Source organism: Mus musculus, chromosome 18 (assembly GCF_000001635.26).
Source record: "Mus musculus strain C57BL/6J chromosome 18, GRCm38.p6 C57BL/6J".
Lineage (NCBI taxonomy): Eukaryota > Metazoa > Chordata > Mammalia > Rodentia > Muridae > Mus > Mus musculus.
The window spans coordinates 20286005-20422500 of record NC_000084.6 but is presented as its reverse complement, the minus strand read 5'-3'; the positions used below and the strand labels follow the sequence as shown (position 1 = coordinate 20422500).

The following is a 136496-nucleotide window of genomic DNA, read 5'->3' as shown; positions in this document are numbered from 1 at the left end:
CCATGGGAAATTCTTACGCAAATGGATGGATCTGTAGGATATCATCCTGAGTGAGGTAACCCAATCACAAAAGAACACACATGATATGCACTTACTGATAAGTAGATATTAGCCCAGAGACTTAGAATACCCAAGATACAATTTGCAAAACACATGAAACTCAAGAAGGAAAACCAAAAGTGTGGATACTTCATTCCTTTTTAGAATGGGGAACAAAATACCCATGGAAGAAGTTACAGAGACAAAGTTCGGAGCAGAGCCTGAAGGAATGACCATTCAGAGACTGCCCCACTTGGGGATCAATCCAACCTGTTTGGTTGTGTTTTCCTGTAATTCTTTAAGGGATTTTTGTGTTTCCTCTTTAAGATCTTCTACCTGTTTAGTAGTATTTTCCTGTAATTCTTTAAGGGATTTTTGTGCTTCCTCTTTAAGGACTTTTATCTGTTTAGCAGTAGTCTCCTGTATGTCTTTAAGTGAGTTATTAATGCTCCTCTTAAAATCCTCTACCAGTATCATGAGATATGATTTTAAATCCGATTATTGCTTTTTCGGGTGTGTTGGGGTATCCAGGACTTGCTATGGTGGGAGTACTAGGTTCTGATGATGCCGAGTGGTCTTGGTTTCTGTTAGTAAGAATCTTACATTTGCCTTTTGCCATCTGGCTATCTCTGGTGTTAGATGTTCTAGCTGTCTCTGGCTGGAGCTTGTTCCTGCTGTGATTCTGTTAGCCTCTGTCATCACTCCTGAGAGTCCAACTCTCTCCTGAATTCCAGTGGTCAGAGCACTCTCTGCAGGCAAGATCTCCTATTGCAGGGAAGTTGTACAGAGGTCTGAAGCTCAGCTCAGCCTCCTGGCTGAAGATGAAGGCCCGAAGTGCCCTGTCCAAGAATCTTTGCTGCCCTGTGGCCCATGGCTCTCCTGCATGGACTGGTCTCTGAGAGACCTGGGATACAAGATGGCACTCTCACCTGAGTCCTGGGGTCAGACCCTCCCTGGAGGCAGACTGTCCTCTGGTGGGGAAGGTGCCCAGAGGTCTGGGTCTCAGCTCTGCCTCCTGGCTGAGGATGAAGGCCCAAAAGGAGCCTGTCCAAGAAGCTTTGTTGCTTCTGCAGCCTGCACACTCTTCTATGCAGACTGGTATCTCCAAAAGCCATTTTTTCAGAGTGCAATGTGCATGTTCAACAATTCCTTGTCCCATGGATTATAGGGGATTCCAGTTTTATGTTCAATTCCGAATTCCTTACAAAATTGTATAACGTTGTTTCTAGTATAAATAGGGCCATTATCTGTATTGATGATTTTAGCCAATCTCATAGCAGTAAAAGCCTGTAAGCTATATCAATTACATTTCTGTAAGCTTCTCCTGTATGTAGAGAAGCAAAAATGAGTCCTGAACAAGTGTCAATACATACATGTATACTTTTCAATTTTCCAAATTCTGAATAATGAGTTACCTCTATTTGCCAAATATGATTGGGCATAAGGCCTCATGGATTAACCCCCAAATGAGAAACTTGAGACAATGTAAGACAGTCAGAACACTGCTTTACAATCATTCTAGCTTGCTCCTTAGAGATCTTATGTCGCAAAACCTTAAGGTATGACTAGAAAGATGAAATTTATTATGATCACATTTAGTCAAAACAATAAGATCTGAAACTAAAGCTTCTCTTATTAAAGCTCTGTCAACACAATCATTGCCTGCAGCTAAAGGTCTAGGAAGATCAGAATGAGCTCTTATATAACCAATATAAAAAGGATTTTTTCCAAGCAAGAATGGTGTTTTGTGCCACACCACCTCCAGTAGGATCTGTGTGACAAGTTCCACAGACTGAGGTAATTGACCTCAGAAGATCCTGTAGGTGTATGAGTCGTATTAAAAATCAACAAATGTAAAGGCAAAGAATAATCTATATAAGTAACAAATTGTTTTTCAGTAAAGTAGCTCTTTCTACTTGTTGTAAGGCCAACAACCCTTCTGAAGTTAAAACTCAGAATCAAATAAGGGTCTTAATTCTCCTGTAGTAAGCTTTAAGTAAGGACAAAGCCAAGTAATATCAGCTAACAGCTTTTGAAAATCATTTAAAGTTTTAAAACTGTCCTTACAAATAATTATTTCTGGGGAAAAGCAGCTTGATCTGTAAGCCTAAAACCTAAATAATTATAAAGATCTTGCATTTGCACTTTTTCTGGAGCTATTTGTAATCCTTTATCAGATAACGCATGTTATAAATCTCTATAACATAGAAGCAAGTCTTGAGGATCTTTTCCTCCTAATAAGATATCATCCATGTAATGTATAATGTATATTATTGGTCATTGCTGTCTTATAGGCTGAATGGCTTATGCCACAAATTTTTGACATAATGTAGGACTGTTAGCCATTTCTTGAGAAGGAACTATCCATTGATACCTTTTCATTGGCTCTTTAAGATTAATAGAAGGAACACTGAAAGCAAATCTTTCACAATCCTGAGGATGCAAAGGAATAGTAAAGAAACAATCTTTCAAATCTACTACTGTTTTATAATATCCTTTATGAATGTCTTCACTTGTTTGATTTTTCAGCATTTCAAAACACTGGCTATAGAACATAATTCAATTATCTGTGCTGAAGCAGGAGGAAACTCAAAAGAATAAACATGTGATACAATCACATATACTTCTCTCCCATAGAAGGGCTATTTATAAATACGGTAGATGTATTCTTTATGGGATGTATGCATAAATTTACAGGAAATACAAAAGCACGCGTAGAAGCATTTTCAACGACTTATCTCTTGGATAATGATTATCAATTTTACCTAAAAAGTTTACTATGCAATAGGCCAAATATCAATATTCTGCAATGATCATTTTATTTATTTTTTATTTTTTCCATATTTTTATTGGGTATTTATTTCAATTACATTTCCAATGCTATCCCAAAAGTCCCCAATATGCTCCCCACCCACTCCCCTACCCACCCACTCCCACTTCTTGGCCCTGGCATTCCCCTGTACTGAGGCATATAAGGTTTGCACAACCAATGGGTCTCTTTTTCCACTGATGGCCGACTAGGTCATCTTCTGATACATATGCAGCTAGAGACACGAGCTCCGGGGGGAGGGGGTATTGGTTAGTTCATATTGTTGTTCCACCTATAGGATTGCAGATCCCTTCAGCTCCTTGAGTACTTTCCCTAGTACCTCCATTGGGGGACCTGTGATCCATCCAATAGCTGTCTGTGAGCATCTACTTCTGTGTTTGCCAGGCCCCGGCATAGTCTCACAAGAGAGAGCCATATCTGGGTCCGTTTAGAAAAATTTTCTAGTGTATGCAATGGTGTCAGTGTTTGCAAGCTGATTATGGGATGGATCCCTGGATATGGCAGTTTCTAGATGGTCCATCTTTTCGTCTCAGTTCCAAACTTTGTCTTTGTAACTCCTTCCATGGGTGTTTTGTTCCCAATTCTAAGAAGGGGCAAATTGTCCACACTTTGATCTTCGTTCTTCTTGAGTTTCATGAGTTTAGCAAATTGTATCTTATATCTTGGGTATTCTAAATTTCTGGGCTAATATCCACTTATCAGTGAGTACATATTGTGTGAGTTCTTTTGTGATTGGGTTACCTCACTCAGGATAATGCCCTCCAGGTCCATCCATTTGGCTAGGAATTTCATAAATTCATTCCTTTTAATAGCTGAGTAGTACTCCATTGTGTAAATGTACCACATTTTCTGTATCCATTCCTCTGTTGAGGGGCATCTGGGTTCTTTCCAGCTTCTGGCTATTATAAATAAGGCTGCTATGAACATAGTGGAGCATGTGTCCTTCTTGCCAGTTGGAACATCTTCTGGATATATGCCCAGGAGAGGTATTGCGGGATCCTCCACTAGTACTATGTCCAGTTTTCTGAGGAACTGCCAGACTGGTTTCCAGAGTGGTTGTACTAGCTTGCAATCCCACCAACAATGGAGGAGTGTTCCTCTTTCTCCACATCCTCGCCAGCATCTTCTGTCACCTGAATTTTTGATCTTAGCCATTCTGACTGGTGTGAGATGGAATCTCAGGGTTGTTTTGATTTGCATTTCCCTGATGATTAAGGATGTTGAACATTTTTTTTCAGGTGCTTTTCAGCCATTCGGTATTCCTCAGGTGAGAATTCTTTGTTTAGCTCTGAGTCCCAATTTTTAATGGGGTTATTTGATTTTCTGGAGTCCACCTTATTGAGTTCTTTATATATATTGGATATTAGTCCCCTATCTGATTTAGAACAGGTAAAGATCCTTTCCCAATTTTTGTCTTATTGACGGTGTCTTTTGCCTTGCAGAAGCTTTGCAATTTTATTAGGTGCCATTTGTTGATTCTCGGTCTTACAGTACAAGCCATTGATGTTCTATTCAGGATTTTTTTCCCCTGTACCCATATCTTCGAGAGTTTTCCCTACTTTCTCCTCAATAAGTTTCAGTGTCTCTGGTTTTATGTGGAATTTCTTAATCCAGTTAGATTTGACCTTAGTACAAGGAGATAGGAATGGATCAATTCCCATTCTTCTACATGATAACCAGCAGTTGTGCCAGCACCATTTGTTGAAGATGCTGTCTTTTTTCCACTGGGTGGTTTTTGCTCCCTTGTCAAAGATCAAGTGACCATAGGTGTGTGGGTTTGTTTCTGGGTCTTCAATTCTATTCCATTGGTTTACTTGTCTGTCGCTATACCAGTACCATGCAGTTTTTATCACATTTGCTCTGTAGTACAGCTTTAGGTCAGGAATGGTGATTCTACCAGAGGTTCTTTTATCCTTGAGAAGAGTTTTTGCTATCCTAGGTTTTTTGTTATTCCAGATGAAGTTGCAGATTGCTCTTTCTAATTCATTGAAGAATTGAGTTGGAATTTTGATGGGGATTGCATTGAATCTGTAGATTGCTTTTGGCAAGATAGCCATTTTTACAATGTTGATCCTGCCAATCCATGAGCATGGGAGATCTTTCCATCTTCTGAGATCTTCTTTAATTTCTTTCTTCAGAGACTTGAAGTTCTTATCATACAGATCTTTCACGTCCTTAGGTAGAGTCACGCCAAGGTATTTTATATTGTTTGTGACTATTGAGAAGGGTGTTGTTTCCCTCAATTCTTTCTCACCCTGTTTATTCTTTGTGTAGAGAAAGGTCATTGACTTGTTTGAGTTAATTTTATATCCAGCTACTTAACTTAAACTGTTTATCAGGTTCAGGAGTTCTCTGGTGGAATTTTTAGGGTCACTTATATATACTATCATATCATCTGCAAAAAGTTATATTTTGACTTCCTCTTTTCCAATTTGTATCCCCTTGATCTCCTTTTGTTGTCGAATTTCTGTGGCTAGGACTTCAAGTACAATGTTGAATAGGTAGGGAGAAAGTGGGCAGCCTTGTCTAGTCCCTGATTTTAATGGAATTGCTTTCAGCTTTTCACCATTTACTTTGATGTTGGCTACTGGTTTGCTGTAGATTGCTTTTTACCATGTTTAGGTATGGGCCTTGAATTCCTGATCTTTCCAAGACTTTTATCATGAATGGCTGTTGGATTTTGTCAAAGGCTTTCTCCGCATCTAACAAGATGATCATGTGGTTTTTGTCTATGATTTTGTTTATATAATGGATTACGTTGATGGATTTTCGTATATTAAACCATCCCTGCATCCCTGGAATAAAACCTACTTGGTCAGGATGGATGATTGTTTTGATGTGTTCTTGGATTCGGTTAGTGAGAATTTTATTGAGTATTTTTGCCTTGATACTCATAAGGGAAATTGGTTTGAAGTTCTCTATCTTTGTTGGATCTTTCTGTGGTTTAGGTATCAGCGTAATTGTGGCTTCATAGAATGAGTTGGGTAGAGTACCTTCTACTTCTATTTTGTGGAATAGTTTGTGAAGAACTGGAATTAGATCTTCTTTGAAGGTCTGATAGAACTCTGCACTAAACTTATCTGGTCCTGGGCTCTTTATGGTTGGAGGCCATTAATGACTGATTCTATTTCTTTAGGGGATATGGGACTCTTTAGATCGTTAACTTGATCCTGGTTTAACTTTGTACCTGGTATCTGTCTAGAAATTTGTCCATTTCATCCAGGTTTTCCAGTTTTATTGAGTATAGCCTTTTGTAGAAGGATCTGATGGTGTTTTGGATTTCTTCAGGGTTTGTTGTTATGTCTCCCTTTTCATTTCTGATTTTGTTAATTAGGATGCTGTCCTTGTGCCCTCTAGTGAGTCAGGCTAAGGGTTTATCTATCTTGTTGATTTTCTCAAAGAACCAGCTCATTTGGTTGATTCTTTGAATAGTTCTTCTTGTTTCCACTTGGTTGATTTCGCCCCTGAGTTTGATTATTTCCTGCCATCTACTCCCCTTGAGTGAATTTTATTCCTTTTGTTCTAGAGCTTTTAGGTGTGTTGTCAAGCTGCTAGTGTGTGCTCTTTCTAGTTTCTTTTTGGAGGCACTCAGAGCTATGAGTTTCCCTCTTAGAAACGCTTTCATAGTGTCCCATAATTTTGGGTATGTTGTGGCTTCATTTTCATTAAACTCTAAAAAGTCTTTAATTTCTTTCTTTATTCCTTCCTTGACCAAGGTATCATTGAGAAGAGTGTTGTTCAGTTTCCACGTGAATGTTGGCTTTCCATTATTTATGTTGTTATTGAAGATCAGCCTTAATCCATGGTGGTCTGATAGGATGCATAGGACAATTTCAATATTTTTGTATCTGTTGAGGCCTGTTTTGTGACCAATTATATGGTCAATTTTGGAAAAGGTACCATGAGGTTTTGAGAAGGAGGTATATCCTTTTGTTTTAGGATAAAATGTTCTGTAGATATCTGTTAAGTCCATTTGTTTCATCACTTCTGTTAGTTTCACTGTGTCCCTGTTTAGTTTCTGTTTCCATGATCTGTCCATTGGTGAAAGTGGTGTGTTGAAGTCTCCCACTATTATTGTGTGAGGTTCAATATGTGCTTTGAGCTTTACTAAAGTTTCTTTAATGAGTGTAGCTGTCCTTGCATTTGGAGCATAGATATTCAGAATTGAGAGTTCCTCTTGGAGGATTTTACCTTTGATGAGTATTAAGTGTCCCTCCTTGTCTTTTTTGATAACTTTGGGTTGGAAGTCGATTTTATTTGATATTAGAATGGCTACTCCAGCTTGTTTCTTCAGACCATTTGCTTGGAAAATTGCTTTCCAGCCTTTCACTCTGAGGTAGTGTCTGTCTTTTTCCCTGAGATGGGTTTCCTGTAAGCAGCAGAATGCTGGGTCCTGTTTATGTAGCCAGTCTATTAGTCTATGTCTTTTTATTGGGGAATTGAGTCCATTGATATTGAGAGATATTAAGGAAAAGTAATTGTTGCTTCCTATTATTTTTGTTTTTAGAGTTGGTATTCTGTTTTTGTGGCTGTCTTCTTTTCAGTTTGTTGAGGGATTACTTTCTTGCTTTTTCTAGGGCGTGGTTTCGGTCCTTGTATTGCTTCTTTTCTGTTATTATCCTTTGAAGGGCTGGATTCATGGAAAGATAATGTGTGAATTTGGTTTTGTCGTGGAAAACTTTGGTTTCTCCATCTATGGTCATTGACAGTTTGGCTGGGTATATTAGCCTGGGCTAGCATTTGTGTCCTCTTAGGGTCTTTGTAATGTCGGTCCAGGATCTTCTGGCTTTCATAGTCTCTGGTGAAAAGTCTGGTGTAATTCTGATAGGCCTGCCTTTATATGTTACTTGACCTTTCTCCCTTACTGCTTTTAATATTCTCTCTTTATTTAGTGCATTTGTTGTTCTGATTATTATGTGTCAGGAGGAATTTCTTTTCTGGTCCAGTCTATTTGGAGTTCTGTAGGCTTCTTGTATGTCATGGGCATGTCTTTCTTTAGGTTTGGGAAGTTTTCTTCTATAATTTTGTTGAAGATATTTGCTGGCTCTTTGAGTTGGAAATCTTCATTCTCATCTACTCCTATTATCTGTAGGTTTGGTCTTCTCATTGTGTTCTGGATTTCCTGGATGTTTTGAGTTAGGATCTTTTTGCATTTTCCATTTTCTTTGATTGTTGTGCCGATGTTCTCTATGGAATCTTCTGCACCTGAGATTCTCTCTTCCATCTCTTGTATTCTGTTGCTGATGCTTGCATCTATGTTTCCAGATTTCTTTCCTAGGGTTTCTATCTCCAGTGTTGCCTCACTTTGGGTTTTCTTTATAGTGTCTACTTCCCTTTTTAGGTCTTGGATGGTTTTATTCAATTCCATCACCTGTTTTGTCGTGTTTTCATGCAATACTGTAAGGGATTTTTGTGCTTCCTCTTTAAGGTCTTCTACCTGTTTAGCAGTGCTCTCCTGTATTTCTTTAAGTGAGTTATTAAAGTCCTTCTTGATGTCCTCTACCATCATCATGAGATATTCTTTTAAATCCGGGTATTTTTGGGTGTGTTGGGGTGCCCAGGACTGGGTGGGGTGGGAGTGCTGCGTTCTGATGATGGTGAGTGGTCTTGGTTTCTGTTAGTAAGATTCTTATGTTTGCCTTTCGCCATCTGGTAATCTCTGGAGTTAGTTGTTGTAGTTGTCTCTGGTTAGATCTTGTTCCTCAGGTGTTTATGTTAGCCTCTATCAGCAGACCTGGGAGACTAGCTCCCTCCTGAGTTTCAGTGCTCAGAGTACTCTCTGCAGATAGGCTCTCCTCTTGGAGGGAAGGTGCCCAAATATCTGGCGTTCGAACCTGCCTCTTGGCAGAAGTTGTGATCTACTCACAGAGGTCTTAAGATCCCATGTAGGGTCCTGTGTATACCTTAAGGGTGTCCGCAGACTCCACGCCCAAGGTACCTCTGTGCTGGCGTGGACCGGAAGCGACTTGTGCCCTGATCAGGCCGGGTTTTCTGTTTCCCTAATTAATGCAGTCTCAGGTCCCATGTGATTGGATTGGAGCAGAGGCTGTGTTCCACACACCAGAGGTCTTAAGATCCTGTGCCGGGTCTTGTGGGTAGCTGGCAGGTGTCAGCCGATTCCGTGCCCTAGTTACCCCAGTGCTGGCCGGACCGGAAAGGGTGCTTTATTTTCAAAACACATATGAATAACATTATGGTACTACTTACCTTTTCCTTTGGTTAAAGGTGTGTTGATTTAAGATTAGCCTGGTTTATGAATCACAAATTTAGCTATTTATTTGTGACAGGATTATATCTCCTTCCTATATCTGTGGAATAACACTAGTAGTTCAGATTACAGCATGTAAAGAGAGGAGTAAAATCCTGCCCAAATGTGGGACCATGAAAGGCAGCCTGTTTTCTGGTCTAGCTATGTTTAAACCCCAGAGATCCAGCAGATTAATTTTCAAGGGACAGAATGCCTGTTTGCCATGCTCTCCAGACACTAGACTCCTGACAAAGGGCCCCAGCTCCATAGTTCTGTGGCCATCAGTCACATAGGCTGTCTGGACTCCACCCTCACAGTTTCCAGGCAACAGCAAGGTATCCTAGCCCACTATAAAAGGAGCTGTTTGCCCCTTCCTCGTTCTCTTGCTTTTTTTACCTTCTTGCTCTTACTCTTGCCCTCCCTTCCTCCTTCATTCTCTCTTTTTTCCTTGTGGCCATGACTTCCCTCTACTTCTCTACACCTCTCCCTTTCTCTGTCTTTCTTCAATAAATGCCTTAAAACCATGAACCATCTTTTCTCATTAGGATGTTCTGTGCTGGAGCAATGGGGCAGGTTTCCCTCTAAGGAGCCTAATGAGCCTCTCATCTAACCTACCAGCGGGAAGCCTCCCTGAACCAATCCAGGCTGCCCTCAACCCCCACCCCAGTAAGCTATCCAGAGTCTTTCCTCCCCGCAGTAACCTGCTAGAGTTCTTCTTTCTCCCCTTTTTCCTTCACCCCCCCTGGGTCAGAGTTCACCTGAGGGTCCCCACTTTTATCTCAGCTCTTCTGAGACATACAGCTTGTCTGAGATGTCCTCCGTGGGACTCAGGGACTCCAGAACCAGCTCTTGCGCAGTGCCCAGTGGTATGTGGTGCCTGAGGGTTGGAGCCTGACTCAGGCAGGTCCATGGAACCCCAGACTGTGCCCTTTCCTCACCCCCAGAGCAAGATCCTGTGACTTCTCACAGTCCAATGCCCACAGTTCCAATGGTGGAAGTCCATATTTTACCCCATACCCAATGGTTATTCATGGACAATTGCCTTTCAGTGATGCGATATGAGCAATGGCCTTTCAGTGATAAAATGATGTGTTTTTTAAAAACAGCATTGTAAAATGCAGGACTAAACAGGGCCCATTGTACAGTCCTAAAAGAAATAGTTTGATCTGAAGTTAACTGTCCCAGGAGGAAGGAAGACACATTCTTCATTTAAAGTTTTATTTTCCCAGGCCTTATATAACTGATGAATGTTGATCACATTTATTAAAGATTGCCATATTGCCACTTGTTAGGCAATGAAAAAAATATTTAGGATTCATCAGGCATCGAAGCAAAGATATAGCCAGAGTATAGCACATTAGGGCAACAAGTACACTTGCCTTTGGATGAATGAATGAACAAAGGAAGGAAGGAAAACTATTAATTATTTCTATCTGTTCAAAACTTTCAAACCTAGGCATCTTCAAGTATATTTCAACAAATACCTTTTGAGTTTATTTCTAAAAATAAAAAAGCTCAGAAAAACAAAAACCAATACCCAAACCATATCCTCAATGTGTTACCCTACATTTTAGAACACAATAAAAGAAAGACTCCCTTATGTGACTTTATTTCTGCCTCTGCATTTTGGCTTCCTACATGTTAACAAAATTGTACATGTTCTGTACAGTTAAAATTGGTCATATTGTGGCCTTTAAAATATTTGCCATATCCACTGCTATATAGAACAAATTAGCTTTTGCTGGAATAATCAATCATTCCTGGTCTTTGATAAATGTTGTGATTTTGTGACACCCTAAGAAATGAATAGGCAGTGTATGAACACATCTTTAAAAGCTGTGCATAATTCACAACTCAGGACCAGTATTTTCCATGTTCCTATTTTGCCATATATATATATATGTATATATATATATATATATGTGATTCTACTATAGTGAGCTTATTTTAACATTGATTTAAAAGTAAGAAAAGATTCTTCTACCCTGCAATAGTAAATGTACCTGTCACCTCGAAAGTTTGATTCTTCTGAGAGGTTTTAAACCGGGGAACACCAGTTGACAAAAATACAGAAACAACACATCATAAATAGCACATTACTAAATTACAAGGCTAGAAAAATATATCATATTATAACTTGTAAACTGTCTTTAAGTTAGAATGCTTAGAAGCCAAGACATTATTAACAAATCAAAGAGAAACCTCAAAGTTGTGTGCATAACACATTTTAGATAAGGAATAGCTTTGTCTAGTAACTACTTCATCCTTTCTAAAGTAATATCAATTCTAGTAAAGGGTTGTTTAATCACTTCCAAATGGCAGCAGAGGGTCATTCAAATGATGACACTAATCTCAACTATATCTCATTATATGGTTTTCCTTTACTGAACAATTATTTTCTAACATTTCCCACTTAAGACAGTTTTCATGTTCTAAAAACAGTTCCCCTTCCTCAGATCTCCCTGAAAAATTACCCCAATGCTTAGCCATACTGTGAGCTTCTTCCCACCATCTCAGCTTAGGTACATTATCTTAACTATGAATTTATGCCTTAAAGAGCTGCACAGAAATGAGTATGCCTTACTGCTTAGACTTAAGAGATAATACTGTCCTGTCTGTACTTGGGAGGAGATTTAACACTTGGGAGGGCAGCCATGTCATGTGTCATTTGCAACTCTCCCTTCAACTACAGTGGTAAAGGCAAAAATGAGCATGGTGCCCTTCATCCACCCAGTAAGCAATATTCTTCAAAGTCACACCCATGAAACACAGTGGGAGCCAGGAAAGTTCCCAACTCCACAGGGGACTTAACAAAACCACATCTTGAGATTCAGTGTCAGTTTGTGCCAAACGAATCTCACAATAATGTTACTGTCTATAGACTTTTCTACCAGGACATATTTCTTAATTTGAAAATTATTCCATCCAATGTAGTTTAAATGTGGTCACAGTAATAATAACTGGTATCTTACGTACATAACTTTGTAGTTAGAATTTTATTAACCTTAGCCTGAATCTGTGGAATGATTTTTAATTTGTATTCCCTGTGAAACAGACAAGGCATATGGGAAGGAAATGTCAGATTTTCCTCACCTATGTGTGCTCAAGCTTATTCAAACCTTTTTTGTTAATTTCTGAACAGCAATAAGAATTCTTCTCATTGCCATTTAAAGCCAGTGCTTGTATGTAGCCATGTTTTATTTATTCAACATGCTGCTGATACCCTAGAAGGCAACATTAAAAACATAAAACCAAAAACAAACCTGTGGACCACACAGCCACAGATAAGATTGTACCTCAAGTTCACCTTCATTATTTCATTAGTGTTAATATAAGAAAAAGTTTACCAGCTGGGTGTGGTGGCGCATGCCTTTAATCTCAGGACTCGGGAAACAGAGGCAGGTGGATTTCTGAGTTTGAGGTCTACAAAGTGAGTTCCAGGATAGCCAGGGCTATACAGAGAAACCCTGTCTTGAAAAACCAGGAAAAAAAGAAAGAAAGAAAGAAAGAAAGAAAGAAAGAAAGAAAGAAAGAAAGAAAGAAGAAAAAAACGGAAAAAAGAAAAAAGAAAAAAGTTTACCAATGCTAGGGAGCACTCTTCCCCATGGTGATGTTTCCATGGGTTACTATCACTGTGGCTCTTCCTTACTCCACAGGTCTCCCATAGCCTGCTCTGCATCATAAATTGCACTGTTAGATTGAGGGTGGGGAGGAGTTGGATGTAAGTCACTGAGATGGTAGTGAACAATACTCTGGGACCATGACTACTTGCTATACTGTACCGTACTGTACTTTGTGATTCGACTTCGAGCCATGTTGGGGGAGGCAGATCCAATTGTCTGACTAAAGTGATGGTCAGAGGAACTCCTCATGTGGCCAATAGTGGCTGTTCCTCCCATATTCAGCCCAGTGCCAGCAGCACCCATGGTGGTGCTAACAAGGCCACTGCTGCCTATGCCTCCAACCCCACCTAACCCGGCAGTGCCAGCAATTCCACTCATACCAGCACCAGAAACCACTCTCTCTGTCACAATCACGTTTTGGGCACTTGATAACTCAGGGGTCATGCTCAGATTGCCTATCATGCCAGAGGTTGGTTGGATCACTCTTTCTGTCACAACTACATTTGAGGTCTCTCGAGGGTTAGGAATGGTCAGAGAAGTGGGTAGACTTGAGCCTGGTGCTATTACCCTTTCTGTCACTATAACATTTGTTCCATCTCTTAAGTCAGGTATCTCTAACATGCCATGCAAATCAGCACCAGGGACGGGGCCCACCACCCTCTCTGTCACCACCACATTTGAAGCCTGCTGGTTATCATGAAAGTGGACAGAGGGCTTCAGAGTGCCAGAGGTGGCATAGGACTCCCTTACAGTGACATTGCCATAGCCCAGAGGATCAGGAATTGGCAAAGGATGCTGTACTCCAGGGCCAGAAGGGTAGGCATTCTCAGAAATTACTGTGGTCGTACCAAAATGTGGGGATATAGGTGGATATCCACTACCCAGGGGCTCTGTACTCTGGGGACACATCGGTTCAGTGCTCTGAGGAGGCCAAGAAGAATCAGGATCTGGGTATGAGTCTATTTCTTTTCCCAGGCTGATATCTGCCAACTTCTTAAACTTGGGCCCCAAGGTATCCAGGAAGCTCTCATCTAGATCTTCTCCAATGAAACTGCAACAGCCCACGGAGCCTGCAGGGGAACCCACACCTTCGATGTCATAGATGAGCAAACAGTCATTGGATGGACGTCCTTCATCTTCATCCGCATAAGCATAGGCTTTCTAATTAGTACAGAATAAAGAATATTCAACAAAGTAAAACAATATCTTTTTTATGATTAGATGAATGTATCTAAATTCTGATATTTACTAGAATTGCTTTAAAATTGATTTCATATATCCTTGAAAGAGTTCAATTTGAAGTTATCTTAGCTATAATTCCAATGAATTTGATCTTTAAAATTTTCTTTAGGTAAACTTGCTTAAAATAGTGCACTTTGAACACAAAATCATAGACAATAATCCACACATGAGCTTTCTTATCAGTGATTTTGGAGAGAAATAAAAGTAATGTGCAAAATAGATCTGGTGGAAGGACTGTTTTTGCTCCAAAAGGGATATTTAGAGTTGATAGATGGATGGGTTTTGATGTTTTTTGGTAAGACAGAACAATTTGATTCTGGATTCAGGTTTTACTTGTCAATATCTTATAAAGAATTTATGGGTTAGAAATAAAAATTTTAGACATAAAAATAACAAATTCCTCATAATTTTAAATTTTATAAGTTGTGTTTTAAAAACATCCCAACAAAGAATGGAATAAACTTCTATCCTGAATGAGAGAACTAACTTCTAAAGCTTCAGAGATGTGGGGTATTTGAATTGACTCTTGAAGCATGGCTAGAAATGTGCATGAGAGAGGAAGGATGGGGAACAACCAAACTGCCCAACAAAACACTGTCCAGTGGACCAGAATAGCTAGAGGCACGAGGTAAGTAGTCTTTTGTGGATAAAGCAAGTAGGTTGGTGCTGAGGGGGAGATGGAGCTGTTAAGGTGGCACCTGAATCATGAATTTGTACTTCAAATTACAAATCAAATAGTGCCTCAGGCAGTGTTTAACTGGGAGAGAAAAATACTTGAATTAGAGCTTCAGAAACATTGACCAACAAACAGGGACAGTTGATCATGAAGAATAGCTTGGCAGGGCCGTGGCGGAAACTGGTGAGATCTCGGAATGACGTGGATGGAGAGGAAAGCATGTGGCTAAAAGCCTTACCTGGCAGAAGTAACTTTCCATGAAATTCATGTTGAGACCCCCATCTCTACATTCTCTCATTGAATTTCTTCTTAATGTTCCTGAATATTCTTGGCATATCTCAGGTGCAGCTGATGTTTTAACTCCATCCATTAGTTCAAATCCTGTGGTTCTTTCTCCTCCTCCCAGATCTTGCATTTCTCTGCCACAATATTCATTTGTGTAAACTCCTACAAACATTGAACCCATTAAAATTAATTTCTCTAGTGTGGTATAAGCTAAAAAGTGTCATGTTTAGTTTCTTCATTCAAGCATGGTGAGTAGAAAAGAGATGGCTATGATGCACAAAGGATGGGTAGTTATAATAATTCAATTAAAAACAATATTAAGAAAGACAAAATAATATTAACCAGCTTGCTAATTTTAATCATCTGCTGAAAGACCTTTCTATGTGGTGTGCCAAAAAAAGGGAGGAGAGATACTAAAAAACTGTGGGTGGAATAGTTGGATCTCCAACTGATTTAAGTTAAGTAGCTCCAATTCTAAAAGTTAAACAATAGTATTAGCATACTTCTGATGTATTTCTGGATGTGCATGGACTCCTGTAGCGCTTTTAGCCACTGAATTTCAGACAAAGGTAATAGCTACAATGAGAAAAACATTTTCCTGGATTCATCTTGGGGAAAAACTTGGTCATGAGAGGGGAAGAAGCATCCTAAATGCTGAGGAAGTGAAATAAAAGTAAATGAAATTAATGGTGTTGAGGAGAAGCAGGGTGCACAGCAGGGCAGATGCCCAGGGCACAGCATTCTTTTTTGAGTCTGGGGAAACACATTTCATATTTTGAGTTTCCTGATGTCTTTCATGCTACTTTAGGATTTGTGTGAAACTTCATAGACTTAAGGAGAGAATCAATTCATAGATAAAATATTGGTGGTTTTGATGAGCTGACATTTCTCAGGAATCAACTGCAGACTAACGGGGGCTGGTATGTGACTCAGTGGCTTTCTGTTTTCTGCATGGGGAAATATTAGCACCACTAAGAAAAATGGGCACATCAGGAAGAGAAATGGGAACAGTGATTTGTCATACAGAAGAAATACAGACTATTGAATGCAATTCTACAAAATAGAAACTTATCTATGTCTGGTGTGATTTAGTGTTCTAAGTAGAAAGGTAATTCTATAGGGGCTGGAGAGATGGCTCAGTGGTTAAAAGCAGCACTTGCTGCTGCTGCAGAGAACAAGAGTTTGGTACGCAGAACCCACATAGCAGCTCACAACTATCTGTTAAGTCCAGCTCCAGAGCATCTGATGCTCTCTTCTGGCCTCTAAGAGCAGCACACACACACACACACACTGTGCACAGATATACAAAGAGACAAAGTCTCGTACACACAAAATAAAAACATAACTAATTTAAAAAATAATTGCTAAAAAGACTAAGGGAAAACCGAGAAAACAAGGAACATTTCTTTTTTCTTTTTTTAAAAGTAAAACAGTAAGACTATTTCTACGGATAGAACTTTCTTTTCTTTTCTTTTTTCTTTTTTTTTTATTACAGCAGTAGCTTCCTGTCTTCTGCTTGGGAGTTAATCTAGATATTTGGTTTCAGATAACCTTTTATACCCGGTGTTAAGACTAAGCAAAGAGAAACTCCCCAGTGTATGTACAACCTTGGTTGAACACTTTGGGAGCTTTTGAAAGTGTTTTATCTATTCGCTTTCAATTTAAGAATGTAAACAAATGTTTTATATGTCAATGGTTACACTTACGCTAAGAAAGGACATAGTTTTCTCTGTAAAAAGAGTCACTAATATTAAAAAAACTGAATAAAATGTAGGATAAGTTTTTATATACACATACTCACACACACTCACATATACACACACATGCGCACACACACAAATACGCATATGCACATATATACACACACAAATGTAGTATTTCTTCTGTTAGACAATTCATGATTGTGTTTTGGTACTTCTATTCATAGAGAGTCTGATTGCAGCTTCTTTCTGTTGATCAAGGAAGATTTTAAAATATACATATGTAGGCTGGAGAATTCACTCAGCTGTTAAAGGATACGTAGGCTCACAAACAAAAATAAAATATACAGCCTATCAGATCAGTTTCAGTAGGCTGTCCTTTATCATTCATCTCATTTACATATATGTTATTGAAGAAGGAATTATAAAAACACATTTAAAAACAACCCCCTCCCATCCCACTACCCACCCCTTCCCAAACAAAAATGCTAAACAATAAGATACCCAACCAGAGAGGACAGAGCCCATTTTAGTCTTTGGTTGCTGGAAAGTTGTCTTTTTCTTACCTGAGTTGTCAATATATTCTATAACATTGGCATTACCAGGTGGCATTTGTGGCACACAGATGGTGGTTATCCCCTAAAAGACAAAAGACAACATTTTCCCATTTGTAATGAGCCTTTTCTTCCTCTACTTGTATATTTTTATTCTAAAATTACCACAGAGTTCATAAAAGAAGACTATTTAGGATCATTTTAAATTCAACTTAAAAGCTGAATCTCATTTTTGTCTTGGCTGGTGACCTCTACTGAATTTTGAGGTACAAACTCTTCCTTTCCTTCCTAGCTACCCAAGAACTACAGATAGTGTAATTTTTATCATTGTAGGGCACATCTGGAGACAGAATTTTGGTGAGTCCCCAAATCTCATTCTTGGACTTAGCACTTACATCGTGGGGTTCAGGCTGTGGCCCTTCTATGGCCCACGTGTGAATTGCTCCATCAGAACATTCTGGAACAGGTTCAAATCCAGCTCCACCACCAGGGGCCCCTCCACAATCACAGCAGATCAGCAGGAATGGAACCACTGAAGGAGAGAGGGGTGAGGGGTTAGCAGTGCACAATGTTGAAAGAAAACACTCCGATTTTTACTGGCTAAATGAGAACTCCTGAGCTGTCTGAGTTTAAAATTGCTATTTAATATATCAGGACAACCAATTAATATTGGTTGGATGCCCATAAATCACGAACTTAGAAACACTAGACTGCCATGAATTTTAATTTGCTTATTAGTGTTGAAATTATAAAAAAATCATAAATTAAGATAGGTGATTCTTCATCACAATGATCATCCATCACGATCAAGTAGGCTTCATTCCTGGGATGCAGGGATGGTTTAATATTTGGAAATCCATCAACGTAATCCACCTTATAAACAAACTCAAAGACAAAAACCACATGATCATCTCCTTAGAAGCTGAGAAAGCATTTGACAAAATCCAACACCCATTCATGATAAAAGTCTTGGAAAGATCAGGAATTCAAGCCCCATACCTAAACTTAATAAAAGCAATATACAACAAACTAGTAGCCAACATCAATCTAAATGGAGAGAAACTTGAAGCAATCCCACTAAAATCAGGGACTAGATAAGGACGCTCACTTTCTCCCTACGTATTCAATATAGCACTTGAAGTCCTAGCCAGAGCAATTAGACAACAAAAGAAGATCAAGGGGATGCAAATTGGAAAGGAAGAAGTCAAAATATCACTATTTGCAGATGATAAGACAGTATATATAAGTGACCCCAAAAATTCCACCAGAGAACCCCTAAAGCTGATAATCAGCGTCAGCACAGTAGCTGGATATAAAATTAACTCAAACAAATCAGTGGCCTTTCTCTACACAAAGGATAAACAGGCTGAGAAAGAAATTAGGGAAACAACACATTTCATAATAGTCACAAATAATATAAAATATCTGGGTGTGACTCTAACTAAGGAAGTGAAAGATCTATATAATAAGGACTTCAAGTCTCTGAAGAAAGAAATCAAAGAAGATCTCAGAAGATGGAAAGATGTCCCATGCTCATGGATTGGCAGGATTAATATAGTAAAAATAGCTATCTTGCCGAAAGCAATCTACAGATTCAATGCAATCCCTATCAAAATTCCAACTCAATTTTTCACTGAGTTAGAAAGGGCAATTTGCAAATTCATCTGGAATAACAAAAAACCTAGAATAGCAAAAACTCTTCTCAGCAATAAAAGAACCATGCCTAACCTCAAGCTGTACTACAGAGCAATTGTGATAAAAACTGCATGGTACTGGTACAACGACAGACAGGGAGATCAATGGAATAGAATTGAAAACCCAGAAATAAACCCACACACCTATGGTCACTTGATCTTTGACAAGGGATCTAAAATGATCTGGTGGAAAAAAGAGAGCAATTAAAAAAAATTGTGCTGGCTTAACGGGTGGTTATCATGTAGAAGAATGTGATTTGATCCATTCTTATCTCCTTGTACAAAGCTCAAGTCTAAGTGGATCAAGGAACTCCACATAAAACCAGAGACACTGAAACTTATAGAAGAGAAAGTGGGGAGGAGAAAGCCTCAAAGATATGGGCACAGGGGAAAAATTCCTGAAAAGAACAGCAATGGCTTGTGCTGTAAGATCAAGAATCGACAAAAGGGACTCAGAAAATTGTAAAGCTTCTGTAAGGCAAAAAATACTGTCAATAAGACAAAAAGGCCACCAACAGTTTGGGAAAGGGTCTTTACCAATCCTAAATCTGATAGGGGACTAATATCCTATATATATATATATATATATATATATATATATATCTTAAGAACTCAAGAAGCTGGACTCCAGAAAATCAAATAACCCTATTAAGAAATGGGGTATAGGGGCTGGAGAAATGGCTCAGTGGGTAAGAGCACTGACTGCTCTTCCAAAGGTCATGAGTTCAAATCCCAGCAACCACATGGTGGCTTGCAACCACCTGTAATGAGATCGGATGCCCTCTTCTGGCACATCTGAAGACAGCTACAGTGTACTTACATATAATAATAAATAAATCTTAAAAAACAAAACAGAGAGAAATGAGGTATAGAACTAAACAAAGCAGTCTCAACTGAGGAATACAAATGGCGGAGAAGCAACTGAAAAAAATGTTCAACATCCTTAATCATCAGGGAAATGCAAATCAAAACAACCCTGAGATTTCACCTCACACCAGTCAGAATGGCTAAGATCAGAGAATCAGTTGACAGCAGATGCGGATGAGGATGTGGAGAAAGAGGAACACTTCTCCATTGTTGGTGGCATTGCAAGCTGGTACAACCACTCTGGAAATCAGTCTGGCGGTTCCTCAGAAAACTGGACATAGTACTACTGGAAGATCCAGCACTACCTCTCCTGGGCATATACTCAGAAAATGTTCCAACTTGTAATAAGGACACATGCTCCACTATGTTCATAGCAGCCTTATTTATAATAGCCAGAAGCTGGAAAGAACTCAGATTTCCTTTAACAGAGGAATGGATACAGAAAATGTGGTACATTTACATAATGGAGTACTACTCAGCTATGAAAAACAATGAATTTATGAAATTCTTAGGCAAATGGATGGAACTGGAGGCTATCATCCTGAGTGATGTAACCCAATCACAAAAGAACACACATGGTATGTACTCACTGATAAGTGGATATTAGTCCAGAAACTTAGAATACCCAAGATACAATTTGCAAAACACATGAAACTCAAGAAGAAGGAAGCCCAAAGTGTGGAATCCTTCTTAGAATGTGGAACAAAGTACCCATTGAAGGAATTATACAGACAAAGTGTATAGGAGACACTGAAGGAATGACCATCCAGAGACTGCCCCACCTGGGGATCCATCCCATATACAATTGCCAAACTCAGGCATTGTTGTGGATGCCAACAAGTGCTTGCTGACAGGAGCATGATATATCTCTCTCCTTAGAGGCTCTGCCAGTGCCTGTCAAATACACGGATGCTCATAGTCATCCATTGGATGGAGCACACGGTCCCCAATGAAGGAGCCAGAGAAAATACCCAGGGAGTTGAAGAAGTCTGAAGTCCCATAGAAGGAACATCAATATAAACTAACCAGTACCTCCAGAGCTCCTTGGAACTAAACCATCAATCAAAGAAAACACATGGTGGAACTTGTGTCTCTAGCTATATATGTAGCAGAGGGTGGCCTAGTTGGTCCTCAATGGGAGGAAAGGCCCTTGGTCCTGTGAAGGCTCTATGCCCCAGTATAGGAGGATGCCAGCATCAGGAATGGGAGGGGGTGGGCTGGGGAGTGGGTTGGGTGGGGATAGGGGTTATCTAGGAAAGGGGATAATATTTGAAATGTAAATAAAGAATAAAAAAAACCCCAACAAAGATAGGTGTTTCTTTTCCCTATCATCACTCAGGAAACAGCAGAGACTAAAGAAAGCTGAAGGCAGGCATCAGTTCTGATCCCTCCTGCCTGCATTTACTTTTGTTTGCATAAATTTCTCTTCCTGCATTTTAAGGGAAAATCTCATTCAATTATCAGTTATTCTTAGGAACGTTATTTTCTGCTACAGAGACATCTGTCTTTAGACAATCCTTATATAAAGATTATCACACTTTAGCAATGTCTTTTCTTTCTAATCTGTTTGAGATTTTAATAGAATCTGGCCAGATAATTCTGAAAGAAAAGAGGAAATAAGAATGTGTAAATAATTGAAGGAAAAATTCATGCAGAGTAGAGGGGAGACAGAGATAAAAGAAGGAAAACAACAACAACAACAACAACAAAACCCAAAAATCCCCAACTAGCTTTGCTTTTGGGGGGAAATCTGTAAGATAGAGCAAAGAAATTAAATGTAAAGTTATTGACCCAAAGACTTGTATACAACATTGAAAGCCTTCTTTAGCCACAGTGTATGATAATAGACATTGATATTAGGGAAAGTGAAAATGAAATCTAGCTGTTCTTTCTAGCAATTGTCATCACTCTTTGACGTTTAGTTTGCTTTAATAAAGCAAAGACCTGGCTACCAAGTGTAGAGGAATATCTCTGCTCCCACGTAGCTCACACTGGGTTCCTCAAGTTTGCTAGCACTCTTGCATCGTCCTTGATTGGGTTTATTTTGATGAGAAAAATCCATTTCAAACTCATGATTTTTCTCATAGGACATTTCCTGGTTCTTATTTCTATTTGTTATGAGCCAATATGGGGGAGTTCCTGTTATTTAACACAGAACATTCATTTTTTGAAGTGTATTTCCCATTCTAGTCTAAAGTGCTCCACTTTAGACTATGTTCTCAGTGTGTTCATATTTCTTTGTGGTTTTTATGGATGTATGCTGAGGAAATGTTCCAAAAGGTGGGTTACTTAAAGTCAGAGAAAACCTAGTGAAGTAGTATCTAGTCACTTGTTAAGAGACCAACGAGGAGGGGCTGGTGGAGTGGCAAAGCGCTGTCACAGGGTTAAGATTCTGTTCCCAGCATCTGCACTGTGACTCACAACAATCCACAGCTTCAGTTGCAAGGAGTTTGTGGACCAGGCCCACATGCACATGCTTATGTTCACATTCATGTAGGCAAAACCACTTAGAAACATAAAAATAAAAATAAATATATTTAAACAGAGAGAAATGAAGGTAGAAAAATATTTTAAAATTTTGTGAGTTCTTTCAATGTACATTTTGTGGTTAATTAATTAAGTATTTGAAGCTTGTTTTACTACCAATATTTTATGAGTCTACATTTGAAAAAGGAAACCTCCCAACTGCTTAGATGGTAGGTTTGTGCCACCATGCTTAGCTGCAATTGTCATTATTCATATTAACTTAGTAACAGTGTATAGGCACCAAGGTACTCCCCGATTTCCACTTGAGTTTCTGTCATAATTTAGGGCAACATTAAATTCCACCAGGAACATCTCTTGGACTCTATGTTTGTCTTTCTGTCCACGACTAAGGCTACTTCAGTGGCCCCAGATGTGCCATAGCCTTCACTTGTGGGACCTCTCCTCACCTAGCGGTGCTGTGAGGTAAATAAGAACGAACAATAGCAAAACTTGGAACAACTGGTTAGGCAATGCTTGCAGACACGTACTGTTAAGCTGAACACATAGACTGTTTGATTTCTTTTGCCATATTGTTTGAGAGACACATATCAAAAGTAGGATTAAAACACTTACATCCTAAGACTAGGAACCCCATGATGAGCAGCCCGATGCCTGCAGGACCGAAGTGAACGTTGTCTTCTGTGATGTCAAAGGGCTCGGGTTCCGGTTCGTCTAAGGGATTTTGCCTACCGGGAGTGTTGTTAACTCCACTGCCTCCACCACTTGAAGTGACTCCCCCTGATCCTGTGACGCGTTGCGGGCCCACAGTAGAAGTGCCTTGATATCCATTAGTCACTGGGTCACGATTACCACCACTGCCACTGGAACTGCCACCACCATCTGAACCTGGTACCCAGCCAGTGCCACTAAGTTCAATGACGATTGTCCCCGTGCAGGTCCTCTGAAGGGAATCTGTAACAAGGTTGACAGGGGAAGCACACACACAGTCTAGCAATTAACAGATTACAAATGTCCCCCATGCCCAGCCGCTTGTGGGGGTTCTGGAAACTCTCATCCTTGGAAAGCAATTGTTTCACCAACTTATCTATCTTCTTAGACCTTCTACTCAGTATTAAAGCTAATCAGTGATTGTATTATTATAACTAACCTTAAAATTATTACTGGCAGATCTGTTTACTGGATAGTTAATAGTGTTGCCAGTTAGATATTTTATCTAGGCTCAAAAATTCAAAATACAGAAAGATGTGAAACAAAACCAGAAGTTATCCCATAGTAACAATACCTAAGGGATAACCTTCTAGATTCCTTCAATATCAGTTGTCCTTAGTGATAAGGCCCATGTTGCCTGTTTTTATGATACATTGGTATGATCTTATGGTTCATCCTACTTCAAATGGATTTTGAGATTTTATGTTAAATTGTATGCACTTTTTCATGCCTCTGCACACCTTTAATTCACGTAGTTTATGGTGGGTACATGATTTTACATCACATGGACTATAGTTTCCTTCCTTAGTTACCTGCTGATACTGCTTTCAATAGTAACTGGTAATAACACAGGTGTTAGCATCTCTGTTCAGCCTTTTATATTTAGTGCTTTCCCAAAGATTATCATTAGTGGGATTATCAGATAGAAATAAGGAAATGAACCGAGTTTGCTTCATGCTTTTCTATAGATAAGAGTCTTTCACTGACAGAGCCCTAGAGTCTGGCACAATGGCTAGCATTTATCTAGTTAAGACTCAGTTCCTACTTGGTGAATAGAGGAAATGAAACCTCTGGAGATGTGCAGCAGACATAGTTCAAAGTCTGGTTATCTGTCCTTACAGGGCATTCAATGACCTTCATGCTGCTTTACATGTCATACTATTTTCTTTTCTTTGTTTTTAAACCATTATCAGCATATGTTGTTATTTTCCCATTTTGCAGAAGACTGGGTTGTAGATGGGCGCGGTGGCTCCTCTAGGATCCAGTAGCAGTAAATGATGGGACAGGACAGTTTGAGTATACAGTGCTTAGTTCAGCAGGACAACTTCTATTGAAAAGGAGCTTTTCAAATTTACATGTATTCCAATCACAGCCCCCACCTCCTCTATTCTCTGCCTCCTCTATACCCTTCCTAATCCTTTCCCATATTGCCCCTTCTCCTTCTATCCACAGGGAGCCTGAAAAGAGGATTTTTTTAAAAATAATCACAGTTTAAATTATTTTAGAATATTTATCCTTGGCTTCCTCTAGAAGTGAAATTGATTTCTTACCATCTATTGATAGCACTGTTCCTTTATATTCCCCATTAAGCCTTTGGTATTGTTCCATAGTAACTCTGTTTCTTAACGTTATTATGCCTGTTCTTGAGTCAACAACCAGCAGGTTCTCTGGGTTATTTCCCATTTCATATCTGCATTTAAAAGAAATAATAGAAATTAAAGCTGTCTTTCAAATCAAGAAGTTCTAAAATTATGTTTGTAAGGTTAGTATACAAAATTATGGGTTTCTATTGTTTTTTCATAAGTGTCTGAAAACACACTTTGCCAAATCCACTTTGTGCTCATTCATTCTCCTTCCCTCCCACCCACCTCATGCTTCCTGTCCTCCTGACTGGCTCCCTTCCTTCCCCCTAACAGTTCTTGCTTTCATTCTTTCCCTCTCCCTTCTCATCATCCCCTAAGGTTAACATTTTAGTTGGAAAATGCCATTCTTACCTAACATTTGTGGAAGCTCGACCTGTGTCCAGGTCTGTAGCTACAAACTCTCCCACTCTGTGATTTGCTTCCATTCTACTGTCTACTACAAATGTCTTTGAACCTGGACGGAACACAGAGCCCTCGATGACATTTAACACAGTCACAGTGACCATAGTTGCTGTGAGTCTGTATTGAGAAATAATTGACTGGTGGAATTCAGCTACATTTCGAACACCAATACTAAGCTGTAGATTCTTCATGGCTTCATAATCTAGGGGCTAGAACACATAGAGATAATTAGTCATACTCTAAGAAAACAGTTCAGAGGACAGAGAAATCTTTTGAGAATACTCAAAATCATTTAGTATGTTCTTGTTTCAGTTATGTGGCTGAACACAAATCCACTTGCTTACCCAGTCCAGTCTTACTTGCTGGGTACTAAGTTCAAGCTCACATGTAAGCAGAGTAAGGGGGAAAATCTAATTGTACTGGATCTTTTGTTGAAAGGGTTTGAAGCTTTTTGGGACATGAGCTCTAATTGCTCACCAAATCAGTTAATTGCTTAAATTCCACATATGATTTCATTAATATTTCCAGTGCAAAGACAATTTATGTTAGCTGACAACATTTCATGTTTCTGACAATACTAGCTCTTTTTATAACAGACTGTGTATCAGATACATTAAAGATTTAGCTAGCTTTATTAAAATGCAATTAAATGCAGTTAAAATGGTGATGTATTCTTTACATTAATATAAACAAAACCTTAACTTTAAAGGTTAATCATACTTTGTTGTTTGAAACCCTTTTGTATAGAAATGCTTTCCCCAAACCTGATGTTTGGAAAGAATTGCATTGATAATAAGAGTTTCTAATTTGAATGCTTATTATCCTGAGATTATATAAACATGTGCATTCATATTAAAGATTTTACTTTTTATAATTTTAAAGAACAGTGAATTTTGTTATTCCATAGACTCATTTATAAAATGCTAATGTCATGTTAACTTGATGTTGTGAAATAGAAAAGACCAGCAAAACAAATGATTTAGGCTAATTATACCATACCTTGACAACCTTCAGAGTTCCTACATTTGTTCTTTCATTCATTTCTATTTCAAACCAATTTCCCTCATTTCCAGAGATAAAGAAAATGATTGCCTTCCAGTTGTCTGAGAATTCTTCATCCAAATCAATGACTCTGATCTGCACTAGCTGTGAGTGAAGTGCATTTTCTTCAATTTCGATGTCATACTGGAACAAGAGGCAAAGTATCAGCAAAGCAAATGAGAGATCCTGTACCAGGCTGTCTGTGTCATGTTCATAGTTAACTATTCAGAAACAACATCCCTGCTTATAATTGCATACTTTGCTCAAATCCACTTTTCCCACTGTGAAAGCAATTCAAGAGAAAGTGTGTGTCTACTCTGGTGTTGTAGATAGCAAATGCAGCAGGTGCACCTGAACACTGAATGAGTTCCTATAAGAACTGGTATGTAAGGAATGTAGAGTCATGGAATCTAATCCTTAAGAAGGACTGCTTACAGATGACTGCTCCAAGTATGGGATGTTGTCATTGACATCCAGGATGGTGATGCTGCACTCGCTCTCTGCAGACATGCCGTCTGCTCCACCGTCCCGGTCTGAGCCTCTCACCACAAGGGAATACTGGCTATATTGCTGAAAAAGACACATTATGGGCAATCATACACTAGATGTAGACACTGGCTCAACAGCTACATTAATCCACCATAGAAGACAAGGTAACAGAAGGTGAAAATCCACAGATCTCACATCACTCAGTATGGGTTTTGTGGCATCCATTTCCAATGATGCTTACCCAGCATGCTCTCAAAGATGGGACAGTTTTGTTCAAAACTTCATTTCTTATTCATTGTGTGCCCAGAGAGAGGAGAAGGGTATAAAGGGTGAGACAGGCCACAACATTTAAGAGGAGAAAGATATGGTTCATTAAAGATACAGGCTAAGCCACTGAGTTTTTACGACAATTCAGAGGTATCTAGTGGAAGGTGGAGAGTGGGGTGGAGTCACTGATGATGTTTCTACTTTGATTCTATTCAGTGGTGACTCCAATTTTAGAAGTTGGTAAAAGCAATGGAAGCATCCTTAGACTTGTGCATAAACATAATAATTCCTATTTATGAACATAACTTCCATACTTCTCTTCATGGTACCCAGAATCCTCAGTGATTGTGAAGGGCCTTCATTTTTAACTCCCTTTCTTAGAGAACTTTACTGCTAAAATTATTTTGATGGTAATATAGTTTTTGGACTATGTAAAATAATCTTAGAGAAAAGGAAAAGGCTAAATAACCTTTTTCTCTAAAGGTGTTTTCTAAACAATTCAATGAAGAAATTTTAGTAACCTAAAAACATCCACAGACCTGTGTAGGTTCAAATGAGACAAATCCCAGCCCTGTGGACGAGTGAACTCAAAGTCCCACTCCTAATCATGATTTGCAAATGATTCCTGCTGGAAGAGAGAAAACTGCTTTCTCCAGTGGGATGCCATGTATCAGTCACAGTTCAATGCAGGGCCCATGTCCAGAAGTAATTACACTAACCTGACTCATATTTGTGTGTGTGTCTGTGAATTTTATTTTAATAGTTTTTATCTTACTAGTTTTTGTGAGTTTGCTTTGGTGTTCGATTAATTTTGGATGAAAATGGGGAGGCAGGGAGAGAGAATGAAGTTGGGTGGAAAGGAAGATGAGGAAGATCTGGGAGGAATTGGAAGAGGGGAAAGAATATGATCAAAATATATTGTTTCTAAAAATGTTTTAAATTATTTTTTTAGTATAAATAAGGCAGGCGAGATGGCTTAGCAGTTAAACACACTTACCATAATCCTGACAGCTTGAGAGACATCCCCTTGATACAAGGAGACATACAACTCTTAGAACTTGTCCTCTGACTTTCACAAGAATGCCCTAGCATGCAAAGGACCACACATACAGTGTTTGAACACATTCTTTTAGTTTCTCTTTCTCTTAAGTACCATTACTTTAGAGCCAGTTCCTTTGAATAAAAATCCATGAGAAGATGAAGGATTACCTCTCTGTCTAGAAAGTTATTCATTGTTCTGATTTCTCCAGTTTTCCTGTTGATGATGAACATTGGTGAGTCAGAAGGCTCCTGTCTTATGATCTTGAAGGCTATCATTGAGTTCAAGTTATTTGGCTCATCGGCATCGGTAGCATTGAGTTTCATTACCAGTGTGTCTAGAAATCAAGGGCAGTGGGCAGAATTGGACAATGAACATTATTGCAGTCTTATATGAGCTCTGTGTCCACACAGTGTGCATTTAACTTTCTTCTCTTTGTACAACACCAATATACCAATGTAGTAGCTCCTTTCTCTACTATTGGTCTAATAGAAAGACCATAGTTAAAGAGGTGCCTAGACATTCCAGAAGGGTAAAAGGAAGTCTGCTGTTCTGAATATTTATTTTCCTAACATAACTTGTTTTAAACAAGATGCTTATGGTTAAGTTAAATAGCATTTAAATGTGAATAATGTTTTTCTCAACTGTTCCATTCAACCTTATTTTTAGCCATAAGATCTTGTCCTTACTTTCCACAGTTATAAATGAGAATAGGAATAACACCATATTTATAATGTTCACTTGAGAGTTTAATAGCAAATGAGAATGTTTACTGATGTTTATACTTAGTAATGTACTTTACATAAATATTATTGTTCATCTTGAGTATTTAATAAGTACCATTGTTATTTGGATTGGAATTGACTCTTAGTAGGTGTTGTGTAACTAGGGGCATGTAGGCAATGTTTATTTGACCACACACACTGCCCTGTCCTTATCTTCTTTTGTAATCTAGTATATAGTTTTTATGAATGACATTCGTGGTCATGCAAAGCTGTTGACTTTAATTTATCATCTGGAATTGTGTTCTACTCTGTAAATTGTTTCTGACATAATTTTCTAGTCATACAGGACATCCCATCCCTTCTATTTTTGCTTCTTTCCCCTGTGTTTTCTTTTTTCTCTCTTCTCTTCTCTCACCTCTTCTTCTTAGCTTCACATCTTTTAAACAATCTTTAATGGTACGCACTGTCTAACTTAGGTTAGTGAATATTTGGTAATTAAAATTTTACATACAGGAAGCCACTGGGCTTCAACTCTACTCTGAGATTATTAGAGTCCTTAAAAAAAAAGCTACAGTGGAATATACTTTTAGTGCCACCAGTTAGAACCATTTGAGAGATATGCTTCCAGTATTTCTTGTGAGCCATATGGAATTACATTTTTAACAGTTTTCCAGTGTAAAAAGCAGTAACTTGAGCAAAGAGAACCATTGCAATTGGCCCTCTGGGGCTATAGATTTCATGCCCACCATTCAGCCCATAAAAAAATGGGGAAATATTCAAAGAACATTACATCTGATTGAGTATTTAAAGACTTTTTCATGTCATGGGCTATGGGATAATAAATATTTATAGGACATTTTTTTTATATTGGGCATTATTACCTTCTAGAAATAATTAAAAATCTGTGAAGAGATGTATGTGAGTTTATGCAAACAAGACATCATTTGTAAAAAAATATGAACTTCATAGATCACTTTATCGTTAGAGGTCCTAGAACAAAACCAGATAAACAGGGATGACTACAATTTTTTATAGTTTGAATGAAGGTGAAGCGAAGATTCCTTGGCATTCATTTGTGGCTAAGAGAAGCTCTAAGCCCTTGGGCCTAAGTTGGTTTGATGCCCCATTGTAGGGGAACTTCCCAGGATGGGAAGACGTTGAGTGGCTGCGCGGTAGGGGAGCACCGTCATAGAGTCATTGGGAGGGGGGAGGGGATTGGGGGTTTTCTGGAGGTGATATCTGGAAAGGGGAAATCACTTGAAATGTAAATAAAGAAAATGTCCAATAAAAAAGATAAAAGCTCTAAGCATCAAAACAGATTACTTGGATTGGATATCTTTGAGTGACTTAAAATAGTCAACTTTGTTCTCTTTCTATTACTTATCTTCTCCCCAGTTTCTACTGTGTACTGTTCACCCCATCCCTCTGCAAGTGTGCCTTGGAAAGGAGTGAGAACAGATGATATTTGTTTTTCTTTGTCTGGCTTGGTTTGTGTAGTGTTGATCAAAGTTACAATTCATGAGTTCTTTCAGTTCTTCTTCAGCAGAACAAAGTATCAGTCTATGATATATTTTGAAATGATGTAGAAGGACAATATAGAATCTTCAGGAATTACTGGTTAATGACAGGGGAATGCTCTTGATCCTTGTTCGGTTACTATGTGTTGTATTGGATAATGTACTCCCATAAAGAGGTAAATTTCTTATGTCTGTATAAAAAATAAATTTAAAGTTATAATTTTGATAACACATATGAGTGGGGTTGCTGACACTGCAACTCTTCCCTGAGTTGTTGGTTCTGGATGCTTTCTACAGTTTCTCCCAGCTGCTGTTTACCTTGCTATAGCTCAGCCCTGTTGGCTAGCAACAGCTATTTAGTCATCAACACATTGGTTCTTTAATAGTGCACATGACTTACTTGCATTAGAATTTTCTTCTATTTGTCCTAGAAATGTAGTCATTGAAAACACAGGAGGGTTGTCGTTTATATCCATCACTCTGACTCTAAGCTCCAGTGGATTCTCCAAGTCTTGACCTTGTGCATTCAGTGCTCGGCAGTAGATCTAGACAGGAAAGAAAAGATCTGTGGCAAGGCATGTGTTTGTAACTTTTTATAGAATGGAGGCATTCCCTTGGTACCTCAGGCTTAAGGAAAAACATAGTATCATTATTATTTCCCACTAAAATATTGACACAAGCAACATACACTATCAAGAAGAAAAGTCAAACAAGAGCATAAAATGCAAGTTTCAAAACAGGTTGGTATGTTAGATAACAGGAATGTGGCATAGTCTATGATTGAAATCAAGGAAAAAAGTGTCAGGGAGAGTCAGAGGATCAATATGAAAAAATAAGTGGCATTCTTAAGTGATGGTGTATCTATGTGGCTATTTATTTTATCATTACAGCTTCCATTGTGAAGACACATAATGTGTATTATTTCACAGAAGTCTGTGTGACAACACCAAGTTCTGTTCCAAATTTGACTAGTTTGCTGACTTGTGAATTTGTTGGAAGACACTGCAAAGGGAAGAATTCAAGAATACAGATTTGGATTTGGAGCCTAAGTAGTTAAAGTAACTCTAGGAAGACAGATGTACAGTGTGAATGAAGGCAGCAAAAAGTAAGGAATATCTGAAGGTAGCTTTTAATATGATCCTTTTTCAGGGCTGGGAATAAAACACGTGTCTTTTCACGCAGTCAACTAATGCTTAATCCCCGAGTTTCATCCTTGGATCTTTGATTTTAATAGAAGAGACTACAAGATCAGTGCAAAGTTTATTTTAATTTTATTTTATACTTTTAATGGAAAAGGTCAACCATGTGATCAATGGAAATGGAGGCAGACAATCGATAAGGAGAACAAAATGAAATAGATAAGGCAGAGAATAAGGCTCATCCATTGATAAGTAACAGCTGGGTGGCCAACATGTCAAGGGATAGCTCTAGGAAAGCAGAAAGTTGATCCTGCTTTTAGACCAGTGATGAACGTTTCTTAGCCAGAAGACAGTGTATGCATGGGAGTCATCAGGATAGATGGCTTGGTTTGGGGTTAGTTTCTTAAAGAGAGCTGAGGTGGCATGTTAGAAGAGAGGCTGCTGAAGTTGTGTGACAGTTTCTAGAAGGGATATCAGGGAGAGACAAGCCAGGTAAGGATGAGTGAGTTTCTGAAGTCCATTTAGATGCCAAAAGAGCCTGAATATAATGAATTATGTTCTCATGGAACAATTGGACTGCAGGAGCTCCAGGTTCATCCCTTGGCAGTGGACTTAAAAGGAGACCCGTAGGGGAACATGGGGGAAGTGGGGACTGTGAGGAAAACTCTGATTCGGATGCAAAGTAAATAAGTTAATTAATGGAAAAAGGAAGTATTGATCTCCACTGATTTTTCTCTTTTGAAGATCAAGTAAAAGCTAAAGATTTATCCTTCCACACAAATATTCAAATTTGTTATGGAGCTGATATAAACTAGGATTTTTGTTGACACATAAGTGAATTTCTCTATTAATATTTCCTCATCTATTGGGGTAATGAATTAAGAAAGATCTCAAAAGGCCCAGTATTGAGACTCTTGAAATCAAATCTGGTATGGTCTATGATTTTTCCAAGAATAATTTCTATCTACATATAGACATTGACACAAAGTCCACTTACAATGAAAAAGGGGGTGACTTCACGATCAACAATGGATGTTATATTGATTTCACCAGTTTTTTGGTTAATAATGAAGATTCCATAAGGTGGCTGGTCAATTCCCACTCCCGAGATGCGGTATGTTACTGGTTGGTTTGCAGCACAATCTGAATGAATCTGTATAAAGACACAGGCAAAGATGTTACAAGGGTCATTATGTGAACTTCTACATGCCAGATGACAACTGTCTTCCTCAAGAACTGTTGAATGTGCTGTCTATGATATCACCTAGGAGTTTTTAAAAACAGGGAAACATATTTGAAACAGTAGATACATGGTCAGTGTTGAATTTTTAATAATAAATAGCAATGTAATAAAATAATTCCATTTCTATGTCTTCCAAATAATAAAGAAACAGATGTTACCCTAAGAAGTCTTTATATACATTGTTCATAGATATCATAATCATTAAACATTGATAGTTTTATTTTACTATTAATTTTGGACTCTATACTAGCTCTTTGTCTAGAGCTATCCTTCTTAAACAATTTCATAATGCAGTTCTTACATAATATTGGTCTTTAAATTAAAAATAACTTTAAAACTATATAATTTTAGAAAAATATTGAAATAGATTTTATAGTGGCAGCCTATTTTAAACTTGTAACTTAGAAAGTGGGAAAAAGAAAGAAAGTACCCACTAGATAAAGGGTTACATAAAGAGTTAAAGTCTGTCTTTTTCTTCAAAGTAAATGCTTTAAGAATATAAGCAAATTTTACAAGAAAGTTGCCAAGTGTATCTCTACAAATGGTTGTTTTTGTGTCTGTGTCTATATGTCTGTGGCTGTGAATCTGTGTGATTGTAGAGAGTAGGGTCCTGAGTTTGTGCTTTTGTGTATGAAAAAAGAAGACAGAGAAAATGAGAGGAAATTGAGGTTACAAATGAGGCAAGCTCTGGATATTTATAAATACGGGCAAATAGAAATCAATTTCTTGTGGGTTATGCAGCTGAAAGAGCACATACTCTGGGCATGCTGAATCCTGTAAATCATGTTTCTGTTTTGGAGTCTAGTCTAACAAGTGTTCATGTGCATTACTTTTGCTTATGAGATGAATCAACGTGAAGAGCTCTATCCAAGTACCCAACTTTCTTAGTTTATCCCTTTAGGAATTTTGGTTTTTATAATTCGAATGAAGAGGTGCCTTTAGGCCATAACTTTTCAGTATTCTGTGTTCTCAAAGCACAGAAAAACTGGACTCTTCCAGAACTGTGTTCTCTCCATTGTGCTGTTCAGACTCATGCTCTGGGTTCTCACTTACTTTGGCAATTGGGTTTCTCTTTGAGTTGTCTTCACCTTCGCGACAGGCTGCAGCAAACTTGATCCATTCTCTTTTCTGCCTTCTGATGGAGTGCCACTTGATGGTACCATTTTTGGCGTTATGATCTCTTACCTTAAATAGGTAAAATATTATGTCTGTTAACTATTACTTAGTATTGTCATTTCACTGGAGATTTTGGAGGAGGAGTAATTATGTCAGGAGGAGAAGATAGATAGTTAAGTGGAAAATTAGGAAATCTGATCATTTTAGTATTTGCAACTGTCACATTGCAGTGATTTTGTATTTAGAAGAATTGGGGTTTTCTTGAGGACATGTTCTAGTGGCCAAGCCAACACTCCTTTGGTCTGTTTCTCTCCCTCTCCCTCTCTCCCTCTCCCCCTCCCCCTCTCCCCCTCTCCTTCTCCCCCTCCCCCTCTCCCCCTCTCCTTCTCCCCCTCCCCCTCTCTCCCTCTCCCCCTCCCCCTCTCCCCCTCTCCTTCTCCCCCTCCCCCTCTCCCCCTCTCCTTCTCCCCCTCCCCCTCTCCCCCTCTCCTTCTCCCCCTCCCCCCTCCTTTCTCCCCCTCCCTCTTCCTCTCCCCACCACCTCCCCCTCCCCCTTCCCCATTTTCCCCTCATTTTTTATTTTATTTTCTTGGTTTATTATGTGATTTGAGACAGGGTTTCTTTATGTAGCCCAGGCTGTCCTCTGATCCACAATCCTCATGCTTTAGCTTTGGGAGTGCTAGGATTACAAGCATGCACTACTGTGCCTGGACCTTTTGTTTATCAGTCTGGAAAAAAATACGTTTCAAATCTTACCTGGATTTGAAATTCACTGTTAACTTCAAGCACCACCTGTAAAAAGCAGTCACAGTAGGTAACTTTAAGTGTTTTAAAGTCTATATTACTCAATAAATAAAAACACATAATAAAAATAAAACCAAACAATACAGGTGTGGGGTACATTAATGGCACTAAATGTTCCTTAGCTATTTCTCTCTACATTAAAGCATGTGCTATTGAGCAGAGTTCTGTGTAAGTTGAGTTCCAGATTTGAGTTTTGCATATAACTTGTGGTGAAGTACCAGGATATATTAAGTTGTTTTTAATCTAAAAACTACAGTTATTTTTTTTTAAACACTGATATCCACATGTCAAAGTAATGTGTCTGTATAGTTGTTTAAGACATGGTAAAAATATATTTAAAAATTAAATGTTTTTTTTGCATTCCTTATTTTATATTGCAGTGAAGGTCAGTTAGGTTTTGCAAATATATTTTAAAATAAGAGGTGTATCAGTTGTGTTGACTTCCCATAGACCCTGTGAGCACTCATTGCTCCATATGCCAATTGAGTTCATGTAAATGTAATTATATTCTGTGGTTATATTCTCTATGGAAATGGTTCCTCAGTGTAGCTATCTGTAGAGTCTGCCACTTCATCTCCCATACAATGAATGCACATTTACAACTCACAATATTGTTAAAAAAATACCCAGAAAAGGATTATATATTTGTAAATATCATATCTCTTTTAAAAAATAAAATTTCAGCAGTAGAATATTATTAATCAAAGAGAAATTAAATGATAACACATGATCTCAGAGGAAGCATGTAATGGGTGTTCATATATGGAAGAGAAAACAGGGTATTCTCCATGTATATCATATAATATCACTGCTATTTAAAAGATGACCACTAAGAATGACAGATGTCTTAGTTGCAGAAAAGGTAATGATTTTAGAGAAAATTCATAAATCATTACATTTAATAATCATGTTCCAACTGGTAATAAGGACACATGCTCCACTATGTTCATAGCAGCCTTATTTATAATAGCCAGAAGCTGGAAAGAACCCAGTTGTCCCTCAACAGAGAAATGGATACAGAAAATGTGGTACATTTACACAATGGAGTACTACTTAGCTATTAAAAACAATGGCTTTATGAAATTCTTGGACAAATGAATGTATCTGGAGAATATCATCCTTAGTGAGGTAACCCAATCACAAAAGAAGTCATTAGATATGCACTCACTGATAAATGGGTATTAGCCCAGAAACATAGAACACCCAAGATATAATTTGCAAAACACAAGAAAATCAAGAAGAGGGAAGACCAATGAGTGGATACTTCATTCCTCCTTAGAATAGGGAACAAAAATACGCATGAAAGGAGTTACAGAGACAAAGTTTGGAGCTAAGATGCAAGGATGGACTTTCCAGAGACTACCCCACCCGGGGATCCATCCCATAATCAGCCACCAAACCCAGACACTATTGCATATGCCAGAAAGATTTTGCTGAAGGGATCCTGTTATAGCTGTCTCATATGAGGCTATGCCAGTGCCTGGCAAATACAGAAGTGGATACTCACAGTCATCTATAAGATGGAACACAGAGCCCCCAATGGAGAAGCTAGAGAAAGCACCCAAGTAGCTGAAGGGGTCTGCAACCCTATAGGTGGAACAATAATATGAACTAACCAGTACCCCCAGAGCTCATGTCTCTAGCTGCATATGTAGCAGAAGTTGGCCTAGTCGGCCATCACTGGGAAGAGAGGCCCCTTGGTATTGCAAACTATATATGCCCCAGTACAGGGGAATGCCAAGGCCAAGAAGCAGGAGTGGGTGGGTAGGGGAGCAGGGCAGAGGGAGGGTATAGGGAACTTTCGGGATAGCATTTGAAATGCATATAAAGAAAATATCTAATAAAAATATATTAAAAATATAATATACTGTAAAGAAGTAAATAAAATAAAAAAAATAAAATAAGAGGTGTTCAACTTTCTAATTGAATTTTTCATAAGAGCAAATCCTGAAATCAGTGCTAATAGCAAAACCTATAGTGTACAATTAAAATATGAATATTAACTATTTTTAAGCATAATTATTTATACTTTGTTTTAGTTTCACCCTTAAGGAAAATATCTATTTCAGTTTCCCAGAAATTATTTTGAAAAACTGTCAAAATGGAGAAGTTAAACAACCAAACACATATTTATTGTCTACATGAGTATTACAAAGAGAATTATTACCCACAATATTATGTTAGTCATTGTTATTATTACTATTATCATTAATTGGATAGTAATTAAGTACAAGACATTGTGGCCAATGAAATATGCACATTTATCATCATTGCAAACACAGATAACCCTTATACTATTATCTCCTTTATACAGGTGAAGAAACTGAGGCAGGGCTACCAACTTATTGCAAAATGCGATCTCATACAGTTTACTCTAAATATGTGTTTATTTTATAGTCAAGTATAAGACAGCCTATTTTCTCAAATGAATTATTAAGTAAAATATTACCAAGAATTTATTTTAAATCTTTGAGAACTAAAAGTGATTTAATCTCATATTATCCATTCTCTCTCTCTCTCTCTCTCTCTCTCTCTCTCTCTCTCTCTCTCTCTCTCTCTCTCTCTCCTCTCTCTCTCACACACACACTCTCTGTGTGTATTTCATGTATGAATGCATGTGTGTTAAGCTGAATGCCTGTGCATATGTGTACGGAATAGAAATTGGCAATGAATGTCTTACTGTAAAACTCTCAGCTGTGTTCCCTTAAGACAGGGTCTCACAATGAACCTGGAGTTAGGATGGTGGCCAATCTGCTCCAGCAATCCTCCTGTCCCTTTCTCCATGGCAGTAGGATCACTGCTCTTGTGGCCATGATCAGCTTTTTATGTGGATGTTGTGGATTCAATCTCAGATCTTCATGAATGAGTACCAGAGTTATTCCTTCCCACCTGCCTGTCTCTTCAGCCCCAATGGGAATGTGTATGTAGATAGAACAGCAGCATTAACAGTGATACAAGGTCACAATGGAAGCTACGTGGCTTGTTAGTTATGGTCTACAACTGTAATGTTGTTTATAGAGTTGAGCTCGACTGCAGAACTCATTTATTCCAGTGAGTTCTTGCTGCCGGTGTTATTTTCGACACTCTTGCTTGTGCTTCTGGTTGTGATGGGGTTGCAGAGCTGCTTTATCTGTTTGGAAGTCATTTCTTCATAGCTACAGCCCTGTTTACTCATTGGCTACCTGCTATTGCACTTCTCTTCCTGGAGTGAAGTGCCTGTGCCTGCAGCTTTGGGTAAGTGGCCAGATGACTAAGAACTCTGCCCAGCTTTATGACGCTAGGTCATCCTCTTTCCCACGAGAGGCAATCTCAGCAGAAGACCAAGGTTTCACCATACTGTCAGACTCACAATTGGATAGGTAATTAAAAAAACTGCCTAGTCTGCTTTTTAAAACATGATGTGAGATTCTTGTTCTTGTTCTTCTTGTTCTTGTTTTTCTCCTTCTCTTTCTTTTTCTCCTTCTCCTTCTACTCCTCTTCCCCCCTCTTCCTCCTCCTCTTTGATTTTATCAGAATGTAGAATAAGCTCATACAAAAAGTACTAGGGTTTTACAGACAAAACAATGACATGAAAAGATCATTAAGTAGTCTAGAAGATACACACACAGACACACAGACACACACACACAGACACAGACACACACACACACAGACACACAGACACACACACACAGACACAGACACAGACACACACACACACACACACACACGTACACTAACACACGTACCTGAATTCTATATACAAATAGCCTAAAAACACACACATAGTAATTTCTATATTATTTTTCAGAGCTTTATCTCATTTAAGATGTGGTAGGTAGACCTCACAGAAATGCCTTTCCAGTATCCTTGTGTGCTACAAGGATACTGAAGTATTATGGTCATGGGAAAGGCATGCTGAAATTATAGGTTTGAAAGATTACTTTGACAATAGTTGGTAGGAACAATTGGAAGACTTAGAAATTACAGGCTAAAGGTTGTTGGTTCTTAAGCACCAATCAAAGCAGAGGTGAAGAAGAGCTAAATAGACGCAGAGGCAGTGGAGCCACAGGGTAAGATCAAGGGAAAGATTCTGGACTGACAGGATCCACAAGGTTATAGAACAAATGGGATGAGAGTTAAAGAGCAGGCAGGATCTCTGGAGCTAGCAGTGTTAAATCATGGGCTAGGACTGGAGGCAGGAGAATGCTGGAGGTGCTGGAGGGATGCCAGATAAAGACGTGTAGCCACTGAGCAAAACCTAGTTTGGGTTTCTAATGCTGAGCTGCATCCACTCTGGTAGAGCTGTTGAAATCATGGGAGAATTGGATACTTGCAAAGTGGAAATTTCGGCATGAAACAGCCTATGGTAGAGAATGGCACAGGGAACTTTAACTGGGAGTAACTGGAAAGTGGGGTGTGGAGAGCTGAGGGTGGAATATGGCAGTGGTTGTGAGGAGGAGAGAGGAGAACGAGCGATGCAGAGGGAGAAAGAGAGAGGGAGAAAGAGAAGAAAGAAAGAAGGGAGCAAGGGAGGTAGAGGGCAGAAAGGCAGGAGTGAAAGGTTGCCATACAGATTAGAGGAAGTAAAAAGGCTCACAGACTTCAAAGGCCGGGAGTTAGAAGATCACATGAAAGGTCAGATGATGCTAAAAAACTGACTGTGTGAAATTAGAGGATATCCTGGAGTTCCAAGATCCTTCCAGAGAATGCTTTCAGGATTTCAGGACAAATATTGTCCTTACCAAAAGAGAACAAGGGATGAAGAGAAATTGGAAGACATAAAATTTTTTCCCATGAATTTTAATAACAGAAGAGAGAAAGACAAAATTGTAGCATTAGGTGTGGCAATCAGGGAGGGAGATACTATGTTTGAAAGTTGAGAAGGGATTTTTATTAGAAAGAAGCTTACTTTTAAAAGAGGCCTAACAGAGAGAGCAGGAGGAGATAGAGGCTGGAAAAAGCAAAGAGAGAGAGGGAGGATGGGGATTGTGATAAATTTATTGGGAAAGAAAGGTCAGAGAACACTTGCTCTAAATGACCTAAGTGGTAATATTCTGAGATGGATGGAGTAGCTTGGACTCAGAAATAATTCTGTAATTTCTGCAATGCAGACTGCAAGTGCAAATTCCCCCAGAGACATGGGCTATCAAGTGTTCAGCAAGGCTCTACTCTTTCTCCCACGGAACTCTTATCTGTCTGTGCTTCTGTCTCTTCTCACAACACTGTAAACTAATTTCTCTTGGAGTCGAAAAGTTGCATAACATTAGTAAATAACTCATCTCACAAAACTCTTCCCTTCACACCTGCATCCACAGCCAATCAATCAAAATTCATTTATTTAAAGGCCACAGGATGCAAATTCATGGCACTTGTATGATTATTCACTTAAAGTGAATTTCAATAAGGTTTTATTCATTTGGAAACAATGGAAATTTGGCTTGATGGTAATTTTTAATGATGAAAATGTTCTATATTAGTAATAGTGAGGAAGTGGCAATTTGTTGAATAAATGTCTGTGTTAACCATTAGGTGCTTTACAAGTGTAAGCTAGACAAGAATGGCTAAAATAGAATGTTCCTTTATAAAACAAACTACCCCCCAAAATAAACAGCAAAACAAAACACTCTTGTTTTATATTTCTTTTAGATTTGTCTGACAAAGGCTATGATTTTTGGTTGGCCATACTTCGGATAATTTCTCCAATTTATCCATGCTTTGTTCATTTCTTTGACAAACATGTACTACAAGGGTCTAAGACATCATGGTGGCTTTAAAGCACTGCTTCTCAACCTTCGCAGTCAAAGGTCATGACCCTTCTGGGGGTCAAACAACCCTTTCACAGGGTCACATATCAGATACCCTGCATATAAGATTATGATTTGTAACAGTAGAAAATTATAGATATGAAGTAACACGAAATGATCTTATGTTTGTGGATCACCACAACATAAAGGAACTGTATTAAAAACTTACAATTGAGTCCATTGATATAATTTGTTAAACACATGAAACTCAAGAAGAATGAAGACTGAAGTGTGGACACTATGCCCCTCCTTAGATTTGGGAACAAAACACCCATGGAAGGAGTTACAGAGCCAAAGTTTGGAGCTGAGATGAAAGGATGGACCATGTAGAGACTGCCATATCCAGGGATCCACCCCATAATCAGCATCCAAACGCTGACACCATTGCATACACTAGCAAGATTTTATTGAAAGGACCCAGATGTAGCTGTCTCTTGTGAGACTATGCCGGGGCCTAGCAAACATAGAAGTGGATGCTCACAGTCAGCTAATGGATGGATCATAGGGCTCCCAATGGAGGAGCTAGAGAAAGTAGCCAAGGAGCTAAAGGGATCTGCAACCCTATAGGTGGAACAACATTATGAACTAACCAGTACCCCGGAGCTCTTGACTCTAGCTGCATATATATCAAAAGATGGCCTAGTCGGCCATCACTGGAAAGAGAGGCCCATTGGACTTGCAAACTTTATATGCCCCAGTACAGGGGAACACCAGGGCCAAAAAGGGGGAGTGGGTGGGCAGGGGAGTGGGGGTGGGTGGATATGGGGGACGTTTGGTATAGCATTGGAAATGTAAATGTGTTAAATACCTAATAAAAAATGGAAAAATAAATAAATAAATAAATAAAAATACTAAAAAAAAAAAAAAAACTTACAGCCTTAGGAAGCTTGAGACCCTGAACATTCTGCTAAGCTTTGGTTGAAATTTCAGGTGGTGCAACACTCTACCACAAAATGTTGGGATAAGGCAACATGACTATTTCCACACTGGCTTCCTTGGTAGCATATATTTTTGGAGTATGTGTTGGAAAAGAAACTTGAGCTATCCTGAATTTCCCTTTTGGTGTTACTTTTCTGAGCCATGAGACACTGTGCAGCAGTCTTTGTATTCAATGACAGAGCTGTGAATGGTACAAAGGTTAGTCAGACATGGGGCTTGTCTTCAAATAGCTTAGAGTTAAAGAGTTTCAAAAGCTGCAACCAGCTGTTAATTTGTAGGAATATGATTCTAATTAGAGAAGTATAAAAGACTGTACTCATACTCACAGAGCAATTAAGAGCATGGATCACCAGCAACTGGCATGAGAAAAGTTGGACCTATCTAAGACCATTACAAGAGTTTGCATACCAAGCATAACTGGTACAAGTGGCATGACCCAGCACCCTGTAGGGTGTTAGTTCAGCTGAAGGAGCAGAAGAAATTTACCCACAATGCCCAGCAGACCATGCTTCCTCCCTGTACACTAGGCAATGTCTGTTAAGGTGCCAGGATTTTCAGCAACTGAGTCCTTGCTAAATGCAGAATATAGAGGTATCAGAAAGCACGTGATGTGCATAGGGACAGGGTTTCAGGCTCATCTTGATTTATCCATACCACATTCATGCTTTAGTTTTTCTTGCCATTGAAATGCTTTTTTTTTTTGTAAATGAAAGCATTTGAAATGTATATAAAGAAAATATCAAAAAAAAAAAAGAAATGCATTTTTTTTTCATACTGGGACAGCCCCACTTGCCTGGTGACGGATTTGTCCTCTCCATTCATGTAAACTGGAAGGAAGATATTATTCCTAAATTGTCAGTAAATTAAAAAAGCTTTGCAAACACCACATGTGTGGAGATGATCCTGTGTAACTAAAGTTTGTGTTTCACTAACCAGAGGGGACTAGAAACACCAACTCCTGCAAAGCTACCTTCTGCAATCTAATATATGTGCAGACAAGCATTGAGTTCTCTGCTGGATTGTCTTCTGTTTGGTCTATAGCAGCTCTTCAGAACCTTTCTTACTGTTGGTGTCAATTAATACAAATAAGGGACTTTCAACATCTGGATCAAATAGTTTAATAAACTATATCATAAACAAGTACCATTTTAACTTCTGCTTGTATTCTTAAAAAGTTCAATCATGTTCACATTGTGGGGTTAGTTTACTGGGCATTTAGAAATTTTGTTTTTAATTGAATGAAATACTAATCTCATAAAAATCTCATAAAAAGGATATACTGGAGCCTACTCTAGTGGTGCATGCTTATAACTGAAGTGTTGACAAGGCTGAGATAGGAGAACATGTTTAAGACCAGCATTAGCTACCTACTGAGCTAGGCTGAGTTACAGAGGAAGACCCTGAATGAAAAATCTCAAATCAAATGATAACCAAAACTATGACTAGCATTATTTTTGTTAACAGATAAAAGAATGAGTCCCCCACACTGCATGTACTTTTAGATTAATCTGCAGAATTTTCCTCTATAGAAAAAGATGTCTTCAGATTTGTACTCATGTTTATTAGATTAATCAGTCCTGGCAACTTTGCAGGTGAATTTTTCAGCAATCACTAGAGTTCTCAGATCCTACTCTTTTCTTCTCATCGAGGCTATGGTATTCCCTTCATAACTGCCACTACCATCAGCAAATATGTTCTTTTTCTTTTTTTGTACAGGTAGCACTGTTCTTTGGCAAGAAAAATTATAACATTTCTTCCATACATAGAGATAGATAGATAGATAGATAGATAGAAAGAAAAATAGATAAATAGATGATAGATAGATGATAGAAGAGAGATGATAGAAGAGAGATGAAAGGTAGATAGATGATTGATAAGAGAAGGAGGGATGAAGAGGAAGAAGAGGAAGAGTGGGATGAGGAATAGGAGGGAAAAGGTGAGGAGGAGAATGCCTTCAGTGTCTAGTGCTGTAACAGATATGAGCTACCATCTATTCAGGCAGATGGCTGAATCAGAAGAAAGCTTATGCAGCAACCTTGGTCCCTTAGGAGTAATTTCTCCCATGTAGTCTCTCTGACCTAACTTACTTATTTAGGGAGCACGCACCTCCACATGTGCTGAGGACGTCATGAAATATCCCACCAACATAGTTGTCCAGCTCTCTAAACTGGTTTGTATAAAAATATTATCAGCTTTCTCGTGTAAAATATACTGGCATTTTTCAAATATATTCCTAACATGGATTTTTTTTATTTACTAACTTTTAACAGTAAAGAATATAGACTTCAAATTGTTTTCCTCCTTTTACTATGCTAAAGACAAATACACTCAGTGAGGCTCAGGGTGGAAGACTGGGATTGCAAAATTATCTGCTAAAATCAGCTGTGATCCTCAAGGCCTTCAAAAGTGAAACATTTTACCAAAAAGTTGAATTAACTTGGAAACACACTATTTTAAGTTGTTACAGTAAGTGTTTCTAAAGATGGGCTGGGGAGAAGGCTTGGTTGTGAAGAGCATGCACTGCTCTTGCAGAGACTGAATTCAGTTCCCAGCATCCATAATCCTTGATTCATCAGCAGCTGTAACTCCCTCTCCAGGGCACCCACACACCTGTGGCATACACTCACAGACTCCCCCATACACACACACAAGTAAAAACAGAAATAAAGATAAGACATCTGAGAAATGTGTCTTAGATTCCACAGTACATATGTCCACAGTCTCTTTCCCTACTCCTAACCTCTTTCTCTTCTCCAAGCCTAGAGAATAAACTACATTTCTAAACACCTTTCTCCTAGGCAGACAATTCCATTAGGACTTTAATAAGATGATATATTTCATTGACAAATTATTAACCAATAAAAAGATGTTTGGAGGAATTTTTTAAAATGCAGTTAATTAGAAATAATTGTATAAATAAAGAAACAGAGAGTTATTCAAAAATTCAGTGAAAGTTATCACATAGGCACTAAAATAGTAGAAATGAGTAGAAATGCTACAAGAAACCTTAATGAGTCAAATTTATATGAAATTAAAAATTTCAAATATTGATTATTTATCAACACACAGGCATTTCTATGGTTAAATAATGTGTTACATAATAATCATTGGTGGTTTTTTTTTTTCCCATAGTCCAGTTTGTGACATCAACTGGGCCTGGAAAATCAATTAAAAAGCATATGGAGTAGCAGTCATCCATGAAGGGTGGCTTAGAACTGAAGCTACTAAGAGTCACTTGTTACTAAATGTTACTGCTCACCACCCCTGCCTTTCATCATTTCACTTCTGAGTACTGAACCCAGGGCCTGGTGCATGCTAGGAAAGTGTGCCATCATTGAGCAACTTTCCAGCCCCGTGGCCCCTTGTAATGAACGAACCGAAAACAAACTAGCTAGCATACAGTACATCAAAACTCTAACTTGTTGTGATAGGAATCCAACATTCCAGTTCAAAAATCAAGCAGGTAAAAACAAAGAAGGGCCACATCCTGCCAAAAACTGGGGAGGGATTTAACTGGCCATTGCCCTTTGAGATGATGTTCATCCTACTTGGAGAGAGACTATGACTTTAAAACATTTTGCTGAACATGAGATTAATATCCTGGTGTGGCACATTTATGAACTGTAAGAGAAAATGGGTGGTTTGTAAGGGGGCAACAATAAATCATTGCACTGCATGGTTTGACTAGCAGGTGTACAACTTCTGTGCCACATCCTTACTAAGGACAAGGACAGCAGCAATTAACTTATCCCTCAATTAAGCTCATCCCGTCACCTGCTATATTATTTATATAAAACTCCTGTATTTGTAGTTTATGTATTTGCAGTTTTTGTAATTATCAATAGAATTTTCCTTCAAGCTCTAAACAGCAAAGGAGTTTGGTGTTAGTAAAATGGATTCTGACAACATCTGAGGGGGTTGGGGGAGAGATTGCTTGGACTGTGAGATTCATCACAGACATTGTAATCCTCATGTCTATAAATCCTTTCCTGGCTTTAAAACACATTGTCAGTCTGTCAATCAAAATACCCAGAGAAGGGGAAATGTTTCAATTGACAACCCAGACAAAACTGGAATATCTAGTCGAAAAGATCCAGCCCTGCCAATGAGAATTTGAACAAGCAAATACAACTACTTTAGGCCTTTCTTAAATTCAATATTTTTCCCGAGTGACCAACCATTGGGATGTCAGACATGGTTTGGTGAGTGGACACTGGCACAGTAATATGATCTGTAGTCTTCAATTAAAGAGAGAAGCACCACTTAGAATCACAGTTCATAAAAACCACCTTGTCATTAGCATAAACTTTTAATGGTTTAGCATAGAAGTCCCTGGAGATCACATTCTCTGAAAAGTCTCAGCTTCGCTATGCTGAGGCTGGGGGGTAAAGGATGCTTCCAGAAGAATCCACTTACCAGGGAAGTGAGCAGCAGGGCAGCTATCCTGAAGGAGTGCCAGTCCATCGCTGCAGCTGGCTTCTGTTACATCCACGATCAAGGCAGTTTCTTTGCTCTTCTCTGCTAGCTTGCTTTCTCCCACTTTGCTGGTGTCTGATTAAAATAATTTCTCAGTAGATGTTCTTACATGCAGGCTTTGAGGTGTTTCTGCCTTCCACTGGGAGAAGGAGGGAAGGTACGTATAACCAGTTGGATCTCCACCCTAAAAACTTGGGCTGGTCTCAGTGAAATGCTTGACAAGATCATCATTGCTCCCAGGTAAAAGCTAAGGGACACACCCTTCTGCCAGCTGAAAAGCTGCTCTCTGTGTGGGTGGGACTTGCCTCTTCTCTACTGAAGGCTTTTGGGGACAGACAGTCAAAATGGCTGAAGCATAGCCACTCCTGCTTGTGCTGAAAGGCTTCTCAGCTGTTCAGAAGTTCTCAGCTCCTCATCAGATTAATAAGAGAAGTATATTTGGAGCTCTGTGTCATTCGTATATCTTTTGTTCAGAGCCAAACCCTCAGGTCCCAGTAGGAAATTATAAGCTTTTCATTTTAGTAGATGTTAGGAAAGATGCTGCTAGTTCTAAATTTAATAAGACAAAAAAATTACTAATGATGAGAGGAGTTTTAAAAAGCATTTTGAACAAACAAGACATAACCTTTATGATCATTTGTTTCTTTGTGTAATTCCTGTTTTCTTTCACCTCACCTGTGTAAGTCCAGGAAGTTCCCCATTTTCTCTCTATGGGTATTTTCTTCTCCCTCTCTAATTTTCTCCTCTTTAAGGGCCTGTCCTTTAAAATGCATTAAAACAGACTTGAAAATTTTACCAAGGCAGATTCGGAGGGAACAGCCACAGCCTCTAGTAAACTCCCGTTGAAGCCCAGTGTTGAAATACTAATGAGAATTCAGAAGACTCACTTCAGGTGAGGTGGTTAAACATTAGTGTTGATTCCTGAGCACAGGGCCAAGACTTCACAAGGAGCCAATTAGGACAGAGAAAGGCTGCCCACACATGCAGCACTGGAAGACCTTGTGGTGAGCAAGAATGTTGAGCCATACACAGCAACAGTCAAAGACTCTGTTGGAATATCTTCCCTTATATACCTGCTCAGAATCCCGACTGGAACTGGACATCCTCAGGGTTTGTTATGGCACTCTGAAATAAGGCCAGTGTGATAACATGTAGATTATTGTCAGAGAATGCTCAGCTTGTCCCAGAAAAGGAAGATATCTCTGGGGACCAGTCTCTACGGTGTTGTCATTTTGCTATTCATGTGTGGCAACACTTGACAGAGGTTTGAAATGTCACATGACTCATTGGCGAACTCATTGGGTGGAAAAGGGCGTCCTGTGCTTGCAGTGAGTAAAATTGGTTGATAGGAATTGGATGCCATGACTAAACAAAATAACGAGAGGAGCAGGCTGAATTCCTCGTTAGGAAATGAGAACGTGAAGGTCCACCTATGTCTCAGTTTGAACAATGTATTAGTAAATAGATCATGTGGCCAGGAATGACTCACTAGACACCAAAGTCAGGAGGACCAACTCTTGTAGGCTGGCATGACAAGGGAATACTCTATCCATCTTGAATTCTGGGCTTGCTGCCAGGGAGTGTATGGCCTTTCTTCACCCATTGAATTTTCCTTCCCTGAGCCCATCCCTGGCTCCACCCTAACTTAAGGCTGGATTCCAACAATCCCAACCAAGTAGATGGTGTGTGGGACAACCAACTTATCCAGTAGCGTTTTGGGAAGGAGTCATCGCTAAGCCCCAATCTTGAGAAGCAGTGAAAGCCTCAACTGGAGAATTAGTCACAAAGTGGGGAGGATGCTTACAAGTCTCCATTGTTCTTTCTTTGCCTCTTTTCCTGTCTTTTCATCTTTCAGAGGCATCTAAGTTTCTGCAATGCAACTGCAGAATGCCTTTTCTTAGGTAGAATGTGGTGCATATATGTATTTGTATGCATTACTTACTTTTGTTCCAGTTTTCGACTGCCACTTGATTTTTTTAAAGGTGATGTTTCTTTACACAGCTCAAGCTGGCCTTCAACTTAGCACCTCCAGAGCCTGCCTAGAGTTGGGGTTGCATCTGTGTACCATTGTGTCTGCTTACCCTTTATTTCCTTTTTTAGAAATGAATTCCCTTAGTCATTGGCCCAGACCCTTTTCCTGACTCTGTACCACTCTCTGGTCCTGATGCTGAGGAGTGAAGCTCTCATGATAGGAACTGTGTAAGTCTTCTCACTCTCCTTACAAGTTCTCGAGTCTTTCCAAGATCTTTGCTCTGCAGCTCCTTCCTTACCTTGGTGTAACTGCGACTCAGTCTGTACCTGTCCATCTCCACACACCTCAAACCTCCCCTCAGTCCTGGTCTCTATGTATATCAATTCTCATTTCATAGGAATTTTCATGAAATTTGGCAGGGGAGAGGGTAATTTTGAGTTGGAGTTTCCCCAGTGAACTGACCAAATCGGTCAATGGAACTTCCCTTTTCTTGACAATACATGGTAAACCCTGGATGTCACCCCAAAGGGATGGCATTTCTGCCTTAACTGAGCACTCAAGATAGTGTAACACTTTCTTGGAACACTAGCAAATTCTTAAGGCTAATAGATTCTGCTAAGCTAGAATGTTGTTGGCATAATCTATGGAATTTACTGCTTATCTGACCTCTTTTTCAGAGACCCAGAGCCGACCCTCACATTTCAGAAAAACCTTTGAGAATATACTACTTTGATGTATGTGAACCTCTAGCTTCACTATGTGTCACAATTACCTTACCCAGCCCTACATGTTATACTATAGAGGACAGATGAGGGGATTTCAACCACAGCACTGCATAAATGCCATCAGTGGTGCAGGCCTGCAATCCTGAGCTAGGAGATAGACAAAGGAGGACAGACATTCTATGTCATTCTCAGCTACAGAAGGAACTTGAGGTCAATATATAAAATTTGTTTTACATCTGTAATAATTTTCCAGTGACATAGTGGTTCATATTGCTCGAAATGATTGGTGATACCTTAATGAATTACTGTCATATAAGAATAAGCCCGAGAGACTGGTGTCTGCATTAGATGAAAAAGATTTTGCTCATATATATAAAAAAAATGAAGTGTGGTTTTATGTTTAATAAATTGCTGGCTCAAAAAAGCAGCTTTGAAAGTAGTTATGAGGATGTTTAGGGAAGTTTAAACAGGATTACTATAGAATTAGCATAAGGTTTCCCAGGGTATGTCACATTATATATATATTTTTCCCAAATTTTATGAGGTATTTTCTTCATTTACATTTCAAATGCTATCCCAAAAGTCCCCTATACCCTCCCCCAACCACTCCCCTACCCACCCACTCCCACTTCTTGACCCTGGTGTTCCCCCGTACTGGGGCATATAAAGTTTGCAAGACCAAGGGGCCTCTCTTCCCAATATGGCCAACTAGGCCATCTTTTGCTACATATGCAGCTAGAAACACGAGCTCTGGAGTACTGGTTTGTTCATATTGTTGTTCCACCTATAGGGTTGCAGACCCCTTCAACTGCTTGGGTACTTTCTCTAGCTCTTCCATTGGGGGCCCTGTGTTCCATCCAATAGCTGACTGTGAGCATCCACTTCTGATTTTGACAGGCATTGGCATAGCCTCACAAGAGACCGCTATATCAGGGTCCTTTCAGCAAAATCTTGATGGCATAAGCAATAGTGTCTGTGTTTGGTGGCTAATTATGAGATGGATTCCCGGGTGGGGCAATCTCTGGAATGCTCCAAACTTTGTCTCTGCAACTCCTTCCATGGGTGTTTTGTTCCCAATTCTAAGAAGGAGAAAAGTGTCTACACTTTGGTCTTCATTCTTTTTTAGTTTCTTGTGTTTTGCAAATTGTATCTTGGGTATTCTAAGTTTCTGGGCTAATATCCACTTATCAGTGAGTGCTTATCATGTGTATTCTTTTGTGATTGAGTTACCTCACTCAGGATGATATCCTCCAGATCCATCCATTTGCCCAAGAATTTCATAAGTTCATTGTTTTTAATAGCAGAGTAGTACTCCATTATGTAAATGTACCACATTTTCTGTATCCATTCCTCTGTTGAGGGACATCTGGATTCTTTCCAGCTTCTGGCTATTATAAATAAGGCTGCTATGAACATAGTGGAACATGTGTCCTATTACAAGTTGGAACATTTTCTGGGTACATGCCCAGGAGAGGTATTGCTAGATCTTCTGGTAGTACTATGTCCAATTTTCTAAGGAACTGCCAAAATGATTTCCAGAGTGGTTGTACCATTTTGCAATCCCACAAGCAATGGAGAAGTGTTCCTCTTTCTCCACATCCTCACCAGCATCTGCTGTTACCTGAATTTTTGATCTTAGCCATTCTGACTGGTGTGAGGTGGAATCTCAGGGTTGTTTTGATTTGCATTTCCTTGATGATTAAGGATGCTGAACATTTTTTCAGGTGCTTCTCAGTCCTTTGGTGATCCTCAGTTAAGAATTCTTTGTTTAGCTCTGTACCCCATTTTTGTAGTTATTTGAATATCTGGAGTTCAGTTTCTTGAGCTCTTTGTATATATTGGATATTAGTCCCCTATCAGATTTAGGATTGGTAAAAATTCTTTCCCAATCTGTTGGTGGCCTTTTTGTATTTTTTTTTTTTTTGCTTTTTGCCACTATTTATTTTTATATTTTATTAGATATTTTCTTTATTTACATTTCAAATGCTATCCCGAAAGTTCCCTATACCCTCTCCCTGCCCTGCTCCCGTACCCACCCACTCCCACTTCTTGGCCCTGACATTCCCCTGTACTGGGACATATAAAGTTTGCAATACCAAGGGACCTCTCTTCCCAGTGATGACTGACTAGGCTGTCTTCTGCTACATACACAGCTAGAGACATGAGCTCTGGAGGTTTTTTGGTTAGTTGATATTGTCCTTCTACCTATAAGGTTGCAGACCCCTTCAGCTGCTTGGGTACTTTCTCTAGGTTCTCCATTGGAGGCCCTATGCTCCATCTTATAGATGACTGTGAGCATCCACTTCTGTATTTGCTAGGCACTGGCATAGCCTCATATGAGACAGCTATACCAAGGTCCCTTCAGCAAAATTTTGCTGGCACATGCAATAGTGTCTGGGTTTGGTGGCTGATTATGGGATGGACCCCCAGGTGGAGCAGTCTCTGGATGGTCCATCCTTTTGTCTTAGCTCCAAACTTTGTCTCTGCAACTCCTTCCATGGATATTTTATTCCCCATTCTAGGGAGGAATGAAGTATTCATGCGTTGGTCTTTCTTCTAGATTTTCTTGTGTTTTGGAAGTTGTATCTTGGGTATTCTAGGTTTCTGGGCTAATAACCGCTTATCAGTGAGTGCATATCAAGTGAATTCTTTTGTGATTGGGTTACCTCACTCAGGATGATACCCTCCTGATCCATCCATTTGCCTAGGAATTTCATATTCATTGTTTTTAATAGCTGAGTAGTACTCCATTGTGTAAATGTACCACATTTTATGTATCTATTCCTCTGTTGAGGGACATCTGGGTTCTTTTCAGCTTCTGGCTATTATAAATAAGGCTGCTATGAACATAGTGGAGCATGTGTTCTTATTACCAGTTGGAACCTCTTCTGGATATATGCCCAGAAGAGGTATTGGTGGGTCCTCCGGTAGTACTATGTCCAATTTTCTGAGGAACCGCAAGACTGATTTCCAGAGTGGTTGTACAAGCTTGCACTCCCACCAACAATGGAGGAGTGTTCCTCTTTTTCCAAATCCTCACCAGCATCTGCTGTCACCTGAATTTTTGATCTTAGCCATTCTGACTAGTGTGAGGTGGAATCTCAGGGTTGTTTAGATTTGCATTTCCCTGATGATTAAGGATGTTGAACATTTTTTCAGGTGCTTCTCAGCCTTCGGTACTCCTCAGTTGAGAATTCTTTGTTTAGCTCTGTGCCCCATTTTTTTAATGGGGTTATTTGATTTTCTGGAGTCCAATTTCTTGAGTTCTTTATATATATTGGATATCAGTCCCCTATCTGATTTAGGATTGGTAAAGATCCTTTCCCAATCTGTTGGTAGCCTTTTTGTCTTATTGACAGTGTCTTTTGTCTTACAGAAGCTTTGCAATTTTGTGAGGTCCCATTTGCCAATTCTCGATCTTACAGCACAAGCCATTGCTGTTCTATTCAGGAATTTTTCTCCTGTGCCCACATCTTCGAGGCTTTTCCCCACTCTCTTCTCTATAGGTTTCAGTGTCTCTGGTTTTATATGGAGTTCCTTGATACACTTAGACTTGACCTTAGTACAAAGAGATAAGAATGGATCAATCCACATTCTTCTACATGATAACCGCCAGTTGTGCCAGCACCATTTGTTGAAAATGCTGTCTTTTTTCCACTGGATGGTTTTAGCTCCCTTGTCAAAGATCAAGTGACCATAGGTGTGTGGGTTGATTTCTGGGTCTTCAACTCTGTTCCATTGGTCTACCTGTTTGTTGCTGTACCACTATCATGCAGTTTTTATCACAATTGCTCTGTAGTACAGCTTTAGGTCAGGCATGGTGATTCCACCAGAGATTCTTTTATCATTAAGAAGAGTTTTTGCTATCCTAGGTTTTTTTGTTTTTCCAGATGAATTTGCAAATTGCCCTTTCTAATTCGTTGAAGAATTAAGTTTGAATTTTGATGGAGATTGCATTTAATCTGTAGATTGCTTTCTGCAAGATAGCCATTTTTTTTTTTTTTTTTTTTTTTTTTTACTATATTAACCCTGCCAATCCATGAGCATTGGAGATCGTTCCATCTTCTGAAATCTTTTTTGACTTCTTTCTTCAGAGACTTGAAGTTCTTACCATACAGATCTTTCACTTCCTTAGAGTCACACTAAGGTATTTTATATTACTTGTGACTATTGTGAAGGGTGTTGTTTCTGTAATTTCTTTCTCAGCCTGTTTATTCTTTGTGTAGAGAAAGGTCACTGATTTGTTTGAGTTAGTTTAAATCCAGCTACCTCATTGAAGCTGTTTATCAGGTTTAGGAGTTCTCTGGTGGAATTTTTAGGGTCACTGATATATACTATCATATCATCTGCAAAAAGTGATATTTTGACTTCTTTCCTTCCAATTTGTATTCTCTTTTTTTTTTTCCATTTTTTATTAGGTATTTAACTCATTTACATTTCCAATGCTATACCAAAAGTCCCCCATATCCACCCACCCCCACTCCCCTGCCCACCCACTCCCCCTTTTTGGCCCTGGTATTCCCCTGTACTGGGGCATATAAAGTTTGCAAGTCCAATGGGCCTCTCTTTCCAGTGATGGCCGACTAGGCCATCTTTTGATATATATGCAGCTAGAGTCAAGAGCTCCGGGGTACTGGTTAGCTCATAATGTTGTTCCACCTATAGGGTTGCAGATCCCTTTAGCTCCTTGGCTACTTTCTCTAGCTCCTCCATTGGGAGCCCTATGATCCATCCATTAGCTGACTGTGAGCATCCACTTCTGTGTTTGCTGGGCCCCGGCATAGTCTCACAAGAGACAGCTACATCTGCGTCCTTTCAATAAAATCTTGCTAGTGTATGCAATGGTGTCAGCGTTTGGATGCTGATTATGGGGTGGATCCCTGGCTATGGCAGTCTCTACATGGTCCATCCTTTCATCTCAGCTCCAAACTCCATCTCTGTAACTCCTTCCATGGGTGTTTTGTTCCCAAATCTAAGGAGGGGCATAGTGTCCACACTTCAGTCTTCATTCTCCTTGAGTTTCATGTGTTTAGCAAATTATATCTTATATCTTGGGTATCCTAGGTTTGGGGCTAATATCCACTTATCAGTGAATACATATTGTGTGAGTTTCTTTGTGAATGTGTTACCTCACTCAGGATGATGCCCTCCAGGTCCATCCATTTGGCTAGGAATTTCATAAATTCATTCTTTTTAATAGCTGAGTAGTACTCCATTGTGTAGATGTACCACATTTTCTGTATCCATTCCTCTGTTGAGGGGCATCTAGGTTCTTTCCAGCTTCTGGCTATTATAAATAAGGCTGCTATGAACATAGTGGAGCATGTGTCCTTCTTACCTGTTGGGGCATCTTCTGGATATATGCCCAGGAGAGGTATTGCTGGATCCTCCGGTAGTACTATGTCCAGTTTTCTGAGGAACCGCCAGACTGATTTCCAGAGTGGTTGTACAAGCCTGCACTCCCACCAACAATGGAGGAGTGTTCCTCTTTCTCCACATCCTCGCCAGCATCTGCTGTCACCTAAATTTTTGATCTTAGCCATTCTGACTGGTGTGAGGTGGAATCTCAGGGTTGTTTTGATTTGCATTTCCCTGATGATTAAGGATGTTGAACATTTTTTCAAGTGCTTCTCTGCCATTCGGTATTCCTCAGGTGAGAATTCTTTGTTCAGTTCTGAGCCCCATTTTTTAATGGGGTTATTTGATTTTCTGAAGTCCACCTTCTTGAGTTCTTTATATATGTTGGATATTAGTCCCCTATCTGATTTAGGATAGGTAAAGATCCTTTCCCAATCTGTTGGTGGTCTTTTTGTCTTATTGACGGTGTCTTTTGCCTTGCAGAAACTTTGGAGTTTCAATAGGTCCCATTTGTCGATTCTCGATCTTACAGCACAAGCCATTGCTGTTCTGTTCAGGAATTTTTCCCCTGTGCCCATATCTTCAAGGCTTTTCCCCACTTTCTCCTCTATAAGTTTCAGTGTCTCTGGTTTTATGTGAAGTTCCTTGATCCACTTAGATTTGACCTTAGTACAAGGAGATAAGTATGGATCGATTCGCATTCTTCTACACGATAACAACCAGTTGTGCCAGCACTAATTGTTGAAAATGCTGTCTTTCTTCCACTGGATGGTTTTAGCTCCCTTGTCGAAGATCAAGTGACCATAGGTGTGTGGGTTCATTTCTGGATCTTCAATTCTATTCCATTGGTCTACTTGTCTGTCTCTATACCAGTACCATGCAGTTTTTATCACAATTGCTCTGTAGTAAAGCTTTAGGTCTGGCATGGTGATTCCGCCAGAAGTTCTTTTATCCTTGAGATGACTTTTTGCTATCCTAGGTTTTTTGTTATTCCAGACAAATTTGCAAATTGCTCCTTCCAATTCGTTGAAGAATTGAGTTGGAATTTTGATGGGGATTGCATTGAATCTGTAGATTGCTTTTGGCAAGATAGCCATTTTTACAATGTTGATCCTGCCAATCCATGAGCATGGGAGATCTTTCCATCTTCTGAGATCTTCTTTAATTTCTTTCTTCAGAGATTTGAAGTTTTTATCATACAGATCTTTCACCTCCTTAGTTAGAGTCATGCCAAGATATTTTATATTATTTGTGACTATTGAGAAGGGTGTTGTTTCCCTAATTTCTTTCTCAGCCTGTTTATTCTTTGTATAGAGAAAGGCCATTGACTTGTTTGAGTTTATTTTATATCCAGCTACTTCACCGAAGCTGTTTATCAGGTTTAGGAGTTCTCTGGTAGAATTTTTTGGGTCACTTATATATACTATCATATCATCTGCAAAAAGTGATATTTTGACTTCCTCTTTTCCAATTTGTATCCCCTTGATCTCCTTTTGTTGTCGAATTGCTCTGGCTAATACTTCAAGTACTATGTTGAAAAGGTAGGGAGAAAGTGGGCAGCCTTGTCTAGTCCCTGATTTTAGTGGGATTGCTTCCAGCTTCTCTCCATTTACTTTGATGTTGGCTACTGGTTTGCTGTAGATTGCTTTTATCATGTTTAGGTATGGGCCTTGAATTCCTGATCTTTCCAAAACTTTTATCATGAATGGGTGTTGGATCTTGTCAAATGCTTTTTCTGCATCTAACGAGATGATCATGTGGTTTTTGTCTTTGAGTTTGTTTATATAATGGATTACATTGATGGATTTTCGTATATTAAACCATCCCTGCATCCCTGGAATAAAACCTACTTGGTCAGGATGGATGATTGCTTTAATGTGTTCTTGGATTCGGTTAGCGAGAATTTTATTGAGGATTTTTGCATCGATATTCATAAGAGAAATTGGTCTGAAGTTCTCTATCTTTGTTGGATCTTTCTGTGGTTTAGGTATCAGAGTAATAGTGGCTTCATAAAATGAGTTGGGTAGAGTACCTTCTACTTCTATTTTGTGAAATAGTTTGTGCAGAATTGGAATTAGATCTTCTTTGAAGGTCTGATAGAACTCTGCACTAAACCCATCTGGTCCTGGGCTTTTTTTGGTTGGGAGACTATTAATAACTGCTTCTATTTCTTTAGGTGATATGGGACTGTTTAGATGGTCAACTTGATCCTGATTCAACTTTGGTACCTGGTATCTGTCCAGAAATTTGTCCATTTTGTCCAGGTTTTCCAGTTTTGTTGAGTATAGCCTTTTGTAGAAGGATCTGATGGTGTTTTGGATTTCTTCAGGATCTGTTGTTATGTCTCCCTTTTCATTTCTGATTTTGTTAATTAGGATTTTGTCCCTGTGCCCTTTAGTGAGTCTAGCTAAGGGTTTATCTATCTTGTTGATTTTCTCAAAGAACCAACTCCTCGTTTGGTTAATTCTTTGAATAGTTCTTCTTGTTTCCACTTGGTTGATTTCACCCCTGAGTTTGATTATTTCCTGCCGTCTACTCCTCTTGGGTGAATTTGCTTCCTTTTTTTCTAGGGCTTTTAGATGTGTTGTCAAGCTGCTAGTATGTGCTGTCTCCCGTTTCTTCTTGGAGGCACTCAGCGCTATGAGTTTCCCTCTTAGAAATGCTTTCATTGTGTCCCATAGGTTTGGGTACGTTGTGGCTTCATTTTCATTAAACTCTAAAAAGTCTTTAATTTCTTTCTTTATTCCTTCCTTGACCAAGGTATCATTGAGAAGAGTGTTATTCAGTTTCCACGTGAATGTTGGCTTTCCATTATTTATGTTGTTATTGAAGATCAGTCTTAGGCCATGGTGGTCTGATAGGATACATGGGACAATTTCAATATTTTTGTATCTATTGAGGCCTGTTTTGTGACCAATTATATGGTCAATTTTGGAGAAGGTCCCGTGAGGTGCTGAGAAGAAGGTATATCCTTTTGTTTTAGGATAAAATGTTCTGTAGATATCTGTCAGGTCCATTTGTTTCATAACTTCTGTTAGTTTCACTGTGTCCCTGTTTAGTTTCTGTTTCCACGATCTGTCCTTTGAAGAAAGTGGTGTGTTGAAGTCTCCCACTATTATTGTGTGAGGTGCAATGTATGCTTTGAGCTTTACTAAAGTGTCTCTAATGAATGTGGCTGCCCTTGCATTTGGTGCGTAGATATTCAGAATTGAGAGTTCCTCTTGGAGGATTTTACCTTTGATGAGTATGAAGTGTCCCTCCTTGTCTTTTTTGATAACTTTGGGTTGGAAGTCGATTTTATCCGATATTAAAATGGCTACTCCAGCTTGTTTCTTCAGTCCATTTGCTTGGAAAATTGTTTTCCAGCCTTTCACTCTGAGGTAGTGTCTGTCTTTTTCCCTGAGATGGGTTTCCTGTAAGCAGCAGAATGTTGGGTCCTGTTTGTGTAGCCAGTCTGTTAGTCTATGTCTTTTTATTGGGGAATTGAGTCCATTGATATTAAGAGATATTAAGGAAAAGTAATTGTTGCTTCCTTTTATTTTTGTTGTTAGAGTTGGCATTCTGTTCTTGTGGCTGTCTTCTTTTTGGTTTGTTGAATGATTACTTTCTTGGTTGTTCTAGGGCGTGATTTCCGTCCTTGTATTGCTTCTTTTCTGTTATTATCCTTTGAAGGGCTGGATTCGTGGAAAGGTATTGTGTGAACTTGGTTTTGTCGTGGAATACTTTGGTTTCTCCATCTATGGTAATTGAGAGTTTGGCCGGGTATAGTAGCCTGGGCTGGCATTTGTGTTCTCTTAGTGTCTGTATAACATCTGTCCAGGCTCTTCTGGCTTTCATAGTCTCTGGTGAAAAGTCTGGTGTAATTCTGATAGGCCTTCCTTTATATGTTACTTGACCTTTCTCCCTTACTGCTTTTAATATTCTATCTTTATTTAGTGCATTTGTTGTTCTGATTATTATGTGTCGGGAGGAATTTCTTTTCTGGTCCAGTCTATTTGGAGTTCTGTATGCTTCTTGTATGATCATGGGCATCTCTTTTTTTATGTTTGGGAAGTTTTCTTCTATTATTTTGTTGAAGATATTAGCTGGCCCTTTAAGTTGAAAATCTTCATTCTCATCAATTCCTATTATCCGTAGGTTTGGTCTTCTCATTGTGTCCTGGATTACCTGGATGTTTTGAGTTAGGATCCTTTTGCATTTTGTATTTTCTTTGACTGTTGTGTCGATGTTCTCTATGGAATCTTCTGCACCTGAGATTCTCTCTTCCATTTCTTGTATTCTGTTGCTGATGCTCGCATCTATGGTTCCAGATCTCTTTCCTAGGGTTTCTATCTCCAGCGTTGCCTCGCTTTGGGTTTTCTTTATTGTGTCTACTTCCCCTTTTAGTTCTAGTATGGTTTTGTTCATTTCCATCACCTGTTTGGCTGTGTTTTCCTGCTTTTCTTTAAGAGCCTGTAACTCTTTAGCAGTGCTCTCCTGTAAATCTTTAAGTGACTTATGAAAGTCCTTCTTGATGTCCTCTATCATCATCATGAGAAATGTTTTTAAATCTGGGTCTAGATTTTCGGTTGTGTTGGGGTGCCCAGGACTAGGTGGGGTGGGAGTGCTGCGTTCTGATGATGGTGAGTGGTCTTGATTTCTGTTAGTAGGATTCTTACGTTTGCCTTTCGCCATCTGGTAATCTCTGAAGCTAGCTGTTTTAGTTGTCACTGTTAAGAGCTTGTTCTTCAGGTGACTCTGTTAGCCTCTATGAGCAGACCTGGAGGGTAGCACTCTCCTTAGTTTCAGTGGGCAGAGTATTCTCTGCAGGCAAGCTCTCTTCTTGCAAGGCAGGTACCCAGATATCTGGCGTTCGAACCAGACTCCTGGCAGAAGTTGTGTTCCACTCACTAGAGGTCTTAGGATCACGTGTGGAATCCTGTGTGGGCCCTTGCGGGTGTCAGGCGACTCAGCTGGCAAGGTAGCCGGGGCTCGAGTGGAGTGGAAGGGGTTTGTGCCCCAGATCAAGCCCGGGTAGCCTGCTTCCCTATGTACCGCAGTCTCAAGTTCCACGCGATTGGATTGGGGTAGGCGCTGTGTTCCACTCACCAGAGGTCTTAGGGTCCCGTGGGGAGTCCCGTGTGGGCCCTTGCGGGTGTTGGGCAAGACTCTGCTGTCAAGGTAGCCCGGGGCTCGAGTCTCGAGTCGAGCGGAAGGGACTTGTGCCCCAGATCAGGCCCGGGTAGCCTGCTTCCCTATGTACCGCAGTCTCGAGTTCCGCGCGATTGGATTGGGGCAGGCACTGTGATCCACTCACCAGAGGTCTTAGGGTCCCGTGGGGAGTCCCGTGTGGACCCTTGCGGGTGTTGGGCAAGACTCTGCTGGCAAGGTAGCCCGGGGCTCGAGTCTCGAGTCGAGCGGAAGGGACTTGTGCCCCAGATCAGGCCCGGGTAGCCTGCTTCCCTATGTACCGCAGTCTCGAGTTCCGCGCGATTGGATTGGGGCAGGCACTGTGATCCACTCACCAGAGGTCTTAGGGTCCCGTGGGGAGTCCTGTGTGGACCCTTGCGGGTGTTGGGCAAGACTCTGCTGGCAAGGTAGCCCGGGGCTCGAGTCTCGAGTCGAGCGGAAGGGACTTGTGCCCCAGATCAGGCCCGGGTAGCCTGCTTCCCTATGTACAGCAGTCTCAAGTTCCGCGCGATTGGATTGGGGCAGGCACTGTGGTCCACTCACCAGAGGTCTTAGGGTCCCGTGGGGAGTCCCGTGTGGACCCTTGCGGGTGTTGGGCAAGACTCTGCTGGCAAGGTAGCCCGGGGCTCGAGTCTCGAGTCGAGCGGAAGGGCCCAATTTGTATTCTCTTGATCTCCTTTTGTTGTCTAATTGCTCTGGCTAAGACTTCAAGTATTCTATTGGATAGGTAGGCAGAAAGTGGGCAGCCTTGTCTAGTCCCTGATTTTAGTGGGATTGCTTTAGGTTTCTCTCCATTTAGTTTAATGTTGGCAACTGTTTTGCTGTATATTGCTTTATTATGTTTAGGTATGGCCCTTGAAGTCCTGATCTTTCCAAGAATTTTATCATGAATGGGTGTTGGATTTGTCAAGTGCTTTCTCATCATCTAACGAGATGATTATGTGGTTTTTGTCTTTGAGTTTGTTTATATAGTGGATTATGTTGATGGATTTCTCTATATTAAACCATCCCTTCATCTCAGGGATGAAGCCTACTTGATCATGTTGGATGATTGTGTTGTTGTGTTTTTGGATTAGTTTGTGAGGATTTTATTGAGTATTTTTGCATCAATATTCATAAGGGTAATTGGTCTGAAGTTCTCTCTCTTTGTTTGGTTTTTGTGTGGTTTAAGTATCAGAGTAATCGTGGCTTTATAAAATGAATTGGGTAGAGAACCTTCTGTTTCTATTTTGTGGAATAGTTTGAGGAGAATTGGAATTAGGTCTTCTTTGAAGGTCTTATAGAACTATGAACTAAACCCATTTGGTCCTGGGCTTTTTTTGCTTGGGAGACTATTAATGACTGCTTGTATTACTTTAGGGCATATGGGACTGTTTAGATCATTAATCTGATCCTGATTTAACTTTGCTACGTGGTATCTGTCTAGAAAATTGTCCATTTCATCCAGGTTTTCCAGTTTTGTTGAGTATAGCCTTTTGTAGTAGGAGCTGATGATGTTTTGGTTTTCCTCAGATTTTGTTGTTATGTCTCCCTTTTCATTTCTGATTTTGTTAATTAGGATACTGTCCCTGTGACCTCTAGTTAGTCTGGCTAAGGGTTTATCTATCTTGTTGATTTTCTCAAAGAACTAGCTCCTGGTTTGTTTGATTCTTTGAATTGTTCTTTTTTTTTTCATTTGGTTGATTTCAGCCCTGAGTTTGATTATTTCCTACCCTCTACTCCTCTTGGGTGAATTTGCTTCCTTTTGTTCTAGAGCTATTAGGTGGACTGTCAAGCTGCTCCTGTATGCTCTCTCCAGTTACTTTTGGAGGCACTCAGATGTCTGTGTTTTCCTCTTAGGAATGCTTTCATTGTGTCCCATAAATTTGGGTATGTTGTGGTTTCATTTTCATTAAACTCTAAAAAGTCTTTAATCTCTTCCTTTATTTCTTCCTTGACCAAGTTATCATTGAGGAGAGCGTTGTTTACCTTTCATGTGTATGTGGGCTTTTTATTATGTATTTTGTTATTGAAATCAGCCTTAGGCCATGATGATCTGATAGGATTCATGTGATTATTTTAATATTTTTGTATCTGTTGAGGACTGTTTTGTGACCAATTATATGGTCAATTTAGGAGAAGGTACCATGAGTTGCTGAGAGGAAGGTATATCCTTTTGTTTTAGGATAAAATATTCTATAGATATCTGTTAAATCCATTTGGTTTATAATGTCTGTTAGTTTCACTGTGTCCCTGTTTAGTTTCTGTTTCCAGGATCTGTTTATTGTTGAGAGTGGGGTGTTGAAGTCTCCCACTATTATTGTGTGTGTTGCAATGTGTGCTTTGCTTACTAAAATTTCTTTAATGTGTGTGGATATCTTTGCATTTGGAGCATAGATGTTCAGAATGCAGGATTCATCTTGTTACATTTTAACTTGATGGGTATGAAGTGCCCCTCTTTCTCTTTTTTTTGATAACTTTGGGTTGAAAGTTGATTTTATTCAGCATTAGAATGGCTACTTCAGCTTGTTTCTTTGGAGTATTTGCTTGGAAAATTGTTTTCCAGCCTTTTACTCTGAGATAGTGTCTGTCTTTGTCCCTGAGGTGGGTTTCCTGTATGCAGTGCAATGTTGAGTCCTGTTTGTGTAGCCAGTCTGTTAGTATATGTCTTTTTATTGGGAAACTGAGTCCATTGATATTAAGAGATATTAAGGAAAAGTATTTGTTGCTTCCTGTTATTTTTGTTGTTAGAGTTGGAATTCTGTTCTTGTGGCTATCTTCTTTTAGGTTTGTTAAAGGATTACTTTCTACTTTTTTCTTGGGCATAGTTTCTTTCCTTGTGTTGGAGTTTTCCTTTTATTATCCTTTGAAGGGCTAGATTCCTGGAAAGATATTGTGTGAATTGGTTTTGTCAGTTGAATACTTTGGTTTCTCCATCTATGGTAATTGAGAATTTTGTTGGGTATAGTAGCCTGGGCTGGCATTTGTGTTCTCTTAGGGTCTATATAACATCTGTCCAGGATCTTCTGTCTTTCATAGTCTCTGGTGAGAAATCAGGTGTAATTCTAATAGGTTTGCCTTTATATGTAACTTGATGCTTTTCCCTTACTGCTTTTAATATTCTATCTTTGTTTAGTGCATTTGATGTTCTGATTATTATGTGTTGGGAGGAATTTCTTTTCTGGTCCAGTCTATTTGGAGTTCTGTATGCTTCTTGTATGTTCATGGGCATTTCTTTCTTTAGGTTAGGGAAGTTTTCTTCTTTAATTTTGTTGAAGATATTTACTGGCCCTTTAATTTGAAAATCTTCATTCTCATCTACACCTATTATCCTTAGGTTTGGTCTTCTCATTGTGTTCTGGATTTCCTGGATGTTTTTGGTTAGGATCTTTTTGCATTTTGCATTTTCGTTGATTGTTGTATCCATGTTTTCTATGGAATCTTCTGTACCTGAGATTCTCTCTTCCATCTCTTGTATTCTGTTTGTGATGTTCGAATCTCTGGCTCCTGATTTTTTTCCTAGGATTTCTATCTCCATAGTTGTCTCCATTTGGGTGTTCTTTATTGTTTCTACTTCCATTTTTAGATCTTGGTTGGTTTTGTTCAATTTCTTCACCCGTTTGGTTGTGTTTTCCTATAATTCTTTAAGGGATTTTTGTGTTTCCTCTTTAATTGTTTCTATCTGTTTAGCTGTATTCTCCTGTATTTCTTCAAGGGAGTTATTAATGTCCTTCTTAAAATCCTCTACCAGCACCATGAAATATGATTTTAAATTTGAATCTTGCTTTTCACGTGTGTTGGGGGTATCCAGGAATTGCTGTGGTGGGAGTACTGGTTTCTGTTGATGCTGAGCAGTCTTGGTTTCTGTTAGTAAGATTATTATATTTGTCTTTAGCCATCTGGTAATCTCTGGCATTAGATGTTTTAGCTGTCTCTGGCTGGAATGTGTTCCTTGTGTGAGTCTGTTAGCCTCTGTCAGAACTCCTGGGAGACTGTCCTGAGTCCTGGGGGTCACAGCACTACCTGTAGGCAAGCTCTTCTCTGGCAGGCAAGGTGCACAGAGGTCTGAGGATCAACTCTGCCTCCTGGCTGAGGATGAAGGCCCAAAGGGACCCTGTCCAAGAAGCTCTTTTGCTTCTGCGACCCGCATGCTCTCCTGTTCAGACCAGCCTCAGAGAAACCAGGGATAGGAAAAAAATTGGCTTATGGATTGTAATGCTTTTTTTCCCAGTTAGTGGAGCTCTTTGTGAAGGATTAGCAGGTGTGGCTTTCTTGGAGTAGGTATATCCTTGGAGGAATGGTGTCATTGGGGTCCATTTAAGGTTTCAAAAGCCCATGTCATGGCCAGTCTCTGTCTCCCCATTTCTCTGTCTCTGTGTTTCTCCCTTTCTCTGCCTGCCTGCCTGCCTCCCTGCCTGCCTGTGGACCAGGATATAAGCTCTCAACCCCACACCTGCTTCCATGCTGCTGTGCTTCTTGCCATGATGATAATGATTAATCCTCTGAAACAGTAAACAAGTCCCCAGTTAAATATTTTCTTTTATAAGAGTTGCGCTGGTTATGATGTCTCCAAACAACAACAGAACAGTAACAAAGACAGTGACAAACCACTTTATTACTGGACATAAAACCTATTACATATGATGGAACTCATGTGGGTACCATTAACAGAGCCAAAAATCTGTGGCCAGCATGTCCATAAGTCATAAAACCTAATGCTATTATTATTCTGCTATTGGCAACAGTAATAAACTGCCACCACAAGTTAGTGCATCTCTCAGTCCTCATCACAGTAGCTTCCTTTTGCCATTAAGTGGTGACTAGCACAGAGAGTCTGGTCATGTGTTGAAAATAAGAGACTGTGGAATGCTCATCTCTAAATGGGGCATCCATATCACATCTCTGCTCACAAGTTGTTGGGAGCACAGCATGAAAGTCCTTGTGACTACAGATCTCCAGAGAAATCAGGAGTACTAAGCATACACAATGATCTTTCCAATGGGAAAGACAAAAAACCTGTCCTTCCACCTAGAAAGCTGAGAATTGAAGGTGATTAACAGTCTGGTGACCCGCATTATTTGTTGAGCTAACCATATCAAGCTCCCACAACCAAGAGTATATATAGGTGGCTAATAATCTAGGTGACCTTTATAGACTGGAGTGCCCCAAGCCACAAACAGGACCCTCATAAGCAGAGGCTCCTGCAAGCCATGAATGGATATACCTAATAATCTAAATGAACCCTAGAGGCAGAGGCTCCCCCAAGCTTCTATAACCAGGTCCAGAAGTGGTTAATAGCCCAAATGACTTCTAGGTTATCTGTAAGTCCCAAACCAGGCCAGACCCTTAAGCCTTAAACTAATGCACGTAGTCTAGTTCTAGAACCCCACTTCTTGGAAGAAATGACATGTACTTTGAGTTGAGCTTAGATGTAATTACAGTTCCTTGTGCACTGGAGATTGCATTACACCAGAAAACTTTTCCCCCCAAATCAGCCTGGGCTTACATATGTTGGGAATAAACCTGATATCGGGCTCATTAGAAGTCTTGATCCAGGTTGATGAAGTGAATCTGACCAGTGTTTCCATACTCATCTCTTTGTGATTTGCTTCTCTGCCTGTCATCCACAGAGACCTCCTCACCAAGTCAGAAAAATTGTAGTAGAAGAAGGAGTAGAAACATTATAAGCGCCAGATATAGTAAATGTCATCAGTGAAACAATATCTGCCAGATATTACAGGGCTATTGTACACATCAGCTCACAGTGTCTATGACTACAAACGTAAGATCTATAAATGATCAAGACAGAAAAAAATCCCTGCTTGTGTAGGGGAGAAAGCTCATTTCTCTTACCCTAGCTGAGAAACTATTAGCTATTGATGCCTCCTAGGAGGGGAAAAATTAGTTTTTCTTCAGGGATACAGCCCCTGGGAGGCTACCTATCCTTACATAGAGGGTCTTATGCTCATGCGCATATAGTCGGCACCAGTGGACTCAGTGGAGTAAAAGATAAAACTAAATGACAAAAAAAAAAAAAAAGAACAAAAAGAAAAAAAAAAAACCAAAAAACCAAAACCATGTAGAGTTAAGAGGATTAAGCAGTGGGAGTAATAGAGGAGGAAATGGAAGGAATGGGTGTGGATTATGTGACAACATGTAAGTGAGTGTGACATCCTCAAACAGTAAAAACAAATTTTAAAATATTCTCATCACAAAGACAGTGATAATATGGACTAGATCTTAAAAGGGCCAATGGCATTGTTTCAGTATTGAGGAAGCTAGCTGAAGAAACTTACAAGAGAGATGTGGAAACTTTGTGATGATCATACTCACAAAAAGTGGAGAACAAAGGCAGGAAGAAAATGTTATTTCCCAGGCTATACATTGTAAGAGGTAGCTGTTGTGACAACATGTCTGATGGGTCACCAACAGCACTGAAGATAAGCATCTTGTGACCTCATTAAAGCTAATTTATATTTGGCAACCAAGGTCAGCCACCAGGGTGTTTGGTAAGTGTTAGAAATCATGGAGAGTGAATGTTAGTTTCCTGAAGAGTCATTAACATAATGATGGTCCTAGTTTGCACCCTAAAATTGTGTATGCCCCTAACTGAGATGCTCTGCTGATTTTCTTTGTGGGTAAGATGTGTTCCAAACATATGGACAGAATAGCTTGGATTCTGGTTCTGTGTTGATTGAAGTCTGCCACTTACACAGCTACTACACACTTGTCTAGCAAATGCCTCTGAGTTCCTGATATTGACAGAGGCACATGTGTTATATTCACTTAGATGTCACTCTGGCTTGCTCAAGATCACTCATTGTGCCCTTCCTTTGGCAAAGCTTTACTGAATATATTGTTTAACTTTGGTACATTATCTCTGTAGTGGTACAGCTCAAATATAGAATCTGGGCAGCTCAGTTTGGGGAAGAAATCCATGAATAAGAAAAAAGTAGGTATGGCAGTTTAGTTGTATTTTTTGAGTAATATGGAAAACTTGAAAATTTCTTGACCTCTGTCTACTGAGTTAGAATCTGGGATGAGACAAAGAATTATTTTGTTCTGTGTTTCCCAGATAATTTTGAGTTTGCTGGCTGGAGTTAAGACCTATTGATTCATGGGTCAGTGACACAGCTTCATGGGTAAATGTGCCTGCCACCAAGCTTGACAAGTTGAGTTTCATCTTGTGGTGCATTGAACGAGAATGCCCCCCCCCCCCCATAGGATCAGGTATCTGAATATTTGTCCTCAGATGGTGACACTGGTTGGGGAGGTGATACAGCTTTGCTGGAGGAATGATGTCACTAGGGTGGCCTTTGAGAGTTCATAGCCTTAGTCTACTTCCAGTTTGCTCTGTGTGCTTCATCCTTGGGCTTAAAGATGTGATTGCTCTGATCCTTGCTCTGGTTGTCTACTGACATGCCTGTCTCCAGAGGGAGGTGTCTCTCTGTAACTGCAAGCCTAAGTAAAATCGCTCTTCCACACGTTTCTCTTGGTTATGGCATTTGTCAGAACAACTAAAGCACATCTTCAGGATCTGCACGGTACAAGATCAGAACTCAATCTGAAGTTGCCTTCTGTCCTCCTACAATACGCCATGCATATGTGTGCCTCCCCCTGTGCTACACACACTCCAGTAAAGTCTGCTTGCCAGGCCGAGAGGTCTGGAAGCACTTACAAGGCAGGGAGTTTCAAGGAAACCTCAACCTCCTGGAACCAGGCATTCTCATAACCTGTATACTCATACCCTATCCCTGTGTTAGTCTGGTGTGTGGATCCACGTGCTCTCTTTTAGTATTATTTTATTATAAGTGCCTTTAAAGATTGAATTCTGACATAGGTAAGCCTCCACCAGTGTTCCAATATCCTAGAAAATCCTTGAAGCTGATGAGCTTGGAATTCAGTAGAAATTCAGTGAGGTTATCTATTCAGTAACATTCAAATTTACTTCTAGTAGAGACAGTGAAACTAATTAGGCATTACAAAGAATGGAGCTAGAATAGCTCAGGGCTAGTCTACTGAGTGATTACTTAGGACAGTAGCCAGTCTCATCCAAACAAGGGAATTCACAATGGCCTAGCTAATAGGTGGGTTTACCATGAAAGAGTTAGGGAATCCTGCTGAGACAGGGATCTTCTCTACAGCCAGGTATAGCAGGCTACATTGCATATTAGAAGCAAGTTGGTGAATTCTTCTGACAAATGGAGATTTGCCACAGATACTTAAAAGAACAGCCAAGTTATACTCATACAAGAATTTATCAAGGCCTAGGAAATAGGAGGTTTGTGGTATTTCATTATTCATCAGAAGGTCTGCTAGAGCAGAACCTCCTGGTGCTAGCTTTCACAAGGCTCAAAGGAGTAGCACAAATTGTGACTAGGGTGTGAAATCCTTACCTGTCATTAGCTGACCCTAAGCAGAGCTGTTTTATCTTTACTGTAAATATTACCTGGTTCCTGTAAGTCCTTTTGAAGTCATTCCTTTGTTTTGTGTCAGGTAACTTCAATGTACTTTGCCTGCTGTGACTTCCTACCCCCTTTATTTTCTGTATTATATAAGACTGGTGTTCACTTTGTGACAATACATTCAGAATCTACACAATCTCTTGTGTTGCTTCTGTCTGTCATTCACTGACTCCTTGTCCACCTGCAACTAGAGATCCATTCTACGAAGACAGTGACCAAAAAGGGTCTGCCGCACCCCTTTATGCCTACACAGAAAGTAAGTAATCATTTAAAAGTAACCATTGAGTCACAGTCATTATCTTATAATATGGATAACTCAGGTAAAAATGATGTTATGTAAATAAGAACCACATTTTAAATTTTAAATATTGAATATTTGTTTTTTTTTAAGTATATGAGTATATTGTGTGTGTTGGTGTGTGTGTTAGCATTCTTGTATGCTACAGTGTACACAATGATATGTGGGACATAGGATAATGGTGGGAGTTGATTCCGCTCCTCTTTTTCTATTGGGTGGCCCCTGCTGTGTTGAACTTAGGTCACCAGGCTTGGCTAATTAGTATCTTTACCCAGTGAGTCATCTTGCTATTTTGAGGACATTTTTCTAATGTAATCTAATGTCTTTTCATGGAGGTGGGGAATATTAGCCATTAACATTTATCTTTATATGAAAAGGTTGCTTTCTCATTTGACAAGATCCAACACCCATTCATGATAAAAGTCTTGGAAAGATGAGGAATTCAAGGCCCATACCTAAACATGATAAAAGCAATCTACAGCAAAACCAGTAGCCAACATCAAAGTAAATGGAGAGAAACCTAAAGCAATCCCACTAAAATCAGGGACTAGACAAGGCTGCCCACTTTCTCCCTACCTCTTCAACATAGTACTCAAAGTCCTAGCCAGAGCAATTCCACAACAAAAGGAGATCAAGGGGATACAAATTGAAAAAGAGGAAGTCAAAATATCACTATTTGCAGATGATATGATAGTATATATAAGTAACCCTAAAAATCCCACCAGAGAACTCCTAAACCTGATAAACAGCTTTGGTGAAGTAGCTGGATATAAAATTAACTCAAACAAGTCAATGGCCTTTTTCTACACAAAGAATTAACAGGCTGAGAAAGAAATTAGGGAAACAACACCCATCTCAATAGTCACAAATAATATAAAATATCTCGGCGTGACTCTAACCAAGGAAGTGAAAGATCTGTATGATAAGAACTTCAAGTCTCTGAAGAAAAAATCAAAGAAGATCTCAGAAGATGGAAAGATCTCCCATGCTCATGGATTGGCAGGATCAACATTGTAAAAATGGCTATCTTGCCAAAAGCAATCTACAGATTCAATGCAATCCCCATCAAAATTCCAACTCAATTCTTCAACGAATTAGAAAGAGCAATCTGCAAATTCATCTGGAATAACAAAAAACCGAGGATAGCAAAAACTCTTCTCAAGGATAAAAGAACCTCTGGTGGAATCACCATGCCTGACCTAAAGCTGTACTACAGAGCAATTGTGATAAAAACTGCATGGTACTGGTATAATGACAGACAAGTAGACCAATGGAATAGAATTGAAGACCCAGAAATGAACCCACATACCTATGGTCACTTGATCGTTGACAAGGGAGCTAAAACCATCCAGTGGAAGAAAGCATTTTCAACAAATGGTGCTGGCACAACTGGTTGTTAACATGCAGAAGAATGCAAATTGATCCATTCCTATCTCCTTGTACTAAGGGCAAATCTAAGTGGATCAAGGAACTTCACATAAAACCAGAGACACTGAAACTTATAGAGGAGAACGTGGGGAAAAGCCTCGAAGATATGGGCACAGGGGAAAAATTCCTGAATAGAACAGCAATGGCATGTGCTGTAAGATCGAGAATTGACAAATGGGATCTCATGAAACTGCAAAGCTTCTGTAAGGCAAAAGACACCGTCAATAAGATAAAAAGGCCACCAACAGATTGGGAAAGGATCTTTACCTATCCTAAATCAGATAGGGGACTACTATCCAATATATATAAAGAACTCAAGAAGGTGGACTCCAGAAAATCAAATAACCCCATTAAAAATGGGGCTCAGAGCTAAACAAAGAATTCTCACCTGAGGAATACCGAATGGCTGAGAAGCACCTGAAAAAATGCTCAGCATCCTTAATCATCAGAGAAATGCAAATCAAAACAACCCTGAGATTCCATCTCACACCAGTCAGAATGGCTAAGATCAAAAATTCAGGTGACAGCAGATGCTGGCAAGGATGTGGAGAAAGAGGAACACTCCTCCATTGTTGGTGGGATTGCAAGCTTGTACAACCACTCTGGAAATCAGTCTGGCGGTTCCTCAGAAAATTGGACATAGTACTAGTGGAGGATCTCGCAATACCTCTCCTGGGCATATGTCCAGAAGATGTCCCAACTGGTAAGAAGGACACATGCTTCACTATGTTCATAGCAGCCTTATTTATAATAGCCAGAAGCTGGAAAGAACCCAGATGCCCCTCAACAGAGGAATTGATACAGAAAATGTGGTACATTTACACACATATGTATTAAAAGATAGCATAGTCAGCCATCACTGGAAAGAGAGGCCCATTGGACACGCAAACTTTATATGCCCCAGTACAGGGGAATGCCAGGGCCAAAAAATGGGAATGGGTGGGTAGGGAAGTGGGTGGGAGGGTATGGGGGAGTTTTGGGATAGCATTCTAAATGTAATTGAGGAAAATACGTAATAATAAAAAATATTAAAAAAAAGAAAAGGTTGCTTTATTTCCCCTTTATTCTATCTTGTTGATGATATCATTACTGCTAATTTATATCATGCACAACTTAGAAAAAATTGCAAATGACATCTCTAAGGAGCTTGAGTTTCTCCTTTTCCTCCCATGCTAATCAATGATGTAGGCCAAGTTTCCATTATCAGGTAGTTTTATGATTGCTTCCTATGTTACAGAGGATTAATGTCACTGTTGGAGAACAGTATTTTCATGTCTCAGTTCATTCACATTGCTAAAAACAAAATACCAAACTCTGGTTAGCTTATGCACAGCAGGGATTTGTTGCTGATATCTCTGACAGCTTAGAGGTCCAAGACCACAACACAGGCAGATTCTGTGTGTTGAAGCTTGTTTCCTGTCCCATTATTGACACCTTCTTGCTGTTTGGTTTTATTGTGGAAGAGGCGATGAGCTTCTTTGACCCTGTCTTTATTAAAGTAATAATTCCATTCGTGGAGGTTCTGTACTATATCTTAATCATTCCTTGAAGGTCCCTCTCCTGATATTGTCACCTTGAGTTTAGGAGTATATAAGTTATTTCTTTATTGCTGTGACAAAATGTGTGGCCAGAAGCAGCTGAGGAGATGAAAGGTTTAATTCAGCTTACAGTTGAGGGGACACTGTCTATTACAGGGAGGAAGTCATGGCAGCAAGTACTTGATGTGGCTCATTACATCTCGTCCACAATCCAGAAGCAGAGAGATGAATACTTGTTTTCAGCTTTCTTTCTCCTTTATATTCAGTCCTGGATTCCAGCCTGTGGAATGGAGAACCCCATAGTTATGGTGGCTCTTGAAATCTCAATTAATTTGCCATAGGTAATCTTTTCTTATGTGCATGCCTAGGGACTTGTCTCCTGGGTGACTTTAAAACCTGTCAAGTTGACAAGCAACATGAAGTTTCACGAAGGTTTTAGAGTACTGGTTTGGAGGCATATCGGCAATCAGATGGCATCAATTCTGAAATACAACTGCAAACTGAATATCTCTACCAGGTGTATTCATTGGTTGCATATAGCTGAGTTTAATAGATCTACCAGGTATAGTCACTGGTTACATATGGCTGAAGATGACTACAAATGTGGCCCAACTTACAAAACATACTTAAAACATTATGAGGTTTCTGTGTATGTCTAATTTTTTTTTTTTAATTAGAGTTTAGGGTCCTTGAACTTGGACTTTATTTTTTTTTTCTGTTTTGAGATGAAGTCTTACTATGTAGCTTTGGCTGCCTTGAAACTTGATAAATACCTGAGGCTAGCCTTGAACTTGTAGGAATTTCCTGCTTTTACCTCCCTAGTGCTGAAATTGTAGGTGTGAGTCAACTCACCTGGTTCAAAGAATTTTAGATGACCTTATCAAAAGGCTGGAATTGGCTAGGAAGATGGTTGAATAGTTGAAAATGCTTGCTTGGAAACCAGGAGGTCGAGAGTTTGGGCTTTTGCCTATACACAGCACACCTGGAGATCCACAAATTCCTCTAACTGTACTAACGTCCTCTATTGGCCTCTGTAAGAAATGACGTACTGATCCACTGTGCATACACACCCATGCAGACTCACAAACATATAAATAAAAATGTAAAAGTCAAGAATTTGACTTAAAAGGAAAAGAGTTGGGCAAACTCTTTTCCTAGTTTGAATATAGGCTTAATTAGATTTATGAGACAGTCTTTGTATTATTACATGTGCATTTGGTAAGAGGAATTAGTGACCATTCCAAAATTCCTTAGAATTGGGATTTTTTTTTCCATTCTTACTCTGCATGCTATTTTTATTTGGCTTCCTGGAAACTGGTAGGATAAAATGCACTGGCTCTGCCATCTTTTACTGAATATTCTCAATGCTTTCCTTGATCGCTATTATCAGGTCTTGCTGTGTAGCACTCACAGTGTATTCACATTTTCAAAGCCTATCCCAAATTGTGTATTTCTGTTTGTTGACAGTTGTCAGAGTAGATCCTTGTCTGAAGTTAAGTATGCTATGCCAGTGCTACAGCAGGGTTAAGTGACATTTAAATCTGGTTCTACCAGTACCATTCATTTGCTCTGTTTTTTTCCTAGTAAGCTCATTAGTTGCTCTTAATTACAAATTTCTTCTATTATTTCCTGGGAGGTTAAGTTAGACATATTTATGTAACAAAGCTAGGAGACATTAGATCCTCCTCTGAGCAGTAATTCTTTTCAACTTTCTAGTTTGTCTAACCTTTAATATATTTCATATTTGTTAAGGTCTTTGGCACTAGGGACAGATATGTTGTTTTACTACACATTAATATATTTTGAATGGTAGTAAGTAAATGTAGGTTTTATTTCTTAATTTTTATTCTTACTCATAGCATCTCCTTCCTGATAGTTTTCACCTGAGATTTTATTCGGTTTTAACCTGTTCTTGGCTGTACTGACCTATAAAGCACATCACGTGTCTTCTGAGAATCTTGTCCCTTGTCCTTGCTTCAGAGAGAGAAGCTTGAAGGCTTCACAGGACAGTCTTCCCAGGGAACCAGACTCCAGGCCTCCCTTGAATTGAATTCTCCCAGGCTCACCTTTGTCCTTTTATTTGTATTGGAAGCTGCTCATTTTGAGGGCAATGAAGTCTCAGCTCCAGCTTGCAGAAGACAAAGATGCAGTAATAGTTTGACAGACATCATTGCAGAGGAAATACTTCTTTCTTTTTTCTTGCAGTGTACAACATGTGAAGAGCTTTAGACTTTTTTTTTTTGTTTTGTTTTTTAAAATAAAATTTACCTCATTATTTAGGGACTTTGTAATATATTGTTTGTTATGCTTTGTATTTTAAATATCCTCCAAAAGTGTGTATGTTGAAGGGTCAGTTACTAGAAAGTGATCTGACTGGCAGATGGTACATCCTGTGGGATGTCTGTGTAGCTTACCTAAGGAGTGGCCTGAGAGGGTCTACTGACCACTTGCACACCTGCACACCTGGGGGCCTTTCTGTCTCTGTTTCTTCGTTTTCAGACCACAGTGTGGTGAGCAGGCTCTACCACTGTGTCGTCCATGATTGTCTGCCTTGCCACAGGTCAAGCAACAGTATAAAGTAACCATGCCTCGAAACCTCTGAGACTATTAGCCAAGAGTGACCTTTCTTCTTCTTTTTCCTAATTAATTAATTAATTGTATATGAGTACACAGTAGCTGTCTTCAGACACACCTGAAGAGGGCATTGGACCCCATTACAAATGGTTGTGGGCCACCATGTGGTTGCTGGGAGTCCATATTTGGATTTGTAGGACCAGCTTCTTCACATTCTCCAGCAGTTCAATGATCTAGATGTCAGAGTGAGCCAACTCAAAACCCTGCATCTGGGCCTGGGTGCTGTCTGGGCTGGTTAGCCTGCCAGCTCTCCTATACCCACACCACCAGAGCAAGCTCTCCAGCATTGCTGTGGCTAGCTCATCCAATGTCATAGCCAGAAAGGGGCAGGGCTAACTCTCCCACTCTCATAACCACAGGGCCAGCTCTCCTGTTTGCCTCAGGTGATTATGGGGGAGTCGGGAAGGGCATCTCTTCCTCCCTGGCCCTCATCTTCACTCAGCAGATGAGTGGCAGGGCCAGCTCTTCCATGCTTTAATTTGAATTCAGACATCAAGTACATGACCAGAAAGTAGCACCTTTAAAGGTATGCACCACCACACTTTGCATATCCATATGTAATGTTCTCATTGTTCTTAACTGTTTCTTAAGGCAATTTCCAATTTACGTTTTCCTCGCTGACCTGGACTGTGTCCTCACCCTCTTTGTAGACATTTTTCTGGGAATCTTATAAGACTATTCCTTTGTTTACAATACAGGCAATTCTCTTGCAACCCGTGCGTCTAGTGTTTTAACACACCAGCTACAATAACATCTAATGCTGGTCAGGAAATACTGCACAATTTCCCCAAACCATTTTTTCATTTTCTCTCCAAACCAAGTCTTTCCAGCAGATCACTGACATGCAACATCAGAAGCCACCAACACCAGTGTTTTTAGAGACATCAAACTCCAACTCCTTCCTGAGAAGTCCCCATACACTCTCAAACCCCGAATGTCCTTTGGGAAACCTCAATGATATCTCTTGTTCTTTTTCTAAGTCTGTCTCCTTCTGTTAGCCTCCATTTTGAAATCTGTTAAAAAGTTTTCTACTGAATTTCAGCTCTGCTCCATTCTGGTATCCCAAACTTTTTTGCTGAGGCAAAGCCAAGACTCATGCTTTTTCTGGGTGGAGATCTCAGAAAAGCACTGCTAGGCACTACAGGAGCTAGCTTGGGGGAGTGTTTCTGCTTCTGCCAGTGCTGACATCATTGTGGATTTGCCCAGCCATCTATATAGGGTATTGTCCAGCATCCATATGAGGTATTGTCCGGCATCTATATGAAGCATTGTTCAGCATCTATATGAAGCATTGTGCAGAATCTATATGAAGCATTGTTGGTGAGTTTCCTCAATGGCTGTTCAGCTGCTCTGCTCTTTCCTTGCGTGTCTTTGTTTTTTGCCCACAGAGTCCTATAATGTTTAATGAGTGCCACTGACACCAGAAAGAGAGAAATCCTCTTAGTGCTATCTGTATCCTACTTCTGAGCCAAATGAAACATCACACCGATTGTACTGAAGGGCATCCATCTGTATAACGACTCTTAGATATTCCAAAATACTCCTTTACCTCTACTTGAGACCCCTTTGAAGTAAACTGAGTTGGGGTGATACCCAGAACACCCAATTTTATTAAATAGCACATTCTGATTCCCAAACACATTTTTTCTCTCAAAAGAATTCCTTTAGCTGCTGGCAGAAGCATGGAGCAGTAGCATCATCCCCACAGCCCACTGACAGGACGTCTGCAGAGGAAAGCTGCAGGCACAGAATGGAACTGCTTCTACACAGATGCTAACTGCTACAGGGAGCAGAGCTGAAGGGCAGGGACTACTCACACCCTTTGGAGCCCCAGTGCTATCATTGTGAGCCTCAGACACTGGACATTCATGTAAATACTGGATCAGTAGATTCAAGACTTGATATTTGCTATTCTGTATTTCACTCTTGCTTTGGTCTAGTCTCTTCTTGCTGTGTCTCTACTCCTCCCTTTGAAACTGGAATATTTAATTCATGCTATTGTGTATTGGCAGCATGTCGCTTGTGTTTTGGTTTTACAGTGGCACACACTCGAAAGGCTGTCTTGAGTCACAGTACAGTTGTTAGATTGCTTGCCTAGCATGCATGAAGCCCTGGGTTCAATCCCCAGCCCACAGGAACAGCATGATGGACACACCTGTAAACCCAGCGTGCTGGATGTGGGAGAAAGAAGATCAGGAACTCAACATCATCCTTGGCTGCACAGAAAATAGGAGAGCCCTGCAGTAGATGGGAGAGAAGAGACTGTCCTAGACTTCTGAGCAGTGCCAGGACTGTCACAGACTGGGTGGACTTTTGTGGCACCGTAAATCCAATGAATTTATTCCTGTTGCCAGGAAGTCACAGGACCTAGTGCAAAATCTGTTATTGTTATATGAAATAGACAAAATTTGCTGTGTATCTATGTTCCCATCTGGAGATTAGTGCTGTGTTCCTTTTTTGGTCAGAGAAGTAGTGTTCAGTGGTGACTGCAGAGATTCATAATTGGTCAAGGATGGGGAATAGAACTGGTGGATTCTTAGCCATAAGCAGGACACCTTCTGCAAGGTACAGGGAACACCACACCATGGAAGAGATGAAAAGATTGTAGGAGATGGAGGAGTCGGGGTAGGGATTGGTAAAAACAGTGACTTCCAGAAATAACAGCCATTGCACCCTTGAACTCACAGCCGCTATAATTAAATCGACAAGATCTGGACATGTATGAGCCTGTCAACAGTTTGTCATGGAAGGGGGAGTGGTGAGTGAGGTCCCCTCTGTCCCCTATACCAGAGGATTTATATATGCTTAATATTTGATGGTAGAGGGGGACATATTTTCTTCAGTGGCTCAGTTGTTAGTAAAGTGCTCATGCTCCTGTAAACAAACCTCACTTAAGCTCACAGAGCCAATCCTAGTGAAAAACACTGGGACACACACACACACACACACACACACACACACACACACACACACACACACAGACACACATACACACACACACAGACACACATACACCCACCCACACACACACACCCACACACACACACACACACACACATACCCGCTTACATTCACACACACATGCTCACACACTCATTCACACAGACTCACACACACACACACACACACACACACACACACACACACACAAAGTCACACATACACAGACACTCTTACATACACATACTCACATATACACACATACATACTCAAACACACTTACATACTCACACTCATTCACACACATTCACATAGACAGTCACAAACGCACTCATACTCAAACACAGTTGCAAACACAGGAACACTCTCACACACACACATACTCACACATAGTCACATTCTCACATACACTCTCTTACATACTTAACACACTCTTACACTCACAACGTGAAAGTAGAAAGAAAGCTAGAGAAGAGGAAGGAGAGTAGTGATGTGGGATTGGAGCAAGGGAGGGTAATGGGAGAAGGTTTAAATATGATTGAAAAACATATGTGTGCATGTGTGTGTCTATCCATATATATGAACATATCATAATGAATCCCACTATAATGTTAATTAGTATATGTTAGTAAAAGGCAAAAAACTAAAACTAAACAGATAAGGAAAGGCTTGACAACTCTTGAAATTGCATTGCATCCTTCCTTATGAGGTGGTCGCCAGCCCACCAGGTCAAGCGAAGGATACTGTGGTTTGAATATACAATGTCTTCCATATATTTGCCAATGGCACAGGTCCAAAATGAATAGGGAAGTTGGAGACATTGTTTCTTGCTCATATCCACAGATTCTTTTTCTTCTTATGGAGCTCATCTTGGGTAAAGCCTGATCATTGGGTTTTGTCACAGAAAACAACTCAAACATGAACCAGTGTGAAGCAGAGCTGGTTTATTAAAAGACAATTTTAATAGATTTAAGAATATCAGCTCCTGCTGGGCAGTGGTGGCGCACGCCTTTAATCCCAGCACTTGGGAGGCAGAGGCAGACAGATTTCTGAGCTCGAGGCCAGCCTGGACTACAGAGTGAGTTCCAAGACAGCCAGGGCTACACAGAGAAACCCTGTCTTCAAAAACCAAAAACCAAAAAGACAGGGATACTGAGGGAAAGAATAAGGTACTCCAGAAAGGATGGGTGTGGGCTTCTCAAAGAGAGATGTACTCCATGCTTTTTACAACAACAATAGCCAGGATTTGGGTAGATTATGAAGTTATTATCCTAAATGTTTGCTAAGGAATTTCAGTTGAGTCATGGGGCAGTTCCTGAGGACCACCTCATAGGCTTACAGTTGCTGAGGTGAGAATGTAGATGACAGGGATGCAGGATCTAGGAACCTTCACTGTCCACAAAGCTAATATTCTCATTTATGTGGTTCTCAGAAAGTGCCAGGCATTGAGTGGAGGGCGTGCAATACATTTAGGCCTGATGCCTGATTTATTGCTATTTTAGCATTCTTGGTACAGAATTATATCTGTAAATAGGAACCACTGTCTCTGAAAAACGTTTAAAATGAAAGCTTTATCACTGTTTTCATCTGTATAGCTGCTCTGTAAATTCACTAGGCAACATTGGGAAGAGGAGTCCAGCCAGTAACATAGAATAAGTGGAAGTAAGAAAGAAGAATGAAAACATATATAAATATTGTGACAGCAAAATTATCATCTCCCAGAATAAGGAATTAAAATAATAACTGGATTCAATAACTCTTAATTATTTCTCCTATTCTAAAATATCCCCAAGCTTATAATTCTAGTAAGACAGTCAAAGAATATCAATCATTTTATTGTTAGGACCACAGATATTCAGAAATTACAAACTGTCTTAAAATAATCAACATATGACAAAGCAAGGAGCTAGCATCCAAACCATCCCCAGATGTTTATATAGAAAGGAAGCATCTTTGCTTTAAACACTCAAATTGTGAGAATTTAAAGTGCTTGGGAAAATGTAAGAAAATAAGTTAAGTACATGTTAGTCATAGAGTGTTTATGCAAATACAACTGACAGGGAGAGAAAAAAAAGAGAAGTTAAACAATAAATTATTCAGTGTTTCAAAGTACTGACTGATATACTCAAGCTTCATCCTATTACAAATTGAAAAATGTTGAGGCAGAAGGCAGATTGACTTTCATGGGTGTTTGAGCTACATTATGACAATCCCAGGGCTGTGTGCAGTGGGTCCTACAAATATCACAACTACCTCAAGGATTGGGGCTTATCAAAAACATGGATAAATATGCTAAGCACTTGAGAGTTTACTTGGATTTTCAATGTCTTTCTACAAGAGACTATAATGTTTTAAAGGTTCTACTAAAGTCACATAAGGCATATTGGTTGTCAACCAAATCTTGGTATGAATTCAGAAATAAATGTAACTGGAAACATCCAGTCTATATAGAAGGGTAATTTTTGAAGATGTATGATTAAAAATCAGTAGGCGCCTTACATTGAGTGAAATAGAACACTGGACATGGAGGCAAAGAGCACACAACAGACATTTTGGCAGTGAGATGTGAAAGTCAGCTGTGTGTCATTTGTTTCATACTCAACAATAAAGCATTTGTGACAAATTTGATTCTGTTCCTCATGATTTCCTCTTCAGAAAGCTGGATGTTGTATTTTGCTTTATTTTCAAAAACAGATATGAATAACATTATGCTACTATTTACTTCTTCCTTTGATTAGAAGCATGCTGATTTAAGATTAGCCTGGTTTATGAACCCCAAATATAGCTATTTATTTGGGAAAGGATTATATCTCTCTCCTATATCTGTGGAATAACACTAGTAGTTCAGATTACAGAATGGAAAGAGAGGAGCAAAATCCTGCATAAAGGCCATTCTTGAACAACTGTGTTTCAGTATTGCGAGGTGAGCAGCCGCCTTCCAGTGATGCAATGATGTGCTTTTAAAAAACATTGTAACATGCAGGACTAAACAGGGCCCATTGTACAGTCCCAAAAGAAATAGCTTGGTCTGAAGTTAACTGTCCCAGGAAGAAGGAAGACACGTTCTTCATTTAAAGTTTTATTTTCCCAGGTCTTATATAACTGATGAATGTCACATTTATTAAAGATTGCCATATTGCCACTTGTTAGGCAATGAAAAAATATTTGGGATTCATCAGGCATCGAAGCAAAGATATAGCCAGAGTATAGCACATTAGGGCAACAAGTACACTTGCCTTTGGATGAATGAATGAACAAAGGAAGGAAGGAAAACTATATTAATTATTTCTATCTGTTCAAAACTTTCAAACCTAGGCATCTTCAAGAATATTTCAACAAATACCTTTTGAGCTTATCTCTTTAAAAAAAAACCCAGAAAAACAAAAACCAAAACCAAAACCATATCCTCAATATATTACCCTACATATTAGAACAAAATAAAAGAAAGACTCCTGTGAGTGACTTTATTTATGCCTCTGCATTTTTGCTTGCTTCATGTTAGCAAAACTGTACATTTTCTATACTGTTAAAATTAGACATAGTGTGGCCTTTAAAACATTTGCCATATCCAATATTATATAGAACAAAGTAGCTCTTGCGGGAGTAATCAATCACTCTTTGATAAATTCTGTGATTCTGTGATACCATGAGAAAAGAAAAGTCAGGGGATGAACACATCTTTAAAAACTATATATAGTTCACAACTCAGGTCCAGTATTTTCCATGTTCATATATATATGGCCAAATAAACATGTATATATCATTTTATATTAGTGAGCTTATTTTAACATTGATTTAAAAGCAAGAAAAGATTCCTTTACCCTGCAATAGTAAGTGCACCTGTGTCCTCAAAAGCTTTGATTCTTCTGAGGGGCTTTAAACCAGGGAACACCAGTTGACAAAAATACAGAAACAACACATCATAAATAGCACATTTCAAAGCTAGAAAAATATACCATACTATAACTTGTAAACTGTCTTTAAGGTAGAATGCTTAGAAGCCAAGACATTATTAACAAATCAAAGAGAAACCTCAAAGATGTGTGCATAACACATTTTAGATAAGGAATGGCCTTGTCTAGTAACTACATCATTCTTTCTAAAGTAATATCAATTCTAGTAAAAGGTCCTGTTTAATCACTTCCAAATGGCAGCAGAGGGTCATTCAAATGATGACACTAATCTCAACTATATCTCATCATATGGTGATATCGTATGCTTTACAGAACAATTATTTTCTAACATTTCCCACTTAAGACAGCTTTCATGTTCTAAAAACAGTTCCCCTTCTTCAGATACCCATGAAAAATTACCCCAATGCTTAGCCATACTGTGAGCTTCTTCCCAACAGCTCAGCTTAGGTACATTATCTTAACTATGCATTTATGCCCTAAAGAGCTGCACAGAAACGAGTATGACTTACTGCTTAGACTGAAGAGATAATACTGTCCTGTCTGTACTTGGGAGGAGATTTAACACTTGGGAGGGCAGCCATGTCATGTGTCATTTGCAACTCTCCCTTCAACTACAGTGGTAAAGGCAAAAATGAGCATGGTGCCCTTCATCCACCCAGTAAGCAATATTCTTCAGAGTCACACCCATGAAACACAGTGGGAGCCAGGAAAGTTCCCAACTCCACAGGGGACTTAACTAAACCACATCTTGAGATTCAGTGTCAGTTTGTGCCAAATGAGTCTCGCAATATTGTTACTGTCTATGGACTTTTCTAACAGGACATATTTCTTAATTTGAAAATTATTCCATCCAATGTAGATTGGATGTTGTCACAGTAATAATAACTGGTATCTTACATACATAACTTTGTAGTTAGAATTTTATTAACCTTAGCCTGAATCTGTGGAATGATTTTTAATTTGTATTCCCTGTGAAACAGACAGGGCATATGGGAAGGAAATGTCAGATTTTCCTCACCTATGTGAGCTCAAGCTACATATTCAAACCCTTTTTGTTAATTTCTGAACAGCAATAAGAATTCTTCTCATTGCCATTTAAAGCCAGTGCTTTTATGTAGCCACGTTTTATATATTCAACATGCTGCTGATACCCTACAGGGCAACATTAAAAACCTAAAACCAAAAACAACCCTGTGGACCACATAGCCACAGATAAGATTGTACCTCAAGTTCACCTTCATTATTTTATCAGTGTCAATATAAGAAAAAAGTTTACCAATGCTAGGGAGCACTCTTCCCCATGGTGATGTTTCCATGGGTTACTATCACTGTGGCTCTTTCTTACTCCACAGGTCTCCCATAGCCTGCTCTGTATCATAAATTGCACTGTTAGATTTGGAGGCAGGAGTTGGATGTAAGTCACTGAGATGGTGGTGAACAATACTCTGTAATCATGACTACTTGCTATACTGTACCGTATTGTACTTTGTGATTCGACTTCGAGCCATGCTGGGGGAGGCAGATCCAACTGTCTGACTAAAGTGATGGTCAGAGGAGCTCCTCATGTGGCCAATAGTGGCTGTTCCTCCCATGTTCAGCCCAGTGCCAGAAGCACCCATGGTGGTGCTAACAAGGCCACTGCTGCCTATGCCTCCAACCCCCCCTAATCCGGCAGTGCCTGCAATTTCACTCATACCAGCACCAGAAACCACTCTCTCTGTCACAATCACGTTGTGGGCACTTGATAATTCAGGGGTCATGCTCAGATTGCCTATCATGCCAGAGGTTGGTTGGATCACTCTTTCTGTCACAACTACATTTGAGGTCTCTTGAGGGTTAGGAATGGTTAGAGAAGTGGGTAGACTTGAGCCTGGTGCTATTACCCTTTCTGTCACTATAACATTTGCTCCACCTCTTAAGTCAGGTATCTCTAACATGCCATGCAAATCAGCACCAGAGATGGGGCCCACCACCCTCTCTGTCACCACCACATTTGAAGCCTGCTGATTATCATGAAAGTGGACAGAGGGTTTCAGAGTGCCAGAGGTGGTATAGGACTCCCTCACAGTGACATTGCCATAGCCCAGAGGATCAGGAATTGGTACAGGATGCTGTACTCCAGGTCCAGAGTGGTAGGCATTTTCAGAAATTACTGTGGTCGTGCCAAAATGTGGGGAGATGGGTGGGTGTCCACTACCCAGGGGCTCTGTATGCTGGGGACACATCGGTTCAGTGCTCTGAGGAGGCCAAGAAGGATCAGAATCTGGGTATGAGTCTATTTCTTTTCCCAGGCTGATATCTGCCAACTTCTTAAACTTGGGCCCCAAGGTATCCAGGAAGCTCTCATCTAGATCTTCTCCAATGAAACTGCAACAGCCCACGGAGCCTGCAGGGGAACCCACACCTTCGATGTCATAGATGAGCAAACAGTCATTGGATGGACGTCCTTCATCTTCATCCGCATAAGCATAGGCTTTCTAATTAGTACAGAATAAAGAATATTCAACAAAGTAAAACAATATCTTTTTTATGATTAGATGAATGTATCTAAATTCTGATGTTTACTAGAATTGCTTTCAAAATGATTTTATAGATGCTTGAAAGAGTTCAGTTCAAAGTTATTTCAGCTATAGTTCTTTTTTTGTTTTGTTTTGGTTTTTTTTTTGAGACAGGGTTTCTCTGTATAGCCCTGACTGTTCTGAAACTCACTTTGTAGACCAGGCTGGCCTAAAACTCAGAAATCTACCTGCCTCTCCCTCCCAATTGCTGGGATTAAAGGTGTGTGCCACCACACCCAGCTCAGCTATAGTTCTGATACAGTTTGATCTTTAAAATTTTCTTCAGGTAAACTTGCTTAAAACAGTGCACTTTGAACAGAAAATCATATGCAAATATCCACACATGAGCTTTCTTATCAGTGATTTAGGAGGGAAATAAAAGTAATGTGCAAAATAGATCTGGTGGAAGGACTGTTTTTTGCTCCAAAAGGGATATTTAGAGTTGATGGATGGGGTTTTGATGTTTTTTTGGTAAGGTGGAACAATTTGATTGTGGATTCGGGTTTTACTTGTCAATATCATGTAAAGAATTTATGGGTTAGAAATAAAAATTCTAGACATAAAAAATAACAAATTCCTCATAATTTTAAATTTTATAAGTTGTGTTTTAAAAACATCCCAACAAAGAATGGAATAAACTTCTATTCTGAATTAGAGAACTAACTTCTAAAGCTTCAGAGATGTGGGGTATTTGAATTGACTCTTGAAGCGTGGCTAGAAATGTGCATGAGAGAGGAAGGATGGGGAACAACATCCAAAGAACAACCAAACTGCCCAACAAAACACTGTCCAGTGGACCAGAATAGCTAGAGGCACGAGGTAAGTAGTCTTTTGTAGATAAAGCAAGTAGGTTGGTGCTGAGGGGGAGATGGAGCTGTTAAGGTGGCACCTGAATCATGAATTTGGACTTCAAATTACAAATCAAATAGTGCCTCAGGCAGTGTTTAACTGGGAGAGAAAAATACTTGAATTAGAGCTTCAGAAACATCAACCAACAAGCAAGGACAGTTGGTCATGGCTTGGCAGGGCCATGGTGGGAACTGGTGAGAGCTCGGAATGACATGGATGGAGAGGAAAGCATGTGGCTAAAAGCCTTACCTGGCAGAAGTAACTTTCCATGAAATTCATGTTGAGACCCCCATCTCTACATTCTCTCATTGAATTTCTTCTTAATGTTCCTGAATATTCTTGGCATATCTCAGGTGCAGCTGATGTTTTAACTCCATCCATTAGTTCAAATCCTGTGGTTCTTTCTCCTCCTCCCAGATCTTGCATTTCTCTGCCACAATATTCATTTGTATAAACTCCTAGAAACATTGAACCCATCAAAATTAATTTCTCTAGTGTGGTATAAGCTAAAAAGTGTCATGTTTAGTTTCTTCATTCAAGCATGGTGAGCAGAGAAGAGATGGCTATGATGCACAAATTCAAAGCAATATTAAGAAAGACAAAATAAATTTAACCAGCTTGCTAATTTTAATCATCTGCTGAAAGACCTTTCTATGTGGTGTGCCAAAAGAAGGGAGGAGAGATACTAAAAAACTGTGGGTGGAATAGTTGGATCTCAAACTGATTTAAGTTGAGTTAAGTAGCTCCAATTCAAAAGTTAAACAATAGTATCAGCATACTTCTGATGTATTTTTGGATGCACAAGGGCTCCTGTAGAATGCATAAGAGACACTGAATTTCAGACAAAGATCATAGCTACAATGAGAAAAGAAGGTTGCTGGATTCATCTTGGTAAACACTTGGTCATGGAGGGGAAGGAGCATGCTGAAAGCTGAGGTAGTGAAATCAAAAGGAAATGAAATTAACGGTGTTGAGTAGAAGCAGAATGAACAGCAGGTCAGATGACCAGGGCTCCGCATTCACCTTTGAGTCTGGGAAAACATGCGTTTCATATTTCGATTATCCTGATGCCTTTCATACTACTTTAGGATTTGTGTGAAACTTCATAGACTTAAGGAGCAATAAATAAATAATAAATAAATATTGGTGGTTCTGATGAACTGACATTTCTCAGGAACCAACTGCACACTAATGGGGGCTGGCATGTGACTCAGTGGCTTTCTGTTTTCTGCATGGGGAAATATTGGCACCACTAAGAAAAATGGGCACACCAGGAAGAGAAATGGGGACAGTGATATGCTGTGCAGTTGAAATACAGACTATTGAATCCAATTCTACAAAATAGAAACTTTTCTGTGTCTGGTGCATTTTAGAGTGTTCAAAATAGAAAAGTAATTCCATAGGGGCTGGATAGATGGCTCAGTGGTTAAAAGCAGTACTTGCTAGTGCTGCAGAGAGAAAACCGAGAAAACAAGGAATATTTACTTTCCAAAGAGTAAAAGAGTAGGACTATTTCTACTGGCAGAAGAAGTTATATTCTATTTATTTATTTATTTACAGCGGTAGCTTCCTGGCTTCTGCTAGGGAGTTAGTCTAGATATTTGGTTCAAGATAACTATAGATACCCAGTGTTAAGACTAAGCAAAGAGAAACTCCCCAATATATGTACAACCTTAGCTGAACACTTTGGGAGCTTTTGAAAGTGTTTTGTCTATTTGTTTTCAATTTAAAAATTTAAGCAAATGTTTTATATGCCAATGGTTACACTTATGCTCAGAATGGACATATTTTTCTCTGTAAAAAGTGTTACTAATGTAAAAAAAAAACTGAATAAACTGTGGGATAAATTTCTATATACACATACATGCATGCATACACATGCACACACATGCACACACACACACACACACACACACACACACAAACACAGTATTTTATCTGTTAGATTAATCTTCATGATTGTATTTTGTTACTTCTATTCATAGAAAGCCTGATTGCCCCTTCCAAAAATAATATATACAGCATGTCAGATCAGTTACAGTGGGCTGTCCTTTATCATTCGCTTCATTTACACATATGTTATGGGAGAAGGAAGTATAAAAACACATTTAAAGACACCCCCCAACAAAACCACACCCCCCCAAAGCAAAAACCCTATATAAAAAGGTGCTCAACCAGAGAGGACAGAGCCCATTTTAGTCTTTGGTTGCTGGAAAGTTGTCTTTTTCTTACCTGAGTTGTCAATATATTCTATAACATTGGCATTACCAGGTGGCATTTGTGGCACACAGATGGTGGTTATCCCCTGAAAGACAAAAGACAACATTTTCCCATTTGTAATGAGCCTTTTCTTCCTCTACTTGTATATTTTTATTCTAAAATTACCACAGAATTCCTAAAAGAAGACTATATAGGATCATTTTAAATTCAACTTAAAAGTTGAATCTCATTTTTAAGCCCTGCCTTGTGACCTCTGTTGAGTTTTGAGGTACATTCAAATCCTCTCGCTTTCCTCACTAGCTACCTAAGAACTGCAGAATGTGTAATTTTTATCATTGTAGGGCACATCTGGAGACGGAATTTTGGTGAGTCCCCAAATCTCATTCTTTTTTTTTAAATTTTGATATTTAGTTTTATTGTACAAACCCTGAAAAACAAATATACCTGTAGGGTATTTTTCCCCCCCTGGGGAACTAGAACATGCTTTAAGATTTAAAGGCCCCAGGCTTTTACTCTCACCATTGCTTTTTTTGTTTTTAATTTTATTTTGTTTGCTTGTTTTGGGCTTTGGGGTTCCCAACATTGGGATTACTGTGTTATTTGGGGCCCTTTGTGATTCCACATGAACTGGTTTGTGTTTTTTTTTTTTGTTTGTTTGTTTGTTTGTTTGTTGTTTTTTAGCTCTAGTCAAGAAGCTCCTTGGTGTTTTGATGAGGAGTACATTGAATAAGATTCTTTCTTTTGTGTGCAGATTCCTTTTGTTAGATACTTTCTTCATTTACATTTCAAATGCTATCCTGAAAGTCCCCTAATCTCATTCTTGGACTTAGCACTTACTTCATGGGGTTCAGGCTGTGGCCCTTCTACAGCCCACGTGTGAATTGCTCCATCAGAACATTCTGGAACAGGTTCAAATCCAGCTCCACCACCAGGGGCCCCTCCACAATCACAGCAGATCAGCAGGAATGGAACCACTGAAGTAGAGAGGGGTGAGGGGTTAGCAGTGCACAATGTTGAAAGAAAACACTCCGATTTTCACTGGCTAAATGAGAACTCCTGAGCTGTCTGAGTTTAAAATCACTATTTAATATGCCAGGACAACCAATTAATATTGGTTAGACCCGCAAATAATCATGAACTTGGAAACACTAGACTGCCATGAATTTTAATTTGCTTATTAGTGTTGAAATTGTAAATCAAATCATAAATTAAAATAGGTGATTCTTTTCCCTACCATCACACAGAAAGCAGCAGAGAGTAAGAAAGCTGAAGGCAGGCATCAGTTCTGATCCTTCCTGCCTGCATTTACTTTCAGTTTGCACACATTCTCTTTCTCTATTTTAAGGGAAAATCTCATTCAGTTATCAGTTATTCTTAGGAAGGTTATTATTTTCCTGCTACAGAGATTTGTCTTTAGACAACTCTCCTATAAAGAGTATCACACATTAGGAATGTCTTTTCTCTCTAATCTGTTTCAGATTTTAATTTATTTACTATTGTCATACAATCTGGCTAGATAATTCTGAATGAAAAGATAAAAAACAAGAATGTGTAAACAATTGAAGGAAAAATTAAAGCAGAGAAGAGGGGAGGGCAGAGATAAGAGAGGAAAACAATAACAACATCAACAACACCAACAACAAAAACCTAAAATCCCCAACTAGCTTTGCTTTTTTGGGGAAATCTGTAAGATAGAGCAAAGAAATTAAATGTAAAGTTATTGACCCAAAGGGTCGTATACAACATTGAAAGCATTCATTAGCCACACTGTCTGATAGTAGACATTGATATTAGGGAAAGTGAAAATGAAATCTAGCTGTTCTTTCTAGCAATCATCATCAGCTCTTTGGTGTTTAGTTTGCTTTAATAAAGCAAAGACCTGACTACAAAGTGTAGAGAAGTATTTCTGCTTCCATGTAGCTCACACTGGGTTCCTCAAGTTTGCTAACACTCTTGCATCGTCCTTGATTGGGTTTATTTTGATGAGAAAAATCCATTTCAAACTTATGATTTTTTTCATACGACATTTCCTGGTTCTTATTTCTATTTGTTATGAGCCAATATGGGGGAGTTCCTGTTATTTAACACAGAAAATTCATTTTTTGAAGTGTATTTCCCATTCTAGAGAAAGTGCTCCACTTTAGACTATGTTCTCAGTGTGTTCATATTTCTTTGTGGTTTATATGGATGTATGCTGAGGAAAAGTTCCAAAAGGTGGGTTACTTAAAGTCAGAGAAAACCTAGTGAAGTAGTATCTAGTCACTTGTTAAGAGACCAACGAGGAGGGGCTGTTTGGGTGGTGAAGCGCTGTCACACGGTTAGGATTCTGTTCCCAGCATCTGCACTGTGATTCACAGCTTCAACGATCCACAGCTTCAGTTGCAAGGAGTTCGTGGACCAGGCCCATGAGCTTATACTTAAATTCATGTAGGCAAAAACAAACCAAAACAAACCAAAAACAAACAAACAAACAAAAAACCAACCAAAACTTTGAAACATAAAATAAAAATAAATATATTTAAACAGAGAAATTAATGTAGAAAATATTTTAAAATTTTGTGAATTCTTTCAATGTACATTTTGTGGTTAATTAATTAAGTATGTGAAGCTTGTTTTACTACCAATATTTTATGAGTCTACAATTGAAAAAGAAACCTCCCAACTGCTTAGATAGTAGGTGTGTGCCACCATGCTTAGCTGCAAATGTCATTGTTCATATTAACTTAGTAACAGTGTGTAGGCACCAAGGTACTCCCCGATTTCCAGTTGAGTTTCTGTCATAATTTAGGGCAATATTAAATTCCACCAGGAAGACCCCTTGGACTCTATGTTTGTCTTTCTGTCCATGACTAAGGCTACTGTAGTGGCCCCAAATGTACCATAGCCTTCACCTATGGGACCTCTCCTCATCTAGAGATGCTGTGAGGTAAAAAAGAACAACAGCAAAACTCGGAACAACTGGTTAGGCAATGCTTATAGACACATAGATTGAATACATAGGCTGTTTGATTTCTTTTGCCATATTGTTTGAGAGACACATGTCAAAAGTAGGATTGAAACACTTACATCCTAAGACTAGGAACCCCATGATGAGCAGCCCGATGCCTGCAGGACCGAAGTGAACGTTGTCTCCATAGAGAGGGGTCTCAAGGGTTTCATCAGGATCCCCTTGGAAAGGGTTAGTGTTAGGGCGAGTGCCATCGATGCCGCTGCCTCCCCATGATCCTGTGACGCGTTGTGGGTTCTCAGTGGAAGAAGTGCCTTGATATCCATTAGTCACTCGGTCACGATCATCGCCACTGCCACTGGAACTGCCACCACTTTCTGAACCAGTTACCCAGCCAGTGCCACTAAGTTCAATGACGATTGTCCCCGTGCAGGTCCTCTGAAGGGAATCTGTAACAAGGTTGACAGGGGAAGAAACTAGTGTCCTCACACAGTCTAGCAATTAACAGATTATAAATGTCCCCCATGCCCAGCCGCTTGTGGGGGTTCTGGAAACTCTCATCCTTGGAAAGCAATTGTTTCACCAACTTATCTATTTTCTTAGACCTTCTACTAGGTTTTAAAGCTAATCAGTGATTGTATTATTATAACTAACCTTAAAATTATTACTGGCAGATCTGTTTACTGGATAGTTAGTAGTGTTGCCAGCTAGATATTTTATCTAGGTTCAAAAATTCAAAAAACAGAAAGATGTGAAACAAAACCCGAAGGTATCCCATAGTAGCAATACCCAAGGGATAACCTTCTAGATTCCTTCAATATCAGTTGTCCTTAGTGATAAGGCCCATGTTGCCTGTTTTTGTGATACATTGGTATGATCTTATGGTTCATCCTATTTCAAATGGGTTTTGAGATTTTACTTTAAATTGTATGCACTTTTTCATGCCTCTGCACACCTTTAATTCACGTAGTTTATGGTGGGTACATGATTTTACATCACATGGACTATAGTTTCCTTCCTTAGTTACCTGCTGATACTGCTTTCAATAGTAACTGGTAATAACACAGGTGTTAGCATCTCTGTTCAGCCTTTTATATTTAGTGCTTTCCCAAAGATTATCATTAGTGGGATTATCAGATAGAAATAAGGAAATGAACCGAGTTTGCTTCGTGCTTTTCTATAGATATGAGTGTTCCTTTCACTGACAGAGCCCTAGAGTCTGGCACAATGGCTAGCATTTATCTAGTTAAGACTCAGTTCCTACTTGGTGAATAGAGGAAATGAAACCTCTGGAGATGTGCAGCAGACATAGTTCAAAGTCTGGTTATCTGTCCTTACAGGGCATTCAATGACCTTCATGCTGCTTTACATGTCATACTATTTTCTTTTCTTTGTTTTTAAACCATTATCAGCATATGTTGTTATTTTCCCATTTTGCAGAAGACTGGGTTGTAGATGGGCGCGGTGGCTGCTCTAGGATCCAGTAGCAGTAAATGATGGGACAGGACAGTTTGAGTATACAGTGCTCAGTTCAGCAGGACAACTTCTATTGAAAAGGAGCTTTTCAAATTTACTTGTATTCCAATCACAGTCCCCACCTCCTCTATTCCCTGCCTCCTTTATACCCTTCCTAATCCTTTCCCATATTGCCCCTTCTCCTTCTATCCACAGGGAGACTGAAAAGAGGATTTTTTTTTAAAATAATCACAGTTTAAATTATTTTAGAATATTTATCCTTGGCTCCCTCTAGAAGTGAAATTGATTTCTTACCATCTATTGATAGCACTGTTCCTTTATATTCCCCATTAAGCCTTTGGTATTGTTCCATAGTAACTCTGTTTCTTAACGTTATTATGCCTGTTCTTGAGTCAACAACCAGCAGGTTCTCTGGGTTATTTCCCATTTCATATCTGTATTTAAAAGAAATAATAGCAATTAAAGCTGTCTTTCAAATCAAGAAGTTCTAAAATTATGTTTGTAAGGTTAGTATACAAAATTATGGGTTTCTTTTGTTTTTTCGTAAGTGTCTGAAAACACACTTTGTCAAATCCACTTTGTGCTCATTCATTCTCCTTTCCTCCCACCCACCTCATGCTTCCTGTCCTCCTGACTGGCTCCCTTCCTTCCCCCTAACAGTTCTTGCTTTCATTCTTTCCCTCTCCCTTCTCATCATCCCCTAAGGTTAACATTTTAGTTGGAAAATGCCATTCTTACCTAACATTTGTGGAAGCTCGACCTGTGTCCAGGTCTGTAGCTACAAACTCTCCCACTCTGTGATTTGCTTCCATTCTACTGTCTACTACAAATGTCTTTGAACCTGGACGGAACACAGAGCCCTCGATGACATTTAACACAGTCACAGTGACCATAGTTGCTGTGAGTCTGTATTGAGAAATAATTGACTGGTGGAATTCAGCTACATTCCGAACACCAATACTAAGCTGTAGATTCTTCATGGCTTCATAATCTAGGGGCTAGAACAGACAGAGATAATTAGTCATACTCTAAGAAAACAGTTCAGAGGACAGAGAAATCTTTTGAGAATACTCAAAGTCATTTAGTATGTTCTTGTTTCAGTTATGTGGTTGAACACAAATCCACTTGCTTACCCAGTCCAGTGTTACTTGTTGGGAACTAAGTTCAAGCTCACATGTAAGCAGAGTAAGGGGGAAATATCTAGTAGTCCTGAATCTCTTGTTGAAGATTGTTGAAGGTTGAAAGCTTTTTGGGACATGAGTTCTAATTGCTCACCAAATCAGTTAATTGCTTAAATTCAAAATACGATTAATTAATATATTTTCAGTGCAAAGATAATTTATATTAGCTGATAACATTTCATGTTTCTGACACAGTAGCTCTTTTAAAACAAACTATGTATCAGATACATTAAAGATTTAATTAGTTTTATCCCTGAAGAACTCTAAATTACTCACCTCAGTGTGACATTTTGAATGTCAATTTTATATATACATGCATATATATATATATATATACACACACACATTTCAGTACATACCTACACACACACACACAAACATATATATATATATATAATTTTTATTTCCTCCAATATGTTCTAAAATTATTTCATATTATAATCAAGTAGTAATTGTTCTTATAGAAGTTGATATACAAATCCACAATTTGTAAAATATTCCAGGTAGCTGATCTGTTCTCTATGTAGCAGATATATCTTTTCTGAATTTTTATGAATATTTTAAATAAAATATACATACACTGAGATCTCTTGGTCATCTAAAATTCTTGGATTATAGAATTATTTTATTTGAAACTTTAAACACCAATTATAGCATATATGTTCATATGTAGTTTGTATATATATATATATATACATGTATATGTACATATATGTATATATGTACACACACATATATATGTATACATACACACACACACACACAAACATATATATATATATATAATTTTTATTTCCTCCAATATGTTCTAAAATTATTTCATATTATAATCAAGTAGTAATTGTTCTTATAGAAGTTGATATACAAATCCACAATTTGTAAAATATTCCAGGTAGCTGATCTGTTCTCTATGTAGCAGATATATCTTTTCTGAATTTTTATGAATATTTTAAATAAAATATACATACACTGAGATCTCTTGGTCATCTAAAATTCTTGGATTATAGAATTATTTTATTTGAAACTTTAAACACCAATTATAGCATATATGTTCATATGTAGTTTGTATATATATATATATACATGTATATGTACATATATGTATATATGTACACACACATATATATGTATACATACACACACACACACACACACACACACACATATATATATATATATATATATATATATACATATATACACACACACACACAGTGAATAAATTTTAAGAGATATGGGAGGCATAAGACCACACTTGCTTAAGGGACTGATTCTATTGGAAGTCTGCTTTGTATCATTATTCTGAAAGGCAGACTGCAGCAGTCTAAAGAGACTACAGTGATAAAACTAGGGGAACCCTGGGTCTATACTAAGAGGCAGAGTCCCCAGGGAATTGATGGGCCCTGCAGGAGGGATGAAAGTAAGCAGTAGATGAAGAGGGATTGTATTGTGTCCTGAATGATTCATATTGTATGCATCACATACAATCTTCAACAATTGTTGAATACTTAAGCAGGTGGAAAACCTCACTCTCACCTTCTCCTGAGTGAAAATGTAAGATTTTCACCTTACATTGCAGAGGATATCTTATTGAATGTAAATGTGGTGAGTGGTTGATACAGAGGAGAACCAAAATGAGCCTTGGCCAGCAGGACAATGAAATGGTAATAGGAAGGTCCTATAATTCTATGATTGTCACAGTTTAATCACATAAAAGCACACTGGCAGAATTACAATGATTTAATTTTATCATCCTGGAGGGAAAAATCAACTTTTAATTTATATGATAAATATTTCTAAAGCATCATATTAGCATCTCAATGTTGGCATGGGCATATTAAAAAAATCTGGTTTTAAAAATATTATTTAATTATTGACTTTGAGGCTGGAGTGATGGTTTAATGGTTTAGAACACATAATCCTCTTGAAGAAGACCAGAGTTCAGTTCGTAGGATAGCAGTGGGCAGCTCATAACTGCACATAATTTCAGCTTGAGAGGATCTGATACCTAAGGTCTCGGAGGGCACTGCACTCAAGTGCACTTGCCCCTACATGAATACAGAAACACATACATGCATTAAAAGTAATGAAGTAAATCTTTAAATAAATATAAACAAAACCTTAACTTTAAAGGTTAATCATACTTTGTTGTTTGAAACCCTTTTGTATAGAAATGCTTTCCCCAAACCTGATGTTTGGAAATAATTGAATTGATAATAAGAGTTTCTAATTTGAATGCTTATTATCCTGAGATTATATAAACATGTGCATTCATATTAAAGATTTTACTTTTTATAATTTTAAAGAACAGTGAATTTTGTTATTTCATAAACTCATTTATAAAATGCTAATGTCATTTTAACTTGATGTTGTGAAATAGAAAAGACCAGCAAAACAAATGATTTAGGGTAATTATACCATACCTTGACAACCTTCAGAGTTCCTACATTTGTTCTTTCATTCATTTCTATTTCAAACCAATTTCCCTCATTTCCAGAGATAAAGAAAATGATTGCCTTCCAGTTGTCTGAGAATTCTTCATCCAAATCAATGACTCTGATCTGCACTAGCTGTGAGTGAAGTGCATTTTCTTCAATTGTGATGTCATACTGGAACAAGAGGCAAAGTATCAGCAAAGCAAATGAGAGATCCTGTACCAGGCTGTCTGTATCATGTTCATGGTTAACCATTCAGAAACAACATCCCTGCTTATAATTGCATACTTTGTTCAAATCCACTTTTCCCACTGTGAAAGCAATTCAAGAGAAAGTGTGTGTCTACTCTGGTGTTGTAGATAGCAAATACAGCAGGTGCACCTGCACACTGAATGAGTTCCTATAAGAACTGGTATGTAAGGAATGTAGAGTCATGGAATCTAATCCTTAAGAAGGACTGCTTACAGATGACTGCTCCAAGTATGGGATGTTGTCATTGACATCCAGGATGGTGATGCTGCACTCGCTCTCTGCAGACATGCCGTCTGCTCCACCGTCCCGGTCTGAGCCTCTCACCACAAGGGAATACTGGCTATATTGCTGAAAAAGACACATTATGGGCAATCACACACTAGGCATAGACACTGTGTCTTATGCAGAAGTCTTTTCAAACATTGGCTCAATGCCTACATAAACCCCCCATAGAAGACAAGGAAACTGAAGGTGAAAATCCACAGATCTCACATCACTCAGTATGGGTTTTGTGGCATCCATTTCCAGCGATGCTTACCCAGCATGCTCTCAAAGATGGGAAAGTTTTGTTAATGACTTCTTTTCTTATTCATTCTGTGCCCAGAGAGAGGAGAAGGGTATAAAGGGTGAAACAGGCCACAATATTTAAGAGGAGAAAGATATGGTTCATTAAAGATACATGCTCTGAGCCATAAGCCACTGAGAATTTATGACAATACAGAGGTGTCTAGTGGAAGGTGGAAAGCAGGGATGGAGTCACTGATGATGTTTCTACTTTGATTCTATTCAGTGGTGACTCCACTTTTTGACGTTGGTAAAAGCTATGGAAGCATCCTTAGACTTGTGCATAAACATAACAATTACCATTTATGAATATAACTTCCGTACTTCTCTTCATGGTCCTCAGAATCCTCAGTGGTTTTGAAAGGCTTTCACTTCTAACTCCTTTTCTAAGGGAACTTTACTGCTAAAATTATTTTGATGTTAATATATTTTTGTTGAATTATATAAAATACTCTTAGAGAAAAGGTAAAGGCTATATAAGCACACTTTTTTTTCAAAGGTGTTTTTCAAATAAGTCAATAAAATACTTTATGTAACCTAAAATCATCCACAGACCTATATAAGTTTAAATGAGACAAAATTCCAGCCCTGTGGAGAAGTGGATTCATAATCCCACCTCCAGTTGAGAAGCTATTTGCAAGTGATTCCTGCTGGAAAATAGAAAACAGTGGGATGTCGTATATCAGTCACAGTCCAGGGTAGGGCCCATGTCCAGGAGTACTAACCAAACTCCTATTTGTGTGTGTGTGTGTGTGTGAGAGAGAGAGGGGGGGGGGAGGGGAGAGTATTTTATTTTAATAATTTTTATCTTATTTGTTTTGATCTTTGACTTCTTTTGAGTGGAAATGGGGGAGGCGGGGAGAGACAATGAAGTTGGGTGAAAGAAAATTGAGGAAGATCTGGGAGGAGTTGGAAGAGGGGAAAGAATATGATCAAAACATATTGTTTGTAAAATGTTTTAAATTAATTTATTAGTATAAATAGGGTGGTCGAGATGACTGAGCAGTTAAACGCACTTACCATAAACCTGACAACTTGAAAGATATCCCCCTTTATGCAAGGAGACATACAACTCTTAGAAGTTGTCCTCTGACTTTCACAAGAATGCCCTAGCATGCAAAGGACCACACATACAGTGTTTGAACACATTCTTTTAGTTTCTCTTTCTCTTAAGTACCATTACTTTAGAGCCAGTTCCTTTGAATAAAAATCCATGAGAAGATGAAGGATTACCTCTCTGTCTAGAAAGTTATTCATTGTTCTGATTTCTCCAGTTTTCCTGTTGATGATGAACATTGGTGAGTCAGAAGGCTCCTGTCTTATGATCTTGAAGGCTATCATTGAGTTCAAGTTATTTGGCTCATCGGCATCGGTAGCATTGAGTTTCATTACCAGTGTGTCTAGAAATCAAGGGCAGTGGGCAGAATTGGACAATGAACATTATTGCAGTCCTATATGTGCTCTGTGTCCACACAGTGTGCATTTAACTTTCTTCTCTTTGTACAACACCAATATACCAATGTAGTAGCTCCTTTCTCTACTATTGGTCTAATAGAAAGACCACAGTTAAAGAGGTGCCTAGACATTCCAGAAGGGTAAAAGGAAGTCTGTTGTTCTGAATATTTATTTTCCTAACATAACTTGTTTTAAGCAAGATGCTTATGGTTAAGTTAAATAGCATTTAAACGTGAATAATGTTTTTCTCAACTCTTCCATTCAACCTTATTTTTAGTCATAAGATCTTGTCCTTACTTTCCACAGTTATAAATGAGAATAGGAATAACACCATATTTATAAAGTTCACACAAGAATTTAATATCAAATTAGAATTATTACTGATGTTTATAATGAATAATGCACTTTACATAAATATTGTTCATCTTGGGCTTTTAATAACTATCATTGTTATTTAGATTGGAATTAACTTGTAGTAGGTGCTGTCTAACTAAGAGAATGTAGGCAATGTTTGTTTGACCACACACACTGCCTTGTCCTTATCTTCTTTCATAATCTAGTATATAGGTTTAATGAATGACATTCGTGGGCATGCAAAGCTTTTGACTTTAATTTATCACCTGGAATGGTGTTCTACTCTGTAAATTGTTTCCAACATAATTTTCTAGTGATACAGGACATCCCATCCCTTCTAATTTTGCTTCTTTCCCCTGTATTATCTTCTTTCACCTCTCCTTCTTAGCTTCATATCTTTTAAACCATATTCAATGGTATGCACTGTCTCACTTAGGTTAGTGAATATTTGGCAATTAAATTTTTAGGTACGGAAAGCCACAGGGCAGCAACTCTACTCTGAGATTATTAGAGTCATTTAAAAAAATGCTACAGTGGAATATAATTTTAGTGTCACCAGTTAGAAACATTTGAGAGAAATGCTTCCAGTATTTATGGTGAGCTATATGGATTTACATTTATAACACATTTACGATGTAAAACTAGCAACCTGAGCAAAGAGAACCATTTAAATTCCCTCTCTGTGGCTGTAGGTTTAATGCCCACAATTCATCCCATAATGAATGAGAAAATTCAAAGGACTTACGGTACATCTGACTGAGTACTTAAAGACTTTTTCATGTCAGGAGCTACAGGATAATAAATATTTATATGACATTTTCATTGTATTGGGCATTATTGCCATCTAGAAATAATTAAAAATCTGTGAAGAGATGTATGTGAGTTTATAAAGACAAGACATCATTTGTAAAAAGATATGAACTTTATGGATCTCTTTACCTTCAGAGGTCCTAGAACCAAACCAGATAAAGAGGAATGACTATATTCATTATAGCTTGAATGGAAAGGGGAAGCAAAGATTTGTTGGCATTCGTTTGTGGTTAAGAAAAGCTCTAAGCCCTTGGGCCTGAGTGGGTTCAATGCCCCATTGTAGGGCAATGCCAGGGTGAGAAGATGAGAGTGGGTGGATGGGTGGGAGGAGCACCCTCCTAGAGACAGGGGGAAGAGGGATCAGATTGGGGGTTTCCTGAAGGGGAGACCTGGAAAGGGGAAAACATGTGAAATGTAAATAAAGAAAATATCAAATAAAAAAGATAAAAGTTCTAAGCATCAAAACAGATTACTTGGATTGGATATCTTTGAGTGACTTAAAATAGTCAACTTTGTTCTCTTTCTAGTACTTATCTTCTCCCCAGTTTCTACTGCGTACTGTTCACCCCATCCCTCTGCAAGTGTGCCTTGGAAAGGAGTGAGAACAGATGATATTTGTTTTTCTTTGTCTGTCTTGGTTTGTGTAGCCTTGATCAAAGTTACTATGCATGAGCTTTTTTAATTTCTTCTACAGCAGAATAGAGATATATTTTGAAATGATGTAGAAGGAAAGTATGGAATTCTTCAGGGCTTACTGGATAATGACAGGGGAATGCTCTTGATTCTTGTTTGGTTATTGTATATTGTATTGGATAATGTACTCCCATAAAGAGGTATATTTCATATGTCTGTATAAAAATAAATTTAAAGTAATAATTTTGATAACATATATGAGTTGTATATATCACTTTGACTCTAAGCTCCAGTGGATTTTCTAAGACTTGACCTTGTGCATTCAGTGCTCTGCAGTAGATCTAGACAGGAAAGAAAAAATATGGGGCAAGGCCTTTCAAACACATTTGGGTAGGGAGTAAATTCCCATATCTATGAGCCTGTATGCACTTGGAGATCCTGTTGGGATGTAGTGTAATTATCTACAAGGAGCTAGGGCATGAGGCATGAGTCTCAATCCCACTTGTTGCTTCGGAAGTGCTACTGGGATGACACTGCAACTCTTCCCTGAGTTGTTGGTTTTGGATGCTTTGTAAAGTTTCTCTCAGCTGCTGTTTACCTTACCACAGCTCAGCCCGGTTGCATATCAACAGTAATTTAGTCATTAACTCATTGGTTCTTTAATAGTGCACATGACTCACTTGCATTAGAATTTTCTTCTATTTGTCCTAGAAATGTAGTCATTGAAAACACAGGAGGGTTGTCATTTATATCCATCACTCTAACTCTAAGCTCCAGTGGATTCTCCAAGTCTTGACCTTGTGCATTCAGTGCTCGGCAGTAGATCTAGACAGGAAAGAAAAGATATGGGGCAAGGCATGTGTTTGTAACTTTTATAGAACGGAGGCATACCCTTGGTACCTCAGGCTTAAGGTAAAACATAGTTTTATTATTTCCCACTAAATTATTGATACAAGCAACATATACCACCAAGAAGAAAAGGCAAACAAGAGCATAAAATGAAAGTTTCAAAGCAGGTTGGTATGTTAGATAAAAGGAATGTGGCATAGTCTATGATTGAAATCAAGGAAAAGAGTGTCAGTGAGACTCAGAGGAGCACTTTGAAAAAAATAAGTAGAATTCTTAAGTGATGAGATAGCTATGTAGCTATTTATTTTATCATTACAGCTTCCATTGTGAAGACACGTAATGTGTATTATTTCACAGAGGTCTGTGTGACAACACCAAGTTCTGTTCCAAATTTGACTAATTTGCTGACTTAGTGAATTTGTTGGAAGACACTGCAGAGGGAAGAATTCAAGAATACAGATTTGGATTTGGAGCCTAAGTAGTTAAAGTAACTCTTGGAAGACAGATGTGCAGTGTGAATGAAGGCAGCAAAAAGTAAGGAATATCTGAAGGTAGCTTTTAATATGATCCTTTTTCAGGGCTGGGAATAAAACACGTGTCTTTTCACGCAGTCAACTAATGCTTAATCCCCGAGTTTCATCCTTGGATCTTTGATTTTAATAGAAGAGACTACAAGATCAGTGCAAAGTTTATTTTAATTTTATTTTATACTTTTAATGGAAAAGGTCAACCATGTGATCAATGGAAATGGAGGCAGACAATCGATAAGGAGAACAAAATGAAATAGATAAGGCAGAGAATAAGGCTCATCCATTGATAAGTAACAGCTGGGTGGCCAACATGTCAAGGGATAGCTCTAGGAAAGCAGAAAGTTGATCCTGCTTTTAGACCAGTGATGAACGTTTCTTAGCCAGAAGACAGTGTATGCATGGGAGTCATCAGGATAGATGGCTTGGTTTGGGGTTAGTTTCTTAAAGAGAGCTGAGGTGGCATGTTAGAAGAGAGGCTGCTGAAGTTGTGTGACAGTTTCTAGAAGGGATATCAGGGAGAGACAAGCCAGGTAAGAATGAGTGAGTTTCTGAAGTCCATTTAGATCCCAGAAGAGCCTGAATATAATGAATTATGTTCTCGTGGAACAATTGGACTGCAGGAGCTCCAGGTTCATCCCTTGGCAGTGGACTTAAAAGGAGACCCGTAGGGGACCACGGGGGAAGTGGGGACTGTGAGGAAACTCTGATTTGGATGCAAAGTAAATGAGTTAATTAATGGAAAAAGGAAGTATCGATCTCCACTGATTTTTCTCTTTTCAAGATCAAGTAAAAGCTAAAGATTTATCCTTCCACACAAATATTCAAATTTGTTATGGAGCTGATATAAACTAGGATTTTTGTTGACACATAAGTGAAACATTTCTCTATTAATATTTTCTCATCTATTGGGGTAATGAATTAAGAAAGATCTCAGAAGGTCCAGTATTGAGACTCTTGAAATCAAATCTGGTATGGTCTATGATTTTTCCAAGAATAATTTCTATCTGCATATAGACATTGACACAAAGTCCACTTACAATGAAAAAGGGGGTGACTTCACGATCAACAATGGATGTTATATTGATTTCACCAGTTTTTTGATTAATAATGAAGATTCCATAAGGTGGCTGGTCAATTCCCACTCCCGAGATGCGGTATGTCACTGGTTGATTTGCAGCACAATCTGAATGAATCTGTATAAAGACACAGGTGAAGATGTTACAAGGGTCATTATGTGAACTTCTACATGCCAGATGACAACTGTCTTCCTCAAGAACTGTTGAATGTGCTGTCTATGACATCACCTAGAGTTTTTAAAAACAGGAAAACATATTTGGGACAGTAGATATATGGTCAGTGTTGAATTTTTAATGATAAATAGCAACGTAAAAAGATAATTCCATTTCTATGTCTACCAAATAATAATGAAACAGATGTCACCCTAAGAAGTCTTTATATACATTGTTCATAAATATCATAATCATTAAACATTGATAGTTTTATTTTATTATTAATTTTGTACTCTATGCTAGCTCTTTGTCTAGAGCTATCCTTCTTAAATATTCCTTCATAATGCAGTTATTGCATAATGTTGGTCTTTAAATTAAAAATAACTTTAAACTACATAGTTTCAGGAAAATATTGAAATGGATTTTATAGAAACAGGCTATTTGAAACTTGTAATTTAGAAAGTGGGAAGGAGAAAGATAGTACCCACCAAGTAAAGGGTTAAATAAGAGCTAAAGTCTGTCTTTTTCTTCAAAATAAATGCCTTAAGAATATAAGCAAATTTTACAAGAAAGTTGCCAAGTGTATCTCTACAAATGGTTGTTTTTGCGTCTGTGCCTATATGTCTGTGGGTGTGAATCTGTGTGAATGTAGAGAGTAGGGTCCTGGTTTTCTGCTTTTGTGTATGAAAAAAGAAGATAGGGAAAATGAGAGGCAGTTGAGGTTACAAATGAGGCAAGCTCTGGATGTTTATAAATACAGGCAAATAGAAATCAATTTCTTGTAGGTTATGTAGCTGAAAGAGCACATACTCTGGGCATGTTGAATCCTGTAAATCATGTTTTTGTTTTGGAGTCTAGTCTAACAAGTGTTCATGTGCACTACTTTTGCTTATGAGATGAATCAACGTGAAGAGCTCTATCCAAGTACCCAACTTTCTTAGTTTATCCCTTTAGGAATTTTGGTTTTTATAATTTGAATGAAGCGGTGCCTTTAGGCCATAACTTTTCAGTACTATGTGTTCTCAAAGCACAGAAAAACTGGACTCTTCAGAACTGTGTTCTCTCCATTGTGCTGTTCAGACTCATGCTCTGGGTTCTCACTTACTTTGGCAATTGGGTTTCTCTTTGAGTTGTCTTCACCTTCGCGACAGGCTGCAGCAAACTTGATCCATTCTCGTTTCTGCCTTCTGATGGAATGCCACTTGATGGTACCATTTTTGGCGTTATGATCTCTTACCTTAAATAGGTAAAATATTATGTCTGTTAACTATTACTTAGTATTGTCATTTCACTGGAGATTTTGGAGGAGGAGTAATTATGTCAGGAGGAGAAGATAGATAGTTAAGTGGAAAATTAGGAAATCTGATCATTTTAGTATTTGCAACTGTCACATTGCAGTGATTTTGTATTTAGAAGAATTGAGGGTTTTCTTGAGGACCTGCTCTCATGGCCAAGTCAACTCTCCCTCTCTGCTCCCCTCTCCCCTCTCCCCTCTCCCCTCTCCCCTCTCCCCTCTCCCCTCTCCCCTCTCCCCTCTCCCCTCTCCCCTCTCCCCTCTCCCCTCTCCCCTCTCCCCTCTCCCCTCTCCCCTCTCCCCTCTCCCCTCTCCCCTCTCCCCTCTCCCCTCTCCCCTCTCCCCTCTCCCCTTTCCCATTTTCTCCTCATTTTTTCTTTTCTTTTCTTGGTTTATTATGTGATTTGAGACAGGGTTGCTTTATGTAGCCCAGACTGTCCTCTTATCCATAATCCTCACACTTCTGCCTTGGGAGTGCTGGGATTATAAGCATGCTTTTGTTAATCTGTCTGGAAAAAATAGGTTTCAAGTCTTACCTGGATTTGAAATTCACTGTTAACTTCAAGCACCACCTGTAAAACGCAGTCACAGTAGGTAACTTTGTTTTAAAGTCTATATTACTCAATAAATAAAAACATGTAATAAAAATAAAACCAAACAATACAGGTGTGGGGTAAATTAATGGCATACATATTGCTTACCTATTTCTCTCTACATTTAAACATGTGTTATTTAGCAGAATTCTGCTTAAGTTAATTTCCAGATTTAAATGTTGCATATAACTTTTGGTGAAGTACCAAGATATATTAAGTTGTTTTTAATCTAAAAATTGTAGTTATTTTTTTTTTAAAAAACACTGATATCCACATGTCAAAGTAATGTGTCTGTATATTTGTTTATGACATGGTAAAAGGTATATTTAAAATTTAAATGGTTTTTGCATTCATTATTTTGTATTGCACTGAGGGTCAGTTAATGTGAGACTGTACACTTAGGTTTTGCGAACATATTTTCAAATAAGAGGTGTTCAACTTCTAATTGAATTTTTCATGATAGGAAATGCTGAAATTTATGCTCATAACCAGACTTTAGCACTGATCACAAAACATATAGTGTACAATTAAAATATGAATATTAATTATTTTTAAATGTAGTCATTAGCTTTTTACAGTTGTTTTTATTTTCATCCTTAAGGAAAATATCTATTTCAGTTCCCAAGAAAATGTTTTGAAAAACTGTCAAAATGGAAAAGTTAAACAACCAAACATGTATTTATGCTCTACATGAGTAGCACTAAGACAATTATTATCCATAATATTATGTCAGTCATTGTAATTATTACTCTTAACATTAACTGGATGAAAATTAAGTACAAGACAATGTGGCCAGTGAAATCTGTACATTTATTGTCATTACAAACACAGATGCCCCTTATACTATTATCTCCTTTACACAGGTGAAGAAACTGAGGCAGGGCTACCAACTTATTGCAAAATGCAATCTCATATAGTTTAGTCTAAATATGTGTTATTTTATAGTTAAGTATAAGACAGCCTATTTTCTCAAATGAATTATTAAGTAAAACATTACCAAGAATTGATTTTATATCTTTGAGAACTAAAAATGATTTAATCTCATACTACTCGTATTGAGGTTTTTGTTTCTCTCTCTCTCTCTCTCTCTCTCTTCTCTGTCTCTCTCTCTCTGTGTTTCATGTATGAATTCATGTGTGTTCAGCTGAATGCCTGTGCACATGTGCACAGAATAGAAATTGACAATGAGTGTCTTACTGTAAAACTCTCAGCTGTGTTCCCTTGAGACAGGGTCTCACAATGAACCTGGAGTTAGGATGGTGGCCAATCTGCTCCAGCAATTTTCCTGTCCCTGTCTCCACGGCAGTGGGATCATGTTCAGCTTTTTATGTGGATGCTGGGGATTCAATCTCAGTTCCTCATGAATGAGTACCAGAGCTATTCTTTCCCACCTGGCTGTCTCTTCAGCCTCTGTGGGAACGTGTATGTAGATAGAACAGCAGCAACAATAGTGATACAAGGTCACAATGGAAGCCATGTGGCTTGTTAGTAAGGGTCTACAACTGCACTGTTGTTTATAGAGTTTAGCTTGACTGCAGAACTCATTTATTCCAGTGAGTTCTTGCTATCTGTGTTATTTTGGACACTCTTACTTGTACTTCTGGGTGTGATGGGGTTGCAGAGTTGTTTTATCTGTCTGTTTGGAAGTCATTTCTTCATAGCTACAGCCCTGTTTATTCATTGGTTATCTGTTATTGCACTTATCTTCCCGGAGTGAAGTGCCTGTTCCTGCAGCTTTGGGTAAGTGGCCAGATGACTAAGAACTCTGCCTAGCTTTATGAAGCTAGGTCATCTTCTTTCCCATGAGAGGCAATTTTGGCAAAAGACCAAGGTTTCACCACAGTATGAGATTCACAATTGGATAGGTAATTAAAAAACTGCCTAGTCTGCTTTTTAAAACATGGTGTGAGCTTCTTCTTCTTCTTCTTCTTCTTCTTCTTCTTCTTCTTCTTCTTCTTCTTCTTCTTCTTCTTCTTCTTCTTCTTCTTCTTCTTCTTCTTCTTCTTCTTCTCCTCCTCCTCCTCCTCCTCCTCCTCCCCTCCTCCTCCTCCTCCACTTCTTCTTCTTCTTCTTCTTCTTCTTCTTCTTCTTCTTCTTCTTCTTCTTCTTCTTCTTCTTCTTCTTCTTCTTCTTCTTCTTCTCCTCCTCCTCCTCCTCCTCCTCCTCCTCCTCCTCCTCCTCTTCCTCCTCTTTCCTCATTTTATCAGAATGTAGAATAAGCTCATACAAAAAGTATTTGGCTTTAACAGACAAAACAATGACATAAAAAGTTCATTAGGTAGTCTAGAAGTTACACACACAGGCATACACACACACAAGACTCTCTCTCTCTCTCTCTCTCTCTCTCTCTCTCTCTCTCACACACACACACACACACACCACACACACATGAATTCTATATAAAAATAGCCTAAATCACACAGTTTAATTTCTACATTATTCTCAGAGCTTTATCTCATTTGAGATGTGGGTAGTCAGACCTCACACAAATGTCTTTCCAGTCCTAAGATCATTCCTTGTGTGCTACAAGGATACTGAAGTATTATGGTCATGGCAAAGGCATGCTAAAATTATAGGTTTGAAAGTTTACTTTGAGGATAGTTGGTAGGAGCAATGGGAAGACTTAGAAATTACAGGCTAAATGCTGTTCTGCCTTAAGCACCAATCAAAGCAGAGGCGAGGAAGAGCTAAGCAGATGCAGAGGCAGTGGAGCCAATGGGAAAGATCAAGGGAAAGATTCTGGACTGACAGGATCCACAAGGTTATAGAACAGATGGGATGGGAGATAAAGAGTAAGCAGGATCTCTGGAACTAACATGAGCAAGGACTGGAGGCAGGAGAATGTTGGTGGTGCTGGAGGGATGCCAGATAAGGACATGTAGCCACTGAGTGAAACCTAGTTTGGGTTTCTAACGCTGAGCTGCATACACTCGGGTAGAGCTGCTGAAATCATGGGAGAATTGGACACTTGTAAAATGGAAATTTCGGCATAAAACAGCCTATGGCAGAGGATGGCACAGGGAACTTTAACTGGGAGTAACTGGAAAGTGGGGTGTGGAGAGCTAAGCATGGAGTGTGTCAGTGGTTGTGAAGGGGCAGAGAGGGGGAAGAGAGAGGGAGAAAGAGAAGGAAGAAAGAAGGGAGCAAGGGGGGGGGTGTAGGGCAGAAAGGCAGGAGTGAAAGGTTGCCATACAGATCAGAGGAAGTTAAAAGGCTCATAGACTTCAAAGACTGGGAGTTAGAAGACCACATGAAAGGTCAGATGATGCTAAAAAACTGACTGTGTGAAATTAGAGGAAATCCTGGAGTTCTAGGGTCCTTCCAGAGAACGGTTTTAGCATGTCAAGACAAAAAGAGGACAAGGGATGAAGAGAAATTGGAAGACAAAATATTTCTTTTCCAAGAATTTTAATACAGAAAAGAGAAAGACAGAATTGTAGAATTAGGTGTGGGAATCAGGAAAAATTTTGTGGAGAAGGGAGATACTATGTTTGAAAGTTGAGAAGGGATTTTTATTAGAAAGAAGCTTACTTTTAAAAGAGGCCTAACAGAGAGAGCAGGAGGGGATAGAGGCTGGAAAAAGCAAAGAGAGAGAGGGAGGATGTGGATTGTGATAAATTTATTGGGAAAGAAAGGTCAGAGAATACTTGCTCTAAATGACCTAAGTGGTAATATTCTGAGATGGATGGAGTAGCTTGGACTCAGAAATAATTCTGTAATTTCTGCAATGCAGACTGCAAGTGCAAATTCCCCCAGAGACATGGGCTGTCAAGTGTTCTGCAAGGCTCTACTCTTTCTCCCATGAAACCCTTATCTGTCTGTGCTTCTGTCTCTTCTCACCAACACTGAAAACTAATTTCTCTTGGAGTCGAAAAGTTGCATAACATTAGTAAATAACTCATCTCAAAAACCTCTTCCCTTCACACCTGCATCCACAGCCAATTGAAGTTCATTTATGTAAAAGCCACAGAATGCAAATTCATGGCACTTGTATGATTATCCACTTAAAGTGAATTTTAATAAGTTTTTATTCATTTGGAAACAATGGAAATTTGGTTTGATGGTAATTTTTAATGATGAAAATGTTCTATATTAGTAATAGTGAGGAAGTGGCAGTTTGTTGAATAAATGTCTGTGTTAACCATTAGGTGCTTTACAAGTGTAAGCTAGACAAGAATGGCTAAAATAGAATGTTCCTTTATAAAACAAACTACCCCCCAAAATAAACAGCAAAACAAAACACCCCTGTTTTATATTTCTTTTAGATTTGTCTGACACAGGCTATGATTTTTGGTTGGCCACACTTCGGATAATTTCTCCAATTTATCCATGCTTTGTTCATTTCTTTGACAAACATGTACTACAAGGGTCTAAGACATCATGGTGGCTTTAAAGCACTGCTTCTCAACCTTCGCAGTCAAAGGTCATGACCCTTCTGGGGGTCAAACAACCCTTTCACAGGGATCACATATCAGATACCCTGAATATTAGATTAAGATTTGTAACAGTAGAAAATTATAGATATGAAGTAACATGAAATGATCTTATGTTTGTGGATCACCACAACATAAAGGAACTGTATTAAAAACTTACAGCCTTAGGAGGCTTGAGACCCTGAACATTCTGCTAAGCTTAGGTTGAAATTTCAGGTGGTGCAACACTTTATCAAAAAATGTTGGGATAAGGCAACATGACTATTTCCACACTGGCTTCCTTGGTAGCATATATTTTTGGAGTATGTGTGGGGAAAGAAACTTGAGCTATCCTGGATTTCCCTTTTGGTGTTACTGTTCTGGGCCAAGAGACACTGTGCAGCAGTCTTGTATTCAATGACAGAGCTGTGAATTGTACAAAGGTTAGTCAGACATGGGGCTTGTCTTCAAATAGCTTAGAGTTAAAGAGTTTCAAAAGCTGCAACCAGCTGTTAATTAGTAAGAATATGATTCTAATTAGAGAAGTATAAAAGACTGTACTCATACTCACAGAGCAATTAAGAGCATGGATCACCAGCAACTGGCATGAGAAAAGTTGGACCTATCTAAGACCATTACAAGAGTTTGCATACCAAGCATAACTTGTACAAGTGGCATGACCCAGCACCCTGTAGGGTGTTAGTTCAGCTGAAGGAGCAGAAGAAATTTACCCACAATGCCCAGCAGAACATGCTTCCTCCCTGTACACTAGGCAATGTCTGTTAAGGTGCCAGGATTTTCAGCAACTGAGTCCTTCCTGAATGCAGAACAGAGAAGTATCAGAAAGCTCGTGATGTGCATAGGGACAGAGTGTCAGGTTCATCTTGATTCATCCCTACCATATTCATGCTTTAGTTTTTCTTGCCATTGAAATGCTTTTTTTTTCTTTCAAATGATAGCATTTGAAATGTATATCAAGAAAAACGAAGAAATGCATATTTTTCAGACTGGAACAGCCCCACTTGCCCGGTGATGGTGTTGTTCTCTCTATTTGTATAAAGTGGAAGGAAGACACTACTCCTAAATTGTCAGTAAATTAAAAAAGCTTTGCAAACAGCACATTTGTGGAGATGATCCTGTGTAACTAAAGTTTGTGTTTCACTAACCAGAGGGGATTAGAAACACCAATTCCTGCAATGCTACCCTCTGCAATCTAATATATGTGCAGACAAGCATCGAGTTCCCTGCTGGATTGTCTTCTGTTTGGACTATAGCAGCTCTTCAGTACTTTTCTTACTTTTGGTGTCAATTAACACAAATAAGGAACTTTCAACATCTGGATCAAATAATTTAATAAACTATATTATAAATGAGTACTATTTTAACTCCTGCTTGTATTCTTAAAAAGTTCAATCATGTTCACATTGTGGGGTTAGTTTGTTGGGCATTTAGAAATTTTGTTTTTAATTGAATGAAATAGTAATCTCATAAAAATCTCACAAAAAGTGTAGACTAGAGTCTAATCTAGTGGTGCATGCATATAACTGAAGTGTAGAGGAGGCTGAGACAGGAGGACATGTTTAAGACCGGAATGAGCTACCTACTGAGTGCAGGCTAGGCTGAGCTGTAAAGGAAGTCCCTGAATCAAAAATCTCAAATCAAACAAAACCCAAAACTATGACTAGCATTATTTTTGTTAACAGATAAAAGAATGTATTCCCCATACTGAATATTCTTTGAGCTTAACCTGTAGAAGTTTCCTGTATAGAAAAAAGTTGTCTTCAAAGTTGTCCTCATGTTTAGCAGATTAATCTGACCTGGCAACTTTAAAAGTGAAATTTTCAGTAATCACTAGAATTATCAGATCCTACTGTTTTCTTACTCATAGAGGCTGTGGCATTCCCTTCATAATTGTCACAACAATCAGCAGAGGTGTTCTTTTTTGTTGTACAGGTAGCACTGTTCTCTGGCAAGAAAAATCATAATATTGCTTCCATACATTATGATAGAAACATAGATAGAAAGTTAGAGGGTTAAAAAGATGATAGACAGATGATAGAAGATAGATGATAGGCAGATGAGAGATGAGACATAGAGCATGGAAGATGGATAGACAGGTTTATAAATGAGAGACCGATGATTGATAAGAGAAGGATGGATGCAGAGGAAGAAGAGGAAGAAGGGGATGAAGAAGAGGAGGAGCAAGAGTCAGTTCATGCCTTCAGTTTCTAGTGCTGTAACAGATATGAGCTACCATCTATTCAGGCAGATGTCTGAATCAGTAGAAAGTTTATGCAGCAACCTTGGTCCCTTAGGAACAATTTTTCCACTGCAGTCTCTCTGACCTAACTTACTTATTTAGGGAAAGCTTAAAGCATGCACTTCCACATGTGCTGAGCAGGTCATGAAATATATCACCAACATAGTTGTCCAGCTCTCTATAAAGCTTTATATGAAAATATTGCCAGCTTTCACATATAAAATATACTGGCATTTATCAAATATATTCCTAGCATGAATTTTTATTTATTGACTTTTAACAGTGATGAATATAGACTTCAAGTTATTTTCCCCTTTTCCAGTTTTCTAAAGACAAATACACTCAGTGAAGCTAGGGGTGGAAGGCTGGGATTGCAAAATTATCTGCTAAAATCAGCAGTGAAAATAGGATCCTCAAAGCCTTCAAAAGCGAAACATTTTACTAAAAAGTTGAATTAACCTGGAAACACACTATTTTAAGTTGTTACACAAATGTTTCTAAAGATGGGCTGGTGAGAAGGTTTGGTGGTAAAGAACATGCATTGCTCTTGCAGAGACTGAATTCAGTTCCCAGCATCCATAATCCTTGATTCATCCGCACCTGTAACTCCCTCTCCAGGGCACCCACACACCTGTGGCATACACTCACAGACTCACCCATACGCACACACAAGTGAAAACAGAAATAAAGATAAGACATCTGAGAAACACGTCTCGATTCCACAGTAAATATGGTCACAGACTCTTTTTCTCCTACTCCAAATCCCCATCTCTCTCTCTCTCTCTCTGTCTCTGTTTCTGTCTCTCTCTCTCTGTCTCTCTGTCTCTCTGTCTCTCTGTCTCTCTGTCTCTGTCTCTCTCTCTCTCTCTCTCTCTCTCTCTCTCATCCCAGCCTAGAGAATAAACTATACATTTCCAAACACCTCTTCCCCTAGGCAGACATTTCCATGAAAACTCTGATAAGTTGATATATTTTATTGACAAATCATTAACCAAGAAATACCTGTTTGGAGGAATTTTTTAAAAAGCAGTTAATTAGAAATAATTGTATAAACCAAGAAACAAAGAGTTATTAAAAAATCCAGCGAAAGTTCACAGATAGGTGCTAAAATAGCTCAAATGAGTAGAAATGCTACACTAAGCCTCAAGGATCCCAATTTATATGAAATTAAGAATTTGAAGTACTTGATTATTTTAGCAATACACAGACATTCCTTTTGTTAAATAACATACTTTATAATAATTGTTGAATTTTTTCCCATAGCCCAGGTTTTGACATCAACTGGGCCTGCAAAATCAATTAGAAAGAATATGGAGTAGCAGTCACCCATGAAGGGTGGCTGAGAACTGAAGCTACCAAGAGTCACTTGTAAGTAAATGTTACTACTCACCACCCCTGCCTTTTATCATTCACTTATGAGAACTGAACCCAGGGCCTGGTGCATGCTAGGCAAGTGTGCTGTCATTGAGCAACATCCCAGCCCCGTGGCCCCTTGTAATGAACGGACCGAATTCAAACTAGCTAGTGTACAGTCCATCAAAACCCTAACTTGTTGTGGTAGGAATCTAACATTCCAGTTCTAAAGTCAAGCAGGAAAAAACAAAGAAGGGCCACATCCTGCCAAAAACTGGGGAGGGATTTAACTGGCCCTTGCCCTTCGAGATGACATTCATCCTACTTGGAGAGAGACTATGACTTTAAAACTTTTTGCTGAACATGAGATTAATATCCTGGTGTGGCACATTTATGAACTGTAAGAGTAAATGGGTGGCTTGTAAGGGGGCAACAATAAATCATTGCACTGCATGGTTTGACTAGCAGGTGTACAACTTCTGTGCCACATCCTTACTGAGGACAAGGACAGCAGCAATTATTTACCCTATAATTACGCTCATCCCATCACCTGCTATATTATTTATATAAAATTCTTGTATTTGCAGTTTTTGAAACTAGCAATGGAATTTTCCTTCAAGCTCTAAACAGCAAAGGGGTTTGGTGTTAGTAAAATGGATTCTGACAACATCTGGTTGTGGGGGGAGAAGAGATTGCTCGGACTGTGAGGTTCATCACAGACATTTGTAATCCTCACGTCTACAAATCCTTTCTTGGCTTTAAAACACACTGTCAGCATGTCAGTCAAAATACTCAGAGAAGGGGAAATGTTTCAATTGACAATCCAGATACACCAGGAATATCATCTAGTTGAAAAGATCCAGCCCTGCCAATGAGAATTTGAACAAGCAAACACAGCAACTTTAGGCCTTTCTTAAATTCAATATTTTTCCAGAGTGATCAATCATTGACTAGGATGTCGGACATGGTCTTGTGAGTGGACACTGGCACAGTAATATGATCTGTAGTCTTCAATTAAAGAAACACCTCTTAAAATCGCAGTTCATAAAAAACACCTTGTCATTAGCATAAACTTTTAATGGTTTAGCATAGAAGTCCCTGGAGATCACATTCTCTGAAAAGTCTCAGCTTGGCTATGCTGAGGCTGGGGGGGTAAAGGATGCTTCCAGCAGAATCCACTTACCAGGGAAGTGAGCAGCAGGGCAGCTATCCTGAAGGAGTGCCAGTCCATCGCTGCAGCTGGCTTCTGTTACATCCACGATCAAGGCAGTTTCTTTGCTCTTCTCTGCTTGCTTTCTTTCTCCCACTCTGCTGGTGTCTGATTAAAATAATTTCTCAGTAGATGTTCTTACATGCAGGCTTTGAGGTGTTTCTGCCTTCCACTGGGAGAAGGAGGGAAGGTACGTATAACCAGTCTGGATCTCCACCCTAAAAACTTGGGCTGGTCTCAGTGAAATGCTTGACAAGATCATCATTGCTCCCAGGTAAAAGTGAAGGGACACACCCTTCTGCCAGCTGAAAAGCTGCTCTCTGTATGGGGGTGGGACTTGCCTCTTCTCTACTGAAGGCTTTTGGTGACAGTCAAAATGGCCGAAGCACAAGTGTCTCCTGCTTGTGCTGAAAGGCTTCTCAGCTGTTCAGAAGTTCTCAGCTCCTCACCAGGATAATAAGACAAGTGTATTTGGAGTATCTTGTCATTCATAGACTTGTGTAGCTTATGTTCAGAGCCAAACCCTCAGGTCAGAGTAGAAAATTAGAAGCTTTTCATTTTAATAGATGTTAGGAAAGATGCAGCTAGTTCCAAAGTTATTAACATAAAAAATTACTAATGATGAGAGGAGTTTTAAAAAGCATTTTGAGCAAACAAGACATAACCTTTATGATCATTTGTTTCTTTGTGTAATTCCTGTTTTCTTTCACCTCACCTGACTAAGTCCAGAAAGTTCCCCATTTTCTTTCTATGGGTATTTTGTTCTCCCTCTCTAATTTTCTCCTCTTTAAGGGCCTGTCCTTTAAAATGCATTAAAACTAACTTGAAAATTTTACCAAGGCAGATTCGGAGGGAACAGCCACAGCCTCTAGTAAACTCCCGTTGAAGCCCAGTGTTGAAATACTAATGAGAATTCAGAAGATGCACTTCAGGTGAGGTGGTTAAACATTAGTGTTGATTCCTGAGCACAGGGCCAAGACTTCACAAGGAGCCAATTAGGACAGAGAAAGGCTGCCCACACATGCAGCACTGGAAGACCTTGTGGTGAGCAAGAATGTTGAGCCATACACAGCAACAGTCAAAGACTCTCTTGGGATATTTTCCCTTATATATCTGCTCAGAATCCTAACTGGAGCTGGACATCCTCAGGGTTTGTTATGGCACTCTGAAATAAGGCCAGTGTGATAACGTAGATTATTGTCAGAGAATGCTCAGCTTGTCCCAGATAAGGAAGCTCTCTCTGGGGACCAGTCTGTGGCAACACTTGACAGTGGTTTGAAATGTCACATGTGTTCCTGGCAAACTCCTTGGTTGTAAAAGGGCCTCTTGTGCTTGCAGTAGGCAAAAATTGTTAGTAGGAATTGGTTGTTATGACTATACAAAATAATGAGAGGAGCAGGCCGAATTCCTCATTAGTAAATGAGAAAGAGAGGGTCCACCTATGACTCAGTTTGAACAATGTATTAATAAATAGATAATGTGACCAGGAATGACTCACTAGACACCAAAGTCAAGAGGAACAACTTTTGTAGGATGGCATGACAAGGGAATACTCTATCCACCTTGAATTCTGGGCTTGCTGCCAGGGAGTGTATGGCCTTTCTTCACCCATTGAATTTTCCTTCCCTGAGACCATCCCTGGCTGCATCCTAACTTAAGGCTGGGCTCCAACAATCTCAACCAAATAGATGGTGTGTGGGACAACCAACTTATCTGGGTAGGAGTTATGGCTGAGCCCCATTCTTGCAGAGCAGTGACAGCCTCAACTGGAAAATTAGCCACAAAGTGGGGAGGATGCTTACAAGTCTCCATTGCTCTTTCTTTGCCCCATTTCCCTGTCTTTTCATCTTTCAGAGGCATCTAAGTTTCTGCAATACAACCGAGGAATGCCTTTATTTAGGTAGAATGTGGTGCATATATGTATTTGTATACATTACTTACTTTGGTTCCAGTTTTTGACTACCACTTGTTTTTTTATTGAAATTTTTTTAATTAGATATTTTCTTCATTTACATTTCAAATGTTGATATTTTTAAGATGAAGTTTCTTTACACAGCTATATCTGGCCTTCAACTTAGTGACTCCAGAGCCTGCCTAGAGTTGGGGTTGCATCTGTGTACCATTGTGTCTGCTTACCCTTTATTTCCTTTTTTAGAAACGAATTCCCTCAGTCATGGTCCCAGACCCTTTTCCTGACTCTGTACCACTCTCTGGTCCTGATGCTGAGGAGTGAAGCTCTCATGATAGGAACTGTGTAAGTCTTCTCACTCTCCTTACAAGTTCTCGAGTCTTTCCAAGGTCTTTGCTCTGCAGCCCCTTCCTTACCTTGGTGTAACTGGGACTCAGTCTGTACCTGTCCATCTCCACACACCTCAAACCTCCCCTCAGTCCTGGTCTCTATGTATATCAATTCTCATTTCATAGGAATTTTCATGAAATTTGGCAGGGGAAAGGGTAATTTTGAGTTGGAGTTTCCCGAGTGAACTGACCAAATCGGTCAATGGAACTTCCCCTTTTCTTGACAATACATGGTAAACCCTGGATGTCACCCCAAAGGGATGGCATTTCTGCCTTTTTTTTTAATTAGGTATTTAGCTCATTTACATTTCCAATGCTATACCAAAAGTCCCCCATACCCACCCACCCCCACTCATCTGCCCACCCACTCCCCCTTTTTGGCCCTGGCGTTCCCCTGTACTGGGGCATATAAAGTTTGCCTGTCCAATGGGCCTCTCTTTCCAGTGATGGCCGACTAGGCCATCTTTTGATACATATGCAGCTAGAGACAAGAGCTCCGGGGTACTGGTTAGTTCATAATGTTGTTCCACCTATAGGGCTGCAGATCCCTTTAGCTCCTTGGGTACTTTCTCTAGCTCCTCCATTGGGAGCCCTGTGATCCATCCATTAGCTGACTGTGAGCATCCACTTCTGTGTTTGCTAGGCCCCGGCATAGTCTCTCAAGAGACAGCTACATCTGGGTCCTTTCGATAAAATCTTGCTAGTGTATGCAATGGTGTCAGCGTTTGGATGCTGATTATGGGGTGGATCCCTGGATATGGCAGTCTCTACATGGTCCATCCTTTCATCTCAGCTCCAAACTTTGTCTCTGTAACTCCTTCCAAGGGTGTTTTGTTCCCACTTCTAAGGAGGGGCATAGTGTCCACACTTCAGTCTTCATTTTTCTTAAGTTTCATGTGTTTAGGAAATTGTATCTTATACCTTGGGTATCCTAGGTTTTGGGCTAATATCCACTTATCAGTGAGTACATATTGTGTGAGTTCCTTTGTGAATGTGTTACCTCACTCAGGATGATGCCCCCCAGGTCCATCCAAATGGCTAGGAATTTCATAAATTCATTCTTTTTAATAGCTGAGTAGTACTCCATTGTGTAGATGTACCACATTTTCTGTATCCATTCCTCTGTTGAGGGGCATCTGGGTTCTTTCCAGCTTCTGGTTATTATAAATAAGGCTGCTATGAACATAGTGGAGCATGTGTCCTTCTTACCAGTTGGGCCATCTTCTGGATATATGCCCAGGAGAGGTATTGCTGGATCCTCCGGTAGTACTATGTCCAATTTTCTGAGGAACCGCCAGACTGATTTCCAGAGTGGTTGTACAAGCCTGCAATCCCACCAACAATGGAGGAGTGTTCCTCTTTCTCCACATCCACGCCAGCATCTGCTGTCACCTGAATTTTTGATCTTAGCCATTCTGACTGGTGTGAGGTGGAATCTCAGGGTTGTTTTGATTTGCATTTCCCTGATGATTAAGGATGTTGAACATTTTTTCAGGTGCTTCTCTGCCATTCGGTATTCCTCAGGTGAGAATTCTTTGTTCAGTTCTGAGCCCCATTTTTAATGGGGTTATTTGATTTTCTGAAGTCCACCTTCTTGAGTTCTTTATATATGTTGGATATTAGTCCCCTATCTGATTTAGGATAGGTAAAGATCCTTTCCCAATCTGTTGGTGGTCTTTTTGTCTTATTGACGGTGTCTTTTGCCTTGCAGAAACTTTGGAGTTTCATTAGGTCCCATTTGTCAATTTTCGATCTTACAGCACAAGCCATTGCTGTTCTGTTCAGGAATTTTTCCCCTGTGCCCATATCTTCAAGGCTTTTCCCCACTTTCTCCTCTATAAGTTTCAGTGTATCTGGTTTTAAGTGAAGTTCCTTGATCTACTTAGATTTGACCTTAGTACAAGGAGATAAGTATGGATTGATTCGCATTCTTCTACATGATAACAACCAGTTGTGCCAGCACCAATTGTTGAAAATGCTGTCTTTCTTCCACTGGATGGTTTTAGCTCCCTTGTCGAAGATCAAGTGACCATAGGTGTGTGGGTTCATTTCTGGGTCTTCAATTCTATTCCATTGGTCTACTTGTCTGTCTCTATACCAGTACCATGCAGTTTTTATCACAATTGCTCTGTAGTAAAGCTTTAGGTCAGGCATGGTGATTCCACCAGAGGTTCTGATGGAATTGAGTTGGAATTTTGATGGGGATTGCATTGAATCTGTAGATTGCTTTTGGCAAGATAGTCATTTTTACAATGTTGATCCTGCCAATCCATGAGCATGGGAGATCCTTCCATCTTCTGAGATCTTCTTTAATTTCTTTCTTCAGAGACTTGAAGTTTTTATCATACAGATCTTTCACTTCCTTAGTTAGAGTCACGCCGAGATATTTTATATTATTTGTGACTATTGAGAAGGGTGTTGTTTCCCTAATTTCTTTCTCAGCCTGTTTATTCTTTGTATAGAGAAAGGCCATTGACTTGTTTGAGTTTATTTTATATCCAGCTACTTCACCGAAGCTGTTTATCAGGTTTAGGAGTTCTCTGGTAGAATTTTTTGGGTCACTTATATATACTATCATATCATCTGCAAAAAGTGATATTTTGTCTTTCTCTTTTCCAATTTGTATCCCCTTGATCTCCTTTTGTTGTCGAATTGCTCTGGCTAGGACTTCGAGTACTATGTTGAAGAGGTAGGGAGAAAGTGGGCAGCCTTGTCTAGTCCCTGATTTTAGTGGGATTGCTTTAGGTTTCTCTCCATTTACTTTGATGTTGGCTACTGGTTTGCTGTAGATTGCTTTTATCATGTTTAGGTATGGGCCTTGAATTCCTGATCTTTCCAGAACTTTTATCATGAATGGGTGTTGGATCTTGTCAAATGCTTTTTCTGCATCTAACGAGATGATCATGTGGTTTTTGTCTTTGAGTTTGTTTATATAATGGATTACATTGATGGATTTTCGTATATTAAACCATCCCTGCATCCCTGGAATAAAACCTACTTGGTCAGGATGGATGATTGCTTTAATGTGTTCTTGGATTCGGTTAGCGAGAATTTTATTGAGGATTTTTGCATCGGTATTCATAAGAGAAATTGGTCTGAAGTTCTCTATTTTGTTGGGTCTTTCTGTGGTTTAGGTATCAGAGTAATAGTGGCTTCATAAAATGAGTTGGGTAGAGTACCTTCTACTTCTATCTTGTGAAAAAGTCTGTGCAGAACTGGAATTAGATCTTCTTTGAAGGTCTGATAGAACTCTGCACTAAACCCGTCTGGTCCTGGGCTTTTTTTGGCTGGGAGACTATTTATAACTGCTTCTATTTCTTTAGGGGATATGGGACTGTTTAGAAGGTCAACTTGATCCTGATTCAACTTTGGTACCTGGTATCTGTCCAGAAATTTGTCCATTTCGTCCAGGTTTTCCAGTTTTGTTGAGTATAGCCTTTTGTAGAAGGATCTGATGGTGTTTTGGATTTCTTCAGGATCTGTTGTTATGTCTCCCTTTTCAGTTCTGATTTTGTTAATTAGGATTTTGTCCCTGTGCCCTCTAGTGAGTCTAGCTAAGGGTTTATCTATCTTGTTGATTTTCTCAAAGAACCAACTCCTCGTTTGGTTAATTCTTTGAATAGTTCTTCTTGTTTCCACATGGTTGATTTCACCTGTGAGTTTGATTATTTCCTGCCGTCTACTCCTCTTGGGTGAATTTGCTTCCTTTTTTTCTAGAGCTTTTAGATGTGTTGTCAAGCTGCTAGTATGTGCTCTCTCCCGTTTCTTCTTGGAGGCACTCAGAGCTATGAGTTTCCCTCTTAGAAATGCTTTCATTGTGTCCCAAAGGTTTGGGTACGTTGTGGCTTCATTTTCATTAAACTCTAAAAAGTCTTTAATTTCTTTCTTTATTCCTTCCTTGACCAAGGTATCATTGAGAAGAGTGCTGTTCAGTTTGCACGTGAGTGTTGGCTTTCTGTTATTTTTTTTGTTATTGAAGATCAGCCTTAGTGCATGGTGATCTGATAGGATACATGGGACAATTTCAATATTTTTGAATCTGTTGAGGCCTGTTTTGTGACCTATTATGTGGTCAATTTTGGAAAAGGTACCATGAGGTGCTGAGAAGAAGGTATATCCTTTTGTTTTAGGATAAAATGTTCTGTAGATATCTGTCAGATCCATTTGTTTCATCACTTGTGTTAGTTTCAGTGTGTCCCTGTTTAGTTTCTGTTTCCATGATCTGTCCATTGGTGAAAGTGGTGTGTTGAAGTCTCCCACTATTATTGTGTGAGGTGCAATGTGTGCTTTGAGCTTTACTAAAGTTTCTTTAATGAATGTGGCTGCCCTTGTATTTGGAGCATAGATATTCAGAATTGAGAGTTCCTCTTGGAGGATTTTACCTTTGATGAGAACGAAGTGCCCCTCTTTGTCTTTTTTGATAACTTTGGGTTGGAAGTCAATCTTATCAGATATTAGGATGGCTACTCCAGCTTGTTTCTTCATACCATTTGCTTGGAAAATTGTTTTCCAGCCTTTTATTCTGAGGTAGTGTCTATCTTTTTCTCTGAGATGTGTCTCCTGTAAACAGCAAAATGTTGGGTCTTGTTTGTGTAGCCAGTTTGTTAGTCTATGTCTTTTTATTGGGGAGTTGAGACCATTGATGTTAAGAGATATTAAGGAAAAGTAATTGTTGCTTCCTGTTATTTTTGTTGTTAAAGTTGGCATTCTGTTCTTGTGGCTGTCTTCTTTTAGGTTTGTTGAGGGATTACCTTCCTGTTTTTTCTAGGGCGTTGTTCCCGTTCTTGTATTGGTTTTTTTCTGTTATTATCCTTTGAAGGGCTGGATTCGTGGAGAGATAATGTGTGAATTTGGTTTTGTCATGGAATGCTTTGGTTTCTCCATCTATGGTAATTGAGAGTTTGGCTGGGTATAGTAGCCTGGGCTGGAATTTGTGTTCTCTTAGTGTCTGTATAACATCTGTCCAGGCTCTTCTGGCTTTCATAGTCTCTGGTGAAAAATCTGGTGAAATTCTGATAGGCTTGCCTTTATATGTTACTTGACCTTTTTCCCTTACTGCTTTTAGTATTCTATCTTTATTTAGTGCATTTGTTGTTCTGATTATTATGTGTCGGGAGGAATTGCTTTTCTGGTCCAGTCTATTTGGAGTTCTGTAGGCTTCTTGTATGTTCATAGGCATCTCTTTCTTTAGATTTGGGAAGTTTTCTTCAATAATTTTGTTGAAGATGTTTGCTGGTCCTTTGAGTTGAAAATCTTCATTCTCATCCACTCCTATTATCCGTAGGTTTGGTCTTCTCATTGTGTCCTTGATTTCCTGGATATTTTGAGTTAGGATCTTTTTGCATTTTCCATTTTCTTTGATTGTTGTGCCGATGTTCTCTATGGAATCTTCTGCACCTGAGATTCTCTCTTCCATCTCTTGTATTCTGTTGCTGATGCTCAAATCTATGGTTCCAGATTTCTTTCCTAGGGTTTCTATCTCCAGTGTTGCCTCACTTTGAGTTTTCTTTATTGTGTCTACTTCCCTTTTTAGGTCTAGTATGGTTTTGTTCATTTCCATCACCTGTTTGTATGTTTTTTCCTCTTTTTCTGTAAGGACTTCTACCTGTTTGATTGTGTTTTCCTGTTTGTCTTTAAGGGCCTGTAACTCTTTAGCAGTGTTCTCCTGTATTTCTTTAAGTGATTTATTAAAGTCCTTCTTGATGTCCTCTACCATCATCATGAGATATGCTTTTAAATCTAGGTCTAGGTTTTCGGGTGTGTTGGGGTGTCCTGGACTGGACGATGTGGGAGTGCTGGGTTCTGATGATGGCGAGTGGTCTTGGTTCCTGTTAGTAAGATTCCTACGTTTACCTTTCGCCATCTGGTAATCTCTGGAGTTAGTAGTTATAGTTGACTCTGTTTAGAGATTGTTCTTCTGGTGATTCTGTTACTGTCTATCAGCAGACCTGGGAGACAGATTCTCTCCTCTGAGTTTCAGTGCTCAGAGCACTCTCTGCTGGCAAGCTCTCTTACAGGGAAGGTGTGCTGAAGAAGAAGGCCCAAAACAGGGCCTTTCTCAGAAGCTGTGTTGCTTTGGCAGTTCACAGAAGCTGTCAGCTTCTGTGGTGCAGACTCTCACCTGTGCAGACTAAATTCCTAAGTTCCAGGGAGTCCCGGAACCAAGATGGCGACCGCTGCTCCTGAGGCTGAGGCCACCTCCCAAGCCAGGCAGACACCTGTCCTCTGGTCCGGATGGTGGCTGGCTGTCTGCGGCCCGCCAAGAGTGCTGCCTCAGTGGCTCTGTGCTTCCGCCTGTCCCAGAAGCTGTCGGGTTCTCTGGCGCACCCTCTCACCTGTTCAGACTAATTTCCTAAGTTCTGCTGAGTCCCGGAATCAAGATGGCGACCGCTGCTGCTGAGGCTGAGGCTGCCTCCCCGGCATTTCTGCCTTAACTGAGCACTCAAGATAGCATAACACTTTCTTGGAACACTAGCAAATTCTTAAGGCTAATAGATTCTGCTAAGCTAGAATGTTGTTGGCATAATCTATGGAATTTACTGCTTATCTGACCTCTTTTTCAGAGGCCCAGAGCCGACCCTCACATTTCAGAAAAACCTTTGAGAATATACTACTTTGATGTATGTGAACCTCTAGCTTCACTATGTGTCACAATTACCTTACCCAGCCCTACATGTTATACTATAGAGGACAGATGAGGGGATTTCAACCACAGCACTGCATAAATGCCATCAGTGGTGCAGGCCTGCAATCCTGAGCTAGGAGATAGACAAAGGAGGACAGACATTCTATGTCATTCTCAGCTACAGAAGGAACTTGAGGTCAATATATAAAATTTGTTTTACATCTGTAATAATTTTCCAGTGACATAGTGGTTCATATTGCTTGAAATGATTGGTGATACCTTAATGAATTATTGTCATACAAAAAAATGCCTGAGAGACTGGTGTCTGCATTAGATAAAAAAGATTTTGCTCATATATAAACAAACAAAGTGCGGTTTCATGTTTAATAAATTGCTGGCTCAGAAAAGCAGCTTTGAAAGTAGTTATGAGGATGTTTAGGGAAGTTTAAACAGGATTATTATAGAATTAGCATAAGGTTTCCCAGGGTAGGTCACATTATATAGTTATATATATGTGTGTGTGTGTGTGTGTATATATATATATATATATATATATATATATATATACATACATATATATATATATTCCATATGCTTAATTATGATAGGAACTTTTATGATAACGTAAATTTCTTCTGGTGTCTCAGCAATAAAATAAATTAAATACATACAGTAAAATGTTAGCAACTATTTTTTCTTTTCTTTTTTCTTTTTCTTTTTTTTTTTTTTGGTTTAAGACAGGGTTTCTCTGCGTATCTCTGGGTGTCCTGGAACTCACATTGTAGACCACTCTGGCCTCAAACTCAGAAATCTGCCTGCCTCTGCCTCCTAAGTGCTGGCTGGGATCAAGGCATGTGCCACCACTGCCCATGTTAGCAAATATTAGTGCTCAATGATAGTATAAGGTATTGCCTGTTTTTTTTTGTTTTGTTTTGTTTTGTTTTAGTTTATTTAAAGATTCCATAATAAAATAAAATAGACTAGAGTAGTAGTTTAGAATGATAAATATAGATTAAAACTGGCTATTGGCCTGTTTTTGTCTATAATTGGAATACCACCAGCCTCACTGATTCTTACGTAGGGTTTATTGGTAATTTCACTCTGCACAGGCAACACTGAGTTTTCGTAGAGAGTAGGTAGTCACAGAAGCTTAAGAGATAACAGCGTATGTCACCTTTGTAGACAGCAGTGACTGAGGTTTGCTCACAGTAGTTCTCATTAGCGGCTTTGAGAACAGTCCAGCTACTGTATTTCCTGGATTTTCAGAAATCATTGCCTTTGCTGTATCTTTAAAATTCAGTTCCACCAACATTACTTAGGACTATTACAGACTGATGGATTGTATAGACACACACACACACACACACACACATCTGTATATATGTATATATTTATAAAAGCTTCCATTTATTTACTTTTGATTTGAGTGTGAACTGGTGCAGCCCATGTTGAAATCAGAATAAGGTTTTCTCAAAAATCTGGAAAAAGACTGGCCATATAACCCACTTATATCTTTCCTGTGCATATTTCCAAAGGACTCTGTATCCTACCTCAGAGATACTTCCTTATTCATGTTTATTGCTGCTATATTCACAACAACCAGGAAATGGAAACCATCTAGGTGTGCATTATCTGATGAATGAATAACAAAAACGTGGTAATATGCTCAATGGGATAGTACTCAACTGCAAAGGAAAATGAAATTGTAAAATTTTTAAGTAAATAAATGGAGCTACAAATAACTATTAGGAGTAAAGTAACCCAGACCTTGAAAGACTAAAACCTCATGTTCTCTCTCAAAATAGATGCTAGCTTTGAATCTTTAGATATGGGGGTTTACATTGAAGTACGTAAAGACGTCAAGAAATGGGTGAGGCCCATAGGATTAAATTTCATGGGAGTGGGGACAGAACAAAGGTCGTATGAAGAAGAAAAGGGAATAAGAGAACAGGAAGGGATAAATGAGATGGGGGATGGGAGGGCAGGTTAAAGCAAGGAAAAATTAAACTTAAAAACTTGGAAAAATCCATATGTATATCTGTTGTTTGGGAAAATTTCTAAAATATATACATATAGTGCAGAGATAATACCACCCATAGACACCATGGGGAATCAACGAAAAGCTCATTGTTTGAGACTCTCATAGACACCCCAAACTTTGCAGGCTCTTGTCATTGCTCCTGGGTGCTCTCCAGAGCTTGATTGTAAGATCATGTTGCCAAGATATCACATACTTGACAAAGAGAAATCAAAGCAAGTATTAATGTGGAAGCTTCGTTCCCTCATACCTAGATTTCATAGTGCTGGATGTTCTATGCATATCAGCAGGAGAGAAAAGTCATCAAGAGTCCTACCAAACAGCTTGGGTAGTGAGAGGTACAACAACTGGCTTGGCAAAATATGCTCTGGTTCAATACTGGCTCAAACATTACCATAGTGACTGTGATAGTTTGAATGAGAATGGCTTCACAGGTTTGTGTGTGTGTTTTTGTTACTCTTTTTTCTTTTCTTTCTTTATTGGATATTTTCTTTATTTACATTTCAAATGTTATCCCCTTTCCTGGTCTCCACTGAAGCCCCCTATCCCATCCTCCCTCCCCTTGCTTCCATGAGGGTGTTCCACACACCCACCCACTCCCACCTCCCTGCCCTCAGTTTCCCTATATTGGGGCATCTATTGAGCCTTCATAGGCTCAAGAACCTCTCCTTCCATTGCTCCATGACAAGGCCATTCTCTGCTACATATGCAACTAGAACAATATGTACTCCTTTGTTGATGGCTTAGTCTCTGGGAGATATTGGGGGACTGGTTGGTTAATATTGTTGTTCTTCCTGTGGGATTGCAAACCCCTTCAAATCCTTCAGCTCTTTCTCTAACTTCTCTATTGGGGATCCTGTGCTCAGTCCAATGGTTGGCTGCAAACATCTGTCTCTTTATCTGTAAGGCTCTGGCAGGGCCTCTCAGAAGACAGCTATATCAGGCTCCTTTCAGCATGTACTTCTTGGCATCCACAATAGTGTCTGGCTTTGTTAACTGTATATGGGATGAATCTTCAGGAGGGACCATCTCTGGGTGGTCTTTCTTTCAGTCTCTGCTCTACACTTTATCTCCATATTTATTCCTGTGAGTATTTTGTTCTCCTTCTAAGAAGGACCGAAGCACCCACACTTTGGTATTCCTTCTTCTTGAGTTTCATGTGGTCTGTGAATTGTATCTTGGTTATTTGGAGTTTTGGGCTAATATCCACTTATCAGTGAGTGCGTACCATGTGTGCTATTTTGCTATTGGGTTACCTCACTCAGGATGATATTTTCTAGTTCTATCCATTTGCCTAAGAATTTCAAGAATTCATCATTTTTAATAGCAGAGTAGTATTCAGTTGTGTAAATGTACCATATTTTCTGCATCCATTCCTCTGTTGAAGGACATCAGGGCTCTTTCCAGCTTTTGGCTATTATAAATAAGACTGCGATGAACATAGTGGAACATGTGTCCTTATTACATGTTGGTGCACCTTTTGGGTATATGCCCAGGAGTGGTATAGCTCAGATATTATTATGTCCAATTTTCTGAGGAACCACCAAATTGATTTCCAGAGTGTTTGTACCAGCTTGCAATCCCACCAACAATGGAGTAGTGTTCCTCTTCCTCCACATCCTCACCAGCATCTGCTGTTAACCTGAGTTTTTGACCTTAGCCATTCTGACTGGTGTGAGGGGGAATCTCAGGGTTGTTTTGATTTGCATTTCCCTGATGACTAAGGATGTTGAACACTTGTTTAGGTGCTTCTCAGCCATTAGATATTCCTCAATTGAAAATTCTTTATTTAGCTTCTGTGTCCCATTTTTAATAGGGTTTTGATTTTCTGGAGTCTAACTTCTTTAGTTCTTTGTATATATTGGATATTATCCTTCTATTGGATGTAGAATTGGTAAAGCTCTTTTCCCAATCTTTTTCCCAAAGATTGCCTTTTTGTCTGATTGACAGTGTGCTTTGCCTTACAGAGCATTGCAATTTTATTAGGACCCATTTGTCTAATGTTGATCTTAGAGCCTAAGACTTATGCATTTTGGTTCCTATTTAGTTAGTGGAGCTCTTTGAGAAGGATTAGCAGGTGTGGCTTTGTTGGAGTAGGTATATCCTTGGAGGAACTGTGCCACTGAGATCCATTGGAGGATTTAAAAGCCCCCGCAAGGGCCAGTGTCTGTCTCCCTATTTCTTTGTCTCTGTGTTTCTCTCTTGCTCTGCCTGCCTGCCTGCCTGCCTATGAACCAGGATATAAGCTCTTATCCCAGTACCTGCTTCCATGCTGCCATGCTTCTTACTATGATGCTAATGATTAATCCTCTGAAACAGTAAACAAGTCCCTAGTTAAATATTTTCTTTCATACAAAGTTAGGAGCTGTGACGAAAGAATGGACCATCTAGAGACTGCCATATCCAGGGATCCACCCCATAATTAGCTTCCAAACGCTGACACCATTGCATACACTAGCAAGATTTTGCTAAAAGGACCCAGATATAGCTGTCTCTTGTGAGACTATGCCAGGGCTTAGCAAACACAGAAGTGGATGCTCACAGTCAGCTATTGGATGGATCACAGGGCTCCCAATGGAGGAGCTAGAGAAAGTACCCAAGGAGCTAAAGGGATCTGCAACCCTGTAGGTGCAACAACATTATGAACTAACCAGTACCCCGGAGCTCTTGACTCTAGCTGCATATGTATCAAAAGATGGCCTAGTCGGCCATCACTGGAAAGAGAGGCCCATTGGACACACAAACTTTATATGCCCCAGTACAGGGGAACGCCAGGGCCAAAAAAATGGGAATGGGTGGGTAGGGAAGTGGAGGGGAGGGTATGGGGGACTTTTGGGATAGCATTGGAAATGTAATTGAGAAAAATACGTAATAAAAAATATTAAAAATTAAAAAAAGAAAAAATAATAATAAAAAAAAGAATTGTGCTGGTTATGATGTCTCTTTACAGCAACAGAACAGTAACAAAGACAGTGACAAACCACTTTATTACTGGATTTAAAACCTGTTACATATGATGGAACTCATGTGGGTACCATTAACTGAGCCAAAAGTCTGTGGGCATCAAAGTCTATAAGTCATAAAACCTAATGCTATTATTTTTCTGCTATTGGCTACAGTAATAAACTGCCACCACATCTCTCAGCCCTCATCACAGTAGCTTCCTGTTGCCATAGATGGTGATTATCACAGAGACTCTGGTCATGTGTTGAGAATAAGGTCCTTGTGCCCACAAATCTCCAGAGAAACCAGGAATGCTAAGCACAAAAGATTTTCTTTCTATTGGGAAAGATGAAAATCCTGTTCTACCCTGAAAGCTAAGAATTGGAGAATTAATCATAACAGCCTGGTGACCTGCATTATTTTTGAGCCAACCATATCAAACTCCTATAACCAGGAGTAGAGGTGGCTAGTAATCTAAGTGGCCTTTACTGACCAGAGCTCCCCAAACCCCCCACAAACAGGACTGGAAATATCTAATGGTCTAATTGAATGAATGGCTCCTGCAAGCCATGAATGGAGATGCATAATAATCTAAATGACCCCTAGAGCCAGAGGCTCTCCCATGTTTCTACAACCAGGACCAGAAGTGGTTAATAACCCAAAAGGCTTCTAGCTTATCTGTAGGTCTCAAACCAGGCCAGACTCTTAGTCCTTAAACTAATGCAGGTAGCCTATTTTTAGAACCCATCTTCCTGAAAGAAATGACATGTACTCTGAATTGAGTTTAAATGTAATTACAGTTCCTTGTGCACTATAGTTTGCATTGAACCAGGAAACTTTCCCCCAGAAATCAGTCTGGACCTAGATATATTGGGAATAAACCTGATATATCAGGCTCATTAGAAGTCTTGATCCAGGTTGATGAAGTAAATCTGACCAGATTTTCCGTTCTCATGTTCTCATCTCTTTGTGATTTGCTTCTCTGCCTGACACCTGCAGAGACTTCCTTACCAAGTCAGAGGAAGAAAAAAGAGTGGAAACATTATAAGATCCAGAGGTAGTAAATGTCATCAGTGAAGCAATATCTGCCAGATATTACAGGGCTATTGGATACATCAGCTCACAGTGTCTAAACTGCAAGCGTAAGATCTATATATGATCAAGACAGACAAAATCCCTGCATGTGTAGGGGAGAAAGCTCATTTCTCTTCTCCTAGCCGAGAAACTATTAGCAATAGATGCCTTCTAGGAGTGGAAGAATTAGTTTTTCTTCAGGGATACAGCCCCTGGGAGGCTACCTATTCTCACATAGAGGGTCTTATGCTCATGCGCATACAGTCAGCACCAGTGGACTCAGTGGAGTAAAACAAAACAAAATGATAAAAAGCCTTGTAGAGTTAAGAGGATTAAGCAGTGGGAGTAATAGAGGAGGAAATGGAGGGAATGGATGTGGATTTGGTGACAACATGTAAGCAGGTGTGACATCCTCAAAAAGTAATGACAAATTTCAAAATGTTCTCACCAGAAAGAGTGATAATATGGACAAGATCTTAAAAGGGTCAGGGGCATAGTTTCAGTGTTGAGGAAGCTAGCTGAAGAAACTTAAAAGAGATGTGGAAACTTTGTGATGATCATACTCACAAAGAATGGAGAATAAAGACAGGAAGAAAATGTTATTTCTCAGGCCATTCATTGTCAGAGGTAGCTGTTCTGATGACGTGCCTGATGGGTCACATACAACACTGAAGATAATCATCCTGTGGCCTCATTAAAGCTAATTTATATATGGCAACCAAGGCCAGCCACCAGGGTGTTTAGTAAGTGTTAGAAATCATGGAGAGTAAATGTTAGTTTCCTGAAGTGTCGTTAACATAATAAGGATGGTCCTAGGTTGCACCCTAAAATCACGTAAGCCCCCTAAGTGAGGTGCACTGCTGATTTTCTTTGTGTAGGGTTTATTCCAAACACATGGACAGAAGAGCTTGGCTTTTGGTTCTGTGTTGATTGAAGTCTGCCACTTACATAGTCACTACACAGTTGCCTTGCAAATGCCTCTGAGTTCCTGATATTGACTGAGACATTTGTGCTATAATCACTTAGATGTCAGTCTGGCTTGCTCAAGGCTGCTGGTTGTGCCCTTCCTTTGGCAAAGCTTTATAGGATATATTGTTCACCTTTGATACCTTATCTCTGTAGCTGGACAGCTCAAATATAGGATTTGGGCAACTCAGTTTGGGGAAGAAATCCAGGAATAAGAAAAAAGTAGGTATGGCATTTTAGTTGTATTTTTTTGAGTAATATGGAAAACTTGCAAATTTCTCAGTTTCTGGTCTACTGAGTTAGAATCTGGGATGAGACAAACAAATACTTTGTTCCATGTTTTCCAGATAATTCTGGGTTTGCTGGCTGGAGTTAAGACCTGTTGACTCATGGGTCAGTGACACAGCTTCATGGGTAAATGTGCCTGCCACCAAGCTTGACAAGTTGAGTTTCATCTTGTGGTGCATTGAATGAGAATGTCCCCCCCGCCCCCCCACCCCATAGGATCAGGTATCTGAACATTTGCCCTCAGATGATGACACTAGTTGGGGAGGTGATTCAGTTTTGCTGGAGGAATGATGTCACTAGGGTGGCCTTTGAGAGTTTGTAGCCTTAGTCTGCTTCCAGTTTGCTCTGTGTGCTTCACCCTTGGGCTTAAGGATGTTCTGATCCTTGCTCTGGTTATCTACTGACATGCCTGTCTCCAGAGGGAGGTGTCCCTCTGTAACTGCAAGCCTAAGTAAAATCGCTCTTCCACACGTTTCTCTTGGTTATGGCATTTGTCAGAACAACTAAAGCACATCTTCAGGATCTGCACGGTACAAGATCAGAACTCAATCTTGAAGTTGCCTTCTGCCCTCTTCAAATACAACATGCATATGTGTGCCTCCCCCTGTACGCCTACACACAAAGTAAATGACATACGATAAAAGCATTTTAAAACAACCATTGATTCAGAGTCATCATCTTATTCTATGGATGACCCAGAGAAAGAGGATGTTATGTAAATAAGAACCACATTTTTCATTTTAAATATTGTATATTTGTTTCTTTATTTACTGTATGTGTGTGTTAGCATTTTTGTGTGCTACAGTGTACATGTGTGACACAGGATAACTTGTGGGAGTTGACTCAGTTTTTCTCTTTCCATTGTGTGGTCCCTGCTATGTTGAACTTGGGTTTCCAGGCTTAATTAGTATCTGTATCCACTGAGCCATCTTGCCAATGTGAGGACAGTTTTTTCTTTTTTTTTTTTTTTTTTCATTAGAAATTTTCTTTATTTTCATTTCAAATGTTATGTCCTTTTCTAGTTTCTCCTCCAAAAATCCCCTATCCTTTTCCCCTCCCCCTACTCATCCACCCACCTACACCTGTGTCCTAGCCCTGGCATAACCCTATACTGGGGCATAGAACCTTTACAGGATCAAGGGCTTCTCTTCCCATTGATGGCTGACTAGGCCATCAGCTGCTACTTATTCAACTGGAACCATGAATCCCATCATGTGTACTCTTTGGTTGGTGGTTTAGTCCCAGGGAGCTCTGGGATACTGTTGTTTATTACTAAGAAAGTCAGGACTGGAACTCAAGCAGGTCAGGAAGCAGGAGCTGATGCAGAGGCCATGGAGGGATGCTCTTTATTGACTTGCTTACCCTGGCTTGCTCAGCCTGCTCTCTTATAGAACCAAGATTACCAGCCCAGAGATGGTCCCACCCACAAGGGGCCTTTCCGCCTTGATCACTAATTGAGAAAATGCCTTACAGTTGGATCTCATAACTGAAGCTCCTTTTTCTGTGAGAACTCCAGCTGTGTCAAGTTGACACAAAACTGGCAAGTACAGCTGGTTAGCTTATGCACAGCAGGGATTTGCTGCTTATATCTCTGACAGCTTAAAGATCCAAGAACAAAACACTGACAGATTCTGTGTGTTGAAGCTTGTTTCCTGTCCCATAGGTGACATCTTGCTGTTTGGTTTCACTGTGGAAGAGGCAATGAGCTTCTTTGAGTCTGTCTTTATTAAAGTAATAATTCCATTCATGGAGGCTCTGTTCTATGTCTTAATCATTCCTTGACAAAATGTGTGGCAAGAAGCAGCTGAGGAGATGAAAGGTTTAATTCAGCTTACAGTTGAGGGGATACTATCTATTACAGGGAGGAAGTCATGGCAGCAGGTACTTGATGTAGCTCATTACATCTCATCCACAATCCAGAAGCAGAGAGATGAATACCTGTTTTCAGCTGTCTTTCTCCTTTATATTCAGTCCTGGACTCCAGCCTGTGGAATGGAGAACCCCCATAGTTATGGTGGCTTTTGAAATCTCAATTAATTTGCCATAGGTAATCTTTTCTTAAGTGCATGCCTAGAGATTTGTCTCCTGGGTGATTTTAAAACCTGTCAAGTTGACAATCAACATGAAGCCTCATGAAGGTTTTAGTGTATTGGTTTGGAAGTATATCGGCAATCAGATGGCATCAATTCTGAAATACAACTGCAAACCGAATATCTCTACCAGATGTATTCATTGGTTGCATATGGCTGAGTTCAGTAGATCTACCAGGTATAGTCACTGGTTACATATGGCTGAGGATGACTACAAATGTGGCCCAACTTACAAAACATACTTAAAACATTATGAGGTTTCTGTGTATGTCTAATTTTTTTTTTAAATTAGAGTTCAAGGTCATTGAACTTGAACTTTGTTTTTGTTTTGAGATGAGGTCTTATCATGTAGCTTTGAATGGGATAAGACTTGATAAATACCCCAGCTGGCCTTGAACTTGTAGGAACTGCCTGCTTTTTATGTCCCTAGTGCTGATATTGTAGGTGTGAGTCACCACACCTGGCTTCAAGGACTTTTAGATGACATTAGCAGAAGACTGGAATAGGCTCGAAAGGTGCCTGAGCAGGAGGACTGGAGTTTGGATGTAAGCATCTACATAGCATACCTGGAGATCCACATATTCCTGTAACTGTACTAACATCCTCTACTGGCCTCTGTAAGCAATGATGTATGGATCCACTGTGCATACACACCCATGCAGATTCACAAACATATAAGGAAAAATGTAAAAGGCAAGAATTTGACTTAAAACGAAGAGTTGGGCAAACTCTTTTCCTAGTTTGAATATAGGCTTAATTAGATTTATGAGACAGTCTTTTTATGGTATGTGCATTAGGTAAGAGGAATTTGTTACCATTTTTGAGTTCCATGAGAAGTAGGATTTTTTTCCATTCTTACTCTGCATGCTATTTTTATTTGGCGTCCTGGAACATGGTAAGATAAAATGCACTGGCGCTGCTATCTTTTACTGAAAATCCCCAGTGCTTTCACTGATTGTTATTATCAGGTCTTGCTGTCTAGCAGTCACAGTGTATTCACATTTTCAAAGCCTATTACAAATTTGCATTTCAGTTTGTTAACAGCTGTCAGATTTCATCCTTGTCTGAAGATAAGTATGCTATGCCAGTGTGACAGCAGGGTTAAGTGACATTTAAATCTGGTTCTACCAGTACCACTTATTTGCTCTCTTTTGTTCCTAGTGAACTCATTAGTTGCTCTTAATTAAAAATTTCTTCTTTTATTTCCTGGGAGGTTAAATTAGATATATTTATGTAACAAAGCTAGGAGACATTAGATCATCCTCTGAGCAGTAATTCTTTTCAACTTTCTAGTATGTCTAACCTTAAAATATTTTATATTTGTTAAGATCTGTGGCACTGGGCATAGATATATTGTTTTTCTACACATTGATATATTTTGAATTATAGTAAGTAAATCTAGGTTTTATTTCTTATTTTTTACTCTCACTCATAGCATCTCCTTCCTGATAGTTTTCACCTGAGATTTTATTCGGTTTTAACCTGTTCTTGGCTGTACTGACCTATAAAACACATCATGTGTCTTCTGAGAATCTTGTCCCTTGTCCTTGCTTCAGAGAGAGAAGCTTGAAGGCTTCACAGGACAGTCTTCCCAGGGAACCAGACTCCAGGCCTCCCTTGAATTGAATTCTCCCAGGCTCACCTTTGTCCTTTTATTTGTATTGGAAGCTGCTCATTTTGAGGACAATGAAGTCTCAGCTCCAGCTTGCAGAAGACATTGCACACAGGAGTTAATGTGTCAATTGTCAACGTGGAATAACGCTATGTGAGGATAGGAAACATAAAATTCATTTCTACTTTGCAAAGGATGACCTCTGCTTGCTCCAAGAATAAGGGGCAGTTCAAAAATTACATATCCATCATGAGTACAACAAAGATGGAAGAATAGTTTGATATGCATCACTGCAGAGGAAAAACTTCTTTCTTTTTTCTTGCAGTGAACAACATTTAGAGAGCTTTAGATTTTTTTTTTTAAATAAAATTTACCTCATTACTTTGGCAGTTTGTAATATATTGTTTATTATGTTTGTATTCTAAATATCATCCAAACCTGTGTATGTTGAAGGGTCAGTTCCTAGACAGACAAGTGATACAACCTGTAGGAAGTGGGTCCAGTTTAAGTGGCCTGAGATGCTATACTAAGCACCTGCATACCTGCATACCTGGGTGCCTTTCTGTCTCTGTCTCTTAGTTTTCAGACCACACTATGGTGAGCAGGCTCTACCACTGTGTTTGCCTGCTGTAGACCAGCCCCAGTCGGCCTCCCTCAATCTGCTGAAAAAAATTTCGGGGTTCCTGTTACAGGTGGGCATGGATTTGGCAAATGACAAATAAGAACATAAGGGAGTGTGGTATCTGAATGTAATTTGTCATATCGACCACTAGTCTTATAATACTGATGAAAAACAAGAAGGCTAGGTGAATATATTTGCCAAGGTACACTGGTTCTTAACACAAACAAAGAAAATGCATACATAAAAAGATGGCAGGAGCCAGTCCTTGTTTACAACTGAGAATAGGAACAACTCTTAATTAAGATCAGCTAAACACAGAAGCCAGGTGAATGCTCTGATGCAATGCTAGTCTATTGTTAAACCCACCATCAGGGGTCCTTTAGTAAATACCTGATTATGCTATTCCTCTGGGCCTAGTGAAAAACCTGCACCAGGAGAATTCAGTTCTACTAACCCTTTCATGAATAATACTACAACTCACCTATTTCCTAGGCCATTGTGTATTTGGGTGTGACTCGGCTATGTCCTAAGTAATTACTATGTAGATTAGCCCTGAGCTTTTCTAGCTCTATTCAAGTAAATTGTGATGCCTAATTAGTTACACTGTCTCTACTAGAAGTGAATTTGAATGTTACTGAATAGGTAACATTCCAAGCTCAGGGTAGGCTCAAGGACTTTCTAGGAAACACTGGAACACTGGTGGAGGCTTAGCTATATGTCAAAAATCTGTCCTTAAAGGCACTTAAAATAAAACAATACTGAAAGAGAGCACATGGATCCATACACCAGACTAATTCGGGGACAGGGGTTGAGTATATGGGCTATGGGAATGCCAAGGTTACAGGAGGCTAAGATTCCATGAAACTCTTTGCTTTGTGACAGCTTCTAGGCTTTTCAGCCTACCAAGCCGACTTCACTGGAGTGGATGTAGCATTTGCCATGATGGTCTGCCTTGCTACAGGACAAGCAACAGTATGAAGTAACCATGACCTGAAACCCTGAAACCTCTTTGAGACTATTAGCTAAGAGGCACCTTTCTTCTTTTTCCATATATATATATATATATATATATATATATATATATATATATATAATATATAATATATATTTGTTGTATATGAGTACACAGTAGCTGTCTTCAGACACACCTGAAGAGGGCATCGAATCCAATTAAAGATGGTTGTGAGCCACAATGTGCTTGCTGGGAATTGAACTCCAGACCTGTAGAAGAGCAGTCATTACTTTTAACCTCTAAGCCATCTCTCCAGCCATTTTACTTTTTTAAGTTTAACTTTTTAATTTATTCTTTGTGCATTTCACATGATACATCCCAATCCCACTCATCCCCTGTCCCTTTGTATCCACCCTCTCTGCCTTTGCAATCTCCCCTGCAAAAATAAAAACTCTTTTTGTGGAAGCTGCAGTGTTTTTACAGCATTTCCTACAGCATACACTTTTGTCTACAATTCTTTGCTTGCAAGTGCTCATTACAATGTGCCATTGGTGTGGTTTGAGGCTTCTGCTATAGTATTAATACAGGATCGTCTACAGGACTTCTCTCGTATATTCTGTTGTTGCCTTGTGTCATGGAGAATCTACATCTTTGGATTTGTAGGACCAGCCTCTTCTTGTACTCCAGCAATTCAATGATGTGGTAGATGTCAGGGTGGGCCAACTCAAACCCTGCATCTGGGTGGTGTTTGAACTGGTTAGCTGCCAGCTCTACTATACCCACACCACCAGAGCAAGCTCTCCAGCATTGCTGTGGCTAGCTCATCCAATGTCACAGCCAGCAAGGGGCAGGGCCAACTCTCCCACTCTCATGACCACAGGGCCAGCTCTCCTGTTTGCCTCAGGTGATTGTGGGGGAGTTGGGAAGGGCATCTCTTCCTCCCTTCCCCTCACCTTCACTCAGCAGATGAGTGGCAGGGCCAGCTCTTCCATGCTTTATTTGAATTCAGACATCAAGTCATGACCAGAAAGTAGCACCTTTAAAGGTATTTACCACCACACTTAGCATATCCATATGTAATGTTCTCATTGTTCTTAACGGTTTCTTAAGGCAATTTCCAATTTACGTTTTCCTGGCTGATCTGGAATGTGTTCTCATCCTCTTCTTAGACATTTTTCTGGGAATCTTATAAGACTATTCCTTTGTTTACAATATAGGCAGTACTCTTTCAGTCCTTGAGTCTAGTGTTTGAACATACCAGGAATTGCAACATCTAATGCAGGTCAGGAAATACTCTACAATTTTCCAAAACCATTTTTTCATTTCCTCCTCAAACCAAGTATTCCCAGCAGATCTCTGACATGCAGCCTCTGAAGCCACCAATACCAGTGTCTTTAGAGATAACAAACCCCATCCCTTTCCTGAGAAGTCCCCATATACTCTTGAACCCTGACTGTCCTTTGAGAAATCTCCCTGATATCTCTTGTTCCTTTTCTGAGCCTGTCTCCTTCTGTTAGGCCCCATTTTGAAACCTGTTAAAAAGTTTTCTACTGAACTCCGGCTCTGCTCCATTCTGGCATCCCAAACTTCTTTGCTGAGGCAAAACCAAGACTTGTGCTTTTTCTGGGTGGAGATCTCAGAAAAGCACTACTAGGCACTGCAGGAGCTAGCTTGGGGGAGTGTTTCTGCTTCTGCCAGTGCTGATGTCATTGTGGATTTGCCCAATCATCTATATGAGGCATTTCCAGCATCTGTATGAGGCATCATATAGCATCTATATGAACCATTGTCCACCATCTATATGAGGCATTGTTCATCATCTATATGAAGTATTGTCCAGCATCTATATGAAGCATTGTTGGTGAGTTTCCTCAGTGGCTATTCAGCTGCTCTGCTCTTTCCTTGCGTGCCTTTGTTTTTTGCCCACAGAGTCCTATAATGTTTAATGAGTGCCACTGACACCAGAAAGAGAGAAATCCTCTTAGGGCTATCTGTATCCTACTTCTGAGCCAAATGAAACATCACATTGATTGTACTGAAGGACATCCATCTGTATAACGACTCTTAGATATTCCAAGATACTCCTTTGACTCTACTTGAGACCCCTTTGAAGTAAACTGAGTTGGGGTGATACCCAGAACACCCAATTTTATTAAATAGCACATTCTGATTCCCAAACACATTTTTTCTCTCAAAAGAATTCCTTTAGCTGCTGGCAGAAGCATGGAGCAGTAGCATCATCCTCACAGCCCACTGACAGGACGTCTGCAGAGGAAAGCTGCAGGCACAGAATGGAACTGCTTCTACACAGATGCTAACTGCTACAGGGAGCAGAGCTGAAGGGCAGGGACTACTCACACCCTTTGGAGCCCCAGTGCTATCATTGTGAGCCTCAGACACTGGACATTCATGTAAATACTGGATCAGTAGATTCAAGACTTGATATTTGCTATTCTGTATTTCACTCTTGCTTTGGTCTAGTCTCTTCTTGCTGTGTCTCTACTCCTCCCTTTGAAACTGGAATATTTAATTCATGCTATTGTGTATTGGTAGCACATAGCTTATGTTTTGGTTTTACATTGGCACACACTCGAAAGGCTGTCTTGAGTCACAGTGCAGTTGGTAGATTGCTTGCCTAGCATGCATGAAGCCCTGGGTTCAATCCCCAGCCCACAGGAAAACCATGATGGACACACCTGTAAACCCAGCGTGCTGGATGTGGGAGAAAGAAGATCAGCAGCTCAACATTATTCTTGGCTGCACAGAAAATAGGAGAGCCCTGCAGTAGATGGGAGAGAAGAAAGAGACTGTCCTAGACTTCTGAGCAGTGCCAGGACTGTCACAGACTGTGTGGACTTTTGTGGCACCATAAATCCAATGAAAAGCCTGTTGCCAGGAAGTCACAGGACCTAGTGCAAAATCTGTTATTGTTATATGAAATAGACAAAATCTGCTGTGTATCTATGTTCCCATTTGGAGATTAGTGCTGTGTTCCTTTTTGGTCAGAGAAGTAGTGTTCAGTGGTGACTGCAGAGATTCATAACTGGTCAAGGATGGGGAATAGAACTGGTGGATTCTTAGCCATAAGCAGGATACCTTCTGCAAGGCTCAGGGAACACCACACCATGGAAGAGTCACAGCAGCTGTAATTACATCAACAAGATCTGGACAAGACTGAGCCTGTCAACAGTTTGCCATGGAAGGGGAAGTTGTGAGTGAGGTCCCCTCTCTCCCCTATACCAGAGGATTTTTATATTTTCAGTAGTTGATGGGAGAGGGGGACATATTTTCTTCAGTGGCTCAGTTGTTAGTAAAGTGCTCATGCTCCTGTAAACAAACCTCACCTAAGCTCATAGAGCCAATCCTAGTGAAAAACACTGGGACACACACACACACACACACACAGAGACACACACACACACACAGACACACACACATACACACACACACACAGAGGCAAACACATTCATACACAAACTGATACACACACACACACACACACACACACACACACACTCAAATTTAT

The 136496-nt window shown here is 39.3% G+C and overlaps 2 protein-coding genes and 1 long non-coding RNA gene across 5 annotated transcripts; 1 reads left to right on the top strand and 2 right to left on the bottom strand.

Moving 5' to 3' along the window:
* Positions 1–10317: 10317 nt before the first annotated feature.
* On the bottom strand, positions 10318–45772 carry Dsg1b (desmoglein 1 beta). 2 transcript variants are annotated; one of them, NM_181682.2, is made up of 15 exons: positions 45519–45772; positions 34330–34365; positions 33511–33642; positions 32212–32367; positions 30476–30620; positions 28004–28170; positions 26474–26608; positions 25997–26182; positions 24947–25206; positions 24503–24642; positions 22857–23195; positions 17592–17728; positions 17209–17281; positions 14896–15104; positions 10318–13900 (listed from the first exon to the last, which is right to left on the bottom strand). In NM_181682.2, the coding sequence occupies exons 1-15, from the start codon at positions 45564–45566 to the stop codon at positions 12881–12883; spliced, it is 3183 nt and encodes a 1060-aa protein (NP_859010.1). In that variant the 5' UTR covers positions 45567–45772; the 3' UTR covers positions 10318–12880. The 2 variants fall into 2 exon arrangements, with proteins under 2 accessions (NP_859010.1, XP_006525884.1); XM_006525821.1 differs by lacking the exons at positions 24503–24642; positions 25997–26182; positions 26474–26608; ... (4 more) ...; positions 34330–34365; positions 45519–45772 and having other exon boundaries at positions 10321–13900; positions 24947–25010.
* Positions 45773–79147: 33375 nt separating this feature from the next.
* Positions 79148–111628, bottom strand: Dsg1a (desmoglein 1 alpha). 2 transcript variants are annotated; one of them, NM_010079.2, is made up of 15 exons: positions 111436–111628; positions 102171–102206; positions 101446–101577; positions 100149–100304; positions 98413–98557; positions 95714–95880; positions 94130–94264; positions 93653–93838; positions 90787–91046; positions 90343–90482; positions 88692–89021; positions 86463–86599; positions 85638–85710; positions 83655–83863; positions 79148–82475 (listed from the first exon to the last, which is right to left on the bottom strand). In NM_010079.2, the coding sequence occupies exons 1-15, from the start codon at positions 111481–111483 to the stop codon at positions 81456–81458; spliced, it is 3174 nt and encodes a 1057-aa protein (NP_034209.2). In that variant the 5' UTR covers positions 111484–111628; the 3' UTR covers positions 79148–81455. The 2 variants fall into 2 exon arrangements, with proteins under 2 accessions (NP_034209.2, XP_006525660.1); XM_006525597.2 differs by lacking the exons at positions 90343–90482; positions 93653–93838; positions 94130–94264; ... (4 more) ...; positions 102171–102206; positions 111436–111628 and having other exon boundaries at positions 79151–82475; positions 90787–90850.
* Gm31237 lies at positions 110195–135412 on the top strand. The gene is made up of 5 exons (XR_386096.3): positions 110195–110267; positions 111611–111736; positions 112307–112394; positions 113618–113716; positions 135169–135412. It is a non-coding gene; the product is annotated as a predicted gene, 31237 (long non-coding RNA).
* Positions 135413–136496: the final 1084 nt, after the last annotated feature.

What these genes read in the sequence shown, in the direction of transcription:
- Dsg1b (NM_181682.2), bottom strand. Translation starts at nt 45,566, where the DNA reads ATGGACTGGCACTCCTTCAGGATAGCTGCCCTGCTGCTCACTTCCCTG. An exon ending in CACAGCCTGAACCCCACGAT is followed by an intron (nt 17,282 to 17,591) that starts GTAAGTGCTAAG and finishes TTTGTCTTTTAG; the next exon opens with GGGATAACCACCATCTGTGT. An exon ending in AGAATATATTGACAACTCAG is followed by an intron (nt 15,105 to 17,208) that starts GTAAGAAAAAGA and finishes CAATGTTTGTAG; the next exon opens with GAGTTTACACAAATGAATAT.
- Dsg1a (NM_010079.2), bottom strand. Translation starts at nt 111,483, where the DNA reads ATGGACTGGCACTCCTTCAGGATAGCTGCCCTGCTGCTCACTTCCCTG. An exon ending in AAGTCACCCCCTTTTTCATT is followed by an intron (nt 98,558 to 100,148) that starts GTAAGTGGACTT and finishes TTTCCTGTCTAG; the next exon opens with ATCTACTGCCGAGCACTGAA. An exon ending in ATAACTTTCTAGACAGAGAG is followed by an intron (nt 94,265 to 95,713) that starts GTAATCCTTCAT and finishes TGTCTTTTTCAG; the next exon opens with CAATATAGCCAGTATTCCCT.